General features: G+C 28.7%; 6 protein-coding genes across 8 annotated transcripts; 2 read left to right on the top strand and 4 right to left on the bottom strand.

The window, feature by feature from the left end:
• Positions 1-4112: 4112 nt before the first annotated feature.
• LOC113867042 (putative cell division cycle ATPase) lies at positions 4113-12026 on the bottom strand. Of its 3 annotated transcripts, none has more exons than XM_027501976.1 (15): positions 11382-12026; positions 9652-9773; positions 9471-9559; positions 9352-9387; positions 9115-9208; positions 8664-8783; positions 8149-8213; positions 7390-7886; positions 7232-7304; positions 6947-7084; positions 6116-6681; positions 5387-5522; positions 5242-5313; positions 5015-5140; positions 4113-4694 (listed from the first exon to the last, which is right to left on the bottom strand). In XM_027501976.1, the coding sequence occupies exons 1-15, from the start codon at positions 11588-11590 to the stop codon at positions 4581-4583; spliced, it is 2457 nt and encodes an 818-aa protein (XP_027357777.1). In that variant the 5' UTR covers positions 11591-12026; the 3' UTR covers positions 4113-4580. The 3 variants fall into 3 exon arrangements, with proteins under 3 accessions (XP_027357777.1, XP_027357776.1, XP_027357775.1); XM_027501975.1 differs by having other exon boundaries at positions 4116-4694; positions 5245-5313; positions 9127-9208; XM_027501974.1 differs by having other exon boundaries at positions 4117-4694; positions 5245-5313.
• Positions 12027-51135: 39109 nt separating this feature from the next.
• On the top strand, positions 51136-56294 carry LOC113867529 (S-type anion channel SLAH3). The gene is made up of 6 exons (XM_027502910.1): positions 51136-51256; positions 52146-52287; positions 52670-53143; positions 53994-54764; positions 55500-55531; positions 55629-56294. The coding sequence occupies exons 2-6, from the start codon at positions 52153-52155 to the stop codon at positions 56014-56016; spliced, it is 1800 nt and encodes a 599-aa protein (XP_027358711.1). The 5' UTR covers positions 51136-51256; positions 52146-52152; the 3' UTR covers positions 56017-56294.
• A 29348-nt stretch (positions 56295-85642) lies between these two features.
• LOC113867763 (probable membrane-associated kinase regulator 6) lies at positions 85643-87379 on the bottom strand. Its single transcript, XM_027503216.1, has 2 exons — positions 86579-87379; positions 85643-86254 (listed from the first exon to the last, which is right to left on the bottom strand). Exons 1-2 carry the CDS (start codon positions 87231-87233, stop codon positions 86241-86243), a joined length of 669 nt encoding a protein of 222 aa, XP_027359017.1. The 5' UTR covers positions 87234-87379; the 3' UTR covers positions 85643-86240.
• Positions 87380-103486: 16107 nt separating this feature from the next.
• Positions 103487-112552, top strand: LOC113867320 (plastidial pyruvate kinase 2-like). The gene is made up of 12 exons (XM_027502573.1): positions 103487-103951; positions 104113-104400; positions 108553-108718; positions 109391-109525; positions 109666-109776; positions 109868-109956; positions 110116-110178; positions 110310-110485; positions 110843-110945; positions 111061-111209; positions 111563-111671; positions 112220-112552. Exons 1-12 carry the CDS (start codon positions 103721-103723, stop codon positions 112325-112327), a joined length of 1728 nt encoding a protein of 575 aa, XP_027358374.1. The 5' UTR covers positions 103487-103720; the 3' UTR covers positions 112328-112552.
• Positions 112553-114565: 2013 nt separating this feature from the next.
• Positions 114566-117165, bottom strand: LOC113867744 (putative pentatricopeptide repeat-containing protein At3g49142). Its single transcript, XM_027503195.1, has one exon. The coding sequence runs from the start codon at positions 116922-116924 to the stop codon at positions 114903-114905; it is 2022 nt and encodes a 673-aa protein (XP_027358996.1). The 5' UTR covers positions 116925-117165; the 3' UTR covers positions 114566-114902.
• A 971-nt stretch (positions 117166-118136) lies between these two features.
• Positions 118137-121006, bottom strand: LOC113867973. Its single transcript, XM_027503503.1, has 2 exons — positions 120430-121006; positions 118137-118385 (listed from the first exon to the last, which is right to left on the bottom strand). The coding sequence occupies exons 1-2, from the start codon at positions 120834-120836 to the stop codon at positions 118280-118282; spliced, it is 513 nt and encodes a 170-aa protein (XP_027359304.1). The 5' UTR covers positions 120837-121006; the 3' UTR covers positions 118137-118279.
• Between the last annotated feature and the right edge of the window lie 23173 nt (positions 121007-144179).

The raw sequence follows: 144179 nt of genomic DNA, 5'->3' as shown, positions 1-144179 counted from the left end.
AATCTTATGCTTGTCTGTGTGTTTATACTAGTGTAAAGGACTCACCCTTACGTTTATTTTTCAGGTAATCAAGACGATCAGCATCGGGGGCCTTGAAGGAAGGAAGGATGAAACTGCTATAGGACTTAGAAATTTATTTTGAAAATCTAATATATATTTAAGTCCTGTAGTAAGTGATGATGCGAATTTGTAATCCTTTCTTACTATGAGATATTTTACGAAATTGTGTTGGACTATCGTTTGAATGGAAAAAGTTTTATTAAGCCAAAATTTTACGAAATCTATTTATTTATAAATTAAAAATATAAGGTGTTACATTTCTTGTACTTACATCTGTATAAATGTATTGAAAATGAGTTAGAGGTGAGACTCTATTCTTGATTGTGGTTCGATAGTGTAGAGTACTCACCCTTACCTTCATTTTTTAGGTAATCAAGACGATCAACACCGAACTCAGTGAAGGGGTGGATGGAAGACTTAGGATATTATTTTGAAAAAACTATTGTATTTGAATAAGTCTTGTAGCAACTGTTTGATATGATTTGTAACATCTTTCTCTAATTGAAATGGTTGATAAAACTTGAATTAAAAATAGAAATTTTATTATTTCAAAAATTTATAATATTTCTTATTTATTGAAATTAAATTCAAGGTGTTACACCTCTTCTCTCAAAGGAGAACTCTCTCGAACTTCAAATCTCTTCTAGATCCGAGCTCAAACATCTATTTTATTCAAAATAAAGTTTTTTGAAGCTCAGATCTCTAGTTTTATCTTTTTTTCTTCGATTTTCTCTTTCTCAATAAGTGTTCACCTTGTAATATTTAGGAATATTTCTGCATTTTGAACAAAACTTTTCATTTTGGACATATTGTACCTTCTCTCTATATCATTAGAAGGATTTGATAGTAGAGATCCATTTCAAGGGGGAGTAGATCCTAAACTCTGACTCTTATCTCATGTCTTTGCTTAGAAAATTTAATTCTTTTGTGCTAAATAGTAAAGCTTTCATGAACTGGGATCTTTAGAACATGAAAGTATGATGAATTATTTTTGAACATATCTAGAAATTACCAGTAAAACAATTTTTTAAGAGAGTTTATGACCTAAATGTTAATGTATACGTATAATTATTGTTGGGTTATGATTTTGAATAATAGATGATAAAAAGTGTTGAACTCTAGGATAGACAATTTTATAAAAGACCGAGAGAGTATGATCTCTGGCAATTTCTTTGTGATTTGGCTTAATATGTGTTTAACTGCACAACGGGTTTAAGACCGAGGGTGACCGACCTCCGGCACACTTTATTGATGTGAATAATGTGAGATAGGTGAATGAATGGTCAATCCTTAAATTGTGTCTTATGATGAACAGGAGTTTATATTTGATAATTGATGAATGTGAAGATTTATGAATTTTGGTTATTATGAAAAATATTTGATTGTTTTGAATGAAAATGTGGATTTACTCAGAATTTCTGAATAAAGAGCTGATGTGAATAAGTGTGCATGTTGAATTTAAGTTGTTTATATTATCAAGTGAAAAGGAAAATGATGAATTGTATGGAATATGAAAGGCTAAAATGATGATAGAATATGTGTTATGTGGAAATACGGAGGTGTTATAAAAATGATTTGGAATGAAAATTTGCTAAGAAATGAAACATATATGAAATGCTGAGGAAGTAAAGGGTCATGAGAAATGTTGAGACCCTGTATATATAGTTACAGAGATACATTTAGGGTATAGAGGCCAGAGAAGATTTGAAAAATCTTGAAAAAATGAGGATGGTGAATGCTAATTGAAAGAGAGTGTACAATGATTTGCTGAAAGGAAAAGTATTCACAGGCCACACACTCATCTTCTGACGAGACTCTAAACTATACCTTTACTCAAAGGGGCCGAGAAACACACGTATCCGTGTTGTTGCGGTTAACCAGCAGCTATCTATACATATATAAGATCTCAAGGGATCCTAGAGGTAATGAATGTGAATATGTGAGATGTGTGTTTATAATAAGTGAATCATAACGGATTAATCAGTGTAATTATGATACATGTATTGTAATACATCGACAGGTGTAATTATAATGCATGTATTACAATGCATTAATTAATATGGCTGTAATGAGCTTATTATAATATACTGCTCGGTATGAAATAAATGAAATGTTATGAAAATTATAAATGTTTGATGTAATGGTGATATGATAGAATAATTTGTTGATATGTGGACTATATGTTAGTGAAAAGCTTGGATTGATATTATGTCGATGCATAATTTCAAGCATAATTAATATGATTGCGTCTGCTATGAATTTAATAATCTGGTATTGAAAACAGTATTATTTACTATGTTAGCACAAGAATTTATGTGTTTGTTTTAATGTGAATGACTTTTAAATTAAAGAATTATTGAGAATGAGATCGCTCACCCTTACAACCATTTTTCAGGAATTTAAAATGAAGGAATGTATGCCCTAGAATCATATTCTCAGTGATGCTACAAGGAAGAATCTGCTCTGTAGGCTTTAAATTATATTAAAGTTATAAAAATTTGATTAAATCTTAGTTATAATTAAATTTCTGATATATAAATAATGTATGATAAACTTAAACCTCAAGAGGTTTGATAGGATTTATTGTCAATAATAATTTAGATTATATTTATATTATTCATCAATCCTATTATTTTATGTTGAATTTTTAAACAATGAACAATGCCTTCCTAATACTTTGGCAAAGTATTACGAAAGAATTCATTTTTAAGAAAGTTGCAATGTTATTATATTTTTATACTACTTGTTTTATCCTATAACTTAATATTCATTTCTTTTAAATATCTATAATTTAATATGATAATGAAATAGTCTAAATAGTAAAAATATTACAAATATGTTCATTCAAAGAAAAGTTTTCTCGCATATTTATATTTCAAAAATTAAATAAAATTAATTTATTCTTTCGTTTCTCAATAAAGTATTATTTATTTTTAGAATTAAGAAAGTAGGGTATTACAATAAAGTTCATTATACACTAAATTAGTATTTTATCCTGAATTATTAGTGATAAAATATAATTTGTACAAATTTTTGATATTAGGATGTTACATATGCTATTTTCCTTTGGACTCATAAACTATACTCCAAAATATATTTTGAGGGATCACAAAACAATTCCTGAAAAGGTTACTGTGGACGAGACAGATACATTTGATGAAAAAAAACAGGGCATTTTCTTTTTTGCCTTTTGTCCCGCAAGTTGAAAGTAGACAGAACAAGCTTTGGCTGCTTCAAGTGTAGATTGCAGAAGTTAAAAAAAAAAGTACCATAAAAGGATTTAAGAAAAAGTTCAGTAAAGTTAGAACTAAAATGTATTTCATATATCAAACTGTGTATTACCTACAGCTGTATGAGAAATAAGAGCAAGATTGAGAAGGAAATGGTTGTGATCAAGAAACATTGTATAGAGCAAGATGCCTAGATATTGAGCCAGATGCCAACAAAATCTTTTAAACGAATTGGATAGTACATAATCTAAACATCTCCAAGGTTTTTGTTAATAATGAATGATTTTTATTTACATATGTTAATTTTGAGCCTTCTGCAAGATGGCTATTATCTAACCATCTTAGAAATTATAGAGTAATCATGGATTCTTTATTAGCAACTTTTAGTCTTACATGTCAAAACATCAATTTTACGGCATGTTCAAATTTGCCTTTCTATTTGTTCGTTTTGTTTTTTGCTTGCCCAACATTTGTCACCAAAACTTTCCTATTAAGAATGAATTTATTTATTTTTCCTTTTTCTTTTCAAACCACAGTTATGGAAACAATCCTATTCTAGCTAGAAACATACACAATATGTTGAGACTAACTCTATTAAAGCTCGAACCTGAGATAAAGGAGAATCAAGCATGTACCACTTGACCCACTTTATAGTTACAAGGAAATTAAATAAATTAACATATAATCATTTTATGTTACTAAAACAAAAAAATGGAATTGATATTAGAAGACAAAAATGTGACGTAAGAATTTTGGTTTTTCTTTCAAACTAGTAGTCTTGTAACCACAGAAGGAAAAGCAATCGGGCCTTTTGTCATTGATTAAAAGTGCCAATATCTAGAATTTGCCATAGCAAGCTATGCAAGGAAATTGACATAAACAATTGAACCAAACGGTATAAGCAGTGCAGCTACACAATCCATTTACAAAATTCTACAATCTGAAAATTCTGATCATATATAATACAGCATAACTAGAAAGTTTGGGGTAGAATATTCCTACTTGCTAAAAAGCAATTGCATCTTCCAATACCATGCACAACAGAAAATAAATCCTCTAATGCAGGTTTGTAGATAATTCAAACAAAAACCGAGAACCCTCTTCTAAACATGATGCATGATGATGTACACATCCATTGAAGGAAATATATGTGCCCTGACTTGTGCTCTCCTAGGAATGATAAGATCTCTTAAACCACATTTGGGCATGCTTTGAGTTCAACATATCTGGTGAAGAACTCCTTCCTTCGTTAAAATATCTCCCTTTGCATGAATGTGACAAATCCAAAATCTAAAGGAAGTAAGTGAGCTGCTGCTTCTTCCTCGAACCTCCTTCTCCATATAAATCATTCCACTGCTTCAGCTCATTCATCACTGATCCTTCCGAAGCAAAACTTGCAGCCACCTGCATTTAAGCAGAAATCTATAAGTTCACGTACATGGGAAAATATATTGTCATTGAAATTTCCTTTTGCCACATATGTAAGCTATGGAAGAGTTAATTGAAATTTGTATAATAACTCCAAGGTTGAATCCCTGGTTACTCACAGCTAATGTTAATGTTCTATTGTGCTTCTAAAGATCTCAACTTAATATTATTTTACCCAGATGCCAAATATCTATCATTGTATTCACTTGAACCACCAATTCCTAGATTTTAAAAGACCCACTTTTGAATGTACAGATGATCAAATCAAGTACTCCATAGTCATTCAAGCACCCTACCTGACTTTTAGCCTGTCTCATGTCTTCCATGTTTAAAGGCCTCAGGGTAATTTCATGCTCTTCTTTATCTTTGTTGTTTGAAGCATCTTCAGAGTTTTGGCCTTCTGCCTCTCTTTTTTTCTTTTCCTAAAATATGCAATTGATATAATTAGGTCTTCGGCTCATACCAAAGTTTGCATTGGATAGAGTCATAGAGATGTTAAACATAGAAGAAGTTGTTAAGTAACTACCACTTCCTTCATTCTCTCCTGCTGTATTAGCTCCCTAACTGGTCGATAAGCCGCAGTGATGCATAGATTCTGTTTACAGAACTTAAAAGTCAACAGGCAGTCACTAAAAAAATAGAACTACTCAATGACTACCAAAATTTACCTTTAGATCACTTCCACTATATCCTTCAGTCATTGTTGCCAGCTCTTGGAAGTCTAAGTTTTCATGTTTCTCCTTAGTCAGGAGAGTCTTCAGGATCATTTCCCTGTTCTCAGCAGATGGAAGACCAACCATGATCCTGCTCAACATTAAAAGAGTAAACAGATGCCATTCACAAATCACAAAAGCAATAATTATTTATCTGAAAAGCAAATAGTCCATGGATATTGCTAATAGAAGATTCTGCCAGTGCTCTCAATTAACGAGTATTGTTACTGCACAGTTGACAACACCATTTGATGTTATCATATCCACAAAAGACATCTAATAGACTCAAATAGAGAACAACTAAAAGGCCAAAGAAACCAACTGTTGCTGACAGAGTGGAGAGAAAAGCTATAGAAAGATTTGGCTTTTAAAGGTGGCATATATAACTGTTAGCTACATAGAAAAAAAAAAAAAAAGAGAGAGAGAGTGGACACCACCGAATGAAAACAAAACTACATAAATGAAAGGTCAAAATAATTGAGATGTCGTGTTTCCTTTTCTATAAGAAATTAATTAAATGACCACTTATTATGAATTTTCTTGTTTTCTGGTGGTCACACGGCTGTTCATAATGCATGATGATCATGCATGTGTCTTTGTTGTAATGTCTAAAATGTTGTGGCTGAAAAGAAGCAACATATGATCATGATTCATGCAAACTATAAGACAAAGATGTTGTCCTACCTGCGCTCAAACCGCCTTATAATTGCTTCATCAAGGTCAAATGGCCTGTTGGTTGCAGCAAGAACCAGAATTTGCTCATTAGGTCCTGTTAATAGCCCATCCCAGTGTGTCATGAATTCATTTTTTATCTTCCTCATGGCCTCATGCTCTCCTACTCTTGTCCTCTGCCCAAGCATGCTGTCAACCTCATCAACAAAGATAATAGTTGGGGCAACCTTAGCTGCTAGTGTGAACAGAGCTCGGACATTCTTTTCATCTTCTCCAAACCATTTTGATGTGATGGTGGACATTGAGACATTAATGAAACTTGCTCCGGCTTCATTTGCAATTGCCTTAGCTAGCATTGTTTTCCCCGTACCAGGAGGCCCAAAAAGCAATATACCTCTACATGGCTTAAGGAGTCCACCTTTGAAAAGGTCTGGTCTTCTAAGGGGAAGCATTACCAGCTCTTGAAGTGATTCTTTGATCTCATCCAGTGCACCAATGTCAGAAAATGTAACCCCTATCTCATTTGCAGGGATAACTTCTGGTCTGATACGCTTCTCAAACTCATTGTCAGGAATTTCCTGCAAGCATGCAACTTAATATAAAAAAAAAGGAACAAAGAAAAGAAAATAGCCATGTAAAAGGTCAGTTAGATCACATAGTTTCTACTAGATGGCTGTATAATGTTTGTGTATCATGTGTCCATGTTGAAACCAGTAAATGTTAGTAGATGGAAGCAAGTATAAGGATCTTATTTATTTGTTATATTTCTTCATTACATATTGAGGATCTGATTAGCACATAAGAAGCATATACAGGCTTAAGTGCTGAGCAAATAGATCTTACTGCTTTTACAGGTGTAGGATTTTCTCCTTCTTTCTTTATTATAGGGATGGATTTTTCTGCCTCGTTTTTGTTCTCAGGTGCTAGGTTGTCACACCGTACATCATTCTTTGCACCAGTAATATCTTCTCCAGCATTTTCCTAAGGTCAAAGAAACCACATCGATAGATAAAAATTGAACATATATATCATAAGCACTCTTCATAGTTCTGTTTTTTAATAGCATTTCTGCTATTCCTGTGTTGATTTCTTATGCTCTATCTGATAAATAGATGTAAACATCCATACCTTGTTAGATTCATTAGTCTTCAGATTCCCACTACTCTTGCCTTCCTGGAACAGACTCAATCCATGGGACAAACTGTCCACATACAAGATCAGTAACTAGAAGACCTCGTCATGTAATGTAATTAATTGCACAGACAATCATTGGAGAAGATGTTTACCTATTGGCTGATATAACTAGCTTTCCATTTCGGTATTCTGGATCCTTGGTATGCATTAAATGGTAAGATATTGCAGATACCACAATTTCTTCAATATAATTGCTGAGTAAGATAGTGTCTGCATGGCAGATTGAGTTCAAGTCATCACAGTCAATGTCATTTGCTGTGAGTACTTCAGCAATGTGGTTTCTGTTATCTTGGAACTGAATAACTTTCATGTCCTCTTCCAGCTGGCCTTTCCAACTGCCAGAATGAGCTTCATCTTCAGGTTGTTTGATCTCAATTTTGTATGGGAATAGCGTTGTGAGTCTTTCATCAACTTTTGTGTAATCATCTTCTGAATCTATTATCTGGGAACCAAGTATTAACACTGAGCCTGCCAGTTTCTTTATCATTTTTTGTAATAAATTATATAATCTTGGTGATTGGAGAACAAGCTTCTCAACATCCCTGATGTATAAAATGATGGAACTAGTTTCTGTGATAGAAACCAAAAGCTGCAAAAATTACAATAATCTTGTTATTTGAGTAAAAATTCTACTTGATGAGCTGGCATGCTTGTACACATTCAAGACAAATGGCTAAGCTTAAAAGTAATTAACCAAATTCAAAGAGCGAAAGAAGAGGCATAAGCCTGATATGACGATAGCCATGTAACAAATTCATTATTATCATTTCATACATATGTTGCCAACAAATGTTTTTGTTAGATACAACTTAAAAATGAGTATAAGAAATAAGTTTCAGTAATTAAATCACCTTGTAAAGGGACTGAACGAAGACCTTTTCATCAAAACATAAGCTACTTGTCCGCTTCAAAGGAGCTGAAAGCATAATTCAAATAAGTAAGCATAGTCTTGGGAGAACATTAACATTTCATGCATTAGCAGCAAGAAGAAAAGGCATCAAGCATTTTGCTTCATCACATTTAATGTAGTTTATGCAAGAAAGAAACTTATAGAGAAGACTACTTTCCTCCTAGTTTTTAAGGATAATCAGAATATGTCTTCATGTATCAGATTAGTTCTTGTTACCACTAATATAAAACTTATAAAAGCATTCTTGTGAATAGTACCTACACCCTTTGTATTCACAGAAGAATTAAGAAATAGATTGAAAGATTGATTTACTATTTAATCAAAGAAGTATGTTAAAAGAAGCTGACAGGGTACACAACAGAATTAAAAGTAGAAGTTCAAACTTCAAATCAATCTTTGACTTGGATGAGCAACCGAAAACATGCTTAATAAGGTAACCAAAGTATAACCTATAACCTTGAAGTGTTGGACCACACTGAGAAGCAGTGCTACTTATATCAGATGCAGCAGAGGCATTCCTCCTAAGCTTTGGAGGATTGGAACTTTCAACAGCACTGCTTTGTTGACGCAGAATTCCTTTGAAAGAGATTATCAATCAAGATCCATATATTAATAGTTCAATATAAGAATCATACAGATAATGGTCAATAAGGGTCAATCAATACAAATTCTAGAAAAATGAGCAGAGATGGTATGAAGTCCTCAAACATTTGCAATGTCAAGACTATGATCACAGTCTGTGATACTGACTTTGAAAACCGCCCCTACTACCAGATTGTTAAGCAATAAATACAAAATTAAATCATTCATTATCTTTAAGTCTTCAATTTCTAATTCTACAACAGGTAATTATAGAATAAGAAATTTCAAAGTTTTAAAAGTAGTGTGTTATTTCCTCTAGTAGTACCTTTAGATTCACCTGTTGGAGGCAGCATTGAAAAGGAACCAAACAAACCAGACATCCGCTCCAAAGTCACCTCGGATATTGACCTTTTGAAAGACTATATAAACAGAAGCAAATAAGTCACAAAATTCTCGCCATGAACTAACAACTAAATGGTTGCAACTTTTTAAATATAAAATCAAGCTAACAAGTTGCAATTTTATATAGCAAGAATGACAGAGTGGAACAGACTAAACTTACTGTTTCTTTTCTAGAACATCCAAATTTGCTTTGCAACTGTACAATGGAAAACGTAAAAGGTATAAATATATGTATATGACCAGTCAAATCAAATAAAATGAAAAGCTATGAAAAATTACCTTCACAGAGAAGTCAGTAATATCTAACAAGAGCAACTTCGATTCAAAGTAATGTGCTAATGCTCGGGCAAGCATTTGCTGGTAAAGTTCTTCAAAATTTAAAACCAGCTAGTATTAGTCATACCAACCTGAAAACTAAAAAACGTTTTTGCAGTAAAGGTTAAGTTCTTCGGTAGTATACCTGCCGGACCCGAAAGCAAAATAGCCCTGCTTGCTGGTGAGAGATTCCTGGTGTGCTTGGAGAAGTGGAGATGTTTTAAATGAACATATGCAGCACTTGTCAACAATACTCGAGTTCTTTCACTGTCATTGTCACATTATATGCAAACATAAGATATGGTGTAATCAGGAAAAGAAAAAATATATATATTGTTCATAACTTCTGTATGAAGAAGGAAAATAGGCATTAATATATCAAATTCCTCCAAGGTTAGATCAAATCCACCCCTGACTGGAATTGAGCTCCATATATAGAGATTCATGCTAAATAATTGACCGTTAGGGAAACAATACTGATATAACACTAGTTTATTCCTCAATTGAAAACTCATTTAGACACTAAAGCATGATGGCTGATTTAACTTAGCATGTAATTGTTGGATCATAAAATCAGAAAGCAAGAAGCTAAAATTTGATTTCAATTAAATCCAAGATGCACAAAATAAAGATAGGAGGAATTTATTTTCAATCTTTTAGCTGTTAACCACAAAAACATATTCCTATATCTAAAAATTTAAATAGTATATCACAACTTACTGACCTATGAACTAAGAATATAAGAACAGAAAAAGCATGGAAGAAACTAGTTGCTGTAGTAAAGACTGCATGAGCATTGAGGTATCAGGAATTTTCTAGGACTATGGAATTACATAATTTTTTTACGTTTTGGTACATCAAGGATTGTTAGAGAGTGTGTCTTTTCATCATAGTGATCATGAGTTGTAGTTGCAGAAACAACCTCTTAGACCACACTCCAAGTATGTTAACATCTTACCCTTCTAAATTGCACTTGGCCACCCTTCCACATCAAAGGGTTGTTACCACCACTTGAATTAGAGTCTCAATCATTGTAGCTTATCACAGAACAAAAGTATGATCTTTAGGGTCAGCAAGTGTTAATTATTGGAATTTGTGTATGCAGATTTATTGTGATCACCATGTATATATGCTTTGATCAAGAATGGAACCACTAATTTTAAGTTGACAAGAAGCATAGAAAAGTACAAATGACGCTCCATCTTCGAAGAAGGGGATGAAGCTCTAATCTGGAATATAGTGCTATGTTTAACCAGAAAACTAATATGAACCATAACAAAACTACAGTAAGTGCAAATGCACATAATAAGAACTAGGTACAAAGTTATCCTTTGATTACAAAAAATACAAATTAAAAATATGCTATCAGATTTACTCTTTCATCTAGTTTTGAAATTCTGCACACATTTATCAGAAGTTACCCCACTCAGATCCTGCAGCTTCCCTGTTTCTGCCCCAACATGCAACATATACTCAAAATGCAACAATTTGCTTTTAGAAACCAAAGAAAAACTATGCCAAAGGAAAATCTAAGGAAGATTGGTGAACTCAACAACAAAGGATCAAAGAAAATCTCAAAGATATGAGGAGATCAAACCCATCATAGAAGCCCCATAGAGTGTCAAGTTCATATCAACCAGAAGATTCACGGCAGATTACCATGAAATTTACTAGTCAAACTGAGAGAGATCCATGTCTGAAACATCTTTGACTCCCAAGTTTATTATATTACACTAACATAAATTCATATATAGCCCCAAAAAAAATGCAGACAATGTTTAAATGTCGTTCTGCAGGGTCAAAATAGTAACAAAAACAGAGATATAAATAACATAATGTTTCATCAATATATATTTAATGAAATATCAAAATCACCTTAAGTAATAAGGAAACTCATCAAATGTAACCTTGCTGTCCTTTCCTTCAACCACCAGTTTCTTGAGCTCTTGCACAATCTGCTCCCCGGAAACCTCATCAGAGTTACGATTCCCTCCAACCCATTTCTGTCCTGAACTGAACCCAAGCCCCACACCTAACCCAACTCCGACACTCAATGCTGACAACAGAACGTGTTTCTGTTCCATCACGACCCTGAATCCAAGTTTGGTCCTTTAAGACCCCAAAAGCGATTTTTCTCCAAAGGGTATCAGGATGTTAAGCAAGGCAGTTGATGAATGATGATTCAGGAAAGTGGGCACACCGGATATTGTGGACGACAAGAACAAGAAAAACAACAACAACAAACTATGCAAATGAGGCCGAAGACAACGTTGGTCTAAAGGATTTTGACAAGGCAATGACTCGCTCTGTGTGTGACCCTCCTCAATGCCTATATATAGCATGGCATAACTAATGGACGTTAATACACATTGCTTGCCATGAACCCAAAAACCAAATTTGAAAGGCAAAAAGAAAAGGAGAAAAAAAAAGTTGATATTTTTACTTTTCCATGCTTCTTTTTAGTCATAGTGGTGAATGGTGGTGTGGTGACACCAAATCTGGGTTCTCTCTTTTAGACTCTCCATTTTTTCCCATTTATTTATTATTAGTCTATTTGGAAACCTTTAATAAAAGTCTTTTCTTTAATATATTAGAGCCTTTGGTAATAATAGTTTTTAGTATAAAATATATTATTGTTGCCCCTTGTTTGTTCCGTGCAGTGTCATTTTGGTTTTTTCTAAATAAATAAATGTAAAGTTGATGAAACGGTATGGTTGGTGCCTGGCTTATTTGTTTTCTATAAAGCATGTTAAAGTCAGGACCATCCATGGAGTTTTCAAGAGAATTGGTGAATGACACCTAACCCTTTCTTGGTCCATTCTAATTTTGCACATTTTACTGAGGAGGGACGTGATTTAAGTAACACTTAAGGTTCGGTTCATCTTGCACACTTTTGGACAGATTAGAGCCTGATTTTGGAATGCAAAATAATAAGAGTTTCTCTCAAATTTTAAATATCAATAATTTCATCACTACTTATTTTTTTTATACATATGATGCATTTTGGAGTGCAATGAAAAACACATAAATATGCAATGAGTTCTCTGCTAAATCCGTTGTCTTTTCTGTCGTTCCAATTTTATTGGAAAGAACGGACTCGTTTAAACTTTTCTATTTGATTCATTTTTATTTATTAGACACCTTTTATACATTGAAATGATATATAACTTTGGGTTGTTGGAGGTGTTTTTTAGTTCAAGTTTTGAAAGTTTTAAGAAGTAAAATAATTTTTTAGTTTAAAAGTTTTATATTTTTTTTTAATTTTAAATTTTAAAATACATACATGTTTTTTTATACATTTGGGTTTATATGTTGATGATGGAATAAGAATAACAATGATCCAGTAACAACGAAAGTGATGGAAAATCAATAGTAATTAAAAGTGCAATTTTTTTAATCTACATAACATTATATAAATAAAAAGTTATAAACAGTAATTTTTTAATAAAAATTACAAAATTTAAGGTAGCATCAACGATTAAAGAGAGTGGTAGTAACAAGAATAATAGGAAGCAGTCAAATTGATCACATAAAAAGGTGATTATTAATGACAATTATCAACAGTGGTGTTAAGAGATTGGAGAAAAATAATGAAGATAAAACATATAGTAATAGCCCAAACAACAAATGTGGTGTTTCTTTGGTGGCAATAGTTACAGTAATTGTAACTATGGTTAATTAGTGATAGTTTTAGTAATAACATTGGTAGTAATAGGTAGTTGGGGGGACAACAAAAAGTAATAATAACAATGATAACAAATATAAGAACAATGATTAATATTGACATTGAAGATGATATAAACAACCGTGGTAATGGTGATTACAGTATTAGTGAGAGCAATAAATAATTTTTTTGAGAAAATGAATAAATTAAATTAGCTATTTTTACAATTAAAAAAATTATAATAACTTTTTTAATTTTAAATTTTGAATTAAAAATCTGTCAAACTGAATTAAGAAACTAATTGAACTTCATTGTAACTAAATGTGTTGAACAATTAAAAGGTAAAATTTAAAAGCTTACTAATAATGTTTTTGTGCACTACATGACTTAACTGTCATTAAGTTAAATTATTTTGAATTAATAAAAATTATATGATACAAACATTTTTAAATTTTATAAATATTAAATATTATAGTGATAAAATTAAAAATAAATTATGAAAAATAAAATTCATATGAAATTGAAAATTAAATACATAATTTAAAAATAATTATTTGACATTATAAAAAATAATTCCTAAAAACATTTTAAAAGTTCTCTCGTATAAAAATACTCTTAAAATTACTCTCATTAAAAAATAAGTACTCACGGTGTATACATTGATTCTGATAACACCTTAAATAAACTGTTAATTAGGCTTCTTTTTTTTTTTCATAAGTTTAGGCTTAAATAGTTATATTTTGATACTTAAATGCATAAAAAATTGTTTTATTAGCCTTTATATAATTACAATCTTAAAACAAGTAAAGTTCTTGTTTTAACCTTATAAATATATTTATTTATTAATAATAGTTTTTAAAAAATAATACTAATTTCAGTCTTATTTATAAAAATAATTATTAATATTTTTTGTCTTAATTATTAAAAAAATACTTATTTTTAAATGTATTATTTTTAAATTTTTTTGTATTATTATTTATTGTGAGATTTATATAAAAAAGTATTCACTTTTTTTTCATATTAATGGACACATTTATTTATGTAAAATGTAAGACAACAAACAACTAGTTTGACAGATTAAGAATTAAAAATTATATTTAAAATAAGAATATTTTTATCTAACAATACATGCACATGAGTAATATGTAATATATAGGAAATTAGTAATATGTAATATATAGGGAATTAACAGTAGGATTGGATATCTTGATTAAAAAAAAGTGTCTTGTTGGGCACAATTTGATAGGTAAAAGAGATTATGTTGCACAATTTAAAAAAATGATATGAATTGCACACACAACCAAAAGTAAAAGGAATTAAGTGTATTTTTTTCAATTTTAAAATAGAAGTATTTTTATTCAACAAATTATGCCTATGAAAATCACATGAGAGAGTTCTCGGATCAAATTGAACTTTACTAAAGACGACAATTAAAGAAACGAAGAAAGTAGATAAATTCTACCGTGTTTTGAAAGACGAGTAAGTATTTTATATTTTTATATATATGTGAAATAATGATAATCATAGATTTAGTAATAGAATTAGTGATATATTTAAAAAAATATAAATATTTTTTAAATCTTAATATAATATAGAGATAATATTCAACGTTCCTTCAAATTTAAGAATACTGTAGCAGTCAATAAGAAAATATCCATTATAATAAAGAAAAAAAATCAAAAAACATAATTTTCTGTTTGAAATTAAGGTCGAATTACTCATATTTTTTTTCCTTTTTTTTTTCTTCATAACTAAATTTCTCATTTCCAAGTCATCATCGGCTTTTGTAGTATCCTGTACACTCAGGGCTTGTTTGATGATTAAGATAATAATAAATAAGATAGAATAACATATCATATTTATTATTAATCAAGTGTTTATGGAGACATAAAAATATAATTAATTTATTATGTTATATATTTTATCATATTAGACTAGTGTAATTATTATCTCATAAATATGAGGTTAGAAAAAAAAATGAGTATATAATAATTGTTTTTCTCAAAATATTCTTAATCTATTATGTTATGTTTCTCTTTTCTTATCTCCCTTTTCTATTTTTTTATATTTTTAAAATATATTAAATTGTTTTTATATTTATCTAAAAATTAAAAATAAACAACATATATCGAGTAAATAAATATATCATGTCATTGCTACTAAACATGTCTTTAATATAACTAACTTTTTCTCATTTTGTCACTTTTTCTCTTGTCTTTCTTTTAAAATAATTTTTAATTTTAATTTTATCATGACCCATTTTTATAAAGAATCAATGACATTCTGCATTACTATTCTTACTTAACTTATTCATTTATCGATTATTATATACATGAGTTTAAAAACATAAACTTATAGCAATTTGTAGTGATTCAGTGAGGGATTCAAAATATAAGTATTTAATTATAATTACATTCATTAACAAATTAGTAATATCCAATAGTCTAGACCTAATACTCAAATCTAGATCAACAAAAAGATTAACTTCGTGCTCTTCCAAAATGTTAACTTCAAAGTCTCTTAGCCAGACCTTTCAGCTTGAGAAGCAGATGCATTTCATGTACCTTCTGCTTACATATCATCGTACGATCATTGCAGCACATGCATACCAACACAACAAAATACAAGGGTAAGCTTATATAATTAACTACATTATTAATGAAATATGCATGAATATAGAAAAAATTATTTAAACAGTTCATATCAGTCAGCACACAACATTACACAGCTTCAATACAATAATGCAACATGTCCATCCCATTCTCAGCCCATCCAATGCAAATGCAGCGATTCAGTTTCCATCTATTTTTACAGCCTAAGTAATCCAGAGGAACTGTTTTCCGGTCTGGGAGTGATCCATCTTGGTATCTAGATCGAGACATAGCACAGCTCAACATCCTAATCAGCTCTAAAATAATGATAATGAATAGGATGAAACACAGCTAAATCAGCATATTACAGTACAGCAAAATATTTATTTTTAGCCTCAGCAATACAACAATAAATATATTTTTATCCAGCCTCAATAGTACAACCATTTATATATTCACAACAAAACTCAACATTTCAGCATATATTAACATTCTCAGCTCATTTATCACAACAATTTGGCATATCATTTTCTTTCATCACAACGATACAAACATTTATTATACAGCAAGAAATACACTCATCCGATAATAGTGAAATGTATTCAACTATGTAAGTTCTGATTTCTAGCTCACGATTTAGCTTATACAACTCATTACTCTCAGCTATAATGAAATCTTTTATATAAACATCTCAGCCTCCACTAAATAAACTAGATCAGATTAGGTAAGCTTCTCTTACCTGGAATAAGTTTCAAAATCGTCTCCTAATAAGCCCCGCAGAGATAGATTAACTGTTTCTGTTTGAAATACGGCTTGAATGGCTCATATCTACTCAGAACAACCCGATTTAACTCTCTTGAGAAAGAGAGAGAAGAAACAAGGTAAAACTGAAAACTGAGCTCCAAGAACTCACCTATATCTCAATGAGGTAGAAGATCTCGATTTGATCGCAGAGAAATTTGACTTCGGGAAGGTTTTTGCTAAGAGTAATAAGAGAGAGAAAGTGAGAGAGAGAAGTTGTCTGGTGAAAAAATGAGTCATTCAAGATACCCTTCCAACACACGCACTCTCACTTAAGCAAGATACTTCTCACTTGAGCGAGCTTTGCTCTCCCTTGGGCAAGCCAACCCTCGCTTGGGTGAGAAAACCAGATAATGAAACTTCTCAAATTTCTGATATTCTCGTTTGAGCGAGCTACATCTCACCTGAGCAAGCAGCATTTTCGCTTGAGTGAGATTGCGTCCAGAGAGCTACCTATTACTCCTGCAACATCTCGCTTGAGCGAGCACCTCTCGCTTGAGCAATGTCACCTCTCGCTTGAGCGAGGTCACCTCTTGCCTAAGCGAGACTCCTTCTCGCCTAAGCGAAGTTACAGCTGAGGCAATCATATATGATCTCGCTTGAGCGAGATACACTGTACCTAGACTTTGAAATTTCTCTCTCGAGTGAAATATTATTAATTTTTAATCATACTTTCTAAATTATCCAAGCATTCAACACATTTAATAATTATTATTCAACTCACACTGTGCTTTGCATTCAATCAACATCATCATACAGCACAACAACTACACAGCTTCTTATTTGGCAATTACATAATCTTTATATTCCAACATATAACTAATTTACATAGTTCAAGTTTATGCAACTCTAATCAATTGGCATAATAATAAATACATATAATTAAACTAACCTGACAAATTTCATGTTAACACATTGAAGTAATACGTTTTCATCTTGAAATCTTATATTAAAAGAGTATCGTCAAGGTTCTTCGTATAATTTAGTGAGGATAGAATGTCATTACATGATTTAAAAACTTAAAATTCAAATTACACATAAGTACAATTGTCAAATTTTTTTCTTATTATTATGTATACCTTCATTTTTCTCGTTGTCACACAGTTGTATTTCTTGTTTCCTTTTACATTTAATAAAAGTTTACACATTATTTTGGGATGAGAAAGGTAATTAATGAATTGCTAGAATTTAAATTATCCTTAATATTTCTCCGGTGTAGAAAATTCTAAAAGTTAATAAGGTGATCGATCATTTTGCTAGACTAAAATAAAATGTTACTTTGAGTCTGCTTTAGTTTTAATGAATGTTTTATGTTATTTATTTTTTAATTGTTGCTGTATTAATTATTTTAAAAGTTTTATGTAATACACTTTTTTTATTAATTTGTTAATAGATAAATCCTGAGAAGTATTAAAATTTGCTTTAAACTTAGATAAACATTTAGCTAGCCCATTTAAAAATTTCACCACAAAAGATTACACCCGACACGTTTACCAAATGTATTTCTCATTATTTTTCACGTTGAGAATGCATTTCCATTAAAGTGTAATTCATTCACTACTATCATTTTCTGAGACAATCTTGTGGGCAACTCCTCAATCAGTTCTAATAAAGTGGCAGAAATATGAATCCCACTTAGCTCACTTTTTGAACCAAATGATATTTTGTTAGTGGTAGATATGAGTGGCCAGCTGATTATGCCAAAGGGAGATGAAGATGTTGATGAGAGCCTTAAGAAATTTAAATATTTTTTTATTTTAAAATCCAAATATATTATAATTTTGTTAAGGTTAAATATGACAATTTTCATATTATAAAACTTGTGACAAATTTTGAATTAGAGCTAAATTTCTTAATTGTATTCATTTTAATTAATGAGATGTCAAAATAATTCAACATAAAGCATGGTCGGACCAATCTGTTTGCTCAAAAAATGTCACAATTAACTAATGTTTTTATCAAGTTTCAGTTTTTTAAGTTTACAAAAATATTATCTTGAAACAAATATTCATCTATTTTGAATTAATGATTCTAAACTTTTTATTACAAATTAATTTAATTTTTTAATACAAGCTAAAGAAATAAATAAAGGATTTTGTTAATTTCAATCGTAAGGTTGAGTTTAAATGTTTATAAATAAAAAATTATAGGAAAATAGTTATTGAATTAAAATTATAAAAATATAACTAGTATTTAATTTTTTAATAAAATTTTACTAAGGCTGAAATTAACATTTATTTATTATTATTATTATTATTATTATTATTAACACTTTTTGATTCATATATTGTAAATAAAAAAGATAATGATCAAAATACAACTAAAGTAGTCTACAAGTAGCAAAGAGCACTTGCACGCCTCTACATAAACCATACTTACCTACAATCCTAGCTTGCACCGGCTAAATGCTTGGCTAATAGCAGTTTTAATATATTTTAAATTAAAATTTATAATAAATAATATTAAAATAAATATAATTAATTAGAGTAAATGTGCATCTATAGTTGAACAAATTCACATTTAAATACAAAATAAGATTAACACCCTTGTTTTGTAGTGATCAAACTATTATTTGGTATGTATACCCTATGAACTTGCTGAGGATTTAGAATTATTAAACTTTTACTTAGTCGTTAAAATTGTTAGTATTAGATATTTTAGTTTATGATATTTTTAAAATCTTTAAGTTAGTTTTTGACTTTATTTTCATCAATCACTTTAGACTTTTAAGTCATATACCGTTAACATATAGTAACAAAATGTTGACTTGTCATATTAAAAGAATAAGTAAGAATGTTAAAATGGTCAAAATTAACGTTATTTTACTATTCAATCAATTATGTTCTAATTTTATACTTTTGTGTTTGTATTTTTTAAAGCATGCAAGCATGTTCTAATGCTTTTGAATCATGAATATATGGTATGTAGTTACTTATTTGTGTTTTAAACTCTAATTTTTACTAAAAAAATTGTTATAAAAAAATAACTAAAAAATATTCATATGAAAGCAAAGAAAGGTTGTGTAAATCAAATATGGCATAGGGCTTGCATTTTTATTTAGGCAAGGCCATAGTAAAAAGTTTTGCAGTAGAGAAACGAATGAACTTTGCTAAAGTGAATTCAGTTTTTGCTCTATAAAATCTTTATCACATGGGAATTGAAGATTAGACAGTTAACTGGGAAGATGATGACTTTAGTTGGCTATATGGAATTCTAGTTCCTCAATGGGATTTTGCCATTAGAGAGAGCTTATAAGTTTTGGTCCAAGAAGGTAAGAAGTTGAACTAGGAGATGGAAAAGATGTTCACATGAAAAATTGACATCAACTTTCTTTTATGGACTAAACTAATATTTAGCGGTGTTCATGGATTGGATTTTCAAAAATCCAATCTAAATCTATTTATAATCCAATTATATAGATTGAATTATAAATCAATCTATTTTAATTTTTTTAAAATTAGTTTAAATTTAGTTTTAAAATTTAGATTTGGTTTAAAACTGGTTTTAAACCATTTTTATATATAATAAAAATATACTATAATTTTTTATATTATTATTAAATTATTATATTAAAACATATTTAAATTTTATAATAAATAAAATAACATTATGTTTGCATATATATATATATATATATATATATATATATATATATATATATTTCTTAAGCATCAACATTCATTAAAGATAAAATATAAATACAATAAATACTTTAACGCATTACATTTCTAAAAGAAATTAATAATACATGTCAAAAAAATATTCACGTATATTTTAATTTATTAATAATATTTTTTATATTTTATTAAAGTAATAAATATTTAAATATATTCTAGTTTTTATTATCTATTCATCATACAAATAAATTATATGAGTTAAATTTTAAATTATTTTATTTTATTTTATTAATCAGTTTAAAAATAGTTTTAAAATTTAAATTTAATTTAAAATTAATTTTAAAATTAATTTTTATTAAAATTAGTTTTAAATTTAATTTTTAATGCAAAACTGATTTTCAATATATTTATAAATTTTATTTTTAAGGTAAAACTAATTTATTATATATTACATCAGGTATTTCAAAAAAATTTGAACAATATTTATCAATATATTATATTTTATAGAAGTGTATAAAATATTTATTATTATTTTTAACTTATTTTTAATTAATAAAGTTTATAGTAAAAATTTAAATTAAAACTTATAAAAATAAAAATTAATAATATAAATAATAATAAAATTATTATAATATTTTAAAAATAAAAAGTAAACATAAATATAAAAAAAACAATAGTCATTAATTTAAAAATATTTTTTATATTTTAATATCTTTAATTATTTTGAATATTTTAATTTTAATTATAAGAATTAATAAAAAAATATTAGTAATAAAATATAGTTATAATAAAATTTTATAAACTAATATAACACAAAAATTTAATAAGTAAATATATAAGATATTAGCTTCATACATATACATATGAATTTGGATAACTAAAAAAATTAGTTTTAGAAAATAGATTTGAACACTAAATCGGTTACACAAATATAATTAATAAAAAAACTAGTTTAATATAAATCTAGAATTTTAAAATTAGTTTAATATTAGTTATAGATTAAATTTGTAAAATCAAATTTTTTAAACACCCTACTTATATCAACCTTTTTTTCACAAAGACTAAAAACAAAAGCTTACTTTGCACTAAATGCAAATGGATATGATGGAAAAAAAAGTGAAAATTTGCATAATTAAAGTTTTTTAGACAAGACACACTTAGATTGAATAGTAAAATGATTTTATTTTTTTTTTGTCATTTTAACATTTTTACTTATCACTTAATAGGATATGTCAACATTTATTAATATATGTTAATAGTACATGACTTAAAAATTAAAGTAATTTAATAAAGACAAAAGTTAAAAACTAATATGAGATTTTAAAATATCATAAAGATGGTAGACTTTGATAATTTTAAAAACTAAATTAGTGATATAGTCATTTGATAATAAAAAGTGCAGGTAGCAAGTTATATTTTCTCTTGTTCATGAAAGTAATTATGTTGACTAAATTAAATTGTTATAATATTGTGGAGATGATGTAAGACATTTTTTTATTATAAAATTTACAAAGTTTTTGAATTGCTAATTAAACTTTTTTAATAATATTATAAAAATTTATATACTATGTAAAGATTATAAAATGGCTGATTTTTTTTTAAAATCTTAAAAACATATTTTTTTAAAAATTATCATAGCATAGCAATTTTTATAAATAATATATTTTAAAATAAGTTATATTTGTATAATAAGTGTTAAATATAATCACCACAGCTCTTCCTTACTATCTCAATTTTCCTTTTTTTCCCTCATTATGCTTAATTCATTTCTAATTCTTCTTATCTAGAATTTAAAATATATCATGCAATAGAAAAAACATATTTAATAAAACTTTAGTTGTGAATAACTTTGAACTTTTACCTTCTACTTTGAGATGATCAAGTAGACTAACATATTCTAACATATCTTGTTAATAATTTACTAAAATTTAATGTGTTCATCTTTTTTATAAGAGATAAATGTTTTTACATCAGTATAAGTTTACAAACTCTTACACTCGATATGAATCTTTCATATAACTTATATCTAACGGGTTATAATTTATTACTTTATTGACAGTTAATGTAAGTTAAATAAAAGGCCTAGATATAGTGTAAGAGTTTTTAGACTTACACTAGTATAAGAAGATCTTTTTCCTCTTTATAAATATTATCTAAGTATTTTAATTTAATTTAAAACAAATAATTATTGTCTTTTTCTTTCTCTTTCAAAATTCAACTCTCAAACCTACCATTTTTACCCTTTCTCAACATCTCATGTGATATTTATAATAATTTGATCTTTAATATTAACAAATGAGATTGTTATATTTTTAAGGCTTTTATTTTTAAATTGATTTGAATTAAATTTTTTAATAAAAAAATTATTAGTGAACACACTTTCTAGATGATAACAAAAATTATATTTATTAGGTACCTCAAACAAAATTTTTAATAATACCAAGTCAAGCAAATATTTTCTTAATGAACACGAACACTATAATACCCATATCTATTTACTTGATTACCTAATGAATATAAACAAATATTAGGTACAATTTTTTTTTCATTTTTAATTATGATATAAATTCATCATAAAAATCATTTAATCATATCGAAGGTCAGATGCCTTCGAATTCCATTCAAAAATCATATTTCCACATCATTCAAATAACCATCAAACAAATATCAACTTTTAAATAAAGATTCATAATCACTATAACATGTCATTCAACTACATTTAAATCATCAATTAATTTGTCAAAGGTCAAACACCTCTAGACTCAACTTCAGATGTATTTTATGTTATATCTACTTTAAGAATATGAATCCTTTATGTCAGGGTTTGAAATACATCACTGTATAATTATTTTGTACCACATATTTTTTATATATTTCATGCAAACTTCTCATAATACATATCATGCAATCATTTTTTTTTAAGTTTAAGTTTTTGAAATAAATAGTATATTACCACATACTGTATAAGAAAAAAGTGTACAGAAATGAAAGAAAATTCTTTAGTTAAAGTCATGAATGATGGGATAGCATTATATCTAATATAATTTTATATCTTAAAAATAGTAAAATTTTCTTTTTAATAAATGAAAAAATATTTTTAAATATTTTATAATAACTAATGTAGAATATGAAATTATAATAAAAATATTAATATTAATATTTTATTCATTCATTTGAAGATATGATATAATATAAAATAGAAAAGTATTGATTTTAGTACTTAAGACTGGGTTTAAGTAATTAATTATGTAAAATTTTATTAAAAATAACATTTATTATATTTTTATGACTTTAAATATAATGGATACATTTTTTATAAATTTTTTATTTTTATATTTTTAAATCCAAACAACTAAAATTAATAAAATTCTATAAAATAAAATAAATTTTTTCATTAGTCTAGAATTAAGTATGTATATATGTTTTGAAAACAGTATTTAATTATTAATACATTTTTTTCTTAACAAATTTTGGTGTTCTTTATTCTTTTTAAAAACTATCATTGAGTAAAAGATATATTTAGTCCTCATAATATTTACTTACAAATTAATACATATAAATCAAATTTACGTTTTAATTTTTATACAGGTTATTTTACATTTTAGTTTCTCTATTTACACAGTTAATTGTTAATTCGTTAAATAATAAGAACTAATCCACAAAATTGTATTCATATAAAAACTAAATTTATAATTCAATAAAAAATAAAAGTATAAATATTTATATAATTTATAATATGACATTTCTTATCATATATTCATGTGCATATATTAAAAAAATTGATAGTTTTTTTTTTATCAATATCAGCAATATAAATCTGGATTCTTTTAATTGGGGGTGCATAGTTAACACACTTCAAAGTCAAAACCTCAACCAAATTTATATCTCCTTAAGTCAATGTCTATTAATTGTTTTAAAGAAAGACTTCGAGATCATTCTCATGACTTAAAACTGTATCACACACTTTCATACCATAATGTTCAAAATGGTGTTATTTGTTATTTTATTTTATTTTATTTTATTTAAGAGATATCATACTATAATTTAAGTACCAACTGTCTAAATATTTTTAAATCGATTTTCTGAACACGTTAAGCATTGAACAGCATAAAAAGATATACATATAACAATTTTTTACAATATATTTATATTTTTGTTCAATAAAAACTATAGCAACAAAATACGATCTCAACAATAAACATTTTTTGTTTGCAAATAAATGACAATTATTTTTGTAATAACTGTTACCTAACTCTCATAGATAATTGCAGCTAATTATCAATTAGTTCTTAAACTTTATACAAATAAGATTACAATATTAAATTAAAAAAAAGAAAGTAAACATTACAGTTTATAACTTTACGTAGTTAGGATGGTCCATGTACCACAACATAGTCAAGCAAAGGAATATTTAAAAAATGGAGGCCAAGCCGAAATTTCCAAAATATGATTTATCAAAGTACTTTCGGTCATAGCTTTTATATGATGCACATGGATGAGGCTCAAGTAAAGTGTCTTTTTTCTTGCATGTTTGATGTATATTAAATCGATGGTGTTGTGTTTGTGCTAGCTATACATAATGTGTATTGTTGCACCAATTATTTTTTTAATTAAAAATAGTTATACATATACGTGACCATTTTTTCCCTCACAAATATCTTTATTAGAAATATATAAAGTAGACTTAAATCATATCTCACTAAGTGGACTATCTTCTTTTATTAGACCCAATTAATCTCATTGATCATACAGTCCTATTATTATAACTAATGTATAAAATTATAATTAAAACTAAAAGTAAAAGAGAAAATGTCATTCCATTTTAAAACCAGATAGCTTGTATGTAGAAATTATATTTAAACATAATAGTTGAAGGAAGTATAATCTGTGTAAAAGGTTTGGATTAAGTTTAAAAGATATGACAAAATGTAAACAAATTTATATTATCACTATTTTGTTTTTTTATCTATAAATTTGTGTATTTACACTAAAAATTGCCAATAACCATTTTTAAACTTTCTATTTTTTGTAAATTTTTAAAAATTATCATATTTCAACATATATTATTTTCAAATACTATATATAAAAAATAACAGCATGTTTGTTTTTCCTTTTTGAATATAGTTTTCTATATTTAAAAGTAAAAAATATAAAAATTTATTTGTTAATTTAAATTTTAAAAAATATTTTTTTTTAAAACTAAGAAGCAGAATTACTTCTATAGTATTTATTTTTTATTTCTCTTCCCAAAACTAATAAAAATTCAATTAAAAATAATTTCAAAAACTAAACTACCAAATATTTTCTTCTTCTTAAAAATAGTTTTAAAATATAATTTTTAAAAACTAAAAATTAAATCAAGCAAGTCCTAAGAATCTTTCTTTATATTTTCTTGATATTATAAAAATATGAGTGTTTTTAAAATATTGTCAACGGAGACTTTTGACAGTTTTAAAATATTTTATTATTATTTTAAAATTACTATTAGTGAGTTTTGATTTTTTATATGTTTTTAAAAAATATTTATTGAGAATGTTGAAAATTTTATTATTATTTTATCTGAAAATATTTATTTTACACTAAAACTCGTGGTGTATTTTATTTCAAAACATGCTATGGCTATGTTAATAAATGGTGGGTGTTGTAGGTGGAGACAGCAAAGGGTGAGCTGCGGCAGTGCGTGCCACCCCAAAAGCAGCCAAAACACACAAATCGGAAGGCGGCTACACGGAATGGGCCCCACTTTTTTGGGATTGTTGAAATGAAATGACATCTCGTTGGTCGTTGCTTCCTGCGTTCTCATTGGATTGGACCCTCTCACAAACCAGATCAACACACTAATCAACCACCCCCAATTGGATAATTCTTTATATTATAAATCCGAATATACTAATCGTTTACAGTTACAAATTTCAAATATATATTATTCCTTTTTTAATATTATAATCTTTCTTCAAATGTGCTATAATTTAATGTAGTTTAACTTTTTTTTTTTTACTAAAACACTATTAAGTATTTATTTTATGTTTTTATTAAATTTCTTAATACATTTGATGTATTTTTTAAAAATTTCAAACAGCTCAATGTATTGTTAAGCACATGTGTTTCATATAAGAGTTTTAAAATTTTATTTTAACATTAAAGTAACCAAAAACAAAATTAAAAACTTTTCACTCTTAATAAAAATATATAAGATGTAATTGATTTTAGATTTCAAAATATTCAAAGAGAAATGTGGAAAAAACTTAAATTAAAACATATAAATAAAAATTAAATTATGAATGAAATATAAATTAGTAAATTAAAAATAATAAAATATATAAATATTAATTTAAAGATATTTAATTTTTTTTAAATATTTAAATTATGGAAAGTTAAATGAAATAGATAGTATACTTGAAGTGAAGTGCAATATTTATGGTGGCTTTAATGGTGCATTCATTTGTATTTTATATATACCAATAGATTTTAAAAGAAATTGTCATATAATATATTCTTCAATTGTTAATATTTAAAATGCATTTCTTAATTATTTATTTTTACTGTCTTAGTATATTTATTGATTTTTTGTATGTTTAATTTTTATAATTTTAATTTTAATAATTTTATAGTGATATTTAAAAATTCTTTAAACAAATAACAGCACTGAATTCAATAATTCTAATAACATAATTCTTAAGGTATTATTTATATTATATTAAAAATAAAAAATAATACTTATTTAGTATTATTTTTTACGTAATTAATTTTAAATCTATCCTTATAAATTGTTGTAAAAATAATTTTCAAATAATAATTATTAATTTATTATTTCATAATTTATTAATAATGATTAATTTTGTTTTAAAAATGATATTAGTATTAGTTTTGTAAAATTCAAAACAATTATTTATATATTAATCATATCAATAAAATAAATATAAAACTTTTATCAATGCACAAATCATTTTAAATTAAGATTTTACTTTGTATAATATGGAAAAAAATATATATTTAAATTCATATATCATATAATTTTATTGAATCCAATAATAAAATATTAAGGAAACAATAAAAAGGAATTAGATTTTGACTGTTATAAATTAATCAAATTAATAGCTGTGTTTAAATATATTGAAATTGAATACCAAGAAAGGTCTTAAAATGATTATTAATATAACATTGAAAAGTATAAAGAAATCAAAGTAGATTGTAAAACAAAATTATATTGATTTCTTAATTAAGTTGATTACGACAGATAAATGGAATACTTAATTTAATACTTTTATTAATAATGATATTTTATGATTTAGACTTTTAAAGTACATGCACCAGCACATTCTCTATTAGATATTTGTTTTGTTTTTTAGAATTTAGAATTTGGTTTATTTTACCATATCGTGATTGGTCTTAATAAAAGTGAATTATGACTTCAATTAAACTTTACTTATTACAATACCATAAGTTGAAATTTTTGAGTGCAACTTTGAAAAAGACAATTAACGATTTTAGCCAAATGATAAATTTTACAGTTTTGTCTGTAAAAACATCTCATTAAAGATTAAAACTAAAGTATAATTTATATTTTATTTAGCTTTCAGTATATGTGTGTGAATTTGTTTGGTTGGGAGTAAAGATGGGGGACATTTTTTAGTGGGGGAAGAGGAAAGGGGCCATATGTTTTCCTTTTGTTAAATTGAGTTTATTTTAAAGTTAAATAATATTTATATAATAAAAATATAAAATTAAAAATAAAATTTTTGTCTTGAAATAATGTTATATTAAAAATTTATTTTTCTTGTTATATGAAATTTTTATTATTGCAAAATGTTACATTTATAATTTATTTATTTATTTTACTTATATTTTATTTACTTAAATAAAAAATTATCAATTCGTTTAATTATTTAGTTTAATCATCAATTTTCAACTTCTATATAATTTCTTAACTTTCAACTAGTTTGCCTATTAATTTTTACAATCACTCTTAGTAGATAAAATAAACAATGTTAAAACTAAAATAACATCAAACACACCAAGTATACTAAAGGAAATTTGTCGGTGTAATACTGAACATACCCTTGCAAAAACAATTATTAGACATTAGGATTAATTTTTGTGGTATCTTTTATTTAACAATAATTAAACTGTTAATATAGATATTATAAATTTAGATTAAGAATATGATGCATTACTAATATTTGATGTCTCGGTAGTATATATTTTTAAAATATATATTTTCATGTCACCTTACATTTATTAACTAGATCAACAATTAATTTTATTAAACATTTTTTTAATTCAACACACCAATTTAACAACTAACAACTTTGATCTAATATATTTTCAACATTCAACCAAGTTACTAATTATTTATGACAAACATAACAATACTTTATTTTTATGGATATTATTAAATATATATATTTATCAGAAAGATGAAATTTATTTAAATTCTGCATTATCAGTAGTACTCATAAGTTACAAGATGAAATATTGGTTTTTTTGTTAGGTGAGCAAATCTAATGTGCACTTATAGTTAATTTCATTCTACTCACGCGCACAAATAAAATGAAGAAAGGAATTAAATATTATTTTATGAAATTATATTAAAAAAGATTGCTTACTCTAAAAGATACAGCTAATAATGTTAGATTGGTATTTTGGTGGGAAATACGTATATGGACCTGTTCACACTTTTGAGATCATCACTTTCAGAATATGGTAAGTGCACATTAGATATTGGCTCTTATATAAGCAATCAAAATTGTTCTATTCAATTTTGAGACATCCTTTAATTTTCTTTTTCTCTTTTATTGGGTTTTCAATTCTATTTCTCACATTTGTTTTTTTCCCCCTTTCCACCCTCCCTTTTGACCACCAAAGCTTTACTTAGCGAATCAGCAAAGGGGCATGAAGCAAAACAGAAACACATAAAGCAAATATATAACATAGTGCTTTTTGATATAACATGGGCAATATTCGTGTATCTGAGCCAGAGGTGGAGGTTAATATATTATGAATTATGAGTCAAAAGGAAGGAGATGAAATGACAAAAAGCCAAGGGTAAAAATGAAAAGCTACCCATAATCTTTGTTTAATTATCTTATAAACCAGTAGTTGTGTCAGGTTTTAGTTTGAGTCATGACCATATGCGGTCTATATCAACTACAGCTAATTTTCCATTAAAGGAAAATTATCAGCAGTGTTGATAAAATATCGTGCACTGTATATGAAAGTTGAAAGAAGATAATTTTCTATCCTTAGAAACAAAGTTACTTTTCTAAATTTTAAACATTCTACATTCTTAATAGTATATGTATATAGTATTGTATTATTAAATGTTTTGCATGCTCATCTTATAAGATTCTAAACATACCATGTCAATTAATTAGCAGTGAAGAATATGTTTTAATTTCCCAGTCAAATCTTCTCCCTTAGTGTATAAAGGGTCTATAAATACATGGCTCCCATGCTAACTGCAAGTTGCATTAATTTTATAGTTTCTATTCTAACCCACTAATAAAGATTGATCCATATAGGGCCTAAGACTGAAGTATGATTGTGACTTCAAAGTGAAATCAGTAATATTGGTCATAGTTGTGCGGGCCATTATAGAAATCAAGACTGAGAATAATTTGTAACCTCTATGTGGACGACAACAATATATTTTAATACTAATTTTATTTACAGAAATTTTAAAAAATAAATCTTATGAACGTTTAATCCTCATATTTTATTTTTCTATTCTTTCTTAGTTTCTCAGCATTAATTTCTCTATCTTCGTTTTGTCCCTACCTTTTGATCATACGAACCATAAATAGTGCGGTTAAGTAAACTATCAAAATATTGGTCAAGTCCTATTTTCAAATAAGTTTTCAATGTTTTAAAAAATTATATATAATATGAGCATGATCATGTGCCTGGAGCAAAGCAATATTTTAATTTTTCATGCAGAGAAGGAGAAAGGAAACTTCTTAGCTTTTGGGAAATGTTCAAGGACACGTAACCCCATATTTGAGAATATGCATTAGAATTAAAATATATAGATGTTATTTTTTAAAAGTAAATATATAATAAGGCTATGATAATATTAAGAAAGGTAATGAAAATGTGTTTGACATTTAAACGATATAACAACTATTAAATCTAATGAATGTCCCATGTTGAGGGCCAAGGAAAAAGCTAACTCGTTGGTTTAGAATATACTATGGCTCTTGACTAGAACCACTAATGTTGTCTGTGTGTTTCTACTTTCCAAGCTTGTTTAATTTTTCTTTTTCAAAAAGAAGCTTTTGGAGTGATGCGAGCTTTCCAGGGTAAAGTTGTGCATAGCAGTCATGAAAAATAATAGTGGCATTGCGTGTAACCCACAAATCAAAACGTTAACAAAATATTTAGAACCAAAGCATGTGATGCTGAGTTGGAAAAAGTGACTCAAGGACAAAAGAAGATGGCAAGGATACCCAAGGAATCTACAAACATTTATTTATATGTAGTTAGCCAAGAATGAAGGGGAGAAAAATGAAAATTTTCACAAAAGATTCAAGTATTATATGCCCTTTTGATAACTTGATAAGAGCTCTCACTGCTCACATTTCTAAGAACTTTCTTCATCAACTGGTACCTGTAGCATATTTGAGGAAGTCTAAAAGCCACACCTTTAGAGCCATTTTAATGCCTTTACAATATGGACCCAACAAAATCCTCGATTGTAGCATTCGGACACTGCATAGATCCCCACTCACCCATCAAAGAAAATAATATATGAGCAAAGAGAAAGTTGAAGAAGATAGAAAAGAATTTCGAGAATGATATATCTTTCAATAAAGTAACTGCATACATAACATATTAATAGTGATGGAAAAGAAAGAATGTCTTGTTGTATATGCATGTTACCAAAGCAGCACAGTTTGTTTGCCAACATTTGTTTGAGCAATAGTGGATGGGAAGCTTTTCTTTAGGTCACGGTTGTATCAAGAATAGGAACGACCATTGTCCCACTTTATTCAGGCTTGTCCTATTTGTTAAATACTTTATATGTAGCTTCTCATTCTTTAATTATGCATAACATCGTTTCGTGGTTTATTGGATTTGGACCAATAATTTAGATAACATGGACAAGCCTATTATTGATTGCCATATATAATTTGAAAATATATATGATATATATTAACTGAATCATTTATTTCCCAGTTGGTAGATAACTGTGTCCTTTAAATATGCTGATTATAGTTCAATTCTTAATTGTGTGTAACAAATCAAAAAAAGAAGAAAAACTCACTTCAGTCATCTTTACGCATCGAAAGAAATAATCTTTTATTGTTGGCAAATAACTGTTAGTACACGTACGACAATAATTGGATCATGTGTTTTATATATGATTTTGGATTTTAAATTCAATAATTATTTAGTTAATTAATTTCTCTCAATATCTTGATATATCTTGAATATTAAATTAGATAACATAATGTTAACTGTTTTACTATCTTAATATATACATCAAACATAAAATACGATAAAAGTTTATCTATTTTTTTTTTATCATTTTATTAAAAATAATTTATAAATTAAACCGCATACCTTATCCCAACTAACATTGTGCAAAAATCTATGTTTTGTGCATTAAATTTATGTTTGTTTTTTATATTTAAAATTGTAAAAAAAATATAGAGCTATTTTAAATCACTTTTATAAGCCTTGATTTGAGTATTAATATGTTTGTATGACATATCATATAACACCAAAATTCAAACCTTTTAGAGAAGTGATCTCCATATCTTTAAAAGTTTTGATGATCACAGCCAACAATTGTTAAACAAATATCTAACTTAGAATTTGCTGTATTCATGCACAAATTATAGTGATAGAAATAGTTCTTCCATAAAATAGATTTTCAAAATTAGAAAAATGGCTTACATAAACTTTTTCTTTTCAATACAAGTTAACTTGAAAATAGAAAAGGTTTTAAGGAAAATTAAAGGGTTTAGGTGAAAAATGAGATATAATCTTACATAAGAAGTTGGAAATCAATTTTTAACTACGTGTAAGTGTTTTAAATCAAGCAATAGATTGTGTAAGATCTTGTAATCGATTCCGAGTGTCAAAACTGATTTGAACATGTTTTAGAGCCAGGGCAATTGATTATCACACATCTATCATCAAATAATCAATTACAATATTCAATAATTAACTACGCAGTAATTAATTGTTAATTAGAACTTTTAATTGAATTATTATCAGTAAAAAAAGTCAATTTTTACCAGAAAATTCAGTCAGCTATCTTCTCTAATTAATTGCAAAACTGTGCTATGTTTTAAAGAACTCTTCGAAAAATAACTTCCTAACCTTAAACGAGTTTTTTACTGTAAAATGACAAAAAAAAAAAAAAATTCCTCATGTAGACCCATTGCCAATTTTATTACACAAATGAACCTATTTTTGTTGCAATTCAGAATTCGGTTCCATGGGACCGAATTTTGAGTTAGATTTTCGTTTTTTTTATAATAAATAATATTATTATTTAAATTATATTTATATATTATTATTTTGTTAAAATAAATATTTATAATATATTATTTTAATAAATATTTATAAATATTTTATTAGTTATATATATTAAAATAATTTTGTTTTTATTTTTATATTATTTAAAAATAAATAAAAATAGTAATAATATTAATTTTAAATATTTATTAAAATTTATTTGACATATTTAAGATAATACATAATACTTTTAGAAAACAATAATAACTAAATTTTTAAAAAATAATTAAATAATAAGTAAATTATTTTAGTCAATTTTTAAAAATTATTTAAAATATTTAAATAATAAGTATATTATTTTACATAATAATGTTAATGCTTAAATAATTTCTACTTAAAGAATACTAAATATATTTTTTAAAATTAAAAAAAAATATTAAATATTATTCTGTTTATTTATTTATTTAAATATATATTTTTGACTTAATATTTTTAAATATTAGTATGATAAAATGATATTTTGAATAAAAAATTTTATTTTAATTGAATTATTTGTTTAAAAATGTTATTATTTAATATTATAATTTTTAATATCCTAAACTCTAAAATTATACTATTATAATTTTGAATAAATTTTATTTGAGAATAAAAAATTTATTTTTAAAAAGTAAATAAAATATTAAATTATAATTTAATTATTTATAGTTGAGACAAATATTTTGAAATTAACGTTTTCATATTATTAAAGTAACATTGATGAAGACAAAATATATTAATAAAGATGATAACAAATTCATAACAACATTAATAATTAACTATCTCCGTAATGGTGGCCAATTCCACAACAAGGACGACGTCTGTGACGTGGTGGGTTTCGTCATTGTGGTTGTTGCCCTGAGATTTTAAGATGAACTTGTGGAAGATTTGGATCATCATGAAGGTCTAGTTGTTGGAATGCATTTGATGAATTACCAGGCTCATTAGCAAAATTCAGTTGATAAAGAGACTGCATGTAAGTTTGTGCTGAAAATGGAGTTATAAAATCAACTCCAAATAAGTTTGTAAAAAAATCCTCTGATGTTGTTGCAAACGAATGTCTTGTATTAATTATGTTTGCTTCTGGCGTAATGTTCAGAGGAATTGATGCAGTCTCGTGATACGACGGTATAAAAGTCGTACCCATTTCAAATGTGTTGATAGTCTTTTGTTGTTGGTTGCTCGCATGTAATTGCTTCATGCTTACACACACCACAACTTTGACATCTACATATCTCCTATGCATACCTTATAACAAGTTTCTAGAGTATATGAAGGTCAATTTGGAGAACTCAGACATGAAGACTATTGGCCAAATTATACGGGCCCAACTTTGTGTTCAAATCCAGAACTGAAAATAACTTCAAAGGGTCGACCCAAGTCTAGTAGGATAAGAACAGAGATGTACATTAGAGAACAACAAAGTTGGACAAAAAATTGTTATTATTATCATACCCCTAGTCACACAAGGAATTCATGTCCAAATATCAGTCAAGCTTCTAGTTCCTGCCTTTGATTTATGTTGTTGTTATTATTTTAAAAATTTTTTCATGTCATTTTTAATTTTATGAATGTCATTGCATTTTTTAAATTTTTAGTATTTGTAATTTATATTCAATATATATATATATATATATATATATATATATATATCTACATAATATTATTTAATTATATTTATTATTATTAATAACATATATTTTTAAATAAATAATTATGTATAAATTTTAATAAATATTAATATATCATAATAAATAAATAAAATAGTTATTATTTAATACTTTATTTATTTTATAAATATATAATATTAAATAACCAAAAATATAATTTTAGAATATAATATTAATATCATTTTCAAAAAAATTATATTAAATAATATAATAAGAAAAATAAAAATATTATTTATTATCTTAAATATATCAAATAAATTTTAATAAACATTTAAAATTAATATTATTACTATTTTTATTTATTTTTAAATAATATTAAAATAAAAACAAAATTTAAATAATAAAATTTATTTTATTATATATAAGTAATAAAATATTTATAAATATTTATTTTAACAAAATAATAATATATAAATATAATTTAAATAATAATATTTATTTATTATAAAAAAAAATGAAAATCTAACTCAGAATTCGGTCCCCAAGAACCGAATTCTGAATTGCAACAAAAATAGGTCCATTCATGTAATAAAATTGACAATGAGTCTATATGAGGAATTTTTTTTTTTTAGTCATTTTACGGTAAAAAAACTCACTTTAATCTTCATTTTTCAGAGATTTCAAAGAATTATTTACAATTGGAATTTCAAAGCTTTTTTAAAAAGGAAAGGAAAGAAAAGTAAAATTGTTCATCATTGTGCCTGGTTTTCCTGCTTAGGAATCTTGTGTTTTGATTTTCATTTTTGTAATCTTTAATCTTCTGTCTTTTCCATTTCTAAGCTTTACAGAAAGGTGGGGCTATCATTATGAGGTTCAGGTAAAGCGGTTGAGACCTCAATTAGGAAAAGGTGAATTGTAATTTGTAAACTCATTCTTTTTCTTTTTTGTGATTTTGGTTAATTGAAATTAGGGATATTGTAAAAAATCTTGTGTTTTGGTGGAACTTCCAAGGTTTCTTGGAGACTAGATGTAGCATTTAGTGAAAAAGGTAAATAAGGGTAAATTAATTCATCAAAGTTAATTATTCTGTATTTCTCCATATTATTGTGTCTTGATTAATTAGGGTTCATGCATGAGTTGAAGCCATTTGATTAATAAAACTTTGTAAACTAACACTTCTAATGAATAAACTCTACACTTTTATAGAAGAGACGAGATCAGGGTCTGTGACCTTCAAAGAGGTGCACTGGCGTGTTGTTTAAATATATAGCCGAACATAATTTTAGCATTACTATGCATAATTTAAGCATGATTGAGCATATTTGCAACTTCTAACTTTTGTACAAATACATTTTTATTTCTTATTAGTCCTTTTAGTTGAAATGGACTTTCTTAGTGCTAATTTTTTCAATTTGATCTCAAGTTTGCTTCAAAACTTATCCTCAACTTTCTTTCACTAATCCTACAAAAGGGTTAAAAAAAAGGCAAATGGATTTTTAATTTTTAAATTTATATTTAAAAATAATTTAAAAAATGTTTTTAAGAAAAAATGAAAATAAAATTTATGGTAACAAACAAATTTATTTTATTTTTACTTTTGAAAAGAAAACTATTTTTAAAACCAGCCGTAAGTTTTTTTTATCATATTTCCAATAGATTAACCAATAAAAAGAAGGTTTGTCAGTCTCTACACTCTTAAATATTAGTTATCCTCAAGCAATAATGAATCTAAACTTAAACATAAGAAAAAATACGAATACATCAATCAAAGAACCCCAATACTAAGCTCTATTAGGGGATAGGTTCCTTGAAATCCAACTTAACATCAAATATAAGTTTTATTTTTCAAAGTTTGCAAGGCTCAAAACCGATCACTCCTCAAATTAAAATGTATTTTCACAGCTTGATAATCAGTCAAATCCTCACTAAATATTTTGAATATGCAAGAATCAAGTCGTAACGAGTCAATAAAAGAACATGTTAAAAGAGATAAAAAAAAAAAAAAAACAAACACAAAGTTAGCAACATATGTCAAACCATTATTATAGCCTTGACTGTTTTAACTAATAAACTTAAATAATTTTCCTAGATGATGTTCTTTCCTTCATTTTCCTTCTTTCTGATTTTTCCTTTTTCTTTATTTTTTACACTTTTTAGTTTTTGAAAGAGAGAGAAATACATAATCTTCTCAATTTTTCTATACATGTATTTTTTCAAACAAATTTTATTCCCCAATGCTCCATTCATAATCTAAAGGGTGCTAGAAATTAATATTAATAAAATTGTATAAATAATTAGGCTTAAAATGGTCAACTAGAATGAATGTATGCAAGGAAGTTCAGGTCCAGAAAAATACATAATGTGTTTTAATCATTTTTACACAACAAAATTACTTCAAAATGGTAGCAAATCAGGTTTTGAAATACAAGTCTAAGAAGAGAACCACTTGAAAAGAAAAAGAAATTAAAATTAAGATATAACATATATAAACCCCTCTTATGAAAACACGAAAATTTATGCTAATAACTTTCTAAGGATGATCCTTATATTATCAAATAATATATTAATTAGGAATCGGTGACAAAAATCAAGTTGAGGTTTTGAAGATTTGAGTATCTTAACTATCAAAAGAATAATGAGCATAGGATCAGTAGCTAAAGACATGGGAATTTGTGCACGCATATGAAAAAAACATAAAGAAAAGTATGAGCGTGCCATATGGGTTGCGGGTTTGCGGCAGCTTTGATAAGAAGGTTTTAGTGGTCCACCTTTTACTAATAGATACCTATGGGCTAAAACTAAGAAGTTGATTTTTCTTTTTCATGGTTTTCATAAAATATATTATCATTAATTTTTTTTTAGAAAAACTATACCATTTTAAGTTTACCCTTTTTTGTATTTAAAAATTATATATTCTAAATTATGATATTTAAAAAAATTACAGAAATTAGAGATTGAAAATTAGTGTAGTTGTGTAGGTAACGAAAAAATAACGAGAACTTATAAAGTTTTAAAAATTGTTAATATCGATTTTTGAAAAAGATATTAAAAAATTATAAAAAGTTAAAACTCATTAATAATAATTTTTAAAAAATAATAAAAAAATTTAAAGCATGAAAAAAATTGTAACTGAAATTTTTTGAAAAGTTTTTGTATTTAATTTTTCTCAAAACATCATATTTTTGTAATTTTTTCTTTTTTTTCTCATAAAAGAACCATCATTACGTACAATTTCCATTTATAGATAGAGTAAAAGTACTGCTTACGTTTATGAAACAGAAACGAATTTCATTTTATATTTTTAAGCTTCCAGTAAAAAATATCTATAATCTAGATAAAAAGAAAAAAAAAAGGTTTATCTTATTCTTGATTCCTTTATTTTCAAAATACTGTTTAACAGCACCAAAATTATTACTAACTTAATGATCTTTTGATTTTGTTGGCACACCACGTAAAATTAAAGAAATTTAGGTGCACAAACTTTTAAAAAATGAAACCATGTTATGAAGTCTAGAAAAGTAAAATAATGTCATATTCATTAATTTTCACATGTTGAAGAACAGTAGAAAAGAGGGCACATGCAAAAAAATATAAAATAAAACATGTATAATTTTTTGTGATTAAGAAAATATATAAATATAGGCTCAATATCCTCCATTCAATGCACTAATCAAACCACCCTCTATACTTCTAATATTTGAAATACTTGTTTTTTTTTTTAACTTTACAATGGTATTTTTAACTTCATTAATTTTAGGATTTGATACATAAGAGGTGTATTTGGCAAGACTTTTGAACTAGGTTTTAACTATGATTAGATAAAATGCTTATTTGAGTTCTTTGATGATAACATTTTTTTAAACTTTATTTCATGTAGCATTTAGGTTAAGCTTTTAGCATTTTTTTTATCCTCATCATCTTATCATAACTCTCTTATTTTGTTTTTTTATGTCATTTTATAGTTATTAATTAGTTTAATAGTAAATTTTGTTAAATTTTTTAAATTTCATTAATTAAGTTATTAATGTTTAACCAAATTTTTAATTTTCAACTATTTTATTGGTTATTTTTTTTCAAACATGTCTGAGATAAAAAAAAATTTGCACATCAAAACTATATAATAAATACTAAAAATATAAAATCAACGTATTACAAACAAAAAGATTTGAAAGAAAAAGACCCAAGTAAAAAAATATAAACTTGTTCCTCGAGTCTTTAACTCTATAATCTATATTACTTTTATTTTAAAGAACTTATAATTGAAGTTAACGAGAATAATTATAACTAGAACAATTCTATTAACCTAAAAGCACTAGTTGAAGAAGGCAATGATTTGGTACAGTTCTAGAGAGAGAGAGAGAGAGTCCAAAACAGATAGTGGAATTTTAAATATTTAATTTTAATATTTTAAATAAAAATAAATAATGGACAAGAAGTTTTAACTTTTTTTCATTAAATCACGTGTTTAATGAAAGTATTTAAGTTTTTTAAAGAAAGAACATGTGAAAAGAAAGAAAGAAAAGCTTATTTACTATAAATTTAAATTTATACATTTCATAAATATAACTAACACTTTAAATTAATAATAGATAAATTTTTAATTTTTTACTTTATACATTTTATTTTAAGGAGTCAAATCTTTTTAATGGAACTGCTTATTATTTATTAATTAACTCACTAAGTTAATTTAAACAAAACGAAGTATAAACGAGTTTTATAATTTGCTATAGAGGTGGGAGAAAAAGAAAATCGATCCTGCAAAAGAAATCACAGAAGAAATTAGTAACTACACATATAAAAATAATTGCATGCATTCGATCTATGTGTGTAAAATAATCAATAGAGTATTTGATCTTTGATTTAATATTTTTGAAACTTTTGTGCTCAAAATCTTTACCCAACTCCTATGATCCATGAAATTGCAGAAGAAAACAAAAGTAGAGCCGACAAAGAGAGTGTAAACCTAACATACCTAATTGGCAATAAGAGAGATTGGGAATAGAACAAAATGAGCCAGATTGGTCCAGTCACAAGTTGCCCACTGGCTTTCTTTATATGCAAGTGGGTGCCACTTTTTCATCTCCATTATTTTTGTTTCTGCTCCCTTGCAAGTTGCCATTGTGCCAAGTGACACATTATTGGAATACTTTTCAATAACGTTTCTGTTTCAATCATCCACATTTTTAAATTATTCAAACCTATTTACTATATATAAACAATGTTTTGGTAGAAAATGAAAATTTTCTTGCAACCCATTTTATACTTTGAGTACCCAAATTGAAAGAAGTAAATAGTTTATCCAAAACTAAATTATGTCTACAATGGTTATTTAGCATATATGATATATCTAAACATTTCGTGTATCTTGTTAATACAATGACAACTTCTGCTTTTTGAATATAATTTTAAGATTTTAACTTTATGAAAGGCATCAATGAAAACACATTCACAAGAGTTATAAGTGAAAATGAGTAGGTCAGAAGTCAGGCACAGCAGACACGGTGTGGACTACCATTTTCACTTTGTGTATAAAAGTCATCATATATTTGTGGACTAATCCATTTTCAGTCTTGAAAGTTATGAGGCTATCATTCTTCAATCAAAATTTGTTTTTTCTTTTCGGCATGGAAAAAGACTTGGATGCACAAACTTGAATGAGAAGTAGTTTCGTGGGTAAGTCGTTTTCACTGTGAACAAGACGCCATGATAGTGCATGCACTTCCCAACATAGTTTTCACAGCATAAATACTGGTTTTGATTAAGACTAAGTAAATTTTAATATGTATTCTCCTTTTGAGATGGTTGTACTTGTGAGCATTAATTTCTATTTAATAACATTTGGTTGGTGACAATTTGATGCCTTTGTATATTCAACGAGCTTAACTTTAACGACACGAGTCAACTTTGTGAGCTGCTTAACTTCCTTACCAAGTTCACTCCAATTGAGACTCATTAAATTGGAAAAATCGATTAAACCAAGTACAATAATAGTTTGTTTTATCCAGAGAACTCATCAAACGCATAACTAATAAGCTTTTATCCTTCAATTTTTCTTTGAAATCAGAATTCATTTTGATGAATGTCTGTTTCAGAAATTTAAGCTAATTAATATTAATTATTTGACTGGCATAACCCACTTGTACTTAGAAGATTCTTAACAATCTTAACACGGATATCATTTTTTAAATGATCCTATAAAGAATATTTTGTCTATATCGGTTAAACATTTTAACTTCTAATGTTTTATTTGAAATAATTATAAGATTTTTAGCCTAATAAAACACAGCTTTGTTTTCCTCCCACAAAGAGTCCCCAAAAAGTTTTTCTTTTTTCTTTTTCAGGTTTTGGTCTGAAATAGATGGTGACAAACCGCCCAAACATGAAGAAAACTACCTTGGAACGGAAGTAAACGACCAAATCCCACAAAGTTAATTATCGATATTCATTTTTTTAAAACCTTTTAAAGTCCCTTTGGCCAGATTCGATGTCCTTTTAACTTGAATTTCCACGAATTTTGTGTCGGTGTCAAATTAAAAGGAAAAAGTTGTTAAAATAAAAAAGTGTATATAAAATGCTAATTTGTGCCTATGATGTGAAGAGACCTGGAGATATACTTTGCATTGAGAGCAAAAAGCTATAATGAGTACTGTGTATAGTGTAAGGACCATTTCACAGTGCACACATGACACATCCTTCGTATATAAGAATAGTCTCAATGTACAAACTCCCAGTTGTCAAAAAGAAAAGTTCGGCTAAAACAGTGAAAAGAGTGTACGTTATTATTTATTTTGCAAACGTGTAATCTTTATTTGTTACCTTTTAGTTTCTATGTACTTTTAACAACTATTATTTTATTCTTATAATATTTTTGTAACTCATTTTTTCATTACATCTTTCGTTTTGTCTTTCTCTATTTGTGAAAACCATAAGTATGAATGGAGTTTATGATAAAAACATAAGCTATTTTTATATTTTCTTATTAATTATAATTTGATTCCACCTTTTCCTTTTAAATTCAATCTCTCAATTCAGAGAATCTATAAGAAAAAAAGTTTTTAGTTCTGCGACTGTTAACTGTGAAGAGATTGGGCTTTAGCATCGGCATTTTGAATAAGTGTAATTGGACTAAGACTTGGGGTCAATGAAAGTGGGCCAACCTATGTTCACATTTTGTTGGTGAATAAGGCCTTTCTCAACTTGGACTAAAAACTGTTGGCTCTCTATAACAAAAATTTTCGTAGACCCAACAAAAAATTTTAAAAATACTTTAAAAAGTTACTGTTCCTTTCTAATTTGTTATCCTATCTAATAATTTAACTGAAGGAGATTTATTTTTGCACCACTTGTTTTTGCTAGTCGCACTATTTTAGAGATTAAATTTTGAAACTTATTTACAAATCATATTTTAAAAATTACATCTTTGAAGTGATTTTATGTTTTTTAAAAATTAAAATCTGAAATTTATTTTTAAAATATTTTTGAAATTTAAATTTTTAGAATAATTTTATGCTTTCCATAAATTTAATTCCAAAAATAACTTATTAAAGATTTTTTAAATTTAATTTTCAGAATATGTTAAACATACTTCCGAAAATTAAGTTACAATAATAATAATAATAATAATAATAATAAAGAGAAATGCAAATAACAATCTCTCTAACTAAATCAATCAAAGATTTCAAGTTCAGTTTTAACTAATAATCTGTTATTTGTATGCTATGTAATAACTCGTGCAACGCGCGAGTGGTATAATAATTTTATTTATATAATTTTATTATAATATTTGATTGAAATTATTTAATTATATAATTTTTATTTTAACTGTATGTATAGTAATTTATATACTTAATTTAATTTATAGGGAATATGAATCTATAATTTGTCTAGTTGATCTAAATATAATACGATTAATTAAAGGAGTATGTCAAATTTATTAATAATAAATTCCAATTCAAACTAAAATTATAGATTGATTTATCACTTAAGGAATAGAAACAAAATTTCTCTTTTAAAATTATTATTATAAACAATGTCACTCCTCGTTCATATCGTTACAAATTAATTACTTAAATTTAAAGAAGTACAAAAGTAGTATAAAAATAATCTAATAAAATACCTCTTTATATACTACATTTTTGTGAAATGTCTACATCTCCCTTTATCATTCAATATAATCATCTTAAATATTTTTTATTTTTCACTCTAAAAACTCTAATATATAATTAATTGTAAAAAAAATATAGTACATAATAAATGTAGTTTAACACAAGATAAAGTTTGACTTAATAGACATTGAAAAGTACGTGGCGAATAGAAATTGACGTCTTTAAAATTTAACAGAAATGTTAACATCAAAAGGTATCAAGTTCCTTCTAAGGTATAACTCTTTTGTCCAAAAACATGAGTACCGGTACAACCTCAACGCCTATAACGTTCTTTCCTAAATCCCCGACAAATAGTCTAGTAATGTTACATAAATCACATGCCACATCAACATTTCTTAACATTATTGGGATTTCCTTTTTTAACATTAATTCATTGTTTAACTTGGTAATTGATGTGTGATCGAAGTATTTTTGTGTTGTGTTGAGTCTTACATATAGTGTTTGTAAGTATATGGGTTTAACTTAAAACTACAATTGTGAAATTTGGTTTGTGTTTAGCTTAAGGTGACTACATCAAGCTTACTCAACATAATTTTTCGGTAATTTAGCAATTTTGCTTCTATAATTCATCGTAATCATACCGAAACAGTTGAAAAAAGTCACTTTTTTTTTTAAAATTAAAGAAAATGAATTTTACAGTAAAAGAAGGTTGTAACAAGTTTAAAAAGACTAAGGGAGAGTTGCTAATAAAGTGAAAAATATAAGACTTCGAATGAAAGAAAAATTTCTTAAATTAAAGTGAGTCATTTATCTCGTTAGATATTGAAAATTTAGATAAGAAAAAAACGTAAAAATATTATGAATATAAGAATTTATTTGGTATTCATCCATCACAATATGTAGTTATTTGAGTGTAATTTAAATAATTGTATGTTATATAGAAGTTTGTATATATTTTTTTTTAAAAAATTATAGATGAGATAATTTATAATTTTTTAAATAAAAAATTATAAAATAATAAAATTATGTTAAGAATTTGCATACGATGCACAATATTTTGAATCATGTTAAAGTTATATATTTCTTTTTTCTTTTTTCTTTTTTTTTAGTGTATGCCTCCGTAAATAGAAAATGCATAAGAATTTCTTTTTTTTCTCGACAGGTATTGATACATTCTCTTCAGTCTTTCTTATAAGAACTTTTAAATTGAATTACACCAATTAAAAAAGATATTGAAAGTAGTTAATGTCGTAGTTTCTAAAGTTAAATTCAATAATTATATTAATTGCTACAAAGGTTTAAAAATAAATGAAAAAACTAGTAAATGTTTCTTAAACTTTGTAAAAAATCTTCTATTAACAACTCATAAACAAATTTTAAAATTCTTTTGATAAAAAAATTAAAGAGTGCAATAAAAAGTGGATCAATTATTTGAGTGTGAATATATGATGGTTGAAATCTCTTTAAGGCTTAAATAAATTGTGTGATGAATACTTAATCTGTCTTTTACTCCCTTATCCTTTTCTTTCTTAACCTTTACCTATGTCTCATTACATGCTAAAAAGGTAAGTAAATATTCACTTTAATCCTTTAGATTTATTACAACATGCAAATTAGTCTCATATTTATAATTTTGAATTTCAGTCCTTGAGATTAAAATTTGTTAATTATTTTAGTTCTTGTTGTAAAAAAATAAAATATAATAATAAAATGATGATTTATTATATTAAGTGACATGTTGAAGTTCAATGTAGAAAAAAAGTGTTGTTTTAAGATCTCTAAAAAAATCTAATTTTTATCCTTACACTTACAAGATTTCTAGTCTTTAACACCCCTTCTTTTGTTTTCTTTTATTTTACTTCATCTTCTTCCATCCTCCTATGGCACCTGCTTTAAAATTTGATGGCGTGGGTCACTCTCTGCTAAAGTCGATGTCTATGATCATCGAAAAATCAAAGCAGGTGTTGTAGACAATGAAAGCTTTGATGGATCAAGCAGTAGTGACCACACTTCGTAGTAGTAATTTTGAATGTCATAGTGCTCCCCACTGGAGTCAAAGTCCATGGCCATCGAAAAATCAAAGTAGATGTCATAAGATGAAGAGAGGAAAATAACACAAAAACTAATATTTAAAATTATAAATATAAAAAACTAATTTTTATGACATTACAAATCTTAGAAAATAAATGAAGATTTATTCCTAAAAAACATTAATTAGTCATTTCTCCTTAATACACATCATTTGTGGTGAGATGCATAGATCAAGGGCAGTTTCTTCGAATAGGAGTTAGGTTTATAATATATATATGGTTTTTTAAGTGAGAGGAGTTGTAGATATGAAAAAAATTAATAATAACTATTTTATTAAAAAAAAGAGCTTAAATTTGATGTTACTAATCTATTATCTACTTTTTTTTTTCTCATCTTTTTTATTGATAACTTTATATAAAATATAATTTTTATTAATTTAATCGTTGAAATATAATTATATTTATTATCTTGGTTATTTATGTCAAATTTTGTTGAAATTAAATAATTATAAAAATGCAAACATAGTTTTGATATCAAATTAAATGTTTTTGTTTATATATATTTCAAATAAATATAATCTCTTTCTTTTTATATATATATATATATATATATATATATATATATATATTCAGGGACACATTTGAGAGTGCATTGATATTAAAGAAGTCTTGCATCATGTTAAAAGGTTGAAATAATTCATTTGAGACACTTTGGGAGTGTTATCTAAATTCTGGAGTTATGAAGTCAACTTTGAGATTGTAATGATTTTTTGTTTGCAGTTCTATTTTAACACTATATTCAAGTTACTAGGTTTATCATAACTGATTTGACCTGAGCATAACCTTGGATGGGTATTTCCCCAGATAAAGTAAGATTAAAAAATGAACGCAATTTTGACTTCTTGTTAAAATTGATTATTCACGGCACATAATTAAGAAACAAATAATCACTCCAATATACAAACCCAGAAGATAACAAAAAATTAAGAAAAATTCAACTAAATTTCCCCTCTCTATTCACATTCAAATCTTCTACATATATAAAGAAACGTTCGCTTCATGGAAAGGAAAATATATACACAATTAACAATGCCCTTACAAACTCATTATCACTTAATAAAATTACTACCCCTATCATAAACCATATGGGTAACACACATTCCCACCCATTACCACTTCAAAAAATAGGAGCCGAATTGATTTTTTTTTCTTTTTTCTGCACTTGTTACAGTATGTATAAATTTAAAAGCTATTTTATATCTCGGTTATAAATTTTTTATTATCTTAAAAATTAAAAAATATTAACATTTTTTAATTAATATTAAAAAAATATTAAAATTTAAAAGCTTTTTTTTTCTATTGGCTTTATGATTCATTTTAATAGTTCTATGTATAATAATTCTGTGAATATAATATTTATTCTTCAAGAACATTCTTAGAAATTTAGATACATTGCATTTGTTGGGTACAACGTTGACGCATATTTGTTTACAGATCACAACCAATATAAAGAAACGTGTTACAACAACACCCTAACAAAAAACAAAATATAAAAAAGGTAAAAAGAAAAAAAAAGAAAGCCTATGATTGCTTAAAAATTTATTGCAAATTTAATGGCATATCTTATTATTTAGCTGTAGTGGGGACTGCTGCCTCCTACCAGAGCCAGCGTTGGTGCCACAATTTGCACAAAGCCTGTTATATATTCCTTTGCTATCCCAAATTCATCCTATAAATAATTTTAGTTTCATCAGACATGCATGAAAATAACACTTATATACTGTTTCTTATTATTATAATATATATTTTATAATAAAAAATATTATTTTTAGATGTTTATAATCAATCTTAAGAACTTATATAAATAAAATTTTATTTATATTTATTTTCTGTTTATTTTACAAAATGAACCGAGTTTGGCAAGGGTTATTAAGATGAAAACTTTTTGGCTGACGGTTTTGGATTTGAAAAAAAAAAGGGGGGGGGGGGGAAGAAGATATAACTAATGAAAACAAAAATAAAAAAAATCATAAAAAATTGTTGAGAAGAAATTGTCAAATTGTTTTAGTTATAGTTTATTGGCTTTTCCCTATTATTTTGGGGGTTATCCCAACTGACATATTACTTATTATCATTCAATTTTTTTTGAATTAAAATATACTAAATTGCAATTTTATTCAATTACGTGACTTTTATTTTTTTTACACCTGGGAATGCATACCACAAAATAATTTGTACAAACTAAACTGATAATCTCGTGAATAAGTCTTTGAAATTTATTACTTTTTTTTTACTTGTTGATATTTAACTGATTTTATTTATTTTAGCAGAGTTCATAAATTTTAATATGATATTTTGTCGTTTTTACATATTTTATTATTTTATGATTGTATTATTGATATTTTCTTTTTATATTTTGAGATTTTTTGTAAGTTATATTGGATTCTGATCAGCAATAAGAGTAGAGTTAGACTCGTTAAAAAGGGACATAACTCTCCAAATACCTTTCATTAATATGACTGAAACCTAGACTTTAATTTAGGAAAATTATTATTTTTATCACTTGGTCACTTGGAGCAACACATGGTGATAACTCTTGAGTATTAAATTTCTTATATTCTTACTTTTATTTATTTTCTAGAGATACTTTTTTTTTATATATACATAATCTTACGATTATTCAACGTATCCTTTCTTTTTTCATGCACTGATTTTTAATTTTTTTTAGTTTTATTAACTTTTCTCCGTGCAATTAATAAGTGGAGGGATCATTGTAACTTATTTTTATACTGTTAATAATTTTATATAATGATTATATATTTAATTATTAAATCATAATTATATATTATTTTATCAAAATTAAATAATTATAACATTATCTAATAAAAAGTTTACTAAATAATATAAGATATTATTACCAACTGCTGTTAAGATTTTGTAAAGCGAGTAGAAATAAAAGATATGATGAAAAATGTAATAGAAAATGAAGAGAAAGATATAAAGAAAGAGATAATAACAAAAAAGAAATTGAGAGAAAGTGATAAAAAAAGTAGGTTAATGCTAACTGTTGTATATATAATATATATACTACTTTTTTCCGTATATTTTTTTAATATAATTAAATTTAAATTTTAATAAAAATTTATCATTTTTAATTTTTAAAATTAATTTTTCATATTAATCCTAGAGATAGTATAAACTTTGGATATTTTAATATTTAAAATTTTAAAAATATTATGTTAGTCTATAACTTTTGTTTTTGTTCATTATTTTACTCTTTTGAGGCAAATATGGTTAATATATAAGTAACTAAATGTGTTACGTTAAGTAATATGTTTGATTGATTATATGATAAAAATAATATTATATATATTATGATATATATTTTTATTTTATTTTAATCTTTAAAATTGTCATTAACAAAAATTTTAGTTATTCATTAAGAATTTTAGTCTCTAATTCTTAAATTTATTTATTATTTATTATTTTTTCTTTTTTATTTTTACCATTGTCAGAAACTACCACTCCCGGCAACCTTTGATGCTCACAAATTTTCCCAACATAAATTGAATTTTAAGATCTTTTTGGTTGATAGTTAATACTATATCTATCCATGTCAAATATAAGAAATTGAGTTTTTTCCTATGCTTTTTACATGATTAGTCATTTTACATGAGAATTGTTGGAGATCTTCATCTTCAACACTGTAGAAAGTTGAGACACCATGACAATTGTTGGTGATCAGCATATGTGAATATGGTCCTTTGTGTTTAAGGAATTTGAGCCATGGATGCAAAATATTGAGGAGGGCTTATTGTTAAAACCCTAACTTGCATTATAGTCTTTGCTTTGTTTGTTTATGAAAATAACATACCCCTTGAGGCTCCTCATAGGACTTGTACTAAGCACTTTGGTGAAGGGATGATGTTGACTTGGGTGGTGGTAGGAGTTACTATACATACCCCTAACTTCTTGGAACTTGTACTAAACATTTCGACTCGAAACTCCAATACCCTTACTCTCACCTCTTTCTTTCCTTTACTTGGGCTTGCACCTACATTGTTTAAGGTAATTGCCTAAACTCAAATTTTTTTGTTCAACTGAAGTTTTTAGTATTGATATGACAAAATCTTAATTGCTACTACACTATATTCGAGAAAAGCTTAGAAAAGTCAACGGATAATACAAACACTCAAAGTGACTATTAATGGTAATTTTTTATAATAATAAAAATGAAAAAGAAAAATAATAGATAAATAAAAATTTTAAAATTAAAAACTAAAATGTCTAACAGATGATATATATAACAATCATAGTGTGGTAATGTTTAGAAGATTAGCTTACCATTTAATAAGAAGTTATATATGTATAACAAATTTCAATTAAAAATTACAAGACATCACATAATTATTTGTTAATAACATAGAATGTAACACTTTTCAATAAAATATTATTTTATTTCTTTTTATACGACTTCGGATACATGTTAAAAAAATATGAATTTTGTTATTATAATTAAATCGAATAGATATTTTTTATTGCGTATTAATTCAAATAGATTTATAAAGATTGGCGGACGAGATTATTTTATAACATTCAATTTGTTTTATTTTGTCAGGAGTTTTGCATTTCATGTTTTTTATTCACCGAACTTATAATTTATCACTAATTCATACGCGCAAATCTCAATTCGTATTTTTTTCTTAAACATTAAACCTGTAAAACATGGGTTGTATATTTGCTGGATCTTCTTCATTTGTTTCTTCTCATCGTTGACTGTGATTTATTAAGAGTTATCATAAGCTGGATTCACGCATATAAAACTACTTTTTATGTCAACATCATCGTTTGATTGTCACTTGTAATTCTAATTGCAGACTGACTAATGACCATTTTATCTCATGGTGACCACATTGTAAAGTATCCTCAATTTGTAGGCCTGTGCTAGCTACTCCTAACTAAAAAAGAATTGTAAAGTAACCATAAATGCACAAGGTTAATTGGTTTTAAAAAAGATTTTCTATTTTTATTTATAATTATAAAATTATTACTTTGTTTCTATTCTGTTTTTATTTTTAAATATTTGTATAGAAATAGTAAAAAAAATTTGATATTTTTTGTATAAACATTCAAAACTAAGAAATAGAATGAAACAATGTGACAATTTTGTAATTAAAAGTGATAATAGAATATGTTTTCTAAAATCAAAATGCTCCTAAGTTAGGCACTCTTAAAAATTATTCTAAGTTAAATAGGGGTCTTGAGTTTAAAACTATAGTTGTCTTAACAAAAACTTTGTTGTCTAGTCTTATCTAAATATCAGTGGGTCTTAATAAAAAAAAATAAAAGAATTGTAAAGTATCTTAGGATTTTATTTGGTTGTTCTTTTTCTAATATTAAAACTATGAGTAGTATCTCAATTTAGTTTGAAAAATATGGGTTGGTGACATCTTAATTCCGTGCTAAACATTTCTTCTGTTGGTAGATAAAATTTTGAGGTTCAAACCCGAAACAATGTATTCAAATTAAACAATTGCAGCCAAATCTTCGTTGTCATGATAAGGATTGGAAGTGAAAATAGAAATGGTGCTAATCCTTTGACTTTGGCTGCTGGTGCTCGCTTCAAACTAGCTCAATCTTTTTATGTTTGATTTGACAGGGAATACTGAAAGTAATTGTTTTTGTTTTTTTTTTGTTTTTTCATTATTTCTATACAATTTTATAATTAAAAATTAAAAATGAAAACTTAAAACATTTTTAGAGACCAAACATGTCCCTTTTTCGCTCTCTGCTCTATCCTTTTGCTTGTAATACTATCTTCAAGTGATTTGTGGTTTACATTATTCCATTCATGGACTCCTTTGTAGTTTACGGGAAAATCTAGTGCCAAAATTTGGTGGGCGATAAAAACACTATTAGCACTCTTGTTTTGGACAACAGATCTTAATTGGTGTCGCAGATCAATGACCCAGAATTTTTTTTATTGTTTAATTTACCACTAAATACATATTCAGTTCATCTTATTTTAAGAAAATAATCATTTATTTTTTGTGGTTTTATGAAAGAATTTTTAAGAAGAAATTTTTTTCTTATAAAAAAAATTTCTAAACATACACTAAAGTGTTGCATACGTACATGCACGGATATATACATTTATTATATTTTTTTCACTAGTAATCTTGAAAACATATATGTGATATACTTTTTAACACAATCTTTATCATGAGTTATATTTATTAAAAATTTAAAAAATGATATAAGTTTGACTCTTCGTTAAATCAAACTAGCAATTGAGTCTAAAAATCAATTTCAGCTAATTCGAAGAGAGCATTAGAATAACTGCTGAAAATAGTGCAGTTAGAGTTTCTCTTTTTGAAATTTTATTTTTATTCATTTCCTCGGAATGTGCCAGTGTATGCAATTGTTGACCTATATAGTTTTTATATGTTATATCATTATCAATTGTGTAGCTAGAAAAGAACTCGTGCATTTCATTAATGATTTGAGTCCTTTCAAAGGTTAATATCTTCTTACCTGTCCCACTCTAGAATATTAATTTTCTTGTCTTCTATCAGGGTTGCGTCATTTTCAAACAAATAAGTAGCTAGGATTATCAAAATTTTGTGGTGATTTCAACGTAACCAAACAAAGTACACTTGGCCTACCATATGCTGAGACCATATATAATCATCTTCCTAATACTGTGACTCCAAGCCATATGTTGGTCTATCATCATTATTCGAGCATATGGTGTATTTTCGCTGCTGAATCCGAATCTTTTGGATCATCAACTCACAAGAATCACCAGACAGAGAAGAGAAAAAGCTAAGGGTTAGGATTCTTATTATTTCTTTTTATTTTTATGTTTCCTTGCCAGCTGGATTAGCACAATGTGGTTCTGTTCTGCATCTTTTAACTCTTGTAATATATGCATATATGTTCATACTAATCTAAAGTTGGAAGGCTCCAATGTGTTTTCTATATTTATTTATTTTTCTGTTCTGTTAGCCTTTGATTTATTTTATTTAAAGTCTGATCTGATTATTTCCTTCATATGGAATATGGATCCATCGCCAATAGGAATTGGATTTATAGCTGGGGGAGGGGGGTGGGGGTGTTGCATTTATGGTTTTATCCAAAGTGGATAAATGTTAACATTGTTTTGGAGATGTGAAGGGACTAAATTTTGACATCTCTGCAGTCGTTATCCTATGATGCTTACTGGTCTCATACCTTTCTCTGTTTGGTTATTTTAACTAACAAGAGCCTCTCTTGAAGAGGGAAGATTTCTCAACTGGTGAAAAGATATCTGCATGTTCACTAATTTTGATAACCTAGCAATGCCCTTTAGATTTGCTAAATCTAATGGGAACATAGTTACTTTGAAAAGGAAAAGTATTGTGTGAAGCAATTAGATGGATATGATAATCCTATTGACACACTCAAGATTGTTCTGTGTAATTAATGCGAGCAAGATATAACAATTCATTAATTCTTAATCAACCCACTTGATCTTTTTGCTCTCTATCTAATCTGGATCTGGATTTTGCCTGCTTGATTCTACTCCTAAGTTTTCGAATGAGATTCTCTGAATTGGTATCAAATCTATAAGTTAAATTTTATTTAATCAGAAACGGTTACGTGTGTATACAGAAAAGACAATAAGTGAGAAATCAAAATAATTATATACGAGTGAAATTGCATATCTTTTTCTCTTCAGGTCTAGAATGGAAAACACCATAAACATTGAAATTGCAGAACAAGGCTCTCCTGAAGTTCCATCACTGATTAAATATATATCATCAAGTGAAGTTGCTGGCTTTGATACTGCTGACCCTCAAATTCCTAGCCCATCTTCCAAAGTAAGACTCCTTCAGTACTTCACCTGCAAAATTGAACAGTACAAAAATGTTTTCCAAAATTAAGTTCTTTTTGACATGTAAGATGTAGTGTGCCTATACTAATTTAAAGGGTCTTGCTAACTAGTGCCCTCAGGGAACTGGTTAAGGAATTAAAAGTGAAACGTTTTTATTCAGAATTGTGTTGGATTGCATTGGAAATCATTCAGAGAGGTATATTTATTATATTTTTTGAAAAAAAAAATCACTTTTGGTTCCTTAATTGCTGCCTTAGGACACTGGTTAGCATTTGTCTATTTTTACTTCTTAGTAATTTACAACATACACATTTGTGTTTATAGCTGAATAGACAAGTAAAATCCAACTGTTCCCATGATTGCAATAGGGAGTTGAAGCAGCCTCACCCGTAAGACAACATGATGAACCTGTAGTCATCAATCATGAAAGGAAGTATTCTATCAGCATGCCACTCTCTTCTGAAGAAGTTCAGCTACAACCACTGAACACTAAAACAAATGTTATTCCCATTTCCTCTTCTCAATCAGGAACTAAAGGTTCTAAGCATCCACAAGAATCAAGATGTTACTCTCAACCAATGCAAAAGGACCAAATATACCAAGAAGCAGTTAATGGTGACAAAGTAAACAACCACCATCCTGGCATCAAAGCATTCAAGGATAAGAGATTTGACTCTTTCAAAACATGGTCAGGGACACTTGAGAGACAATTATCAGTTCTACGTGGAAAGTCACCCAGAGAAAACGCACAAGATGGCAATAACAATGGGAGCACTGATAGGCCTTTACCTGTTGATCGCTATTTCGATGCATTGGAAGGTCCAGAGTTAGAAACTCTAAGGGTATGTGATTACTTTTTCTGTCAATTCAAATCCGGTTATGTATTGAAACTTGAAAATAATCCATATCATATACAATGCAACTTCTGTAATAAAAAAGTTCTTTCTTTTATCACTGCCGCAATGGCCTCTTCCGTAGAAATAGTTTCACTAAGGCATTCAGTGTTTCATGTCTTGAATGAAACTAAGATGCAGCTATATTTAGAATTTTAGATTTATTTGAAAACCACTGTTAGTCCCAACTATCCTGGAGTTGAGTCAGGTGGACCACAAGGTTAAGCCCTCTTAGAGCATCTCATTTTCATCAAAATACAGTGTTAAAATATAAGCAACTTAAAAATACGATGGTTATATTCTTTTATTATTTTATTTTAGAAAAATGTACCTTTAAAATAAGCACCCTTTATGTTTTTCTTCTTTTCTATATGACATATGGTATCATTGATAGGTATGCTCTTACTGCTTGTTTTTTTCCTTTCCAAAACTCAAATTCCAAACCTTACTTAAGGCCAAACTTATATCCACTTTAGGCCATGCTTGTTTTGAAGTTACAAATCTTCACACTTTTCAATGAAAAACACACGTTACGATAAAAAAAAGTGATATAAATTAATTTAAGCTAGTATCTAAGTCACATTTAAGAATTTAAAATCAATTCTGCACTCTAAACCGAAGTAGGACAAATCAACAGGTTTTTGGTAGACATTTTATTTGTATCAACCTACACCACCATATTTTTATCACTGAAGATCCTTTGTGTTTCCTTTTTCTTCCATTGCCCCAAAATTTCCTAGTATAATGCTTTTACTTAATGAAGATTATAACACATTTTGTTTTCCTCTTCTAACAACAGGCTTCAGAAGAGACAGTGCTTCCACAAGACAGGCAATGGCCATTCCTCCTTCGGTTTCCTATTTCATCATTTGGTATTTGCCTTGGAGTTAGCAGCCAAGCAATTCTTTGGAAAGCACTGGCCACATCACCTTCCACTCGTTTTCTTCACATAAGCCTCAAAGTCAACTTAATCTTATGGTTCATATCCATTGCTCTTATTGTCACTGTTTTCACAATCTATCTCCTTAAAATCCTTCTCTACTTTGAAGCAGTTCGTCGTGAGTATTACCATCCAATCCGTGTTAACTTCTTCTTTGCACCATGGATTGCACTCTTGTTCTTAGCTCTTGGAGTTCCTCCTTCAGTTACCAAAAATTTGCATCATACACTTTGGTACATTCTAATGATACCAATATTTTGCCTTGAGCTTAAGATATATGGACAGTGGATGTCTGGGGGTCAAAGGAGGCTCTCAAAGGTGGCTAATCCTTCCAATCATTTATCAATTGTTGGGAATTTTGTGGGGGCCTTACTTGGGGCATCTATGGGCCTAAAAGAAGGGCCCATTTTCTTCTTTGCTGTTGGGCTGGCCCATTACACAGTCATGTTTGTGACCCTTTACCAAAGACTTCCAACAAATGAGACCCTCCCAAAAGAGCTCCATCCTGTTTTCTTTCTGTTTGTTGCAGCACCTAGTGTTGCCTCCATGGCTTGGGCTAACATTCAGGGTTCTTTTGATTATGGATCACGGATTGCCTATTTCATTGCCCTGTTCCTTTATTTCTCTCTGGTAAGTTTTTCATGTCACACTTGTATTGTTGAAATAAGAATAATCAAATTGACCCTTAAAGTTAGCATTAATTATACTTTTACCAACTTAGTTAGAAAAAAAAAATATTTAGAGAATGTTTAATTTCTTTTTTAAAAATAGTTTTTAGTTTTTAAAAATAAAATGTTGTACAAATCTAAACATGCTCTTGCTTCTTTATTTTTGTTATTTTAAAAGGTACTGAGTATATGATTAGTATATAAAAGTAAGGGATATATATATATATATATATATATATATTTACGTTTTTGAAAAAATAACATGTGTTAACATATATGAATGGTTTTTCTAACACATGCACAATGTCACACAAAAATAATTTTTATATAATAATTTTTTTTAAAAGTGATAACCAATCACAAAATCCAATGCATTAATATTATTGACTGCTATAATATATAATTGAAATTTATTATTTATTGAGTTTTTATTTATTCTTTGATATAAATTAGAAATTTTGACATATAAATTTCAAAAGAAAAGTATAATTTTTCAAACAAGTAGAGCATAAATGTAATTAACGCTAATTTTAGGGGTGGTTAATATAAATATATAATTATCTAATTGAAATATGTATAATCATTGTTGTTTACCTTTCACGTGTATTCTAAGACAAGGCCTTATATAATTTTGACATCCAACACTTCATAATTTTCTAATATCAAAATTACTTACTAGTTTCTTATGCTTTTACAGGCAGTACGGATCAATTTTTTCAGAGGATTCACGTATGTTAGTTATATCTTCTACATATCTTATATTTAGTTAGTTATATAGTCTATGGTATTGAGTTTTATGACAAAACGATTTGATATTATTCTGCAGTTTCTCACTTGCATGGTGGGCCTATACATTTCCAATGACTGGTGCAGCAATTGCAACCTTAAGATACTCAAATCAGGTCACAAATGTCGTTACCAAGACACTTTGTGTTATACTATGTCTTATCTCGACACTCGTAGTGACAGCACTGCTTGTATCAACTATTTTACATGCCTTTGTCTTCAAAGACCTCTTCCCCAATGACCTTGCCATTGCCATAAGTTATAGAAAGAGAAAACCACAAAAGAAATGGCTAGGTCTTAGATACAGAAGCCATGATTCCAATGAGATTGAAAATTACTTGAAATTTGTGAACACAGATAAAATTGATTTAGAAGCTTCTACCCAACTTCCAACCTCAAATGGCACAGAGGATTCACAATCTACGTGAGAATAGTTGTAATTATAGTACTGTGTCCCTCAAAAGACAAGAAAAAATGTTGGTGGGTTGGGTGATAAATCTACGTCAGTCAAACATGTGAGGAGCAAAAGTAGGAGTTTTCACTGTTCCAGTGATCATGTATTCTAGAATATGAAGGTTTGTGTAGAAAATCAGTTTTGAGTATAAACAGTTCCCAACTTTATGTTTTGTAAAATAAGCGAGTTGTTGTGATATATCTGAGGAAACAGCATCACAGAGACAAATTGAAATCGCTTGTGTATTTTTTTATTTATTTTTTGTCCCTTTTCTTTTTATTCCTTTACTTGAAAAATGACATGCATTAAAATAATATTTCCACCCTTAGTTGTTAGATTTTTTGTTGAAATGTTGTTTTAAAATTGAAAAAGATGGGAAATAGTAATAAGTGATTTGAGTCACAGGAACAAAGGAAGAAATCACGTCCAGTATATGTTATTTTGCGGTTTTTTCACCCGTGTTTTCTTTTTAATAAGTTTTTATAAAAGAAAAAAAAGGAAGTAAAATGAATTAAATTTCTTCTATAAAATAAAATCAACTTATATTTTTCTATTTTTAAAAAGTATTTTTAACTAATTTCTTCAAAACTTGAAATTCATTAGTTGATTTTGATTTATTAAAAAGATTTTAGTCATTTTACTTTTTTATCTTTTTCTCTTACAAGAACTTCTATAAAAAATTATCCAAACTGAATTACAGTGTAATTGCAACACAAAATACTAATTTAATCTAATTTTTAAATTACTTTTGAAATTGGAGCTAATCAAACCCTCCAAGTACAAATTATTAGCTGATATTTTATTTTTTTACTTGCAGAAGAGTAAACAAAAAAAATAGTAAGAACACGTTTGATTTTTCTCTTAAAAGCAGTTTTTCTAAATTAAAATTTAATACAAATTTATATTATATTATATTATATTTTTAAAAATAAAAATTATTTTTAAAGAAGAAATCAAATATACTCTAAATACAACATCTTCCAATTCTGTAAATAATTTGAAAATTTTGCCAAAAATGTGTGTGAAATTACACTTTCCTACTAAGCAAATATAGCCCAAGTGTGGTGTTTTGGAAATCTAATCACACTGGACAAAAACTACTTCCAATGTCATTAAGGCAAATTTTCTCGTACTCTTAAAAAGGTATAATAACGAGGTTTCCAAATAAAATAGTCAACGAATAGGCTTCTTATCATATGTTTTTGTTATTTTATGGTTGGAGCAGAGCATTGCATGCAAAGCCTGTGAAAATGTTGAAAAAACATAGCACTATGTAGAACTTGAAACATATTTACAAAACATTCAACCGAAGAAATTCAATTTCTTACTATACACGAGTACATTGAATAATCTTGAACGGAGGTCTAAGTTAAAAGTTTGAGGCATATTTTCAATTCATCTTCATGCAAACATCATTTTAAAGGCATTTTCTTGAATACATACATATTTTAATATTTCATATTTTAAGTTTCAATAGTTTTAGCCTCTGACTGTATAAAAAACACTCGTTTGAATAACTAATTTTACTAAATAACATTTATTTTGTTTTATATAAAATGATAATAAAATGAAATAAAAAATACTAAAATAAATAATTTTTAAATAATCAAAGATTAAAGTAAAATTATTATAAATTTATGGACTAAATTAATTGATTCTTATAATTTCAAGACTAAAATTGTAACACATTGTATTTCATTTTAAAATAATAAATTTAACAAAATGAAAGAAATAAAAATTTTCATTCAAGTGATTTTCAAAGACATAGTTCATTGAAATATTTTAAAATACGGATGGTTTACAATTTGCATCAATTCATTACTACAGTAATAATTTAATTACATCAGAGTTCTAGAAAAATAAGTTTATAGTCCTATAACAGTCTTATCTATCCCTTCATTGAGTTCGGTGCTGATCATCTTGGTCATGAAAAATAAATATAAGAGTGAGTACTCTACACTATCACACACACACAAACAAGCATAGAGTCTCACCTTACCCATTCCACACATTTTCTAACACACTTCAAACCAAACATCAGCGGTCATAGGTAACACATTTCAATATCCCATTTCAATTTACAGACAAGTGCGCTCACTGTACCAATAAACATTCCACATACATGTGCGCTCACTAGGCATTGTGATCATAGTTTCACACTATGGATAGTTGCCGGTTAGCTCCCGTTTCACAGATACAACGTGTGCGGTCACAAGCTCCTTGACAAATATGTTAGTCAGAAGCCGAGGCACACTACACCCACGCTCAGTGTTGATGTCACCACCACCCTCTCTTTCCTAAATGATTCCTACCGCCTCCATCTTTCACACCTCCAATGCATCGTTGAACCATTCATAGCATATTCACAACTACATTTAATATGCCATTCACACACATTTTCAGCCACATTCTCAATTACATCATAACATTCATGTTCACACACAGTACGTATGCCCACTTTTATTCGTATCACATGCAATATCGAATCCCATCACAACTACTTTGCTACACCATATACATTATACTCAATCTTCACCACACACAACACCCAACAATTACTATATCATATCTCATACAAGGTTTACACCCAAACACATAATTCTTTACTTTTAATCTCAACCACATTGCAACATATAGCAAAATAAACGGCATTTAAACAAAACCAGATAGAGTAGAGTTCTCTCTTACCTCAAATCGAAGACCCACAATGCAATCAACAATGGTAGCATCCCCCATACAGATTTCATCTTAAATACATGGAGAAATTTCATGATAACTCAAAGAAAACCAAGAAAATAAAGGATGGAGATGAGAAACCAAAACCCTAACCATTGAAACTCAACTTTAAAAGCCCCAAACGTGACTACTACCTTCATCGGTAAGAACAGGCTGAAAATCGAGAGAACAGGGAGAGATCTTAAAGGAAGAGTGGGAAAATAAATTTTTCAAACCCTAAACCTTTCAAATATCCTCTGGCCGCAACACTCTAAAATTGGTAAGAACAGGCTAGAAATCGAGAGAACAGGGAGAGATCTCGAAGGAAGAGTGGGAAAATAAATTTTTCAAGCCCTAAACCCTTCAAATATCCTCTAGTCGCGACACTCTCGCTGTAGCAACACCTTCTCTCGCTACAGTAAAAATCTAAGAGAAAATTGTACTCTAATTTCAGTAAAATTTTGCTCAGCGAGACCCTATAACTACAACGAGACTGCACCCAGAAATGCACCTTCCACTATCACTCTCTCGCTATAATGAGAACACAACAGTTTCGCACCTCTCTCCAGTGCCTTCTCGCTATAGCGAGGATCCTTTTGCTATAGCTAGAACGACACAGTTTCATGCTCTTGGCTCAAGGCCTTCTCGCTACAGCGAGAACACCCTGCAGCACTCACTTAGCCTATATACTCAAACAACTCTAGCCCAAACACAAGTCAGTCATCAACAATCATGCTCAAGCACAAGTCCACATCACATTTTAACCACATATTCATTCATTTAAATCATTACACAATCAAATGCACATTCAAACATCACTTTATACATTTATATTGATAATCAAACAGTATTACAAAATTTGGGGCGTTACAACTCTCCCTTCTTTTAGAAAATTTCATCCCCGAAATTCAACCCAACTAAACAAATAACTCTGGATTCAACTCTCTCATTCTACTCTCTGTTTCCCATGTGACATTCCCTCATCACTTGAGTTCTATATCACCTTTACCAATGATATCTCCTTGCCCCTCAACTACTTAACATGGTGATTCGCAATCCTCACTGGATACACATCATAGGATAAGTCCTTCCTCACTTGAACCAGGTCAAGTTCAATCACATGAGAAGGATCCGACACATACTACCTAAGTTGTGACACATGAAACACCAGATGTAGGTTTGAGAGATTCGGAGACAAAACTATCTGGTATGCTACAAGACCAGATCCACAAGTCTCTCTAACTTATACTTCATGTTGATCGGGAGAAAGTGTGCAGCCTTGGTCAACCGATCCACAATTACCCAAATAATATCATGGTTGTTCCTGGTCCTTGGCAACCTAGAAACAAAATCCATGGAAATGTTTTTCCACTTCCACTCAGGGATCTCTAACGGTTGCAATAACCTATGGATGTTGGTGCTCTACCTTTGCTTTTTGACAAGTTAGGCATCTAGCCACAAATTCAACCACATCCCTTTTCATCCCATTCCACCAAAAGCTATTTTGAAGATTTTGATACATTTTAATCGCTCCGGGGTGAAAACTCATTATACTCTTATGTGCTTCCTCAAGTATCATTTGCTTCAACTCATCCACTTAGGGAATGCACACTCGATTCCAAAACTTGATCACTTTGTTCTCATCACTGTGGAACTCCAAGTCCTTCCTTTCACCCTTCTACCTATCTTGTCTTGCAAGAAGGCATCTCCCTGCTGAGCATCTCAGACGTACACCAAGAAGTCATTATGATAGTCATCGGTTTGAGATATAAACTCCTTGGCCTTACCTCCATGGCCAAATTCATGTCCCAAAATTCCTCAATCAGCTCCATCTTTTTCACCATCATCGATGCCATATGCAATGATTTCTGGCTCAGCACGCCGGCTATCACATTTGCCTTGCCAGGATGGTAGGACAACATAAAGTCGTAGTCCTTGAGGAATTCCATCCATCTCCTCTGTCACATGTTCAACTCCCTCTGGTCAAACAGATACTTCAAGCTTTTATGATCACTGAACACTTCAAACCTTATTCCATATAGGTAGTGCTTCTATACCTTAAGAGCGAAAACCACCGCGACTAATTCCAAGTCATGAATCAGATAGTTGACTTCATGCGGACGCAACTGTCTTGAGACATAGGCAACCACTCTTCCATCTTACATCAAGACACATTCAAGTCCATGCCTAGATGCATCACAATATACATCAAACTTTCACTCCAGGTCAGGCAAAACTAACACAAGCGCTAAAGTCAACTTTATTTTCAGCTTTAGGAAACTAGCTTTACACCTTTTGGTCCATTTAAACTCCTTACCATTCAAAGGTAAGGCTATCTTAGAAAACCTTTCAATAAACTTCCTGTAATAGCTCGCTAGTCCCAGAAAACTGCAAACCTCAGTCACATTCTTCAGCCTCAGCCATTCAGCTACTGCTTCCACCTTTGTAGGATCCACTATGATCCCTTCCTTCAACACTACATGCCCAAAAAACTGAATCTGAGACAGTCAGAACTCACACTTAGAAAGTTTCGCATACAATTGTCTCTCCCTCATAGTTTGTAGAATAATTCTCAAGTGCTCGGCATGCTCCTTCTGAGTCTTTGAATAAATTAGGATGTCATTGATGAACACCACCACAAACTTATCCAAAAACTCATGAAAGATCCTGTTCATGTAGTCCATGAACATCGCAGGCGCATTGGTCACTCTGAATGTCATCTTAGGTACATTCTCATCCTTCACCCTGATTTGATGGTACCCGAATCTCAAGTCAATTTTTGAGAACATTGTAGCTCCCATCAATTAGTCCATCAAATCATCAATCATTGGAAATGGATACTTGTTCTTTATCGTCACCTTGTTCAGTTGTCGGTAGTCCACACACATCCTCTTGGTCTCATCCTTCTTCTTCACCAAGAGCACTAGTGCTCCTTATGGTGACACACTCGGTCTCTCAAACCACTTTTGCAATAAGTCTTCCACTTGTTTCTTGACCTCCACCAACTCCACTAGTGACATCCTATATGGTGCCACAAAAATTATACTTGCTCCCGGAATGAGGTCAATAGCAAGAACACCCTGCAGCACTCACTTAGCATATATACTCAAACAACTCCAGCCCAAACACAAGTCAGTCATCAATAATCATGCTCAAGCACAAGTGCACATCACATTTTAACCACATATTCATACATTCAAATCATTACACAATCAAATGCAAATTGAAACATCAACTTATACATTTATATTGATAGTCAAACAATATTACAAAATTCAGGGCGTTACATCTTGCTTGTGCAAAATTGGGTCTAGAGACCTACCCATTTTTCTTGCAACTCCTCGCTTGAATGAGCTACTCTCGCCTAAGCGAGATCCTTTTCTGCCTAGGCAAGAGGACAATTGGGTAGGTCTTATCGTGTCTTGCTTGACCAAGACTGATCTTGTTTGATCGAGAGTACTCTAGAATGCTCAATTTTGCGCATTTAAGTCTTGCTTGAGCGAGAACTAACTCACCTGAGTTAGACACCTTGCATCCAAAACTCCTGATTCTTTCTAGAATGAGGCAATACAAGTCATCGGCTATAATTCTTAGGTTATCACATGCACAGCACACTTAATGATTAATCTTTGATTCATACTGCTAATCATATTCAACAAAATTATGACACTATACTGCAAATACATTGCTCTTTACCTAACAATCATACGACTTTCATATTTACATTCCAATATATGAATAATTCATACAATTCAAGCATATACAATACCATTTAAAAGGAATAATACCTATATAAAAATACATCGATGTAACAACAAAGAAGCACACCCATTTAAGTGCAAACCACGATCGTGCATAAGTGCAAGGCCAACTGAAATTGTTCAAATTTTTGCTCAAAATATTCTCAAAATGCACCGATAGTTCTGTTATGCTTAACTGCAAAAATTAACATTAAAATTAGTAAGAAATCTTCATAAAATAAGCTCCAATTACAAGAATATAAGCTATAAAATATATCAAAATATGAACTTATCATGTAGTAGAAAGAGTTTCCACCAAGTTATAACAAAAAAAAATTTGGGAATCTGATGCAAGTGTCCCCAATAAGCCAATAGAGAAAAAGTCATCACCGAAAAGATGAGAAAGGTCAAAGTTACGCTCTAGAAAAGGGATGTAAAAAACCCAACACCCTAAAACATTGGATGACTCAAAATGAGGGAGAGAAAGTTAAATCTAGATGCGAAAAGCAATCGAGGACGAATCATCTAGAAGGATCTGTGAAAATGTGTTTTGAGAGCAAGTAGAATCACAAAAGGGAGAGGAAGCCATGAAAAGTGCAAGAGGGAAGATAAAAGAAGATGAATGTTCAATAAAGAATACTAAGAAGATGTTATAGTTATGAGGGAATCATGAAAAATGTAAAAGTCATTTAATGAGGTAAGTTGAAAAAAAGAGGTGTTAAGTCGTCCATGAAAAAATGAAGTTGAAAAAGAAAGGAAACAACTATACTTTCAAAAAATAATAACAATATATATATATATATATATATATGTAATAATAATAAGAATAATAATAATATATGTTAAATTTTAGGAAAGAAGGACTGTGTAAAATAAATAAAAGAAAAAAAGACATATATATTGTGCCTAGGAAATAATTGTTAAAAGTAAAAATAAAATAAAAGCCAATAAAGGTACTTAAATCATTTCTTAAGCATAAGGGAAGTTGTTTCAGACACTAGGTGCAATCATCAATAGAAAAAAAATTGAAAAGTAGTCAAACACAATAAGACTAGAGAAGTTTTGCATTCAGTGTCCATGTCAATTTGGAAGAAGACAAGTATGCATGAATTCAAGAATTTGAAAAGGACAAGTTTGAGCAAGCGACGCTAAGATTGAGACAATGTAGAAAAAGGTGGCAGCTACTAGAAGGTAAAACATCAACAATATCTCATATGTTTGTAATATCTTTATTTTATTCAAAACAATAAGAAAATAATTTTATAGTTAGGAAAGAAAGATTTAAATTAAATCTATTTGCCAGTCGAATATAATATGTGGAATTAAAAAAAAAATTGTTTATTTTTCTCAAATTTACAAAATATAAATAACAAGGTAATGGAATCAAACCAATTAAAAGAAACGTGAAATAACATTAATATACATTGTTCTCATAAGTTCACAAGGGGTTGATATTTGCAAAATATAACATCAAAATATTTTATGACTCATTTATAACATTTACAATATATAAAATATACAAGTCCTAGTGAGCAACCTATCACCCCAAGACTGAAACGATACTAGTCATCCCCATGCCGCCTCTTTATTTCTGCAAAATTCTTAGAATCAAGGTCCTCATCTAACCCGATATAAAGATCTCCTAAATTCGTATTGACTTGCCTATCAGTAATTTGTTCAAAAGTCCATCGGGTTGGTCTTTCGAGGTAGTCATGATTAGGATATGTGAACAGGTACATACACAATGTATGGTGGATTTTATTGTTTAAGGAAATCAAAAGGCACACTACAGGATAGTTCCATTTCTAGCATAATAATGTTATGGGGTACATTATCAACATGTAAAGCTAACTTAAAATAGCAAAATCTATGGTACTCGTTAAATACATAATTTAACCTACATTGTATAAAGCTATCTATAAGTCTAATGCTCTCTCTGAGTTCTGTCATCCTGGTTCTCTGAAAGGTTATGTAAGAATGAGTCTCTATTCTTATTACCAAGCATACATTCACAATCACGTCAACAATACAAACAAAAGCAAATACACCAAACCATCATGCCACAAGATCATATGTAAATAAAAGCAACACTCATCAATTACTCAACTTATTACATTTCTTTTCTATTAACACTCGGAGTTCTCACTTTACACTTTCATTGTCTTTGGGATCCCTTGAGGTCTTTCTTAGCATAGATAGTTGCTGGATAGCTGCAGCTACACAGATACAATGTGTGGTGACTTGACCCTTTTTAGCAAAAACGTGGTCAGGAGTTTAAGTCAGAAAACAAGTGTAAGGACTATAGTACTCTTACTCTCATTTGGTATGCGTAATTCAAGAAGAGCATCCATCTCCCTCATTTTCACAAGATTTCTCAATTACCTTTATTTTTCACATGTACTTTTGAGCTATCCATACTTGTCCTTATCATGTTCCTTCCTCATTTCACTTCTCTTTCAATATTTCTCATTTTATTTCTATATTTCTCATTATGGATTTACTATTCTTATCAGTCATTATGGTCTAAACTCATTATTTACTATAACCTGAACTCATTACCTGCACTACTAGAAAACCTGTAAATATAGAAGAATTTTTTAATTATTACAGACGAATTTTAGCATTATAGATGGATTTACAAATGATTCTAGTCTGTCTGTAATATGTGCATCGATAAATAATTACAGACAGAAAAATTCATCTATAATTATAGACGGAAAAATTCGTCTATAGTTATCACAAGTTATAAACATAATAAAAATTACAAAATTATATATTTAAAATTAGAAAGTATTTATAAAATGTAAAATTTAAATGTCATTACAAATGAAAAAGTAAACATCTCAATAAACAATGTCAAAAATAAAATAACATTATATATCACTAATAATCGGTGTGATCATCTTCTAAAAAAGTATCACCATCAGTAGAGGATGAGGCAAAGGAGGAATAACGCATGAAGCTGAAGATTGGTGGTGTTAAAGCTGGTGAAGGAGGAGGAAGAGGTATAGAGTTGCTTGCTCTCATAAGCTCAAAGTATGGATGCATCTGCATATGTTGTTGCTGCATTTGCTGCTGCACCTCCCTCTGCATCCTGTGGAGACCCTTCTGCGGTGGAATCCAACTTAACACACATCCCAAATAGACCCATCCCATTGTAAAGTTGGAAGCGATCTCAATGATGCCTGGGTTTGTGATGATTGCTGCCCACTTATAGCTGGGATAGTAGTGGATCCCTCACTTGTGCCTTATGTAGAAAAGGCTGTGCGGCATGTGTAGTCGGCGGTGCAAACTATGAAACTCGTTGTACTGAAGGGGGAAGAGCAACATACCCAGGGTTGGGCACCATGATAAACTGCTCCTGTCCCCTAGCTTGGGAGGTCTGCACAGTAGCTGGTGTGGAGGTGAAAGTGGGAGCGATGGGCGAAGGAGAGTTGCCACGATCAAGATGCTGAGCAATACCTTTCTTATCTTTACCTGTCATATCTAAATCAAATATAATACATGTTTAGAGACCAAATACACAAATATACAATGTTCTATCAACCTTTTATTTTACATTACGCAAATTTCTAATATAAATTTTAGCAAAATCTTTCCTAATATATGAATATTTTCTTATATTTATTTACACTTAATAAAATAAATTTATAATGTAAATTTTGGTAGAATCTTCTCTAATATATGAATATTTTCTTATATTTTTTTACACTTAATATAATAAATTTCTAATGTAAATTTTGGCAGAATCTTCCCTAATATATGAATATTTTCTTATATTTGTTTACACTTAATACAACAAATTTTTAATGTAAATTTTGGCAGAATCTCCCTTGATATATGTATATTTTCTTGTCTTGTTCTTTACACATACTTAATACAAAAATCTAAATTTCTTTTACATATAAGCTATATATTATATAACATTCTATAATTAACTGTTTTAAAGCACATTCCCTTATAACTCCATAACATGCATATTCTACAATCTTCATAAGCATAAACAATCCCAAAGCACACAATAATCAGGTTTGGAGAAGGACCTCTGGGCTCATCCCTTAGTCATACAATCTTTCGTCCTACAACTCTATATTAGAAATTTAAGTCTTTATTATACATCAAAAATTAAAAAATAAACCGATTAAAAGTTAGAGTATCGTATCAGGAATACAATGATGCAAATTATTTTTCAATAAATGCTCCAGCCACTTGCAAAGGCCCAAAAACTGATAATGCTAGAGAGAGACAAAGACACGGAGATGAGAGGAAGAAGAAATAATGGAGAGTGAGAAGAAGAAGAAGGAGTAGGCACGGTATTGATGGCTTTTACACATTACAGATAAAAAAATTTGTCTATAAATAATTTAATAAAATGGTGTGTTTTAAGAGTTCAATTCCAGATGGATTCATCCGTCTGTAAATCTGCCAAAGACCATTATCAGACGAAAAAAATTCATCTATAAATAGACAAATGAAAAGTCGGTAAAAATAGTCATACCTACAGACAGATTTTTTCTTTCTGTAACTCTCGCTCCAAAAATTTTGCTAATTTTCAAATTACAGATGGAAAATTTTGTTTATAATTCTGTCTATGAGTTTTCGAGCCAAATGGCTGGCTGTAATACAGACGGATAATACAGACAGATTTTTTCTATTTGTATTACAGATGGATTTCTCCAAAAAAATAAAAAATAAAAAAATTGAATATCCGTCTATAAACGCAGTCAGAAAAAATTCATTTGTATTATCCGTTAGTATAAAGCGTGTTTTTGGTAGTGTTGTATACTATCATATTATTCATGCTTTTATCTCTATGTTTTACTCTAGTTTCTTATCATATCATACATCAATCAATCATTGCCAAAAGTTGGTCACTACTCAATCCACAACATACATGCATATACACTCAAAACAAAGATTATACACGTCATTAATACCACAAAACATACTTCAAACATAACAACACATGTTCTCATTCGTCATATACTCAAAATAATGCATTTTATCACAACATTTTCATGAACACAAACATACCACTTTCTTAGTAACAAGATAGAACTCTCCTTACCTTAAAATGGAAGTTTAGTGAAGGGTTTTTGAGAGATTTTGCTCAAAAGGTTGAGTTCTTCCTAAATATCATAAGAGATCCTATTTAGAGGAGGAAAAACAAGAAAATAACTAAAAGAATGGAAAACCAAGCTTGAAAATCTTACTAAATAACAAGGAGAGTAAACTTCCAAGCTTGGATTGAAGAAAGATTGGATCTTTTCAAAGATTTTTTGAGAAAATGAGGAGAGAAGTCAAAGAGAATGGAGAAGATCATAACTTGGATTATAATCCAAGTTTTTCAAGTTGGAAACCGTTAAATACCCCTTAACTCGTGATATTCTTGCTACAGTGAGCCAATTCTCACTATATTGACACCTTATCTCGCTACAACAAAAAAATTAGACAAAATTTTACTTTACTATTTGTCATTCTAGCTACAGCAAGAGTTCCTCACTACAGTGAGAGAGCGTCAGAGAGCCTGATTCTGGACACTTATTTCTCGCTACAGTAAGAATCCTACAACTCACACACCTAAAATTTTCCTAATTTCAAACATCATGCATTAACAATTCACACAAAATACAAAATTAATAAATAATAAAAATAGGGTGTTTAGGAACCAAGAAAACATGTAGTTTATCAAGAACGGAAGGAACATCTGCTGCTGTTCAGAGTAACACATTTCAATAAAAGATTGGAACTTGTCGCCTTGGCACATAAAGAGGCTTTATTTTAGAGTCATGCAATTAAAATGGATTTTCGTTTATATTTACACAAACAACTACAAACATGTGTTCGTAATGTATCAAAATCAAGAAAGATTATAAGCATTTCTCCTTAATAGCAGCCCTTTTTTCTCTCACTTATATTCTTCTTTCTTTTTTTATACTTCTTAAATTTATGAGTCACTTTCCATAAATTTCATTTCAAAATATACACTATGTTGTATCTCTTTGAAATCTAGATCTTCCATCATTTTCTTGATCACATAGTTAGGGTTTGATGAGTATTTTAAAGTATGTAACTAACTAGACTAAAACCTTCCTTCAACACGGTCTAGCAGTTATCCATACCTTTGAATAATGACAAATTTTTTGGATTTGAAAATACCTGATCAAAATGTTATAATTTAAAAAAAAAAAAACTATATCTTGTGTTACCATTACTATTTATAAAAAAGAAGTATTTAAAAGATTTCAAATGAAACCAAAGATTTCATATTTTAAAAAATTAATAAAATCAACTCTTTATAAACTAAAAATATCTTATTTTCATATTTAAAATTAATCATTCAAAAAAATTTAAAAATATTTTCTCCCAAAAATACAATAATATATTTTAAAAATAATAAATATTCTCCCTCTAATTTTTTAAAACACAGTTAGTCCGTTCGGGTTTCTTTTTGTTATTTCCTAGCTTTAAAACAATTCCATGGGAACCAAAATAAGATTGAAATAGAAAGAGTTTCACTGTAGCAGCACTCTACAGTTAGTCCTTTCTTCTTCCTTATCACTACGATATTGACGTATTTGAATAGGTATGCAAGATATGTGAGCCACAGAATAATAAAATTGTAGCTCAAACTTATTTTCACCCAATTTGATTTGGCCAAATGCGAATATATTTGTTAGCCCAAAAAAAAAAATCAATTATTAAATATATCTTTTTATGGTTATCTAGCATTATTTTTTAGACAGAGATCTATCAAATTTAACTATATTAGTACAAGAAAATTAAATAAATTATTTAAAATTTTATATGTGTAAATGAATAGAAGAAATGCAATTCATTTGGTCCCAGCTTAGTTACCCTAACTTGCATAAGACCAAATTGGAACAACAATTTGGTAGTTTAATGCTTTTCTTTTCCTTTTAGCAACTATTTTTTTAGAGAAAGGGAAAGGAATTGGTGTTCCATTTCAAAGAAGGAAAAGTTATTAAACTCAAAAAGTATTACAGAGGATAATCATTTATCCCAACCATATAAAAATGAGTAGAGATTTGTAAGCTGTCAAATACGAAATCGTGTCTTTCTCTACTTAATCAACACTATTGAGGTTGCTTGTTTAATGCTTGTTAAAACATAGATTGCAATGGGCTCATGTAAATTAGTTGGGCTTGTCCAAATTGACATGCACCCACCTTTATATGGGATATAAAATAATTATAATGTGTATTCTCATGTAGTAAGTCGTAAAATTAGAATTAACTAGTTTTCCTCTAAAATAGACCACTTTCAAAATTAGAGTTACATGTATCTAATAGATATAAATGAATAAGTCATGTTTTTCTAATAACTCTAAATTATAATTTAATACTTTAAATATGGTTGAATAAGTGATAGTATGATGTATATTTTTAATAATAATAGATTGAATAATAAATAGAATTTAGCAGTGACATTTTACATTAAATAAAAAAAATCATGTTTTATGCCTTATAATATATATATATATATATATATATATATATATATATATATAACTGTAATTTGCTAAATTTTATTAAGCAATTCCACATGAAGTAAGGATGTTTATTAGTTCAACTTAGTTTGGTTACTTAATTCATTTTGTATGAACTCTCAAATCAATTTAATAAAGTTTTTTTTTATCTGTTAACTTTTCAATTTATATATTTTACACTTAAATATTTAAATCTTTTGTCTCCTTTATCGTTTTCTGTTAATTTCATTCATTTTAACTTTTATTTATTTATTATCATTAAATGTCTTTAGTAATATTTATTATTGAACAACTTTTTTATCACCTTTTAGGTAGAGTGTTTAATGAGATAAACTTTTATAATTATAAAACTATATTTATTGAATAAGTTTTTACTTTTGAATTGAACCTATACATACTAACACCATAATTATATATTGAATAGTAAGTGAAGCATTTGAACATTCAATATTTATAAAAACTAAGACGAGCTATATTTGCTAGTCTCACAAGAGACTACGAGCAAAACATCCAAGTAAATAACATATGTACAACGTTAAAGAGAAAAGTCAACTTAAGTCTTGTATTTCTTTAGGCTTTTAGAAATACTCTTTTTAGTTTTATAAGATAATTTCAATTAAATTATATAAATTAATAAAAATAATTAAGGTTAATTAATTTTTAAAAATTATTATAAAATAACAAATTTATCCTCATTTAATATTATTAAAATTGCTTTGCCGGCAGTTTTAATTAATTAATTTTGGCCTTAATAGGGTGTGGAAAATCACACACATGTACGTATGTAGTACATCCATTCTTATTTAGTTGTTTAAAAGAAGAATATATTATATAGATAAAATCTAATCATTTTGTTAAAATTATTTATTAAACTTTGAAATTTATCTTTGATTAATGGGTCTCTATATTCTTGAGACTATAAAAATAGTGTAAATATATTTTATTCATTATCATTAAAATTTTCATATTAGCAAAAGAGTATGGCTGAAAAACAATAATCAATATTATTTTGAACTTCTAAATAGACAGATAAATAAATAAAAAAGTAATATATTTTAGCAATGAGACTTCGATATATTTTTAAAAAAAATGGTTGAATTAGGTTTTTTTAATGTCTCCACGGTTGTAATGGCTAGTCTAGTTCGGTTGTTAACCATGTAATAATCAATTTGAAGCCAGATAAAATAGATCAAATTAAAAATGTCATTCATGATATGTCCTCATCAATAATTGACTAAATGTTTCATATGATTTTGCACGAGGAAAATTTTGGACAATATTAGATTCAATTCATGTAGAAATAGTTTGGATAGAGATTGCATTTTCCCAATGTGAAGAAATCGAAGATTTCAGTCACATTTTACCTTTTTGCACGCACAACATCGATCCACATTATGAAAATGAGAAATCTATGTAAACCACTGTCGTGACATACTTCGGCAAAATTGGATTAAGATATGAAGGCCATGTTCCACGGCTTCATTTTCGGCGATGGTAACATATACGTAACATGAACGAGTATCGTTTGTCATTTTCTTAGGCCGTATCAACATAGAAGATTAATGTTTCAGTCAATTATGTTGTCAATTTAACCTTGTGTGTGTGTGTGTATGTGTAAACTTAGCATTAGAACTTCATTTTGTTTAAAATAAAGCGGGGGAATTGGTATTCATTTAAAATCTCCAATGTCATGCAAAAATTAATCTGAAATTCGATATAAATTGATCAAATAAAAAGCACGCTTCATGATCGGTCTCAATAAATGATTGATTGAAAGTTTTATATGATTTTGCACGAAGGAATATATTGGACAATCTCAAGTTCAATTCATGTAATATTTGACTCATAGTTTGGGTTCAAGTGATTTTGTTTTCGAAGTGTGAAGATATTAAAGATTTTAGTCACGTTTTTCTTTTTCACATGCAACAACAACAAATGTATAAAAAATTACAATCAAGTCTACGTAAAATCTTATCGTAACATACTTGTCAAGGGTAATTAAAGATTCATCGACAAAACTGAATAAATAATTTGAAATATAATTGAAATTGATCAAATCAAACACATCATTCATGAACATTCTAAGTCAATGTTTCGTATATTATTTCCGTAGTGTGAAGAATTCAAAAATGTCACTTTTGCTTTTTTACATGTCTAGTAACATCAAATGTATGAAAACGAAAAGTCTAAGTAAATCTTGTCGTAACATGTGAAGTTTAAAGCTAATTAAAGATTGGTAGGCAAAACTGAATCGAAGAAGGAAGGGAACATGCCTCGATCATTTCAAATTCAATGAAGTAACATTTATCCACTTGAAAGGAGTATCGTTGTCATGTTAGGTCATATTAATAGATAAATGTTCCTGTCTATTATGTAAACAATTTAGTCATGTGATATATATATATATATATATATATATATATATATATATTCACTCTCTCTGAAGCTTCCAATCTTCATAATAGAAATATTCCCTAAAGGTTTCTTTATCAATGACAAACTTATGAAACAATATGATAAGACTCATTAAAGGAGAAATAAGTTAGAAATTAGATATTCTGATTTTCATCTTCCTTATCAAAGGTTTGGTAGACAGTTCTAGAAATTTTAGAAGAGATATATAAACCTTGTAGGTTTATATGAGAATGATCATGAGTAACAGATTTGAATATTTCAGATCTAAAGGTTTGGGACCTAAAAGAGAAAGATCTCCTAGCAGAAACAAAATCAGATTGTCTGCTAAAAACATTAATCCTAGAAGAGAAAGAGTTTCTTTTGTCAAAAGTTATTTCGACTTTCCCAAAATTATCTTGAGAAATATCTTGAATTTAAGGAGCAAGTCTAGAAATACAAGGTGTAGCCTTGTCCATAACCCACTTCTTAAGGAGAGTAACCTCATCCCATTTGATGATTCTTGGAAGAGAGACATTAACCTTTGTCATATTAGTGATAAACAAAATAGTCTCACCTCTTTGGGGTTTAAGAAGAACTCTAAAAGTACAAGAATTCATGACCTTGTACTGGATTCTATATATAAGAGATGCGGGAATAGATCTCTCTTTCATGTCTAAATCATGAAAGCAGATATTAAGAAATAGAGAGTCTAAGATATTAACGTCTGTGAGACTCGCTGTCTTATTAGAAAAAATGTTAAAATAGATTGTTCCTTGACCTAAACTGGTTTCTACTATTCCTATTAGAGAATCTTCGAACTTATTGTGACGAGCATCTCTTAAACACATTAAGATAACGACATTTATACATATGTCTATTAAAGGTTTAATAGCAACTTAAATACATCCTATATGGAGGTATTTGTATTTTCTTTTATGGTCATTAATCGAATTTTTCGACAAGAGGTAAAATTCTTCTCCTATGTCTTGTTCCAAGGGAATATTATTTTCTACAGTCTTGATGATGTAATCAGAACTGTTTCTTTTAGTTTGTTCTTCAGGAACATATAATGTCTTCTGAAGGATTTTTGAAATGGTCCAGTCATCTATGCTTTGATTAATCTCTTTGAAGCAAACTTTTTTTATCAAAAAAGTTATGTTTTAGAGTAATTTCAAGAGATTGCTTCTCCTGATCATTAAAAAGTAAATTTTTGGTTGAAAAGAAAGAGAAGAATATATATATATATATATATATATATATATATATATATTTGTATCAGCCATGTGAACTAGACCTTAGACCTAGCTTCCTAGTTATATAATATGAGCCTAAAACCAAAGTTACATGGGCTGCTGATGGCAAATAACTAATGGTAGCAACTTAAAAAAAGGTGTAAGTAAGAAATGGTAATCACATGCAAAAAGAAGTCTCAAAATCATTTATGTGAGAAGATAAGTGAGGATATGTTTAGCAAATGGGTGGCAAATTGAATGATTCCAAATTCATGCACAATCTTCCAAGCAAGGTAGGCTCCAAGTACCTTTTTTATGAACTTCTTGTCCATTTGCGTTTGATTCTCCCACAAATTATGATGAATCGATGATACGGAACCAAACAATTCAAATGTAAAGAACGTGTTGGACGTGTGTGTTTTATGGAAATGAATTTAATGTCTAACATGGATATGCGAAAATTTTAAGCAAGTGGCATTTAGGTTTTCCAAAAGGTGTAATTCACACTGAAATTGTGCTCTTTTGGCCTTGATTGTTCAAGCTTGGTAAAAATCCTCAATTTTTATTCAAATAGTGTAGAAAAGGTGAACAAATAATATTCAATGAACTCATCATTTGATGACTCTTTACTCGTAAAACATATAAATCTCATGATGAAAAATGGCCTCGATGCGCGCATTTAAAAGAGTGTGTTGCATTCAACTTGAGCTATGTTAAATGGAATGTCTTCAAATGGAAAAGAAAAGTGTAATTACGAAAATTTGATTCCCTTCACGGGTTCACTTCACTATCCAGATTAATAACGCTTCAAGAGTGAGTATATGCTTCGATTTGATTTGACAGTTTTTTTTTAATTTAGTTTAAAAAATTAATAAAATTAGTTTACAAACGTGTCATCGATCTATTGTTTATTTTAATCTTTTATTATTATGATCATGATTGTCTGAATATTTTATGTAATTCATATAATTAATAAATAAATTATTTTTTAACTCTCTTTATAATTTTTAATATAACATTATTATGAAATATCTTTTATTTTTATTTTAAATACTTTTTTATTTTTATTATGATTAAAATCAAATAAGCTATTAATTATATTTTCTTTAAATGGTTGCATTACAAGATTTTTCATAATAAACAACTATAGAGCACTGATTTTGTAGAAATATATTACTCAACAGGGTATAGAATCGATGGCTATCCCAATTCAGATATAGAATTAAAATTGCAAATAGAATTATAAGTTTCTTGGGATGGTTCCAAATCATTTTTAGTGATTAATATTTTTTATGATTTATGTTTTTTAAATAATATTAATTTATATTTTACTAAAGTGATAAGTATATAAAATAATTTAAAAAAATCATGAACATTAATAGTTAAATAAAATATATTCTGTAATTAACACCTCCTATTTTATATTTCTTAAATAATTTACTCTTATTTCTAAAAATCATAATTCATTTATATTTTTTAATATATGTTTCATTTAGACTTTAAAAATATAATGTGATTAAAAAAATATTTTATTAACATGTCAAATTGCATTTAATGTGCTATATTTCTATCTCTAGGATAATTAATTAACGAATTATAAATAAAGTACTAAAATAAATGATAAATTACAAAATTAAATACTAATTTTAATAAAAAAAATTCTTTCAGAAGTTAAATGAAAACACTTTCTATCTTCTTTTTTTTTGGCTAATAAAACACTTTCTATCTTTAAAAGATTAAAATGAACGATAAACTATATATTAAGAAATTAATTTGAATAATTTTGTCTTTCAAAATTAAATTAAAAGACTTGATATATTTTCTGACCAAATCAAAATTTGAATCGTGAGTATATTGCTGAAGAGAAGTAGAGTTATATTTTGCATATTAGCTATACGTCATATCGTTGCCTTATGATGATCCCTAAGATTTCAGACAATTGGTTCGAACAATATGCATATGTAAGGAGGTTTCATTGACTCGGATATTTTTCTCAATATATCTATCTGTAAAGTCGTTTTAAAGAAGCTACCTTTCGGAACATAATTCATACCACTTGTCATTGGCATTTGGCTTCTATACTTCGATTACATATATTCATATACTGGCAAACTAAGATATTATAAGATCTTTTAACATCAGTAAAGTTTAAAAATTCCAATACTTTGATTTCAACTTTTTATTTAATTTATATTTAATAAATTATAATTTATTACTTTTTTAATTATTAGATATATGTAAAATAAAAGTCTCAAATTGAATCTCGGCTATTTACTATTAAACACATGTTAATTTTTTAAAAATTGTCACTCTTTTATTGGTTGAGATTATTGTGATTTTGGATCATTCAAATTTTTTCTGTTAATTACATGTTAAATTAAAATACTTTTTTTATAACTTCTTAAAAATTTGAGATTGATACATCCATTGGTTAATTTGAAATTGTTTTGTTAAGTATATTAATTTTATAAAAAACAAAATAAGCTGAGACTCAAATTTATCTTAAATGAAAATGGTTATTGCTAGCTTAAAATTTAAGATTTAGATAATGACAAGTAAAATAAGAGATCAAAGATAATCATGCATGCTGAAGTATAACTTTTTATTACGTTATTATAGGTATAATTTTATAATAATTATTTAAAAATAGATTGTGAGGCTCAAATTTATTTAACCGAAAGGTTTTCATAAAAATTATTTTTAATCTTAGATACTTTGAAAATGCTTTTAAGATTATTTTAGACAAAACATGTTTTTGATATATTACTTTTAGTAGTATTCTATTGAATCGTATTTTCACAATTTATTAATTAATTATTTTAAATTTCAATTATTGTTTTTAATGGATTGTTTTGAAATAATATTGAATCCTATTTTCAAACGTTATTATTTTTTAAATGTGTCCTTATTTTATAATAAGAAATTAAATGCACTCTATGCTATGAATGCATATTTTCTGATTATTTAAAACATTAGAACAACATTTGTGAAAAGATATATTATATTTTAGGCTTTGTGATCATTCTTGAGTGACTTAATTTAGAGCTTTAAATTGTAATATCTCACTTCCCAACGTGTTCTGTTTAATATTTTTTGAGCCTTATTCTTTTGAGGGGGTAAGATGTCTCTCCAATATTAAGGTAAAATATCATTTTTATTGAACCATTCCAAAGCTTTGTAAAGGATATTGTATCGTTTTGATTAATGAATACAATTTTAGAAATTAATTGTAAGTCACAAATGATCGAAACAGATGGTACATAAATCATAATAAATTTGTTGCATTTGTTGTAGGTGTTCCCTACATTTATTTTTCGGTTCTTGTTAGTCTATATTCTTCTAATATTAATAGTCTCAATAATATATAACAACATTGAGTGTTTGAATTTATTTGAAAAAATTTCAAATATTTTTGAAAAAAAAAAAACTCAGAACGTGTTTGATTTCTATTTTCTATTTTTAAAAATAAAAATAATATAGATTTACATTATATTTTATTTTGAAAAAATATTTTTAAAATAAAAATCAAATATGCTCTCAGTCTACTAATCTCTCAAGTTTGAAATCATCATCTAAAAATTACATACTACATTTATGATCCTTAAACCCTTGGTTATCGTATCTATTTTTAGTAAGTGTTCTAACTTTTGGGCGCTTACAAACTGGTTAAAACTAGCTTCTCCGTTAGTAATTATGTTTAACTAGACAAAAACTTGGGATCGAATTGCGTGTGAAAATAAATAAACTAAGATGTTAATTGGACATAGAATAATTTATAATAATCTTTTTCTCAAGGAGGATTGAAATTAATCTAACTTATCAATTTTGTATAAAATATTTTTTAAATAGTATAATATTTCAAACTTTGCTGACCATTTTAGAAACTTTGGTATAGAATGTTTCTAAAATATGTTTTTTTAATAAAACTATGGGAAGTAAAGTAAACATGATTAATATTAAAGAAAATGTTTATGTATTATATATGAAAAATGCTCATATTGCATATCAACTTACAGCTCGTACTTCAGGTTTTATAAATAGACTTATTATAATTGCAAAGCTATGTAGATAAAATTAATGTCATCCTAATGTTGATACTCAAAGCTACACATTTGTATGCCATATATTTGTAGCAATTTATCATTTAAAACATTTTAAAAAATAATACTGTATATAACTTCATATATTGCATACTTTTATTTTTTTTATTTTGTATATCTACATTTTAAATATATACTTTAAATATAAATAAAAAATTCAAAGATATTCACTTTTAATAATACATGAAATATTTTTCTATTTATATTTCTAGTCGGAGGACAAATAATTTTATAATGTTTATTATGTGATAAATTGCATGGAAATGCATGAAAGTTGGGTAGAATTGGTTAGGTTTTTCTTATCCATTTTGTCGACTTCCAACGAAACTTCGTTAAGATATTAGACAACACACGACAAAATACAACAATTGATTACGGGAAATGGCAGCAATTACCATCATAAGATATATTCATAATAATAATGTTCAGTGCCATCTTTATGCCACAATAAACGTAGTTTGCCAGCATCAATCTGAGGTTGTGTCGGCTCAATGTCTCAAAGTAGGGTTTTAGGTAATTATCACTTCATTTTACCTAGTAATAATCATGTCCAAAATATCGAAGGATCCTTATCTACATCCTTTTACGTATAAATTATTAGATTTATGTTCTTACTGAATACTGATGCTGCTGGCACAGTCACAAACATTGCGAGTTATTTTAGCTCGTTGGCCGTTTACTTTTACCTATTTTCGTTTTCCATTTTTGTAACATGGATTTAAGATATATAATAAGTTTTTATTAAAAGTTGTTAAAATTAATATATTTATGATATTACTGTTATAATTTTTAATAAAAAAATATATTTTCTTGTTTTTTTTATTGTTTATTTTTAGATATATATTAAAAAAAGGTTTTATATTTTATCCCTATGGTTTTCAAAATTAAGCCCCGTGTAGAGCACTTTGATGGAGATTTATCATTAAAATGTCTTTATTGGGTACAGCAACCTTGATCTTTTGGGATGACTAATTAGCTGCCTCTTGACCCAATTCAAACTTTGTAGGTAATTATAACCTTTGTTCATCACAGATCAGAGGTCTATTGTAAAAGTGAAACAAGAGCTATTATTTATTTATTTTGCTGATTCAATAGCTTTTGTTCTTCCCTTCAAGCGTAAATGTATAGGACAAGAGAAAAAACGCATGTATTTGGTCCTTCCATTTTTTGTTTTGCTATTTGAAACTATACTGTTTACTTTGTTATATAGCGCATAAATTGTTACTTGTTGCCTCAATTAATTCAAGAATCTATGCTTTTAGGTTCACTAAAAGATGCTGTTATGATTTCTATAATCTTGCTAAGAGCCATATGTGGTGGAAGGTTCAACATCATGAACAAGCGTCATGTGTAAAAATATGGTCCCCCACAACCTAAGACGATATAGAAGCAAGAGAAAAACAACGTGATAATGGAATTGTTGTGCTTTCCTCACCTCAAAGTATAAAATCCAATGAGGAAGACAAAAAGAAGTAGAAAGAAACAGAGAAAGCAGAGTTATCACACATTGGCATTTCTCCTAGCACATCTTGTCCATGTCCCCTTCTCACCCCTGTTGGCATGTGATGAACTTGTAGCTCGTAGCCAAAATCCCTTACCACTATCAATGGCTAACATTGGCCCAGCTAAACTTTGGGTTAGATTCCATATGGGAATGACTTACACTTGAGCCTTCATGACCCATCACATGTTGGGCCCATACTTTTTGGGACCATTTTATGTTTTCATCATGTCTTTTCACCAGCACAACAAGAATGAACCAAGTTAAACTAAAAGAGATACCTACAACTTAGGCCTTTCCAATGCCATCAACTTGTGGAATACTAAAGTGGCAATTACACCCATCCAAAAGCACCCAATCACATATACTACTATATAACCTTTTTGACTAAGGAGCCACTGCTATATTAGGAGCAATAATTTTCTTTTAACAGTTTATATAAGTATTTCAAAGAGACAGCATCTACCTTTTATGTAGACAAGTTTAAGTTAGACACTGACAAGTTGATGCACCTTTGGAAGTTGCTTGTCTTTTGGGGTTCCCTAGCATTTTCCATTATGATTGTCATTTCTAATAATGACCCTCGTTGTTAGTGGTATAATAGCTAGTTACATCTCAGCATTAGGTGGGTAACTAATACTTGTGTATATGGTACTTCCACTTCCACCACACCAATATGGCTTGGACTCGATCTATATGGCAGTATGCTACTAACTCTGAGGACACGCAAAAGTGTTGTACTAACTCCTTTACAACATCCATTCATCACTCTCATCATCATGGTACAGAAGAACTGATAATGTTAGAGAAACTGTAAATAATTTCTGCACAAGAGAATGGTACTTAGTCGTTTCACAAATCTCGGTGTGAGTGATGATAAATACATGAGGTAGGGTCTCCATGTGGTCCACAAAAGAATCACCCACAATAACTCACAACATGCTGAGACTGAGATGTGGCCCTCGAGATAAATGGTATCAATATTTCACTTACATGAACATTCAAAAATTGATATGTTATACAACACTTTTGATCACCCTTCCCTATACAAATTATAATATCTCTTATATAATTGTTTAATATAATAATTTAAATATAATTATGTACACCAAAGTTTGTTTATGTATTTTTATCTCTCCCTTGAGTGTAGGATATGAGAATTCAGAATTATATGTTGCATAAATCAGAAAATTTTTAAAATATATTAAGATACAAATACAACAATATATATTAAGTAAAATGCACTTATATATATTTATGTAAGTAATATTGAATATTTTATAATAAGCCTGATCAGATCTTAATCAAATAAATACTTAAAAAAATAAAAATATCTAAAAGTAAAGAAATATTCATATAAATTCTATATAAAATATGAAAATAATCGCATTGATAATAAAATAACACCATTACAATAAATAATTGTTCTTAAGTTAAAGTTATTAGTGCTATTAATCTAATTGTCATGCATTGAGTCGCCATCATCATCTAAAAAATCCCTCTCAAAATCTGATAATTTTGAAATAAAAATTATAAGAAAAAAATTAGTACTTGATCGTTTCTGTTTATTGATAAATGACAATTCTTTTTAGTGTCAATTTCAATTTCTTTTCATAAACTAAGAAAAAAGGTGATATTAAAAGGTAAACTCCTGGGTCATGAATACTTTTTAATGAAAAATGTTTTCTTACAACTTTAAAGATAATCTTAGTTATTTTATTTATTTTTCATATATGGTATTAATATTTAGTTATTTAAATTTAAAACTTGTCCTTGAATTGCTATACAAGTAGTCCTAAAGTAAGTGACGGCTGCGATATGGCTTTGACGTTTTAAACAGAGTCTTTACATGAAAGAAAGAAAGAACGAAAGTGTTTCACATCACATCATTCTGGCATGTGTTGTGTCTAACAAGTAGGCACCCCTCATAGCCATCTACCAATAAGCAAGATATGACTTTGATTCAAATTCATGAATCTCTTGTATTGTATTTATCTGATTTATCTGTTAGTTCATGTATATACTCACCCAATTAGGGGCATCAACCCAATAACAATGGCCTCGTCCATTGCTCCACATAGTATCCTCAATTTATATTAAAAAGTAAAATAAAAAATAGAGCCAGTTTAAATAAGTTTATACAAATATATTTATAAAATAAAATAATTGTTTAATAATTAAAATAAACTTATATTCTTCTATTATTTAGAAATTTTTTTATTTACTTCTCCAAAACATATGTAAATTGAAATTATTTTTTATATATGGTATTAAAAATAATATATACTAAAATATGGTGCTTTTAAAAAATTAATGAAGTTCAAAATAGTAATTTTCTTTGCAGGTAATTAAAGATGAAATAATTAAAAATTATAAAATACTAAAAATTTTCAATGATAATTTAAAAAAAAAAAAAATACTAAAACTCATTTTTTATGATTTTTATTAAAAATCGTCATTGAATTTTTTTTAAAAATTATTTTCTTGTAATTTAAAAAAATATTTTAATAATTTAATTTTCTTTTTCTCATATTAAAAAAAGGCCTATAAAATGTATTGGCTGATTTTAATTTTAAAAAATTATTTATTTATTTTTATAAATACTTTTAGAAGAAGTTTATTCAAAATTAAAACATAATTCTATTATTTATAATATTTTTCACTAATTATTGATAAATTCTATCTCAAGGTGTATTAAGAAGGTAGATTTTAAAAGAGAAGAAGGGGAATTTTTTTTTAATTTTATATTTTTAAAATAAAAGTCATAAAATAATAAATTAATATAAATTTAATATGCTAATATTTTATTTACTTTTATAAATATTATATATTTCGTTGAGTCTTTTTTTTAAACTCTTTATTTAAAATCTCTTAATTTCCTATAGTCTGTCATTTAATTTTGGAAAATTAATTAAGTTATGACATTTGTCAATCCATTACAATACCTTCGAGCATTAACTTAGCTTTCTGTTATCACTTATTCTATTACTAATTTAGTGGTTATATATAGAATATTTTATTTTAATATTTAAAAATTCTTTTCATTTTAATTGATTTCTTTCATTTTTCAGATAACAATAATATTTGATCAAGTCATGCATAAATTTAACAGAGAAAATTATGCTAACGGGTTTAATTTCTGTAGGAACATCGTTGATTAATTCTTTTATATCATTGTGCTATATATACAAAATTATTACAATTTGTATTATACTTTCTTGCAAGTTAAAAAAGATAGTATTTATTAACGAAGGTTGGTTCGATTAGTAAGCGACTCAATATCATTTAAGTTACGTCTCAAGTTTGAGTTTTTGTATATACAAAAAAAAATTAGTGATAGACTCATCTACTACATTTAGATACACACCCAGTCCTATCTGAATTAAACTGAATAAAAAAAAGATAGTATTTGAGACAATTCAAAAAAAAAAACATCATTTATTAATATGTTTTTACTTAGATTAACTTATTGTAGTATATTTTTTTCTTCTAACAAAAATATAATTACTAATTTATTATGAGTTATCGCTAACTATAAAAAAATCATTAATACAAAATATTAATATGTACTATTTATATTTGAAAGTTAGTACACTACACTATTTATTTGTAGATCATACAATTTTTTATTAATAATTTAATTTTTGCTAGACAAAGTTTGTCCTAGCATTTAGCAAATTTTTATTTTCTAATAAATAAAAAATGTTTTACTTTTTTTTTAAGTATCAACATTTATTAAATTATTTTTTAATAATATTTACGGGATTTAAAATTAAAGAAGATGAATTTTGTAATATATATATATATATATATATATATATATATATATATATATATATTCAATAACTGCATTCTCAGAAAGACTGATTTTCCAAAATCAATCAAGAGAAATATTTGGAAAAAAATATTAAACAGGTATAAAACAAGATTATAAAATAAAGTTTACACAATCTTCAAATTTTTTTAATATTGGTTAAGGACGCTATCAACACATATATGTTATTAACATGAAAATTATAAAACTACATTCAAATCATTTTTTTATTTACTTTAAAAAATATTTGAATAACAATAATAGCAGTTGTCAAATGCACTAGGAACCATTACTTGAAAAATGTTCAAGAAAGTACTATAAATGAGTACGAAAATTTTATTCTATCAACAAGTGCTTTTCTTTTGCTAGTATTTTTAATGGTATAATATTTTGATTTCTTATTCAAGATTAAATTAATTAAATCATATTTATTATTATTATTTATCAATTGGTAAGTTAATTTTTTATGCCAATTTTATTTATTTTAAAACTTCTAGATTAAAGCATATAGAGTATTAAGAAAAGTAAATAAAAAGATTAAATTCGACAAATTTATTTAATCACTTTTTGTTATTATAATAATAAATATGAACATATTTTTCTAAACTATTTAAACATTATTCACGATCATAATATTTTATCTTAATTAATATTCAACAAGGATTTTTTTACAATATTTTAAAATGAATTTATGATAATTTTTTTCAAAATAAACCCTCAGATTAATACATTACAGAGGTTGATTCCTAGTGTGTGATAAAGTAGAAGGAATTGGCTTTAGGGTTCTCCAAAAAAGGCACAATTGGGGAGCATAAGAAGTTGTACATCACAGTATAGGGCAGCTGCGGCTGCATATTCAATATTGATAGGAAAATATTTTCTTTTTATTTATATTAGCAATTTTTCTATGCTATTAGTGTTAAATTTAACTAAAATATCAAATAAATATGTAAATAAAATAAAATAAGATTTATTTCCATTTTGAAATTAATTTATGAATTAATTCTTAAATTTAAAATAATTGTATTTTAATCCCTATATAAGTGCTTGTTAAAGTGTTATCTCTATCTTTTGTTTTGTTTCTTGTCCTTAACAGAGTTATAACAACGAAGACTAAAATGTATGTAATAACATTTTACAGTAATTAAAATATAAGGTTTTTTTAAGTAAAAAGATTAATCCATGAATAAATTAATTATAAGAATTAAATATATATTTTAACCAAAAAATTGATGAAATTATCTAGAAAAATTTAAAATAAAATATCACATAAAAGAATCATAAAATTTTTAAGAGGTTGAAAATTCAAATATTTAAATCAAATATCATTATGTATAGGTCAATATCATACACATTTATTGATATAGAACCTATTGATTTGATAAATATATTGATCAATCAAAAGAATTGTAATTATAATTAATAAAATATTAAGAATAATTTACATATGACAAATACTTTCCATCAAAATTGATAAAAAAAAAAAACTAGATATGTATAAATATTTTTTTAAAAAAAATATTTAATTGATAGAGAGAAATGTTACAAGATTTTTTATATTTAATCTGTGATTGATTAAATTTAAGTTATGGTAAAAAAAACAATAATTTTTATGTCACAATTGTGTATATGAAAAAGAAAATAAGTTAATAGAAACATAACCTATTTTAATAGTAACTTGATATTATTTGTGACTATTAGTTGAAGATGAGAGACACCCGTGATATACAAAAACAAAAATGTGACATAGTTACATAATTTTTTATATCATTCTTTTATTGATTTTGTTAAACTAATAAAACAAAAAAAATACACGTTTTTTAATTTTCTGTCTCTTCTTAATTTCTTTTTCAACATCAATATAATATTCTATTAAATCTAAAACAAACTTTCTTTTAGGAAACATTTTAACTTTTGGCACCTAATCAGTTCTGTAAAATAAGTTAATCTCCAAATACAATTTTAAATAGCCATTAGTTCTTTTTCTTTCCTCTTGACCGAGTAGTCCAAGAAAAAGGTAATTATAGTCTCTATCTTAATATACAGTTTAGATATTCAAAAGTGTTAATCTGTTGTTTCTAAAAGTAGTAATATGATTATAAGTTAATTCTCTTGTCAGTTAACATAGCTGAGACATGACAAAAACATGATGTAACATTGTTTGGTTAACTAGTTTGTCTACATAGTATCTCTAAACAAATAACAGAGAGTTTAAGAACATTTATTTTAAAAATCTTTAAAGTAACTTATATAAAAGTGATAAGTTGCTTTCTGCTTATTTCAATAAACTATTTCAATAACTTTTATAATTTTTATTTAAAACTAAACGAAGGCAATATCATTTTTAGGAAACAAGGCACACTTGTATCATTAATTTGATACAATTAGTCTTCCATGTTGTTTATGTTGTATCATCTTGTTAGAAACAACACTAGACTTCTTAAAATAATCAGGGACTATGAACTAAAAATAATTTTTGGAAAAATCACTCATTTCTACATCATTAGATTTATTATGAATTGTGTTAAAAAAATCCGCATACAAATCAATGGCTCTGCATATTTGTCGTCAGATTTTGTCTCCTTAAGTGTCGTTTCTTCATCATTACCTTGAAATTTGCGTATGTGACAAGCCAGTCTAGCTTGTAGAGAATTTTTCAAATTTCTGACTTTCTTAACTCACTTGTATCATAACCTTTCTCTCTTCCCATTTCTCTTGTATTCAAATCCAGCAGACAAAAGAGAACAAGAAAGATATAGAGAGAAAATTATAAAGAAAACCCTTTTAAATGCTCATCATAGATTGTGTATAGGAATCGGCAATAACATTGTAGATAAGATATATACTATGTTATCATAATCATATATACATATTGATATGATAGATATGTAACACACATTTCTGATTCCAAAATCAGATGAAGAACTTTACTGAATTCGGAGGCAGATTCTCATCAGTTGTAGTGTTCCTTCCCATAGTAATTAGATGAACAAACAAAATTGTACTTTATCTTTATCAGAATTTGATCATAAAGCTTGAGTAATGCTTGACCAACCACATCTTTATTTCCTATTGACATTCCTTTGTCATTCAAGCAGAGGGGAATGGAGATAGTGGAGGAGTGGCTCATGATACTTTGGCTTTGATCCTCTCTCCTTTTCTTCTACCAGATTCTACCCTTTTGCAGCATCCTCAGTTCATTCTTTCTGCAATAATTAGTGTTCAAATGTGGATGTTAATACCACAAAAAAGTACAAAGGGTTACTTGAAAGCACTTATGAAAATTAACTCATGACTCAAAACTTTTTTTAACCTGTTTGAATAAGTTTTTTGGTATAACTTTTCAAAATAAGATTTTTTTAAGCTTATTTTAATAAATTTCATGATTAAATTGATATCATAGGTCATGTTGTGATAAGAGTTTATTGAACATGTACTTAACTAAGTTGTTTATCTATATGTACTCAAAAAATGCTGTTAAGTGAACACAACATATGCTTAATTGAAACACATGTTGAATTTGTACATACCAATGGATCTTTTGCAATGGAGAACAGCTTCATAAATTGAGCTTTCAGAATCACAGGACTTGCGCCAGTCATCAGCAGAATAAGCTACACTAATCCGTGGGGATGTTTCAGAATAGTATCCTCTATTCTTTACTGACTCAGTTCTTTTAACAACAGATTTAGGGGTTGAACTTGATTTGTAAACCCTCAATTTTCTACACAAAGGCCTCAAGAAATTCAGATACTTCTGAATAATTCTCCTTGACATTGTTCTGCAGCTTTTCAAGGAAGGGCACCTAGAATGACCATTAGGAACCACACTTTTTGGCACATGTGATGAGGAAGCAAGGCTTGGATTAGCATCTGAAGCCTCATATGCTTCCATCTTAAATGATTCAACAAAAAAGGGCATAAGGTAACCATTGGAAAAGAGTTCATCAGCATCAACAAGAGTAAGGGGGGACTGTGAAGTTGGAAAGTCAAACTTGAAATCTTGGGAATTTATGAAGAATCTCTTAGAGGGTGGCATTCTTGGGTCCATCTCAATGAAGGAAGCTTCATCAGAAGCATCAAGGGAAGTTCTAAGGGAGTTATCTTGGCTTTCTAGTGATGGCTTAAGGTTCACTAACCAACTATAGGAGAAGCTTTCAATAGAAAGAGAATGAGAAGTTTCCATGGTTTCTACTTTGATGTTTTGGACGGAATCCTTGAAATAATTCACAATTTGGACAGTGCAATGAAAATGGATACAAGATTGGCTAAAGCTAGTAAAGCCTCTCTCTTGTGCAGCATATCTCTTAACATATGTGTATATATATATACACATATATACCTTAATATATCTTCTCTCTCCAACAATTGGGTATATATGGCTGTCTGGCAAGAGACAATGAAATTTAATAATTGGAATTGAGAAAAGAAAAAAAGAAGCATAAATGTGAGCCCCCCACAAGACCCATAATGTCTTGTTGCATCACTAGTTAACCTCACCCTTCCTTTTTAATCATTTGCTGCTTTAAAATTTTTACAAAGGGAGTTGGTTGGTTTTGTTTCTAGAACTTTGGTCTAATTTATCATATATCACATTCTATTTAATGAAAAGCATGAAGAGGTTCATGCATGTTATTCAGATGTGGCATGTTAAGAATCAGCAAAAATTAAGCTGAACTAGTCCTACGCTTTAGAATCTCTTTCCTTTAAGCTTTTGTTCAGTAAAATCAAAAGCAAGCAAAGGGAATCTTTGTAATTACACATGTTGAATAAGGAAAGAATAATTAGTTCAAATCCTCCAAATTTCTGTCATAAACCAATTTTCTGAAACAATAGGAGGGACCATATTGTTGGTTTTGCAAAGCGTGCTCTGTTTGGTTGTTGTCTTCTTGTGTTTATTTATATGACCAAATTGGAAGGGTGATTTCATCAATTTGATGATCACATCCCAACTGCTTCAACATATAAGGTTGATCATAAACTATAAATGATTTTTTTAACATAAGTTGAAAGGTACCTAATAAAAAAATCATAAATAATAAATTTATTTAAAATTATAGTATCTATTATTATTTATATACAAAATTTAATGATATAATATTTTTTTAATAAAAACTTATTACATATAAATTCTTACTGTATGCTCACATTAAAAAAAATCAAATCATAACATTAAATGTCCTATAGTTCCTTATTTATTACGTGCATGTAACCTAAATGGCACTGATAAGCATATTTTATTGGAGCATTATTATATGGATGAGATATTCTAGACAAAATTATTGTTTCATGGAAGAGAAAAGCGGTGTTCCATGTGTCTGTAAGAGTCAGGCAATTTTTATATACCAAATTAGAGTCTTACTCAAGACACATAGCACTAAATATATCTAGAAATCATGTTTACAAGTAAGTTTGGTCGTCCAAATATCCCATTGGCAAATCTATGCCTAGTGGGGCAAAATGTCTCCAACTATAATGCCAAGTGTTGAAAGAAAAGTTTCCATTGATTCAGTTGGTAAATCTTTCATAATAAGCATCTATTATTAATTTATTTGAAATTTTGTCTATTATCATGAAATTGGTACGATAGCAATTAGCCATGAAAGAAATTAAAAGTGTAGTGACATAACTATCAAAGAAAAAGGAAAACTTTACAAGCCACAACTTGACATTCAACGCACTGAGATAACGTTTTGCAAAAGGAAGATTAATCTTCCTTCATCGTGCAATTGCATTGAAGAAAAAAAAACATGAACAAAGAGACTTAAAATGATATTAATTAAACCATTATATAAACGATATTACTTTAATCCATTAAATTAAATAAAAGATAGAATGTTTAGTCAGTTAGGGAAATCAATTTAATCCTTCAAGTATAGTTGACATTAATGTAACGCTTAGTTCAAAAAGTGATTTCAATTATCTTCCAAAAGTAAAAGTTAGCATCAATTTCGTATTTGATTATTGAATGTGATATTTAATTTAGTCCCTCAATTAAAATTATATTTTCAAGATCTATACAACAAGAACAAAAATAATAATTTGACGACACTTTCCCTAATTGAGGAAGTAGATCAACGTCAATTTTCTTTGAAAGAATAAATCAATGTTGCGTGTGTATTTGGGTAATCAGAATTGTTTTCCCAAAAGTTTTACAAACTTAAGAACAATAAGCCCTTGGCCCTATCAATAACGTTTAAGGGTGGTTAATAAGTTATATATGTTAAATCAATTAATTAGTTGAGGATTTAATCATCCCAAAATTCAAAAACAAAAATTATTATATATAATATTTACAACTAAAATTTCCAGCTATGGATTATAAATCAACTACAAAACGCTATAGTACTTACAACTTACAACATAAATACAAGTGTATAAAGGACAAAGAGCATCTTCTCATCTTCAAAGCAGATACAAATGGATAAATTACATGATCCCATTACCACTAGAGTACTTGAGACACACGTAGCTGTATTGTTGTCCTCCAACCAGTTCAACAGAAATGTGAAACATGAAAGGAAGAAAAAAAAATATCACAAACATTTTCATGGTAAGGAAATTTCAAGCCTTTTCATCCACTACAAGTCATGTGTGGTGCTGCAAACAAACCTAGTATAGTTTTTTACAATGTTGATGAAACTGTGTCCTTTTCATACAGAAATGAAGTACTAGTAGTTTTGACAAGAAATTCAATGAAAAATTTAAAAAAGCAGACAAGGGTCCCGGGGGATGTCGGATAAAGAAGTAGACATGAACAAAGGTTTCTGGGACAAAAGCCACTAAGCAAGGATTGTAGAGTGACTTGAAACCAATTGGTCCCCTTTTTATGTCCCCATTTAAGACAATAAGTATTGGCTGCTAAGTCCAACACTCATTAATGCAGTCTAATTCCGATAAGACCTTACACCTTTCATGCAAGTACAAAGGAACCTAAGTACGACACGAAATTTAACTGCAAGAATATAGTTTGAGATAAACTTCAGATGAAGAAGAGAATCAGGCCAGCTAGCTCACCTAGAAATTTTTGTCAATAATTCTCTCACTCTATGGGGCCAGGAAGGAAGATGTCACACTGCAATGAAAATTCTTATATTATATGATTTTGTAGTTATTAAATGAAGCCACAAATTTTAATTTCAGAAGTGTCCTTAGAAAATCAAGCCAGCTAGCTCACCTAAAACTGTGTATAGCATGTTGGTATTTAAATTTTGAATCTAACAAGCCTAGGTGGAAGTTTGCTAAGAAATTTCATGTGACATTCTACAAAGTACAACTTTTGTATGCTATTTTTGTATTGTACCATCCTGATAACATTTTGGAAATATTACCCTTGATTTCAAATGTTGCTGCTATGTTGAAAAAAGTGATGCAACCAAATTCTTCCACCTTCCACAATTAATCGGTCAAGTAATGGGAAATGGATTTTGTTTCCTTGATAAATTAAATGTAAGATTTTATATATTAAATATTTGTCAAGACAGGATGAGATGGTAGAGATGATGCCAGCATGAAAAGAAAATAGTCAAGAATTATTTCACGAGATCAAGAATAACAAAAGCATTTAATAGCTATGCAACAAGATTGGCGGCAAGAAATTCCTAAACAATATGAAGAAAGATCTATCACCATGCCAAGAAATACAAGAGATAGAGCATGTTTGGAATCACATTTAAATGAGCATGGATCCACATTTACTTCAACCATACTAGTTGTAGTTTTTACATTGGATCCCCGTTTACGGGATTTTCAACTTGTTTCCAAATCCAAACACACACGTTGTAGCTCTATTGTCTACATGTTAAAACATGTGAAGGAAAATGTTGCTGAGCCAACTAACATGGCACAGCATGAAGATGAGTACTTAGATAATAGGGGGAAGAAAACCACAGAAGACAGTCTCCCCTCATATGGTGGCACAAACTGAGACAATCGCAGCATAGAGGGCGGTTGCCGAGGTCTTGTGCCACAACTCATTGGTTCACAATTGAGACAGCAACAGGAGTAGTAGGGTGAACCGGCAAAATATTTATGTTCACTTGTGACAGCCTAAACTGTTATCAAACTGCCACTTCACATCAAGTTAAATTTGAAACAATCAGATGCAAGTGGTTGAAACTATGCAAGGCAAAGATGATGTATTGAAATTTGAAATCCTAACCACACCTTTAGCAACATCAGTGCACAATGCTTGCCCTGTTTATGAAAGATACTCCTTTTCATACACTGTTATTTGCACTAAGCATTAAGATCCAATAAACAAAAATGAGGCAATCCACAGGAGCGTAACCTGCAGAATCCAGCTTAGTTTATCATTGTAGATATGATGCCAAGCCATAGTGCCCTACTGAGAAACCAACCAACAGGACAAAAGTACAATAATACAAATTAATATAAAATTTGTAAAATCATGCCCTTGTTTCTTAATATTAATGCAGGATTCTAGCTGTTCCTATCATCAACACACTTTGTAACTCGGTTCACAATAATTTGGTACTATACTATTACTACTACATTGACAAATGACTTACATAAACTTCAATATGGTGTCTCTCTACCATTTTGGACATTCAGCAAATTCTCCATTTAATATATCCTAATAATAACCATGCTGTATCCTAATTGCTTAAGATGAACAAAGAGATCCTTACCACCCAAACTGCAAATTTGTGAACCATAAAATTTGAACCTTTTGTTTTATGGTACATTAAAAACTGGAGCTTTTATTAATACCAGTATCATATTTAGCATTTGGTAACAATAACATTCAGATGCAATAAATTTTTCTAACATTAGAAGGGGGAAAAGTAATTATTAATATCAAAAGTTTAATTTCCAAGCTGCAAGTGACCGGGAGCCACTACCATATATAAATTATCTTGTCAATCATGAACATAAAAATCTAGGGACTTCTATTAACTTCTTTACAGGATGTTTATATTGTTATCACGTAGCATAATTTTAAGGAATTCAATTAGGTTTGGAATTTTGAATTATGTCATTTCACGCATCTTCTGCCACTTAAACTGAGATTTAAATAAATAAAAAATCCAATACTCATACTCAAAACAAAATTTTCTTTATCAGAAATAGACCAGTGGCAGTTACCTGGAAGCGATTCATTTTAGACAAGCATGAATGAAGAAGGAAAAATACAAAATATGGAAAAGAGAAAAACAACTCATTTCTTATTACATATTTTTTCTTATATTACTCAAGTGCTGCTGCAATGCTTCTTGAAGAAAGGAATTAACAAAAGTAAAAATACATCTCTTTCTAAGGACATCATAGTGATGACACAGGAGATGGGGAGAATGTGATCAACAGTTAGACAAATCAGCCACTAAAGATACAGAATATAGATCCTCCAAGTGACACAGCACTGAGGCAAAGTTGCACTGTGACTACCAGGCCAACATAGGATAGCTCACATAATTTTTTTTTTTAAAAAAAATAAAAGATGGTTCAACTTCCAAGAGCTTAGATTGAACATTAGAGATATCTGAAACAAGTTTAAGAAGTAATAGGTGTTCATGCTGGATGCCTATTAATATGCATTATCAGTTGGAGACTCGTGTCAACTTTATAGTTTAGACTGTATGACAGTTTCTTTGATTTTTATGCTTCTGTTCTCTTTGTCCACTTCTATTTCATCTAAAGTGGGAGATTGTGTATCTGGATTTACAGTGCTGTCTAGATTCTAGCAAATTCAATTCTAGAGATGGTTACTACTCTCAATCTGTGTGTGACAGGGAGAGAGATGTGTGTTTAACATTTATTTGACAGTGTCCACTAGAATATGTCCCACATTATATGCATAGGCATACTTTCATTACAAGCATCATCAAATATTTGACACCACAATATGCATCCTGTATGCAGAAACATAAGACCTACCACATACAAATTGTATTGCACCCTTTACAGCTCAATACCTTAAAAACCTTTCAACATTCACAACCATTTGATTCTTTATTGATCTAATTAATCTCTATCTGCTAATGGGAGAATACAATTAAATACCATGAATATAGGTTGTTTACTAACAATCCTCCTCTTTAGAGCAGCCAAACTCATAATATCAAGCAGGCTGCATAATTTCTGAATATTTAAACCCAGTTCTAAATTGAAGTGAATCAAAACAATTAGTCTTACTATTAGACCTGTTTAATGTCACAACTATCCATCTTTGATAAATGAGATGAAACAAATTTATTCTTTATCCAAAATCTAAGCATAGATTCCACAGATAGCTGTATCCAAATCAGGAAAATAAATAAATAAATAAATAAATAACTATATGTGTGTGTGTGTGTACACTTTACCTAAACGATTGTCTTTGCTAAGGAACAGTCCAGGATTCCACACCAAGAACTGTACCTGTGACCAAGACCAAGTACTTGAACAAACTATACTTTCACCATTTCTGAGGCGCCCTGAAGTCTTTAGGTATGTTTAACATAGCATAGTCCAAAGACAGATTGCAAAATGACTTAATTTAGAAAGTACTTGATATTTTAGCTATTCTTTTTGCCTACAGAATTTTAACAACTACTCATTGAGCAGGAAGAAATTTGCTGGCTCAATGCTATTAACCTCCTACCAGGTTTACTGATGACATAAAGAACTTAAGATACCACATTGTTTAGACTCAATATCAGATTTTGTTCTAGGCACTAACTCTTAAATATCATCATATATGTAAAATGTATAGACCATGTCTGAAAAGAGAAAAACATTATAGCTAAATAAGGGTCTAATCCGATTAATTTCCCTAGAAGGATGTTGAAGTTGAAGCGTGTCTGAGTGTAAATTTGTGCAACTATTACCATTTACATGTCTTACAGGCCACTATTAGACAATAAACCAAATTTCTGGTATTTTTAGTTTGGAGTCTAAAAAGGAAAAAAAATAAAAAATAACACCACAAGCAAAATGTAACTCCCATAAAAGACACTGATATGATAAAAAACAAGTATCAAGGAAACAATATCAGTACTTTATTAACGATATAGAGCATCAAATCAAGGCATGATAGGCCTAGCAGACTGAAAAGAATTAATGCTCACATCTGATTCAAAATCTAATGAGGGACTAAGCGAGGTATTGGCTCACTATCTACGGTGGTATTGGTCAATCATCAATTGCTTCAGCCTCAATGGTATAAACCCGTTAGAGTTTCTGCAAGTGCAAGCAATAAGACTTATATAGAGTTTTCAAGCAACTAACAACCGATGCTTCACAAACAAGTGCAGACACAACAGCAGTCTCTACCGATTGAACACAAAGAAACGTTTATTGAAGACTAAAACTATAATGCTGAGTTGCAATCATAGATTGAGAGACAAAATGTAAGGATCACTAGGCAATAGATTTGTATTTGATCGTCAAAGTCAGCAACTTGCCACTCCACAACTTGTTCCACCTCCTTCAAAAATGAAAGACTTAGGCCGTTTAGTTTCAGAAAATGCTTTAAATTCTTATTTTTAAAATGTTAATTTTAATTACAAAAAATATCACATCGTTTTCATTTTGTTTTCTAATTTCAAAGATTTATAAAAAAAAAAAAGCAATGAAAACAGAAAAAAAAATTATTCTACTATTTCTTATACAAATCTTTACAAATAGAAATCAGAATGAAAAGAAAGTGACAATTTTGTAATTGAAAATGAGAAAAAAAAAAAAACATTTCTAACATGAAACAGACCCTTAGAATCCTAAAGTTTAAAACAGATAACAAGGGAAAGAGTATTCTACCAAAGTTGTTTTACAGTATATAATCATGCAGAGGAATGGGAATAGAAGGTAAACATATGTGCACAAAACAACATCATATAAAAGTATCAACAAATAATTTAATACTTAAAATACCACGTGAATCTTCTGGGAAAAGAAAGAAAAACCACTTCTTTACATCTCTTACGTTCATTCTCTTCATCAGATAAAAGTCAGCCGATCATCAATTGAACACAGATTCCTCATGTCATTACACAATCATTAATTGAATTTTGAAAAAGCTCCAGTACATTGTGCAAAAGCATATTAGCAAGCATAACAGTTGAGACACGCATTCCATAATAATTACCACCAAAATAAACCATAGCGTTTGAAAAATCTCCAATTAGTTATGCTCGTGTTCTAAATCTTCTGTTTATGTAAAATGGTCATACACGTAAATTGAGTCAACTATAAGCAATATAACATTCCAAATAATCACGTGAGGGGTCTGTATACTTTCCTCATATTTAAGTGATTTTTGTTTAAAATACCCTTTTTTTTTCTCTTATACCATATTATTGGTAGGGTTATTTTAGACATAAATCACTTAAATAGAATTGACAATAGACACTCCCTAGTTTCATATCAATTTGATATTTGAAACACAATTATCAGGGACTGAAAAAAATCCTTGAAAGTAGTTGAATCAGATCAACTATAAAATGAAAAGAAAAAGAATAGTTATGAGAATTTGACCACTACTATCGTTACATCCTCAAAGGTGACCTAACAACATATATATGACTTAAAATGAAAACTAAATTGATTATTAATAAGCCATCACTCAGTCCATCTTCTTTTTGAAGTTTAACTATCAAAAGAAATAAATATATAATAGCTGGTGGTTATCAAAATTCAAAATAACGTAATGTGTAACTAGAAAGCAGCTCATCAAATTTTACACAAATAAGACTTCAGCAATCATTCCATGAACAGGTTTCTCTACTTTATCACCATTGTGCTCCAGTTTAGGCCTCAAGGTCAATGCTTCATCAAACAAGACCGCTTCACAAAGCCCATTGATCATAACATTGTAAGTACAGACACTTGGATGATAGCCTTTAATCAAAAGATCTTGAAAAACCTGTTGTGCATTCTTAAAGCTTTCATCTTTGCACTATCCATCAATAGGTGTTCTGTATGTGTACTTATTTATATAGTTGAATTCCTTGGTCTTCAATTTTCTTGAACAATCCAATTGCCCTATCTATATGATGGTTTTTACACAAAGAGTCCAATAAGGAACTATATTAGCTGGTTGACCTCTATCATGCATCTCAACAACAAGCTCCCAAACACAAGAGAATCTCTTGGATTTTCACAAACCATCGATTAAGAGAATTGCAAGTTACTAAATCATACACTGTCTAATGCTTGACACTGTCATGTCCTAATGCTTCTGTGCTAATGGAGAGCAAGCTTTTAGATTCAATAGATTGTTCTTTTAGAGGGTCTTCCTTTAGATGATCCTTAGACAATACATCATGTGGTCCTCAACATTTTCTTATATTCATCAAAGATTAACAGAAGACATATTTGTCAATTAAAGACAGCTTAATTTAAATATTTTTAATGTCTGAAATATATATATATATCGAATGTATCAAATAAGAAGAGTTTTTAATACGAATGAGATGGATAAATCTTAAATATTAAATTGAGTTTTTAAGCTGTATATATTTTAAAGTGACAATGTAACTAAAAAAACTTTTAATCTTGACCGTCTATCCATGGTTAAAATTTATCCCTTTCTACTCTCTCTCATGAATGTGTGTAAGGGATGTGAGTCTTGATAAATTATTGATCTAGCATCAACATAATTAACTGCAGTCAAACAGCCAAAATGTAATCAGCAGTTGGAACTGAATCTCGAAAGTCACGATCACTTGGACACATCAGACAAATAAAATTATCTCAGAAGTATCTCCATCAATTAACGTGGATAACACACCTAACCCTCAACCAACAAAGGATTTACTCACTAACCCTCAGGTAAGCAAGGTTTTAGCAAACAATCCATTCCAACTGACGTCAGCCAATTAACATCAATTTTTTTACAAGGAGGATTTTTTGCATGAGGACTTTTATTCCAAAATTGTAGCAACATTTGGATAACATCCTACAATTTATTTTGGAGGTATATTATGTTGAATTTCCTTCGGAGGTGGCAGATTGGTTAGCAATTTGTTTCGGGTTCATTGACTACAATTGTCATTTTTGCAAGGTTAGGAAGGGAATCTAAATCCTATGCAGTTTTGACCCAAACTGTAGCTTGCAGTTTAATTAAATTTGTTTAAGATAAAAAAAATTCTTAAGCAAATTTGGTAAAAAAAAAAAAGTGATTTTTGCTTTAACAAAAAAAATATTTTTTAAGCAAATTTAGTAAAAAAGTAATTTTTACTTAAGAAAATAAAATCTACTTAAGCTAAAATTGTGAAAAATTTTAGAGCTTTATTTTCTTTCTGTTTAAACTACAAAAAATTTGAAGAATTTTATTTCTCATCAATGGGTATCTAGTTACCAAATATATCATTCGCTAAATATTTCAAAATATATTGTGTACTAAGTCACTTGTGCCAAGCATCTGTGAAGTATAACAATTTAAAATTGAGTTAAATTATTGAAAATAATAACAAGGATTATAGAGATGATAACTTTAAAAAATTGGTTGAGAAACAATTCCAATATTACATGGTTTAGGACCCTTAAGTCTTTGTGGTATGACAATTTCTACTTAATGAATCTTCTTTCACAAGATATAATTGAATCAAGGAAGATTCAGAAACTTTTGATTTGCATACTAAATATTATGACTTCTTTTACTCTTTATTTACTAAAGAGACTCTTTGAAAATGAGGTCATTTGTACATGCATGATCAGTTGTAATGATGATCATAAAATTTTACACAAAGATTTCTCAAATTTTTTATAATTTAGAGAGAAAAATAATGAAATTTTTAAAAAAATTATGATTTTAGCTTAAACAATTTTTTTTAATAAAAATTATTATTTTGTCAAATTCTGCATGTCATAACTACATACAATCTAGATCTTTTGAGAAAGTGTGTTAATCCTTGATCTCATAAGGTGTAACATCCTTCTTTTTCCTCTATTTATTAAAATAACTATTTGTTATTATATTTTTTTAAAATATTTCTAATCAATCCTAGAAAATATGAGTTATAGATGTTGATTGTACTAATGATCTAGTAAATATCCATGACAAAATATTAACTACTAGATAAAAGATATTTTTCTTATAATCAATCCTAATCACATAAAATTACAAAGAATTAAAAAATTAGCAAATTATTATTTTATATAAAGTTGTTTTCTTGATAGCCCTTCTCTTACAAACCATTGGATGATGATGCTTTCTTCGTTCTTTGAGAAATTATGGTTAACCAAGTGTGCTTTTCATTTTTCTTTAAAGTTAATAAATCTGAGTTTGAAAAAACAAGCTTTTAGAGGTGATACATTTTCGATACTACATTAAGAGAAGATTATAATACATTTTCTTAGGGTTTCTTTAATTCCTTTGATTAAGAATATTGTCTATTCTCTTTATTTCTAATTGACTAAATTTATTGAAATCTCTACAATATCGATTAAAACTTTTCTAACACTATGCACTAGTACCCGCCATACCCAAGCTTGAAATATTTTCAGATTAGATGCAAAAGAAGCAAGATAAGAGAATAGAAAACTTACCTTTAACTTGGTTGTCAACGAGCGTAAGAAAATGATGCGAAAATGGAAAAAAAAAAAAAAAAAAAAAAAAAAAAAAAAAACAGAGAATAAAGGGTGAAAAAGTAACTTGAGACTTGACAAGAGTACCTCTCTTCCTTTTTTAATTCTATTTTATATATGTAACTATGGGTGATAGTCAATGTGAGTTAGTATATCATGTGACTCATTCATGACCCTGCAAAAGACCTGCTGTAGCAAGTTTTTAAGATTATCCTAATTATGTTTTAATTGCTTGAATGTAACACTCCTTAAACTCATTTTGGCAACTTCTAACAAGTTCAATCATGTCCTCTCCATCATGCTGAATGTATAATTTTTTTTCCATTATGGACATTCCCTTATCTTCCTTGTAGGGGAAAGAAGGCTCCATCACATACAGCACAAGCAACGCCACAATACTTCACAAGATGCAGCATAATATAAAACATAAAGACTAAGGAACAAGAAATACGGTTCTAGGAGGACAGAAACTTAAGGATATATGATGAAACAGTTCAAGTGAAACTTTGTTGAAATGATCCGTTTCAATCCTTTTCAGCATCACTCCATTGTTGATCTCTACAGTTGATCTCTACACACTTTCTCTTTGCTTTAGGTTCCTCCATTTTCTCTCTTCCTTGTTAGAAACCTTGGCTTCTAATTTCAGAAATTGAGTTATATTTTCATTCTCGTCCCTAAAACAAAGTCATGGTATCAGAAAATCATAGGAAAGTAAAGGTGTCATTGCAAACACGAGATACAACAGAGATTAAAGAGGTACTGCAGATTGACCAAGTAATATTCATTATGTCGGTGAATGAGCAATTTGCAAATTTTTCAAAACCGATATTATCACGTTACAACAATAAATTATTTATGTTGATCAACTTTTTTTCTGGATCTAACAATTATAACATAATAACTCACTCATATTATCACTGTCATTGTTAATAAAACTGTATATCCATCTACGAGGCCTAAATTAGATGAAGTATTAAAAAATTACTATAATCTCTTTAAAATTATGTTACTCTAATTAATATTTAAAAAAAACTATTTAGGAAGAGTATAAAAAAGGCACCGTGGTTGATAAAATTATTTGTAAATTTACGTAGTATAGAGTTACGTTATGCCATGGTAGACGTGAGACGTTCATCTTTGCCCTAGTTTTCCTCTTCAAACGTTTTACGATGATAACACGTCATGTATGATATCCCCTTATGACATGCATTAATATTAATACCAACAATATATAGTTGACAGTAAATGGTGGGGCAAAATATATTTTTGAAGGACTACAAGTTGAAATTGGTCAATAATTAATTTGACAAGTGATTTACCTCTCACCCACTAATTCAGTGATTTACTTCAAAAACTTTCGTTCTTACCTTTTTATTGCTAAAGCGATGGTTTGATCATTTAAGACGCATAATATCTTGAAAAAGGGTTTTCTATTCATTATCTTCCTTAATTTGTTTAATTTTTTATCAGTTATTTTATGAAAACAGTACTTAAGTAATTTTTTCAAATGTAGTTTAATTGAGCAATATACCAAATTGAACTTTGGAAAGAAAATCTCTAAAAAAAATACATAATCATTTTATTTACTAAAATTTATAATGATGAGATACTTTAGTTTTTATATTCAATTGATACAAGGATTAAAATGTCTTTATTTATAATTTTGAGGGACTACTTGATAAATTTCATTTTTAAGTAGAAGTTAAATTGGGTTTATTGAAATTTATAAGGATTAATTTGAGTATTTATTTTAAACAAATTATCTTTTATTTTTTAACCAATGTCCTTACAAAATTATTAATATTTGCCTAGAATAATCAAACAAATTAAATTTTAAAATTTAAAATTTTATACAAGTCAAAAAATAAAGGAACATGTAAATAAATAAATTAATTAAGCACTTATTAAATTCTTATAACATAAATTTGATCATAAAATTATTAAAATAAGTTCAAATATTTTATTTTACAATTATTTAAATACATATTTTGTTTATTTAATTAATACTTATTTACAATTTAATTTGTATACAAAGAAAACTTAAATTTTTGTTCAAGTATTTTATTATATTTCATTTCCTATCATTTTAACGCTACTAGTAAAAATTATTATTCATTAAGTTATTATTATTGAACCATATCAACATTTTTCTAATGATGTTACGATAATGAAAACTAAAATGATTTAAAACTAATTATTTTAGGAGTAAAAACTAATTCATAATTTAATATTAATCGTGTGCTTTACCTATATTAATTTAAACAGATCTTTTAGATGTCCCTTGATATTTAGTATTATTTTAATAATTTTTTTTATAAAAAAAGTGTAATATTTAATAATATCTATATATTGGAATACATTAATTTTATAAGTTTAAGTAAAAACTTATTATATATATAGATTTTTATCATATATAATTGTTCGGAGGGCAAGTGTACCCATCGAAAAGTAATAAAGAGTTTTCAATTAAGTTCCTTAATATCGTCTCACAAGGATTGTTTATCAACTACTAAGAGTTTTTCTAATTTAATTGTTTGAGCTTTAAATATGCGAGATTAATCAGGAAGAGAATTTATAAAATCAATTATAAAAATTAAGAGCAACAAACACAGAGCACATCTTGGTTACACTTATCAAAGAGAAACCTAGGGCGTATGGGTATTCTCATTCAATCCTTTATGTTATTTTTCTATTTGGATCTAAATCCGATTTCCTGATGATTACTAATCATTCATATTAATACTATTAATATTCACTGGTCATGCAATATTAATATTCTTTTTCCTAAGTTAATATCTCCAATGATCATGCGAGTTATCAATTAGAAAAAGCTTAAGGAGCTTATGAATTTGTTAATTCAATAACGATTAGAAGATGAAGATTGGTTTGGTCTACCTAATCTTTTATCTCGTTTTATCCTATATATCTATTAATTAACCGAGGTACGATCGTCTGACGATGTAATTAATTAGAGTTAAGAATAAGAAATAATAAGATAAATTCTAATCACGAAGTGGAAATCAAATTTATATTCAAATATCAAAATTTCATAAAGTCATGAACAATAATTCTCATAACCCTAGCTATGGATTTAGTTACTCATGTAGAAAGAAAAAGCTAGTATAATCAATAACATATCCATAATGAAGAGAAAAACAAACTAGAACAAGAGATGAATCTTCGATCTTCAAGTATGGTCACTTGAATCTCCAAGTGTCACCAAGGGTGTGTCAAAGGTCCGTGCAAGAGAGGTGAAAGTGATCAAGAATCTTAAAAGGCCTTCTGTGAAATGATGCTCAGGAAAGAGAGATCATTTCTACGATGCCTCCCCCTCTCTATTTATAGAATTAGAACTCCTTTAAAGTAGGCAAGTTTGGCTAACGCAAACAAGCACAGCCGTGCATGATGGTACAGCATGGTCGTGCATATTGTTGAAGCACCCCCGTACTTCATTGGGCGTACTTATTGCTGTGAGACTTTTAAACCCATTCATTTAGGCCTAAAATGAATCGAAATCTACTCGTGGCCTCTTTACATCAAACTGCATAATTAATAAATAAATTAGTGTAAAATCTAATAAAAATAAAGATCAAATATGAATAAATGGCTATAAAAGAGGGCCTAATTACAAACTTATCAATAATTCTATTTTTAACGTGCACTGTTTAAAAGAATAAAAAGTAATATTTTTATTACAAATTTAATGTTATTCCAGTATTAAATTCTATAATATTTTTTAATTGTAATCAAAGGTTACCATATATATATATTATCTGTCTTTTTTTTCCTATTATTCATTTATTATTACATGTCTTTAAGGTATGTTACAAAATTTGTATATAAATTTATACAAGAAATATTTAATGCCATTTCTATATGCTTATTTTACTCTTATTTAATTTTTTTTTATCTAAAATACTTTTACTATTAATATAATTTTAAATTATCTTAAATAAAGATAGAATATTTATAATGCTTTAATGGTTAAGAGGATAATCGTTCATGAAAGGATGATTATTATTAATATTATATTAAAGACATAAAATAAATAATAATTTTTATTAATATATCTTAAAGGCTTCTTAATTTTTATTGTACTAAAATAATTATTAATATAAGTATATCTATTTGAACCGGTCATTAAAATGATATTTATGAGTAGGGATGAAAGTAAGTAAATTTAAGTTAAAATTTATATAAATAAATTTAATCTATTTAATAATTTTAAATCTAACTTATTATTTGTTATAGTTTTTCTTATCAAGTTTAATATAATTTTTTTAAAAATTTAATTCAATCTATTAATTATTTTAATCACTTATTTTATAGTAAAATTTTTCATAAACTATTTAAATTTTTTATAAATAAATTATTAAATTATTTAAATAGGTATATTTTTAAAATTAAAAAATTTATATAAATAAATTATAAAAAAATTTATTAATGTCTTAAAATTTATAATAAATTTACATATAATAACACAAAAATTTTTAACAAATAATTCTCTTCCTCGTAGTTAATGTAATAGTAGTATTTTTTGAATTTAAAAAAAGATATTAAAATTTTATTTTTTAAAATTTTATTTATTTATTATATTGTAATTTTTATATAAATTTATTTAATATATTATTATAATTTTAAATAAATTATTTAATCAAGTTTAATAAATTTTTTTAGTTCAAATATAATTTATTTAATTAATTAATTATTTTATAAATCATTATACTTTTCAGACCTCCCCAGTGCCCAATCGCTTGTTTTATGTTATCGAACCTCACTGGAGTTGCTTCATTTGCTGAGACTCATTTTGGGTTGCCAGATGGGCATCATGCATGAAAACGACAACCCTTTTAGGTTTACATCATAGCAATTTTTGCATTGCCCGTTTAGCATTAAAGCATCCGCAACGACAAACACGTTGAACAGACTAAGTTCAAAAAAACAGCACACTATTGATTTGCTTCGATACAAACGAGGCCTCCCTCCAAACCTCGTCTTCTCAGGACCTACGCCAAAAATTGCGGCGATTTTTCCAACTTCCATTTTCACCTCTCCTTCTTTTTCTTCTTATACGCTTCATACCCTCTTCTTCTTCTTCTTCCTACCATTTTCTCTCTCTCTCTCTCTCTCTCTCTCTCTCCAACAATGGCTCAGGTTGTGGCCATGCGATCCATTCAGAGCACCCTTTTGAGCCCCGCTTCTGGATCTGCAAATGAAAAGGCTCAGAAACTGTTGAAGCCTCCAACTTTTGCTTCCAAAGTGTTCCATTCTGAAGGGAACAAAAACTCTCAACTTGGCATCAGAAGCTTTCAGATCAGTGCAAGGAAATCTGCCCCTGCTGAAGTTGTCCCGGTATCACCCGAAGATGATCCAAAGGTTCGTGCTTTTTTGCATCGTTGGTGGTAAAATGATGGGAAAGTTTTGAATTTTTTTAGTTTTTGGGGGTCACCCAGACTGTGAAAGTGGTGGGAAATGCAATTGGTTTTGTGGGGTTTTTGAGAAAATTTTTGTGACCCTTTTTGTGTTGTGGCGATTAGATTGAGGAGCATTTGCAGCATTTACGTGGGGTGCAACCACTTGGTGACAATTCGGCTGGAATGTGGTCTAAGCCAACGTTTAGGCGCAAGACGAAGATAGTGTGTACTATTGGACCTTCTACCGATACAAGGGAAATGATTTGGAAGTTGGCTGAGGCTGGGATGAATGTTGCTAGACTCAATATGTCGCATGGAGATCATGCTTCTCATCAGAAAGTTATTGATTTGGTTAAAGAATATAATGCTCAATCCAAAGATAATGTGATTGCAATTATGCTTGACACTAAGGTTAGTTCTTCCCTCAAGCATTTTTATTTCAATAGAGATATATTGCTTATGTATATTTTCATTGTTGCAATTATGTATTGGACTTAAATTGGTTAGTTTTCTTGATAATGATTTAATAAAATGCTGCTATTGATTGCATTTGTGAAATTACTGTTATTGTATAAATAGTGTCTGGATTTTTCTTTAAAAGTAGCCTGCACTAAATTTGGCATGACATGAACAATACAACATGACACATTTATAATGAACTCTATTTTTCTTAGCACTTTTAAGTTTTAACATTTTGTTGATGATTGTTTGGGACTGCTTATATATTGTGTTTCTCTTCATCTATGAAGCCCGGATATTCCAATTTGGCCAGAGCGTCAGTATCGGTCACATATTTGATACCGATACGTGTCAGATAGATTTCTTCTTTTATTTTGATAAATAAATTCCTGCCCCAATGTAGCTGGGATACGGCTCAATACATTTGAGTACAGCTTCTGCCCAGTAGATACGATACATTTAACAGCTTCTGCCCAGTAGATACAATACATTTAACTTAGTTAATTTTGAAACTCTGATTTTCAATTCCATGATTGTTCTACACTTGAGATAGAGTCTTTGATCAGCATCACCGCTCGTTTCCTTTAGCTAGGGCTTTTGGCAGCATGGGTCTCTTACACAAATAGGGGTTGCGATTTATGTGGGTTTCGTATGCAGCAATGCTCAAAGCTTTCACACGCAACATCTTACACAAAATTGGAGACCTCAATTTTAGTTTTTAAAGCTTTTGCAAGTAGCAGTGGTTTTGAGTCTTGCAAAAGTCACTTGTTATTGAGTCACAAGTTGGTGGTAATGGCTAGCAAGTTGTTGATGGTTGACAACTCGCAGCACTCAGTCCTCCTGGGTCATCTTCTATACAGTTCTAATATACAAATGTAATATATTAATATGAATTAGCCATCGATATCTCTTCATAAATATTTTGTTTTTGTATAAAATGTTTTTCCTTTGAATTCATGCTAACGTATCTAGGCTGTATTGTATCTTGAATTTTCAAGAATCTCCTGTATTTCTGTATCCATATTGTATTGTATCCATGTCATGCTAAGTATCTAGGCTTCATAGCTCTTCATTGAGCTGACTAAGTCTCCCTTGTAACTAAATTTGTTGATGATAATATGAAATTCCTGCATAGCATGACTGATTGATACAATATTCCGTTGTAAGTGATTTCAATTAGATCTTGAGGTTGAAGTTTGGATTGTTATTGGAGAGGGCATGCAAGGCAAGTGTGAGGGTCTACTCTGAATAATAATTGTTCATCGCTGCTGTTTCGCAAGGTAGCAGTGACCGTGGCCATGATTTGGTATCAGTTGGCTTTTATTGTTAATTATTTGACTTTTGTTTCTGTTCTCAGAATCATAATTATATGGATAAGAGGTAATGGTCATTATGCCACATACTGCCAAAATTCAATTTCAAAGTTTGAGCCATTACTTTTCATCGTCTAAACCCTATTTCAATGTTATAGAGCCAGGTATTCCTATTTTGATGGGTGATCATTTTAATTTATCCCCTTTATTTAACCACTGAGAAATTGCGAATGTGATGTATTAAATAGGTCTATGTTTAATAGTGTAGTTATTAATCCTAGAAAATGGCGTGTAGCACCCAGCCCCAATAATTTCTATAGCCGAATAGTAGATAGAAGGATGGTCAATACAGAAAAATTGTAGGTATACGACGAAACTTGAAAGGTCTGTTTCAGAATGTGGAATCTGTTGCCACAAAGGACTCAAGGAGACAGAGTGAACATAGGGATGCAAATGCAACAGTTACTGAGATCTAAGAGAACAGGGAACAGAAAAGTATAAAGGGCTGCATAGATCATAGGATGGCTAGAAGGAGCCATGGGCTGGCTGGAAAACAATGAAATATGCTGGAAATACAATTGGAGAAGGGGTGGTTGGGTGTGGTTTTTACCAACATAGGAGAGCATGGTGGGAAGGATAGGGTTTTCCTTTATTTCTAAAATTGGGAGGAGAAATCACAATTTTCCCCCCAACAAACCCTAAAAGATGCTGTTGAAAGGGTAAAAATGAGTTTCTGAAATCCATCGCAGTAGTGCTTCTATAGCATGCAAACTGCTGCTATTCTGGCTGCAATTGTGGCCACGATGGCTGCTCCAAAAGTTGTTCTGCTATTGGCATCCTGAAGCAGCCAGGGCTGCTGTTCTTGTTTATGCCCCTATAGCATGCTGTTGACTTCCATGTTTTAATAATGTACTATAGTGATATCAAGGCCCTGCACCACTGCAGGATTCAAACAGCTGTTACAGACCCACACTTCGAGATTAAGAAGAAAGCAGAAACTAGAAGAAGAAAACACTGATATTCTGAATTATTTGCAAATTAAAGGAAATATTGGAGGATAACAAATCTTACTGCCTGGAGCTAGGCTCCTCTCCAAGAAAAGCAAAAATAACAAAATGAATTCCCCTTCTATCCATGACTAATTCTCTAAAACAGAAAATATTACTCTCTCTCCTCTAACTGCCCTTTCCCATTAGTCATGCTACCTCAGCCATCTGATTCTTCTTTCTCACATATACTCTTTCCCATCGTGGCTTGCTCCCTTCATGGGCTAGTGGTTCACAAAGCCCACTTACTCTTTGGGCCTCATCAACAGCAGAGTGGATTTTAGATGTGGCTGTTGCTACCACAATCACAGCATTTTGCATGCTATTGTAGGGCAATTGTGATGGGTAAAACGTTTTTTGTAAGTTTTCAGCTTTATTCACGCAACATGACTGTTCTCTCCTGTTTTGCCACAACCACCAACACTCAATGCTTGTCAGCATTGTTTCTGGCCAAGCCTGGCTTTTTGTGGCAACCTGGGCATACCACTTCACTGTTTTGCTACTATGTTCTGTCAATTGGTCTCATATCCTCTATTCCTTTTAGTTCTGACGATATTGTTAAGACAGGTTTATGACCTTCCTCTGTCTTTTCTATCACTAACCCTTATGTTTCTTTTAATTTTGTGTCCTAAGTCGTCATTCTGTTCTACTGCTCACCTCTTTGTTTATATCTTTGTGTTCTGTATTCTGATTGTCTCCCTCTCTCTCTCTCTCTCTCACACACACACCTTTACACTTATTTAATTTCTGGAATTTTGTTGTTACTGACTTATGTTTTTAACTTATGAATGTGACTTCTGACTTAGTAATTATAAATATCAAAGTTGCAAAATTGTGCTCCAACTTGTTGGAGTGTATCAGTGTGCAATTCAATACTTTGTTTCTTCCCCTGTGAGTTGCTTTCCCAACTGGATTGCTGCCATGACTAGTTGCAGATCGTCACTCCAAAATATGGGATGGTTGGATTGGTGGTTCAGAATGCACTGGCAGTGCTTTTTGAACTGGGTTGGGTTGTGCAACCCATTTTGGTAAAAAACCCTGTTTTGAAGAGTTGGGTGCCATAATGCCTCCATTTTGTCACATACTTCCATAATTCAATTTGGAAGTTTGAGCCATTACCTTTCCTTGTCTAAATTCTATTTCATGATGTTATAGAGCCAGGTATTCCTATTTTGATGGGTGACCATTTTAATTTATCCCCTTTATTTAACCACTGAGAAGTTGAGAATGTGATGTATTTGTGTTTAGGTCTATGTTTAATAGTGTGGTTATTAATTCCAGATAGCAGTGGATAGTGGCGAGCCCAGAAAATGCTATAGTAGGATAAGAGATTCTATGCTGCAAAAATGTTGAAGGATTAAGGGCACTCCTTATCTCTTATGCTTAGAACATTATCACATGATCACCTGCTATTAAATTAACTAGCTAGTGATTTGTTGACTATTGATTATTAGACTGTAAATTAGCTTCTACGTAGCCCCTTTTGTGCTCCATTTATTGATTTTGATTGATTTTAGTCAAGCTATAAATAAGAGTATAGGGCTGGTTTTATTAAATTTTTAGAATAGCTTTTTGTTTATTTTTTTCAAAAGCTCTGTCAGTAATCTTTTGGTTAAAAAGATGTTTTGAACAGCCAATAAGCTAATATGACAAGATTAATTGTGTAGCTTTTGCACACAATTCCTCTCAATCATTCTTGATTTATTTGTTTGTGTTATCTAATATTTCTTTTTCTTTGTTTTCAGGGTCCTGAGGTTAGGAGTGGGGATTTGCCTCAACCAATCACATTAACAACTGGGCAGGAATTCACTTTTACTATTCAGAGAGGTGTTGGAACTGCAGATTGTGTTAGTGTGAACTATGATGATTTTGTCAATGATGTGGAAGTAGGGGACATGCTTCTTGTTGATGGTATGGTTATCAACTGATTAATTAAAATGTTCAAACTACGTAAACTTTTTGGTATGCTCATGGATTGATAAACCAGCTCTCAAACACTAGTTTAATTTATTCTATGTGTGTTTATTTAAATTTTATTAAGGTGTTTGCCCTGCAATGAAGGCCAATCTTTGTCGTTGCAGAATTAATACATTCTTAGAGATAGGTTTTCCCAAGGCCACCTTCTGGTGAAAATATTTTATCACTTATCTTTTCATTTTGATCTGTGTATGAGATACACAGGTAGCGTTTTGATCAAAGAAACATGTTCAGGGTTAATAGTGAAAACATTTACATGTACACATGTATCAATTATTTTATAATATTGTTGTTAAGTTAGTACTGTTGCATAAGTTTCAATCAATATATGAAATAAACTAAACTGTTGAAACATGCAATGCTGTTTTTTGTCTATAGAAAATGATGGGCTAGATAGAATATATAACATGAACTACTGAACTTATGTAACACTCTTATAAAAGGGTAACCTGGGGCTATATAATTCCGTCCATGTGGGGTTCAGAAAAGGGTGAGACCATGGACCCATTATATAACACTCGTATAGTTGTATCAATGATATCTTCACTTCTCTTATTATTCTTAAAAGGGTGGAACTTTTGGCTGAAAAGATAATTTGTGATGTAGGCGGTATGATGTCTATGGTGGTTAAGTCTAAGACAGAGGCTTCTGTGAAATGTGAAGTTATTGATGGAGGAGAGCTCAAGTCAAGGCGACATTTGAATGTTAGAGGAAAAAGTGCAACACTGCCTTCAATCACTGGTCAGAATTCAGATTATTAATCCCAATCTTGATAATTTCTAATGTCTATCATTTTGTGTGCCTCGTTGTGTGGGAGGGTACTTGGTGGTGATTGATGCTATAGGGGCATGATTAATCCCATTCACATTAATTTGTTGCAGAGAAGGATTGGGATGATATCAAGTTTGGAGTGGATAACAAAGTTGACTTCTATGCTGTTTCCTTTGTTAAGGATGCTGAAGTTGTTCATGAACTGAAGAATTATTTGAAGAGTAAATCGCTAAAACATTTTAAAAATTGTCTGATTAGTTTGCTGCATATTTAAGATTATAAATATGATAAATTTCCCATTCAATACTGCAGGCTGTGGTGCTGATATACATGTCATCGTGAAAATTGAGAGTGCAGACTCTATACCAAACTTGCATTCAATTATCACCGCATCTGATGGGGTGCTAATCTAATCATTGCATTATTTCTTTATGCTTTCTGCTTTACTGTTGAGTGTTGAATGTATTTTGCTCAGTGGTTGAGTTATGACTATAGTGTTTCTGGAGTATTTCTATACTGACTGCTGATGTTAACCTATCTATTTTTGCCTTTCTGGTTAGGCTATGGTTGCTAGAGGAGATCTTGGTGCTGAGCTCCCTATTGAAGAGGTTCCACTTTTGCAGGTAAAACTCCTTTATTAAAGAACTAAGAATCAATAGTAAAGATAATTATCAATTGATATGCTTTATGGTGCTGGATGGATGTCAAGTTGCAGCTGAGCTCATCTTAACATTCGTAATGCCTGTTAATGTAGGAAGAGATTATCAGCTTGTGTCGTAGCATGGGAAAGGCTGTTATTGTGGCAACTAATATGCTAGAAAGCATGATTGTTCACCCAACTCCAACCAGAGCTGAGGTATCAGATATAGCAATTGCTGTTCGAGAAGGTTCTGATGGAATAATGCTGTCCGGTGAAACAGCTCATGGAAAGTAAGTAAATAGTTTTCCTGCCCCCATATACATATACACACATTTATACATGCATGCATGTATGAATACGTTCAAGTTAATAATTCAGTCAACCAGTAAAAGTATGAAAACAAAGCATAGTTGATCATAAAATAATAGTGTTATGTTTGGGTTATTGAGGGTATGCGTATGATCTTACATGCTTGAGTATTAGTAGTAGCATGTAAGTAACCTTGTGGGCAAATCTGGCTTTGAAAGGTAATGTTTCAAAGTTTATACAGTAGCAGGGGGCATTGTTTGATACTTTTAAAATAATGCAATTGACTTTGTTTTTATTATTGAGCCAAAGAGAATTATTCAACTTTTATTATAACGCAGGTTCCCTCTAAAAGCTGTGAAAGTAATGCACACAGTAGCATTGCGGACAGAAGCCACTATACCAGGTGGTCAAATGCCACCTAATATTGGTCAAGTGTTCAAGGTTTCAAGTCAACCTATTTTGTTGCCATGCTCACTTTTTATTTAATCCGTTGATGTTTGTCATTTGATTATCAGTTCTAAACTTTGTATCCTTTGTTTTTTTATGTTCAACATAGAACCACATGAGTGAGATGTTTGCGTACCATGCCACCATGATGTCTAACACCCTTGGAACCTCAACTGTTGTCTTCACTAGAACAGGTTTCATGGCTATCCTATTGAGCCACTATCGTCCTTCGGGCACCATATTTGCTTTTACAGACGAGTGAGTTCTTTTTGTCCCCTTTCTCTTATCGATAAAAAAACTTGTTTCTTAAAAAAAATAAACCTGTATGGGTATTTTCCCTTTATTCAAAATTGTTTACTCAATTTCTTGGTTGAATGGCTCGACATAGCACATACACAAATTTCCCTCTGACAATAAATTTGACGAACCAGCTTCTTTAAACGAATGATGACTGTTGTGCTTTTTCAGAAGCTATTAAAAATAGCAGTTACCTATGAGTTGATTTCTTTTGTTTCATCGGCATATATCTTAAAAAATGAGAATCAGTTTGCATGTATCTGCTTGTATACTATGACAGATTATTGATCTACCTAATTTTGCTGGTCATGTAGGAAGAGGGTACAGCAGAGGTTGGCTTTGTATCAAGGAGTCTGTCCTATATACATGGAATTCTGTGAGGACGCTGAAGAGACTTTCCGGAGAGCCTTGGATTTGCTACAGGTAATGTTTGGAGGAGTACACAATGATTTAGCCCTAGATTTAAATTACTTCTAACAAGTAACATGATAAATGGTAGTTTGAACTGATTTTAAAACCTTATTTGGTTTAAACTGATTCTAATTACTTCTACCAAGTAGCATGATAAATAGTCTATTCATGCATGCAGTACTTTAACAATGGACCTTTGTGTGAACTTCTTGTTTCTGGTGTTAATATGACAAGCATATTTTTGGGCTATGCAACTAATGAGTAGGGGAGAATTGGCTCGCCAATTCCAATTTAAAGGCACTTAGAAAAAAAATCCTTTTGAATGAATTGTCAAACTTAATGTAAGCCCAATGTATGATTCAATCATTTAGACATGGGTATAAAGTAAAATTCATTAACTTGTGGAACGTTGGAGGTGATTGCTGAATGTTTTTTAGGAGATGCTACCAAATAGATTCTTCCACCTCCAAAATACTACAATAAGATGACTGCTTAATCCGGCATGTGTCCTATGTTTTCCTGTTTCTTTATGATCATATTTGCATGATTTCTGGGTGCAGAAACAAGGAATGGTGAAGGAAGGAGAAGAAGTGGCACTTGTACAAAGTGGTAGGCAACCCATATGGAGGTTCCAATCCACTCACAATATTCAGGTTAGGAAAGTGTAAACCAAAAGAATGATGGAGAGTGGCCACAAATCATGTGTCAAGACACAGTACATTTAACTTTACTAGAGCATATCAACTTATTGCCTGTTAGTGGGTTAGTGCAAGTCTTGCCTTTTTGTTGGCTGGTTTCTTTTCTAATTTTCATATTTTCTTCTAAGAATTATTGGAATTATTTTTTATCCTTTGTAATTTTGTTATGTTTCTAAATATTATTGAAATTTTGGTTGAGAAATTGAAATCAGAAATGCTTTCACCATCAAGGACTGACTTCCTCTCTTTTTCCTAGCAGACCTTCCAAAATGGGTTGCAAAAGGATTTCAGATTCTTGTGTTAGAATATTTCAACGTCTAGCTTTTTTTTTTAAAAAAAAGAAATTTTAAACCCCAACAAAAGTCAGAGTGTCATGTCAAGGGGTGCCTATAGCCTTTGGAAGAACATATTAATAAATTTTATGATTTTTATAAATTTGTTTAAAGGAAAATGATCTTCTTATGCCAGTATATGTTTAAAAACTCTTACATCTAATCTGAATTTTTCATTTAACTTCAATCTAACTGTCAAATATTAAAATACACTATACTTTCATTGAAGTGCTCCCAATTTCATGTAAGGTAATGTTGTAAGTTTGGATAAACGACTTAGTCTTAATTTGTGTAAGCTTTTGAAAATGTATAAATGTATAAGAGAGAAAAATAAGATAAAATGATTATTTTTTTTGTCAACAATTTGTGTACTTGAAAGAAGTTAATTGAAAGCTTTTGAAAAATAAAGAGTATAAGGTAATTTTAATTTAAGAGAAAAGTTTTATGTATTTATTTATTTACAAGTATTTATTGATAAGTTAACATAAATTAAGTATACATGATTTATGAATTGTTTATTCCATAAGAGTTTATGAATTTATGTTTGATAAGTTTGTCAGTAAATAACAATAATTTTATTTATTTAGTTTAACTGCTTATTTTAGTAAACATAACCTTTATGTTTATTATCAACCTAGAGTTTGTATGATAATGTATACAAAATAATTCTGTAAAGCAACAAAGACAATGGTGCTCAAACGTTCAAATGTTGAAGATAAAGTAACATATTCTATGTATAGGGAAATTTTCTAAGCAAAATTTATCAAAAAAATAAATAAAGGGTGATATGATTGAAAAAAGGAGCGGTATAAAAAGTGTAGACCTTGCAATCTACAGGTTAAGTTTTGCTCTGTTTAATTATAGGTCCTAAGCGAAATGATTGATGATTCACTTCACGAGTTTGCATATTAACTCGTTTAGAGTAACTAGGCAAGATTATTGACCAAAAATAAATTGTAACCAGCGCTTATTGCAAACTTGTTACAGCCCAATAAAAGTGCATATAAAGAAGAAATTTAATTCATTTTGTGTCATTGATTTATTTTATTTTCTTCTCTGAAACATAGCTATTAAAAATTATTTAAATTAGACTTAGTTGTATGACACAAATACGCCGAGTATTTTAATGAACAGTGATTATATCTCATAAAATTGAGCATACACAGTTAATGTTACTACCACAAGATTTATTTCACATATCTACTTGTTATCCGGTGCCCCAGGACATCCGGTGCCCCAGGACATTAGTTAAAAAATTGAAAATAAAAATTACTCTTAAGAAGCATGATTGAGTGGGATTTTTTTATATATAAGAAAATTAATACTAAAATATGAGAAATTTTCAAAAATCACCCTTGATAATATTTTGAACTAAAAACTGTCATTGACAATTGTCTTAATGTTTTATTATTTTTTAAAAATCGTCATATAACTTCTAACTGTTCTATCTGCGAATTTTTGTTCTGTACCATTGACAATGAGTTTTCATATTTTTTTAATTTTATAAAAAATAGCTTGTTTTGGTATAGATTATTTTTAAAGTATCATGTAAAAAAATAATTCCTTAATTACATGGAAATCTCAGATATTTATTAATTATATTTTTTGACAAAAATCTTTCACTTCTAATTCCTTAATGAAGATACTGATTAGCATTTGCCCTTATATTATACGGAATAAGATAAGAAAGACCTTAATGACATGCTAACAATTCTTTCTAAAATTTTTTTGTAGATATCCGTTTTTAAAAGTTGGTGCATTCTAGAAAGAAAGAAAAAACTTGGATTTTGCAATGCGATTATCTTCTCATTTTCACCTTCATGCATGAGACAGAACTTTTCCCTGTCAAAGAGAGAGATCCTACCTTATCCTGCTACAAAAATCAATCACCATTAATCTTCATTTACTAACACACATCACAAAAGCCAAAAGAAGGCAAGAGGCCTAATAAAACTCATCATCCTCCATCACAAAGGAGTTCTTGGTCATGAAATGTGAAGCTCAACTAACACCGCTTTTAGTCTATAAGATTGGAGTGTGATAATGTTGGGAAATCAATCTTCCATTAGGACATCTATTCCCTCCTACTCAAGTTCTTATTCCTTCATTGTACCAAAAAATATGAATAAAATAATTCTCTTCCATCATATTCAGGACCATTATAGTAGTCAAATTTGTAGAATGATTTAGATCATAGAGGGCCTAAAGTAGCTTCACCAATAATCACCACAAGAGCATATACCATCCTTAAAATGGTGGAATCGATTGGTGTCCCTCACGACAATTTCCCGTTGAACTATCTTGGAGATAAGCTTGGCAGCAATATGACAATCTCCACAAACACGAAGGTTTTTGGTAATTCTGATTGGAGATTCTTGGGTATTCAAAATAGCAAACACAATAGCTAACTTTTCACTGTGAACAGCTAGATGGCATTCCTTATCCTCCTCCTCCACATCATGAAGAGCAGAATCAGTCTCAGGGACATAACCCAACTCTTTCATCTTCCCCACTAGCACACCTAGCTCTTCATATACTTCCTTTGATTGTGGGTGTGACGTGTCACCTGCAAGAAAGGTGTGAACCTGATTGTTCAGCTCAACATTACTGATGCCAGGCATTTTCCTAATTCTTCTTCTCTTCATTAGTGATCGAATAGCTGTTACTTCTTTCCATCTACCAGCCTTTGCATAAATATTAGATAACAACACATAGTAACCTGATTCCTCAGGAGCCAACTGAAGTAGTTTGTCAGCTGCTAAAAGCCCAATATCCATATTGGAGTACACCCGACATGAACTAAGCAGTGTCCCCCAAATTCTTTCATTAGGCTCCATTGGCATCTGTTTAATAAAATTATAGGCCTCTTCTACCTTCCCAGCGCGTCCTAAAATATCTACTAAGCAAGCAAAGTGTTCAATTCTTGGTGTTATTCTGTATTCATCTGTCATCTGTTTAAAGTAAACCTTCCCTTCATCAAGTAATCCTGCATGGCTACATGCTGAGAGAATTGCAACAAAGGCGATAGAATCTGGACTTTGACCAGAATTTTGCATTTCAGTAAAGAGTGCCACAGCATTGTAGCCTTGTCCAGTCACGCCATAGGCAGATATTAATGAAGTCCATGATGCAACATCGCGAAACTTCATCCTGTCAAACACTTTTTTAGCATCTTGTAGGCATCCACACCTGGCATACATGTCTATCAATGCATTCTCCAGCAGCAAATTTGGACATAGTTTCTTCCTCTCAACATATTCATGAATCCTCCTTCCTAGCAACAAAGCCGAAAGATCCCCACATGCTGGAAGAACACTAGCACAAGTGATTGCATCTGGTTCCACTTCACCTTTCTCCATTTGTAAATATAATTCCACAGCTTCTCCAGGCATTGAGTTTTTCATATATACAGTTATCATCACATTCCACGAGACCAAACTCTTCTTCTCCAAATTCATAAACATGTCCTTAACATACAAAACATTATCAGGTGAAGTATTAGTTACAGCTGGCATGAGAGTGGCCATTGTGCCTGCATCTGGTTTTTGTCTCATACCCTCCATTTCCCGGCAAATCTCCAAAGCATCATCAAACCGCATATTCTGCACATACCCAGAAACCATTGAGTTCCAGGAAACAACATCCCTGATTGGCATTTCATCAAGAATAAACCGTGCCTCCAGTAGGCACCCACATTTACCATACATAGCAATGAGACCATTTCCAACAAACAAATTTGAATCAAGTCGAACCTTCAATACAGCTCCATGAAGCTGCAATCCAAACCTCAAATTGTCAGAGCAAGAGCAAGCCTTTAGAACACAAGGGAAGGTATAATTATCAGGGCTAAACCCGTTACTAACCATGGCCCTGAAAACAAGTAATGCATCATTGTACCAATGGTTATTCACATAGCTTCTTATCATGACATTATAGAAAACAACATTCCTTTCAGGAATTTCATCAAACACCTTGCGTGCCAACCCTGGTTCTCCACAGGCAGCATAAGCTCTCATGAGTTTGATTCCCAGAGATGGGTTTTCGTGAAAATTGAGATTAAAAACCTTGGAATGAACATTTTTCAAGGTTTTGATATCTGGGTAATGGTCTAATGCTTTGCCAAGAAGTTCCAAAGCAAGTACTGGATCTTGTGGGGATTTCAATGATTTTCGAACTGAAGAAACCAAGGCTTGTAACTTGGGAAATTGATGAGTCAGCGTAGGAAAAGGTTTCATGAATTTGAAACAGTTATTCTAGTTATGTTTGATGACACGGCATTGTCGAATAAAATCTGAGTTTTTTCTTTTGTTTTCTTTTTCCTCCTACTGGTTGCAGAACAACAAATATTAAGGGCACCTAAAATTAGTCCAAAAAATCACCGTTAAAGGGGAAAGGGGCAAGAAATTTTGTTGTTGAAACAGAATTGACTGCTATGAAATGCTCTTAGGCTACGCCAATTTGCCTGCTAGAAAGTAGAAACCTTTGGATTCTGTGTTGCGCTACTGCACTTGAACATAAAGCACAGAGATTCTTAATGTCAACAAGGAGATTCCTCCTAAATTATAACTCACGATAACTACGAGCTTTAAAATGTTTTATTTTTATGTTTTAGCGAATTTTTAATTTAATTTTTTAAATAATTTTTTTAGTCTTTATATTTTTGTTTTTTTATTTTTATTTTTGTTAATGTAGTTAAAAATAACATGTGACGACTTTTTATTAAAATACATTTAGATTAGTGTTTATTTCAAATAAAATAAAATAAATAAAAGTGGAGATTAAATTATTCCAAAAATATTTTTGTTAGAATTACTTCATTAAATCACTTTTAATTTATAAAATTCTTAAATTTAAATTAATAAATAAATTCTTATTTTCTTACTTATTTAAATTTCTGTCATAAATATTCTGTTTTGGGTTATTTTCCAATTAAGCGGTACTATTATGTTGAATTAAATGGCGTTTTATAAAAATGACTGAGTTGAGATGCTATGTTGAGTACGCTTAGAAACACATTTTAATTATTAAAATAAATTTAAAATAAGAGCAGCATTAACCCCCTAACTCAGTCATTACAGTAAGCACCTACCAAACTCTGAAAATTGTAACCAATATGTGAAAAAATGAGGAGTTATTTGGTGTGAAAAAAAAAATGTTATTTATTTTTACTTTTAATTACAAAATGTTCAACTTACTTTGATTTTATTTCCTATTTCAAATATTTGTTATATACAACATTAAAAACATTTTTTTTAATTTTTTTCCTACAGCTCTTCGAAGATAGAATGAAAATAAAGTGATAATTTTGTAATTATAAATAAACAAAAAATAGTTTTTGAAACCAAACAGATAGACCCAAATCCATTGAGTGAATAAATACCTATCCAAAGAAATTAGTAGGAACAGTCACCATACAGATTCTCATTTTGTAGATTTATCAACACCTCATGATCACATAGTAAAAAAATTCTTTAGTCCTTTCAATAGAGAACATTCTGACATGAAAGTTAAAGATTAACGTATGAAATGACTAACTATTTCCAGCAAGAAATTAAGGCACTGTATATTTGACAGATAGAAAGCAAAATGACTATGGTCCTCCAAGTACAGCATTCTCAATGTCTTCTCTACTCAAAGCATAACTAAACCTCCTCTCCACATCTTTTTCAAGATTCCCAGGTCCACTCCTCAAATATCTGCACCAAATTAAAATCTCTTCAATATCTACAAGAAGAGCATTAAAACCCAACATTTCTGTTAACAATTGACATTAACTTCCTAGGTAAACCCCATCATGCAACATTACAATGAGATCATTTAATATATTGGCAAGTACATTTAATTTTGCAGTAAGTATCATATATGAGTATATGACTCATTGAAGGATGTAAAAGCTACATCATCATCATCAATGAGAGGAAATACATACAGCAACAGCCCCAGCCCCAGCCCCGCCTTGCCTTAGCCCCCAACATTCAAATCAGAAATGGACAACAAACTAATCATAAAAATGCAAGACAGAAATATAATTTTACATTGTTGCGAGTCAGCATAATCTCCAAGAATAGTATGTCACCAGTTTTCCGAAAATTCAATAGACAAATTATGGTCTGATTGTAAATCATTCAAAATCGATTTCTTTCATCATGGAAATTATTCAAACTGTATCAACAGGCATAGGAAATAGTGTAACAGCAATCTCAACCATCTCTATCTTGCCTTGGAAAGTGAGCCAATGAAAAACCAAACAGGTAAGTAATTTCATTCTGGCTTCTTCATATTCAAATAGTGACACCAAATTACTTTTAAGATCCAATTATCTATAACTTCAACTTTTGTCTAAGTACATAAAAAACATTTATATTTTGAGTTTGCCAACTTTCTGATTGACACATTCTCTCGAGTCATGACTCTCTCAGAAAAGGCAGCCTTGAAGGCAGGCAAGGGAAAGTTACTCCATATGAAATTGAGATAATTACATCTGATCAGTGAAATGAGAAACATTAAAAAGGAAAGAAGCAACCTCCACATCTTTGTAACACGTACTCTTTAAAATCAATCTTTTGGAATTTTAAAAGCAATACATGCATGTATTGATATGTACATTTTGGAGCGTGACTCTTAACAACATTCATTGAGAATAGCATTTAAATTTCAACAATGGTTATCCTGCTATTTTTTTTCCAGTAAATATTGTTTAGCTTGCCAACTGTTATTTTTCCTCACCATATTACACATATTGTTCCTGGATCTCCCTCTTCTTTGCTACATTGACACATTATAATCAAATGGAAGATAACTAACAGAAGGAAGGGAAATAAAACAAATCAATTAAGTTCAGTTGTTTCATGTTTGATTTGATCTACTAGTAAATATCCCCAGGAAGCTACCTTTCATTCAAAATGCTACCATATAAAATTCAAAAAACATACAGTAGCAACGAACATACCAGTTACCACCACTAATAATGATAATAATAACAGCACATGGTCAAACTTTAACCATTCTACAGTATTTTCAACTTTCAGTAGACTATAACCATGATTTGCATTTTTCAGTATCAGAGTTTCACTCAAATTTTAACTATTCATGCTTGGATTCGGAACACGAAAGAAATGCCAGTCTGTGGTTTTGGAGCAAACAACGGGCAATAATAACTGATGGTTGAGATTATCAGGAACCAAATATATGAGGTTGCTTCCAAGTTTCACAATTAGGACTCTAGAGTGTTCTGTTATGACTTAAGCATATGAGAAAAGTCCAACTCAAAAGACTAATTCATTAGCTGGGGGAGCCTCACGGCTTGAGTACCACATTGAGCTTCTTATTCAACACAAGAAAGGCAAACGTATGTGTGTCATATTCATGTTAGATACAAATATTACAATATATGCATTCATATCCTAGGCGTACCCCTGCTATTTAATTATTAGTGATAATTTTTAAAGATTTTTTTGTAAAATTATTAATTGACTAAAATATGATCAATGTTATCATAAAATAATTAATATGCATACATAAATATAAGTACATTTTAGTTAAAATACATTGTCGCTATCTTATCCCAATATTTGAAAAATTTATCATATTAGCATATCATATCGTATTGAATACTCGCACTCGTACCCGTGCAACATTGCAAAGAACACACACATGAACTCAAACAGCAAAAGCACAAGAACCCACAACACAAAGAACCTCAAAAGCACAAATAACGAAGAGAACAAGAAAGAAAGGAACCTTATGTAGAGATCAGTTACATCAAGAGAGAGCTGAGCATGCCAATCAGGCTTGTGTATGAGCCACACAGCTCTATCATCTTTGCTCTGGCAAAAGCCAAGGCTCTTCAGCCATGCCTCAATGCAAGGCAAGCTGTGAGAGTAGAGAGGCTTGCTCTTTTCTGGAAGCTTCTGAAGCCAATCATCATCAGGGGGTGAAGCCTCTTCTTCTGCTTCAGGAGACTTGCAGAAAAGTGGGGTGGTGAAGAAGGGTGATTTTCTGGGTGAGACAGAAAGTGGGTTGGGAGAGAAAGAGGGTTTTATGAAAAGGGTAGGGTGAAAGGTTGGAAATTTTTGGGAGGAGCTTGAGAGGGAAGGAGAGAGTGAGACATTGGTGTTTGTGAATGTTGAGGATTGGATGAGGGACATGTCTTGTTGTTGTTTCTTTGTCTGTAGTGTTTGAATGGAATTGGAAGGGAAATGAGAAAAGCAGTGATGATGAATAAAGAGAGTTTGGATTGTGAAGAGGGAATTGGTGAAGGGAATAAATGGAGTGTGCTGGTTTGAACAGAGCAGGAAAGGAGGCTGTTATCCTGCACTTCACAAGAGAGAGAAAGAGAGAGAGAGAGAGAGTTTCTGGGTAATTTGCCTATTTGTCATAATGAATTTTGTTAAAATGATTTTTAGACAATAAACAGTTATGTGGTTTTTTATTTTTTATTTTTTATTTTTCTCTATGGTGCATCATATTTATTTTTGGTTAATTGTATTTTCACTACAAGAAAATTGATTTTTTTCTTATTTTTCTAACATATTATTACTTTAATCTCTAATTTTATAATTTATTTTTTTTACTTTGATATTTGTCTGAATGCTTTATTTTAAAATATTTAACTTGTGCATTATTTGACAAATTTATATCATGAAAGATAACAAACATCAATTTTTTCTTTGGAGAAAAGTTTAACTTATATTAAAAATTTAAACTTGTTAAATAAATATTAAAAAAATAAAAATCCGTGTTTGTTGACCCACAATCTCAATCGATTCCATTTAATAAAAAGTTTATGTCTGATTATTTGTGCTAAATTATAAATATGTAATATCGCCATTACATAAATCACACTTCTTAATTTTTAAAATTCACTGGTATTCATATTATCATCATTATAAAAAGTATAATGCATTCTCTAATTATAAAAGTTTCAAAATACAATTAGAGTGTTTTTAAATTACAATATTTTCGCCATTACATAGAGTGTTCTAATTTCAACTTTCAAAATTTTAATCTTTCAATTAATGTTTGTCTTTTAAATTTTTATTCTCTCTTACTGCAATTGTAGTTGCCACTATCCTGTGTCCATCCAATAAAAATTATCTACAATGTTCATCTCTTTGCACAAATTAAAAAAATAATATCAATTAAGGAATACAAACAACAAAAATTAGAATAAAGACATTATCCTATAGTTAGAATACTCATAACTATCAAGATTTATCATCGTTTTTTATGTTCTCAATGTAGTTTTCTAACTAGAAAAGCAAAGTATATCCATGTTTCCTTTCAAGTATAAAATATTGTTTCTAAATAATGAATTTTTATTGAAACTTCCTTCATACTATGATGGCATGATTTGAGGTCAAATTTTCCCCACTAGCCATTCAATTCCACCCTTAGAGTTGAGCCTTAAAAGTTGATGGAGGTAGCAAAACGTGGGATGAGATGACAAATTAAGGTTTTGTGGGAAAGAGGGTGACATGAACATAAATAGATGTTACCCTCCTAGCATAACCTAATGTCATTGAGTGCTATTTGTCAAATTACACATTAAAGCCATAATTTATCGTGTCAAATAAATTGGTTTGTTTGAAAATTTTAAATTTGAAAATATTTGAACTAGTTAAGAACTAAAATAAAATATTAAAATTGAGTTTTAATACAAAATTTATTTTAAGTATTTATTCAATAAGTTTTTTTTAATGGTGACTAATATTATAAATTTAACAATAAAATTTATTAAACTAAACTAAAAATAATGCACTTTAAAAATTTGTACAAAATAATTTTGTTAACATAAATTAAAAATAACTCATGAGAGTCATATTATCTTTTGTTAGTTTTTCACAAGTTCTTTCAAATAAACTTTAGGTAAATAACAAAGTAAAGCAAAAAAGTATTACAAAGTCAGAGAATAAAGTAGTGATTTACTCTTTTTGTTTTTAATAAAATCTCAAATTAATTCGGATCAAAATATTTTAATTCTTAAAATATTAAAATAAATTTTTTTAGTCACTAACTTTGTAAAAGTTATTCATTTTAATTCTTTTCACTTTATCTTTTACCAGTGTTTTATATAAAAAATAAAATTAATATCATTTTACAAAGTCATAATCTTATAATTATTTTTTGAATTTTCAAAGATTAAAATACCCCCACATATAATTTTAAAGACCAATTTAAGGATTGTTTTTTCCATAAAACTATTACTGAAGCCACGAATACATTGATAAGAATTAAAGTCGACAAATTTCTAAATTTTTTTTTTCAATCTTCAGTTCATTTGGGTTAATCCTTAGGTTGGATTTACCAATAAGAATGTTTTAATTACCCAATTAAATTTTGATTTCAGGTCATGATGTTAGAGACGTGGGCAATGTCCTGCAAATTGTTATTTGTAATTTCTTTTGTTATTCGTATAATTCTTTTTGTTATTTCAATAAATTTAGTATTTAGAAATATTTTTAATAATTTTGAAAAATAATTTTTTAAAATCACTTATAATTATTTTTAGAATCGAATTTTCGGAAACAGTTTTATACATCTCAAAAATTAAATTCTGTAAGTTATTTAAACTTATTTTTGAAATTTAATTTCACAAAGGGATTTTCTACTTTGAAAAAATAAATTATTGAATTAATTTAAAATTAAATAATAAAATTTAATTTTCAAAACATATAAAATGGGAATTTTTTAAATTAAATTTTGAAATAATATTATAACATGTTTTGGGTCACTACATCAGTATCGGATCCATTTAAGTTCATTGTCTTTTAAAATTTCCAGTGGGCTTAGGCTTAGATTTAGAACAAGTGGACCTCATTTGCCTGGGCCTTCTAAAGTTGGATCATGTGAAATTCTGAATCACCAACTAAATTGCTCAGCTTTTGACCCATTTTTTTTAAGTTTGTTTTGGGTCAGATAATGTTATAATGTAAACAAATATATAGCAGTAAAAAAATGAATTATTTCTTCTCTAAAAAATAAGAAAACTAATTACAAAAATAAGAAATAAATAAAAATGAAATTCATTAATTATTTCTACATTTGTGTGTTTTATGTTTTGTTATTTATTCATACCTTATCTTATGCATGACTTTATTTGAATATGTTGCACCTACTCTCTTTTTTATTATCTCTTATTTAATTTTCATTTTTAAGAATATTCATTTTTAAAGGGTTGATTTAGTTTAGACAGCCCATTAACTCTTTTTTTTTTTTTAATAATTGGGATGCTTTTACTGAAATAACATGATGGATAATTTTTTTTTATTTTTTATTTAAATTATGGAGTTTATTTAATTGAGATAACGTGTTCTCTCTCTTTTCAATAAAAAATTGAAACACTTTTAGTTAAGACAGTTTACTGGACCACGTTTTATACAATTTTATTTTATTTATAAAATTATGGTGAATTGGTTTATATATGGATGCCATTATTTTTGAATGATTCGGTCATGCTATCATGATTCCATCCATTAGAAAGGTTGTATCGAACAGCGAAGGTAATTAAGATTGTGGCGCGCTGCAGCCTTTGACGCTCCCCTATGCATCGTCTTCGCTCACGTCCTCGCAGTGACGACGCAGACGCTCTCACCCCTGTCCCCTGCATCTCCGTTATCTGCTGAGTTCTCAGATCTGTCTATAGAGGCCATCGACAGAGCCAATCACTCAGTGCTTCGTGACCTTTGTTCAGGCTCTTCCCTTTTGGGTCAGGCACGGTTTTGACCTCCATCAACTAGAACCCGATTACCCTTTAATCATCGGTGGAATCAACATACCCCACAATAGAGGTTGCGAGGCTAATTCCGACGGGGATGTTCTGCTTCACTGCGTGGTCGATGCTATTTTAGGAGCGTTGGGTCTTCTTGATATAGGGAAAATATTTCCGAATTCAGATCCTAAGTGGAAGGCTCGTGCCTTTTCAGTGTACATCCAAGAATCTAAAAGTTGGAAAATTCAATGGTGGAATGGAAGTCTAAAGAAGGGGTAAATTTGATGAATATCTTGAAAAAATTCTAAACAATTCCACATTGTACTTTTTTATGAATTTTTCACTTGTTACTAATGTCTCAATCTTGTGGCAGGTATTTCAACGGTGAAAGAAGGTGGTTGATGTTTTTATACCTCAAAAGAGTGATAAACTAGGACGTTGCTTTAGTTTTGTGCGTTTTGTGGATATGGCAGAAGCCAAGAGTTTAGAAGCTAAGCTTAGATCTATTGTCATTGGCAGAATACGCTTGTCTATCAACTTAACGAGGCATGCAAGGGAGAAAACTGTGGGTATAAAGGTGTCTGCGAAAGGCAGTGAAATGAGACACTCCTTTGTCACAGGAGCTACAAAGACGTCAGGAAATACGTATGCGGAAAAGCTTAAAGCACTCCGTCTAGTTGAGACACACATAGGGCAGAAGTGGGTAGAAAAGAAGAAACCTTGGGCTTACCTTGAGTTTGAGGTGGATGAGGGGTGAATTGAGGAATGTAGAGGTGCTATGATCGGACGCCTTCATAGAAAACATGATTTAAAAAATATGCGAGGGGCTTTTCTACGAGAAGGTATGTTGGATATTAATCTCACGACCATGGGTGAGGATATGGTGTTGGTGGAATCTAATGCTGGGGTAGATTTAGAGGATATAGTATTGCTCAACAAATTATGGTGGGAGAAATTATTTATGATCTACGAGAGTGGCACCCAAGTATGGTAGCTGCGCGGAGGCTGACTTGAGTACGTTGTAATGAAGTCCATTTGCATGCTTGGAGTGAATTATTCTTCCGTAAGTTAGTTTCTTCGCTTGGTGATTTTATCCAGATAGACCAAGTCACGACAGAAAGACGACGATTAGATTATGGGAGGATACAATTAGGTACTACCATTACTGAGCTTATCAAGCAAAACATTATAGTGAAAGTCAATGATCGTTTTTACTCAATTGTCATACTTGAAGAGCATGCCTACGACGTAGTAGCCACAATAGAGGAAGGCATGGCTAACTCTTTTGAGGATGGCAATGACTCATCAGAGTTTGGTTCAATGGAGTTGAAAGCGTTGGATAACTATTCTAGTGAGGAGGAGGGTGTGCTGCAAGGTGATAACAGAAGTAAAGGTCGTTTGGTTGATTCTGTGGTTATGGATGAAGTGTCAACAAAAGGATGTTTGGTGGATGAGGGTTTGGAGGCTGGTGGTGTGGATGCTATGGGTCCGACAGTGGCTATCTGTGATGCTGTGAATGGGCCTTCTGAAAACGTGGAGAGGGGAGTCCCAATAATAAGAGATGGGTTGAATTTGTCAGACCCGTTTGGATTAGATGTATTGATTTGGAAAAATCTAAAATCACGGGATATGAAAACAATTAGGACAACACAAATTGACCCCTTTCAATCCAAAATTGAGAAAAAGAGGGTCAATGTGCGTGAATTCCTTCGGAGGGCACGCTCTGTGAAAGGTAGTCGAGGTAATGAAGGAGGGAAGAGACATAAGAGCACAGTTTTCATAGAACTCCCTCAAAGAAACCTTAAGAATCATAATAAAGAAGCATAAATGCCATCGCAACTTAGAAGACAGGTATCGCTAACTGATGAAATCTCAGGTAATGCTTCCAAGAGCTCTTACAACTCGCATCCTTCCAATCCTTTAGTGGAGGTGGGGGAGCGAACGACTGCTACAGATTATGATGATCAAGTAATAGGGTCGAGGTTACTAGACATTGGCAAGAAGGTTAGTTTGGTTGTACATGGAAACGATGAGCAGGTTCGAGAGAAATTGATTGAGATGGAGGTACGTGATAGAACGATTGCGAAAGAACATGGGGTTCGCTTTGATACTAAATAAAGATTGGCTCATTTAATTGTCAAGGGCTGGGGAGCGTGGTAAAGCAAAAGAAGGTGTGTGAGATTGTTCGCTTTGAAGGTTTGGAGTTCTTGGCGATTCAGGAAACAAAACTTGAGGCATGTATTAGTAATTTATGTGCGCGTCTGTGGGGTTCTGTGGATTTTGATTGGTGTGCCTTGCCCTTCATTGGCAGAAGCGGGAGTATGCTTTCACTTTGGGATACTTCCAAAGGTAAAATATTTTTCTCCTTTTCCGGTACTGGATTCCTGGGTATTTACTTGCAGGTATTTGCTACTGGAAACCTATGTGTTGTGGTGAATGTCTATGCATCGTGTAGACTAAGTGAGAAGAGAAAGTTATGGAATGATTTGCTCATGACAAGAAGGGGTTTTGACAAATTTATGTGGTGTGTATTGGGTGACTTCAATACTGTGAGACAGGTGAAAGAGAGGAAAGGTTGTCAGACAGACCATGGTATCTTTGAAATAGATGGCTTTAATTCTTTCATTCAGGAAATAGAACTTGTGAATTTTTCACTTGTGGGTAAAAAATTTAAATGGATAAAAAGGGATGCTTCTATGATGAGCAGGCTGAATAGAGTCATTATTTCTAGTTCTTGGCTTGATTACTGCGGAGATGGTTTCATTCAGGTTCTGAGCAGAGATTTGTCTGATCATTGTCCTATTATTCTTAAGCACAAAGTGGTTAACTAGGGTCTGAAACTGTTTCAATTTAATAATTGTTGGCTGACTCATAAAGGAGTTGTGGAGGTGGTGGAGGAAGTGTGGAAAAAAGATATTACCCTCTCATGGGCTGCCCAGAGAGCTAGTCAGAGGTTGAGGAATGTTAAGATTGCATTGAAAAAATTGAATATTGAGGTTTTTAGAAATGTTGATAAGCTGATTTCTGATTTGACAACTGAGTTGAGCTTGATTGATGATAAAAATTCTGTGATGAAACTTTTCGATGTGGAGAAGGAGCGTCAACAGATATTGGTGGGTGATATTTGGAAGGTTAGGAAGAATAGAGAGAGTCTCATAGCCAAAATAGTTCGGGTGAGATGGGGGAAGGAGGGTGGTTTAAATACAAAGTTCTTTCATTTGTTCTTTAATGGGAGGCGATGACGAAATAATATACATGCGCTTCAAATTGAAGAGAGATATGTCAAAGAGGTTGATGAGATTAAAGCAGGTGTGATGTCTTATTTTGCGTCTCATTTTAGTAGTAGAGGTTGACTTCAACATACTATTGATGTTAATGATTTATCGAGAGTCTATGTTCTCAGAATGAGGGGCTGGTTAATTATTTTTTGGAGGAGGAAGTGGGAAGAATGATTTTGGAGTGTGAGGGGGATAAAAGTCCGGGGCCTGATGGTTTCAATTTTGTGTTCCTTAAGAGGTTTTGGATAGTAATCAAGGAAGAAGTGATGGGTATGCTTACTGAATTTTGTAGAAATGGGAAACTACCTAGGTCTTCATTATCTTACTTTGTAGCACTTGTGCCAAAAGTGTCTTGCCCACAACAGATATCTGATTTTCAGCCTATCTCATTATTAGGTTGTCTTTATAAGATTGTTTCCAAGCTTTCGGCAAATAGGTTGAAAGAGATTTTGGATTCAATAATTTCAGAAGAACAATCAACCTTTATCCTAGGAAGGAACATGTTAGATAGTGTGCTTGTGGCTAATGAAACATTTGATTATGTGTGGAGGTATAACAAGAGGTGTTTTGTATTAAAGTTTGATTATGAGAAGGCTTATGATTTGGTGGAATGGGGATATCTTTTGTTTATGTTACATAGCTTTGGATTTTCAGAAAAATAGGTCAGTTGGATGAAAGCTTGTGTGTGTGGGGGTAGTCTATCAGTTTTGATTAATGGTTGTCCTACATTGGAGGTTCATATTGAGCGGAGCCTAAAACATGGGGATCCTCTTGCCCTTTTTCTTTTTCTTGTGGCAGCGGAAGGGTTAGGAATTCTTATGCAGAAGGTAGTGGCTTGTGGGTTGTTCTCTGGTGTGAAGATTGGGATAGGGGGAGTAGGGATGGCAATGGGTAGGGTACTACAGTACCCATCCCCATACCTGCGTTTTAAAAAAATACCCGTACCCGGCCCCATTCCCGCGTGGGTATGAACATTAATCCCCGTACCCGTACCCTCTGGGTACCCGCATACCCGTCTTGTACCCATTACCCGCGCTTGTTTGAGAAAAAAATATTTATAAAGAAAAATATGTTTATATAACTTCACATATGTAGCATAATAATACAAAAATTCAATATGTAGTTGCCGAACAAGGTACAAATATATATAAAAAAACAAATATTCAAAGATCATAAATGTTAAATGTATCTTAATATAATAATTTTCTAAACTAAAATTCTTAGAAACAATAAGCAAAACTTAAACACACAAGTTATTTGTCAGTGATAATTCTATTTTGTGTGAGATTTGATTGTTGGTAATGTCAAAACGACAACGAAATAGATCTATACAATGGTTGTCCCTTCGTGTGGGATCACTTAATAACCTCTTGTGATGACATTAACAACTAACTCTAATGAATAACATTTCATAGTTATTAAGTTTTAGTGAGACAGACATTGAGAATGAGAATAGAGTTAAAGTAGAGAAGTTCAATACTAATAACAGAAAGTTGATACATAAAATATTTTTTTTAACTTTTAAATTTGAAATTGTAAGAAAAATAATAGATTTAATTAAAATAATATAATATAATTAATATATATATATATATATATATTAATACTAGTATTTTTTAATTCATATACTATACGAAAGTATTTTATCAAAAATATAAATTTTTGAAAAATTATTTTAGTGAATTAAATATTTATAATGTATATAAATTTAAAAAAAAGAATTTGAATAAAAGATAAATAGTTACAATAAAATTTTATAATAAAGAAATATACGTGTATATTAAAAAAATTATACTTTTTTATCTTAAAAAAATTAACAAATAAAAATTAATAATAATTTTTTATATTTATATCTTTTCAAAAACTTCTTTGAATGTGAATAAATAGTAAGAATAATATTATTTAGATTCAATATATTATAGTTGTGCTTGTAATACATATGTTACATAAAAAAATATTATTTTAAATTAAAATATAAAAATAAAATTTAAATATTATTAATAAATAATAAGTTTACGGTAATAGTAGGTGATTGTAAAATTTATAAAATATTTATAATATATTTATTATTTATCATTCACTTTATGATATAAACATCAATATGATTTTATTAACAAAAATATTTGTGTAAAAAATATTTTATGTGTGTCATATATGAATAATATTTTAAAAAAAGTCAATCTTATATTAACTATGTAATAATTAAATTGTGTTAGTCTAATTAAATGATATAAAATACTAAATAAATTTTTCTATTAAAAATATAAACCAAAATAAATTTTTTGGTTTACTTTATTATTAAATATATTTTTATATTAATCTTATATAACTTCACATAAGTAATATAATAATACAAAAATTCAATGCATAATTGTAGAATAAAGTTCAAGCATATATATATATATATATATATATATATATATATATATATATATATATGCGGGTATGGGGCGGGGTAGGTACTTAGATACCCATACCCGCACCCATCCCCATTAAAATTTGCGAGTTTTTACTCACACCCATACTCGTACCCGTATAGCGGGTAAATACCCTACCCATTGTGGGTAGATTTTGCGGGTGCCCATCGGGTACTTTACCCATTGCCATCCCTAAGGGAGACCAGATATTTCTTTGCTGTAGTTTACGGATGACACATTGATTATGGGAGAGACTTTGGTGCAGAATTTGTGAACTTTGAAAGCAGTATTGCGTAACTTTGAATTAATGTCAGGTATGAAAATTAACTTTCATAAATCTTGTGTATTAGGGATTAACACTGGTGATGACTTTGAAAACTTAGCTGTGGAGTTCCTACATTGTAAGATTGGTAATTTCCCATTAAAGTATCTCGGGTTACAGTTAGATGTTAACCTAAGAAAGTCTAGTGCATGGAAGGGTGTGTTAGAGGCTCTTAAAAAGAGGTTAGCGTTATGAAAGTATAGGTATTTATCGATTGGAGGCAGGGTGACTTTGATTAATGCCGTTCTTAATTCTGTGACATTGCACTCGTTATCTTTTTTTAAGGTGCCGAAGTTAGTGATAAAGGAAATTGTCACTATCCAACGAAATTTTTTATGGAAGGGTGTTAAGGATAAATCTAAAATCCCCTAGGTGAAATGGAAAACAGTATGTAGACCGCAGAAAAATGGTGGCTTGCGCATTAGGAATGTGCAGTGGTTTAACTGGGCGCTTTTTGGTAAATGGTTGTGGCGAGATGTTAACTGTTCTAGTTCATTGTGGGTGCGGGTGTTGGAGTCTAGATATGGAAGATTAGCTTATTCTATTCAGCGTTCTTCAGTTCACAACAGATGTTCTTTATGGTGGCGTGATTTGCTGGAGGTTATTCATCAAGAGAATTCATGGCTGTATAAGAAGTTTGATAGGAGTGTGGGTGCAGGTTTACACACTCTTTTTTGGAGAGATAAGTGGGTAAGCGAGGTGCAATTGTGTGAAGCATTTCTGTGATTGTTTGCGGTGGCGAGGAATGCTGAATCATGTGTATTGGAGAATGGTTTTCATGATGACACTAGGTGGGTTTGGAATGTTAGTTGGCGAAGAGGACTCTTTCAACATGAGATCTCAAGCTTTAATCTTTGGTTGGAGCGTGTGGATGAAATTTCTATTAAGTTACTACAAGAAGATAAATAGGTACGAAAGACAGATTCTTCATGTTGTTATTTAGTACAATCTGCGTATTCATGGCTATTTGAACTTTTTGGTGGTCCTAATAGTGTAAATCAGTGTACGGTAGATGCCTTGCAAAGACTATGGAGAGGGAAGGTCCCTTTTAAATGTCTGATATTTTCTTGGCAATTGTTGTTGAATGCACTTCCTTGTAAAGGTTTGCTAATTGATCGTGGTGTTCAAATTGATGATATAATTTGTTGGTTCTGTCATGGTTTGGAGGAACTTCTAACTCATTTATTTTTAACGTACTCAGTTTCATCTCAAATCTGGTACTATACTGCGCGTTGGCTTGGATTCTCATTGGTTTTGCCTTCAGATTTATCGACTCACTTGCTTTCTTGGGTTGGTGTTGGCTGTAGTAAAAGAGAAGAAATTTTCTTATTAATTATTTGGGCAAGTACAGTGTGGTCTTTGTGGTTACATAAAAATAAAATTGTGTTTTCCAATGGTGTTTTGGATGAGAGGGAGGTCCTAGATTCTATTATTCTGAGGTCCTAGAAATAACTATCACTTGTTAGTAAGGGAGAAGCTATTATGTTAGCTGATTGATATTTGAACCCACGAAATTGTATTCGTCTTAACTTTGTATAAGCATATTTTTGCTTTTTATTTTTCTGAGTAAGTAATTTTTTCTGTGTATATGGATTTTGAGTTCCTCTTAAACTCTTTTTAAAAATATTTATTTTGCCTATAAAAAAATTGGTTTATATATATATATATATATATATATATATAAAATTTTAACACATGCATGTTTATTACCTTGTGATCCAAGAAATTAACCTTAGTTTATATATAGTTTTTTTTTTCTTTTGGATGACTGTATTTGCCCCTCACTCCCTTTCGTCCCATATATATATATATATATATATAGTTTTTATGACTTAAAATTATTTCATACCTAATTTTTGGGATTTTTTACATAAATAAATGAATTTAAGGCTAATATTACGTAAATGTTGTTTTATAAATTTGTTTACATATATATTTTATTATATTTTAACATAAATGAATTTTAATCAATTTTCTTGTAATTTTTATATGGAGCTTCGATAAAAGTTGTTTGAATCGATTTTTTAGCATTTTAAAATTTGTGTCCACAAAGAAGTTGATTTAAATTGACTTTCATTCACACTTTGATTTATGATAACATAGAAGTCGACTATAATCAACTTCTATTTTTATTTTTCATGTCTTTTATAAAGAAGTCGACTTTAATCAACTTTCACATACGACTAAATCTTGCACTTAAGCGAACTCTAAAAGGTCGTTCGGTTACTATGAGAATTCACAAAGAAATGAACGAGACTAATTTAAGTCAGGAAAAACAGTATGGATTGTATAGAGGTATCGGTCACAGCAAATGAACACGCCCATATGTTCTATCTTCTAGCTAACATAATTAATTCATTGTGTTATATACTAAGAGTAATATTGTAAAGTTTAATTTGTTCTAGTATATCTGTTATTTATAGTTTGATTATATTATGTGCTAAGACTAATATTTTTAAGTTTATGTTACCGTTATCTTCATTAAATTTTGATGTTTATTGGCATTTTGTGTACTATCTTTTGATACATTTGACCATGCAATGCTAAAGTATATAAAATTAAAATTTTAAAGTACATAAATTTAAAATTCTTACACCACCATGTAAGATATAATTAAAACCTAAAATTCGTACATATTTGTTATATTTAAGGCTTTTAATTATATCTTGGTGGTGTAAAATTTTGAATTTTATATACTTTGAAATATTATTTTTAAGTTGATATCGTCTAATAGTTTATAAAATTATTATAAAAAATATTAATAAATTTAATTAAAATTATATTTATTTTTTAATTTGGGTAAGAGATTGAAAGAAATTATATAAATTATGTATATATTGATCATAATCTAAACTCCAAAAATGTATGAATTACAATTTTTTTTGAACTAAAATTGATTATAATTAATTTTTTCATTACGCTGTCAAAAATAATTTAAATCAACTTGTGTATTAGAATTGAAATCGATTTTAATCAAATTTTGTCTAATTCAAATTAGGATATTTTTATAAATTTTTTATTCTAGTGCATATACGTAATATTCTATTCTTTTTATTTTATTTATATTAAAAAACCTTAATTTATAAGCCATATCTATATCCCGATAGAAAATTGGTTTATGTGGCCATCTACATCATGATTAAACTTTTAACAAGTAAATGAATAAATTTAGGAACAATTTAAGATTAAATTTTAGATTTTCTTTGCAGATTTTTTATAATGTGTTCTTAACGTAATTATTAACTTAACATCAAGTAAAGAACAAAATATAAATAGAAAAGAAAAAAACAAATAAACAATAAAGAGAAACAATAAAAATTGAAGTAAAACAACTAAGTTGAAATTGAATTACAATAAGGGATGAACAAAATAAATGTATAACTTGTAAAGAAAATCAATAATGAATTGTTGATCTCCTAGTAGTTGAATCTAACAAGTATGAAAAATTTTAGTGCTTTAAAAATTTTAATGAATGCAAGTGTATGTATAAAAGTTGCAACTCCTAAATAATAAAATAAAATTCTATTTATAATTACAACACAATGAAATTACTTACTACCCGTAAATTTAAATTACAATTACTTAAAATATGTTTTTGTAATCGTCCGTGCATGTCATCATGATCTTTGTCACGTCTTGTCTTCAAGTGCTAGTAACTATTAGCTATTCTTTGATAAAGTGAATTCCAGCTATTGTAGAGTTGTTCCTTTTAATTAATAACTATTTATAAACATCCAATTTTACTAATCTAATTTTTAAATATATTTTTTTAAAAATCCCTTATGTCTAATTTTCAATTTTACGAATCATATAATGGGACTGTTATAGTGTTACTTAATATGCTCACAGCATTTAACTGGAAACACGAGAAAGAGATTCAAAGGAATTTAAAGGATTATAAGCATTGAAGGAATCGAAGTGAGCTTGACTTCATTTTCTTAATAATCTTCTTATTACTGTGTAAAATAAACATTAAATAAAAATATTTTTATATTTATTATTATGTTAAAAATATAAAATATGTTAAATACATTTTTATTTAATAATTAAAAATTTTCGTAGGAATAAAATGCAGAATAGTTAAAATAAATTTTTATTAGCCATTGCTTAGAAATATATATAAACCAAGAATACTCCTCATAAAATTTAAGTCAAATTATTTTATGAGCTAACTTATAAAAACAGGTTAAATCTATATATATTAATAAAATGACACGACCAACTTCCAAAAGAGACTTGACATACAGATTCTATGCCAACTTACCACCGCGAGAATATTGGGTTATGATGGTGTGGGCACTCAACTTTGTATGATAAAAGTGTGATTGGATAGCCACTGATTTATTACTTTGTTTCTTTCTTTTTAACTCTTTGTCTTTTCTCCGTGTGATCCTCTGCATTGTCGCTGTCCCCCTCACCATATGTATTATAACCAATTTATTTATTGGACACAGATATTAATTCACAATTTGTTAATTTTGGAATAATTAATATTATATAATATATTTAATCAAAAATAAAAGAATTATACTATATGTTTCAACAAAGCTAATAAAAATAAAATATCACATTACAATCATTCATATATGAATACTACATCCTTATTCAATAAAAAAAATCAATTCAAGCTAGTTTTCATCGCTACCAACAGTGATCAAATTTCGTTTTTCACCAAATTTAATTTAGTTCTCGTATTCTTTAATCTTCTAGATTATCCATATTAACTATTTGCAACTTCATCTGTTCATTTGGGTTTTTTTTTAATATTTTTTAAAAAATAATTTTTAAAAAATATTTTATCTGCTCAAGAGGTTTTCTAATGTTTTCATTGCCAGTTTTGTTTATAGTAATTTATATTTTTTTTTTACTTTTTAAATTATGTTTCATCTACAGAAAAAATGAAACTAATAAATTAAGACAGGTATTAAAATCTTATTAAATTTAGCATATTACACTAACAAAACTAATTCTTTTTATATTTTTAAATTAAATTTTGTGTGTAAAAAAGAGAAAATTAAAAAAATTTAAATACGTGTCAAAATTTTGTTAAATTTCTATCATAATTAAATTGCTATAATCATGACACGTGTTATCTGATTTTTATGCTTACAAAAACGAAACTTAATATTTTAAGATTACATACTTAAAAATGAAATAATTTGATCTCTCATTTAAGTTCGGATGCTTTAACATTGTTAATGTGATTTGTTACTTAGCTTTGATTTTTTGTTTTGGCTTTTTTATTTTTTAAATATTTTTAAAAAATAAATTTTTAAAATAATAATTTTAAAACATTTGTTCTATCTAAGGTCTTTTTATTATGTTACTGCTAATTTTGTTTATGCATAAGAAAAAACTTAATTTTTTTATTTTTTAAATTAAGTTTCTCTACATAAGAGAGAAACTAGAATAGGAAGACACATGTCAAAATCTTACTAAATTTTGCATATTATGAGGACAAAATTATTACTTTTATTTTTTAAATTTAAATTTCGTTTATACAAGAGACAAAATTAATAGATTAAAACGTGTTAAATTTTTTTTAAATTTTATCTTTGCCAAAGATGAAATAACATGTCTCATATGTTTTGTATGTTTGCAAGATGAAACTTAATATTTTAGTAGTTTAATATTATGCATTTAAAAATAAATCATCCAATCTCTCATTTTAGTATTTATATTTATTTACATGTTTTTTATTTTTTTATTTGAATTTGTATTTTTAAATTCAATATATTTTGTCTCTTTTACTTGTATGACTCAATAAAATATTAATACGTGACAAAAAATATATAATAATTTTTAATTAATCATATTATTATTAAAAATAAAAAGTATTATATTAAAAATAATTTAAGACTAAAATTACATTCTTCTTAAAAGAATAAATTTAAAATATCATAAAAATAAAAATCTTATTAACATTGAGAAAGAAGAATAACTTGGAAAAATAAAGAGAAGTAATGTATTTTGTTAAAAGCAATTAAGAATGTTGTGGAGAAACTTGAGCAGAAACTTAATGTGCTCAAAAGTACTTTTTATAATAATTTAAAATGTTTTTTAAATAAAATTTGTATGCAAAATAAATGAAATTATCTAAAATTTTGACACATGTTGTTACTTTGTAAGTTTCATTTGTTTAGTATACAAAATTATTTAACAAAATTAAAAAAAATAAAAGTTTTCATTCTTCTGGTATGCAAAACTTTTTTTAGAAAATAATAAAAAATAAATTTTACATATGTGAGATGCAAAACTAGTGGGTTTTTGAATTATTTTGATGATTAAATATTAAAAATATTTTAAAAAATTAAATAGGCCAGATTATTCTTCTTAAAATAAATTGTGGTGGATAAACCGCCGCAAAAAAAGTGCATTTGCTAGCAACCTATACACTACAAAATAAATCGACACAAATCTATGGGTGCACTTTTTAGGTACCAACTTCTGGCTGTTTCCGGCAATAAAGTTACCATAAAATGCCACAAATCTAATGGTCACAATATTGTCAAACATAAATAAAACTACCCATTAATAAAATGTGTCACAATGATTTATTTTAGAAAATCATTTTTTAATTATTATTTTGATAATCAGCCAAGAAAAGCCACTTAAACAAGATACACTACACCCCTATTTATAAATTTTAAAAATATTTCTCAAAAGTGACTCATGCATACCACTACTTTATGGCAATATTCACCTAACTTGAGTCTCAGAGTATATTTTATAAGAATACTTGCTGTTACTGTTCAATCATTGTTTGCAACACCACTAAAACCCTCGAAACAGTACCACCTTCGTCGGAGCTACCTGAAAATATTATGGATCAAATCATGGTTTTCTGATTATGCAGACACTCGAAAAAGACAATACCAAGATTCAGCATATATGACAAGTTCATTATTAGATACTCGTCTTCTTTTACTCTCTAGTGCAGAGCGTGCAGTCTAGTCTTTTTGTCCTTTTTAACTTGGTAGGTAGCCAATAAAAGACGATCGATACTCATATTTGATTCGATTCGGTTTTGATGATATTGATCGTGAAATCATAATATCATTGCAGTCATACAAGTTTCTTAGTGGTAAGTGATTTGATGGATATTATATATAATAGGGTTTTCATATATATCTTTGATTTTGAGATAAGTCTTATTTTATTATTTTTTAAAATTATTAATAATTTTATAACATGAAAAGTATTATTTTCTTTTCATTTTATCCTTTTCTAAATTAAAATAATGATTCTTTCTTTGAAAATAGTAATAATAAATAAAAGAAACTATTCTAATATCTATTTTCAAGCTATATTCATCCATGTCATTTTGCTTTCACCAATCCTTGTATACCACGATGAATTCTATATATGTATATAAGATCCATATTAAGCATCTACATTAGGTGGTCAAGTTTGGATAAGAGAGCAATTAGATGAGGTGCTATGTATATATATATATAAAAAGATTTTCTCATATTAGTATAAATTCAAAAAAAATTATTTTTAATTTGAGCTGGTTAATGAAGTAATAACTTATATATATATATATATATATATATATATTATTTGATATTAATTTTTATATAAAATTTAAGATTAACCAATTATTTCATAATATTATCATAATTTTATATATCAAATTTAACACATTTTGGATATTTGTATATATATTGTTTAAAGTTTAATATTTATTTATATTTTAAAAATATGTTATTTATTAAAATAAAATAATAAAAAATACTTATTTAATTTTATTTTTTATAAAATTAATATATTTGATCAAGACGATTCCATTCCATAATTTCACATTGTTGTTAATTGGATCAATAATTGCTTCCTATCAGATATCTAGCAGTTGGCTAATCATTCCAATTGCTATGACATTAGAGTAGGAGAAAACAATGTTTAGGCAGTGTGGAAGTCGATGGATTTTGCTCTAGTTACAGCTTTCCACATGGTTCGCTTTGATTTGACATAATTGATTTGTGTTTTTGGGCTGATAGATCAGAGATTAAAGGAAACACTGAAAATTACAAGAGTGGAACAAACATGTAATAATGATAAATATAATATTAACCAGTACATTAACAAGGGTAATAGTTAAGAATTAAAAATATTATTTAAATTATATCTATTAATTATTAAGCAATACTCTAAGGAAAATACTTAGCAAGAGCCAAGAAAAATTACAGAAGTTTTAAGATGTGGTTTTCTCTCGTGTTAAAATAATCGAAAAGTGGTAATTTGTTGGAAAAAGCAAATTAATTAGTATGTGAATTGGTTTTTTCCTCTTATGATTGAAAGTGAAAGGTGTCTGTGGAAGACAATGTCGTGGGATGTGAAAACGACAGCGCCTGTACACCAAGTGACCAAAGAGTTGAAACAACAACCGTTTTAGTGTATTTCACGCTTTGATTGTGAGTTTGAAAGGGAGGGACGAGAAAATTTAAAGCAAAAAGGAGGTTAACTCTTTCGAATGTTTTAATACCGAGAGAGACTAATAGATAATTAATTATATAAATAATATTATATTTTATATTTTATATTTATTAAAAATAAATATTTTTTTATTTAAGAGCTTAGAAAAGGAGGAAAGAAAGAGTTTGAAAGAAGAAAGAGAAGATTATTTGGATGCTTAATATTGAGAAGGTAGGATTACAAGAGATTTAATTATATAAATAATTTTAAAATTAATATTTTTATTTTTTAAAAAAAATTATCACTTAAAAATTAACATTTTTTTTAAAAATAAAATTTTATTTATGAAATAGTATGAAAGAGTGGAAGAGAAAAAACACTAAGATGAGAAACTCAAAAAATAAGTTTTTAGAAAGTTTTGGAGAATTTAAAAAAACTTAAAAAACTTCCTCCTCTTAATTAAACAACTCCTAAACAAGATTAAATCCCTTCTAACTTATTCTCTCTTTCCTTTTCTTTCTAAACTTAACTCCTAAATATAATCTAAAAATTAATAATTTCAAAATTACTATTTTTATTTTTTATAATTTTTAAAAAAAAATCATTACTTGAAAAATTAACATTTTTTTAAAAAAGTTAAAATCCTATATATGAGAGAGTATTAGAGAGTAGGAGAGAAAAATCTTCAAAATAAGAGAACTAAAAAAATTAAAAATTATGAGAGTTTTAGAGAGTTTAGAAAACTTTCTTAAAACTTTTTCTTCCTAGTTAAGCAACTCATAAACAATGATTAATTTCTTTTAATCCTTTTCTTCTCCTTCCCTCTCCTCCTAAACACAGTCTTTAAGTAAAAAATAGGTAGAGAAAAGAAAAAAAATTGGAAAGAAAATAAACAATAAATAATATGATAAAAAAAAGTAAGCATTAAAGATTAATGGGTATTGCAGATCAAGAGCACTCTGTGATGGACTCACATGGTCTCCCATTAATGTATTTGCATGAAAACAAAGCCTTCCTAGATATCATTTTCACATTCTATTTTTTAATACATAAAAATATGTGGTTTTGATTTTTATTTTATTTTAAAAATTCAAGTAATGTTTTTTAATTTACAGAAAACAATATAAAAATAGTGTGAGCCTTTCCATGGAATATTTTGTTATTGTAATATTTTTCGTGTATGACACATTTGTTATCTCAAATTATTAAAATTTTGAAAGTTAGTCTGATGAAAGATAGATAGATATATATATAGAGAGAGAGAGAGAGAGTGAAAATAAATTTTGAGTAATTTGTTTTTTCAAAGTGTTTTAGACAATGTCATAACACTTCTTTTTAAGTTTAACTACAGTTTGATCTTATGTTTTTTTTTTCTTCTTCTAAGATTTATAATTTTTTTCTTTATTTTTTTAATGTCCATGCAAGTTTCTTTTTTAAATTTTGGGTCTTTTTGTTTTAAAATTTTTTTATATTATAATACTATATTAAAATTTTAAATACAAATCCAATTAAAATTAAGAGAAAGTGAATTTTAAATTTAAATAATTTGTTTGTCAGACATGCTTGAAATAATTTAGACTTATAAGTATATACTCTTTTAATTGGGTGTCAATCCATCAATTAATTTCAATTCTTTAACACAAATTGAAAAATGAAAATATAAAATAAATTGTGATGTTTAAGTTAAAAATAAATATACCAATAAACTTGATGGATTGAATAATTTACAAAATTAAATATAAAAAAGTGGATTAAATTTGATAAAGAAACAAAAATACAATAATTAATGATGAAAAATTATATCAAAGATTTTATTTTTATAAAATTATTTAAAATGATTAAGAATTTATTTTATAAATGAAATTTTTATGTAACATTTTATTAATTTAAAAAAATTCGAGTGCAGTGTTTATATGAATTTAAAATTTTAATTAACTAAATATTTAAAAATTTATATATTTCTTATTTAATATATGATGTAATACTTATAAAAAATTTGACATCGTTATTAATATCTTTATTCAATGCACATTTAATTTTAAAACCTACTATGTCGTAGATCGTCATGCATCTATCGTTTGATCCATGTTATAGCTCATTTAATATGTTCAACGAACAACAATATATGTTCAGACATATTTTTTTAATATATTTTAAATTATTGATTGAAATTTATTAAAAATTATATAAATAAAATATTGATTTAAGAGTAAAAGAATAAAATTTATATAATTCCTAATAAATTAAAATTATATAAAAAATAGTGTAGCAGGGCGTTGGTAGCATTCTTACGTGAATTATTGTGTATAAAAATAGCAATAGTCAGAAGTCTTGATGATTCTGATGAGTGAGTGGCATAAAATCTGAGTTGGTTACGACTAAGTTTAAAGTTTGTGAGTTCACTTTCATAATTGCTAAAACCTGTGTTGTCATCTTCTGTAGATATTACACATTATACATCAATTTTTAATGCGTGAATCTATCATAGAATATGCACACCACCACCCTCACCATCATGCACCTACATTCAACTTGCAATAATGTTTCTTTAAACATTTTTTCATTTAATATTGCGCTTTTTTATGATCAAAATAATATTTTGATCATTTAATTTATTTTTTAATTTTATCTTAGGTTATTCTTTTTTATTATAGCATTATTAATTTTATTAACAATGTCTTCACATAATGTATTTTTGAGATTAGGTAGTCTTGATCCACTGAGAATAGGCATATAATCTGAATTTTTTTTATGATTCTCTTATAAGCTACAAATTGAAACAATATTTTAGATAAAAATTTAAATAATAATAATAATGTATTTTTGATAAAGAATAAGGAAGGATTAATGATGAAAATGGTTCCACAAATTTTGATGAAACCGGTGACGATAGAATGAATAGATTCGACGCCAAACAGAATAACGACGAAGCTCCGTTATCAGCCAATGTGTCACTAGGATGCCAATCTCCACCGATCACCGCTAACTTGATAATCTTTTTGTTCTTTTCCAAGGTAACATTTCATAATCTTACTCGTTAATAAACTAATACATAATATTTTCTATTAAAATATATTAAACGTTTTTTAAAATTTTCAAAAAATATATTGTTATATATTTATTATAGCAAATTTTTAACAATATTTTTAGAACATTAATATTTATTTATTTATCTTTCTACTATTTATGTATTTTAGTTAAACTAGTAATATTTTCATGCACTGCACATGTATCATTGAATTAAATTTAAAATTTTTACATAAATAATTTAAAATATATTATTTTCAAATTGGATAAATTTAATAAATTTTTTTAGAAATTAATTACTTCATTTTTATTATTATTAATTTATCATATTAAATAAAATTTAATATGTATTATTAAAAATGCCATTTTTCATAAATTAGTACTCATAATTTATATTTAACGGTTGATTTAAGAAAATTCTTAAAAATAGAAATTCTTTTCTAAAAATATTTTTATTCAATGAAAATTTTAAAGAGAAATTAAATTTTTATAACAAATAGTTTACTTAATTTTTTATACAATAAAACAAGAGAAGAGATAAGGATACCGATTGAGATGATTAACATAAAAATGAAAATTAAAATGTTATTATATATGAGGCACTAAAATAATTATTTATACTTTTAAAATACACTAAAATTTTACAATATATAATTATTTATTTTTTATAAAATGATAAAAAAATATTATATAAATAACACTTGACACTTTACACTCACTCTTCTTCCAACTCTTCACTCTTGTCGTCTACAAATTCCAGTTTCCACATTCCACGGTGTTGTCTTCCACAAACACCACTTCACCTTTCTTATGCCAATTGACTGGTAAAAGAATAAACAAAATTCACACCAATAATTTGCTTTTTCCAGCACACAGACAAGGACCTTTTCGTTTTACATGAGAGACAACCACGTACCTTCAACTTATTAATCACCTACTTCGATTTTTAATGTATTTATAACCAAATTACATCTTCGCATTTAGTATTTTTAATATTTCAGCACCTATCATTCATTTTTTCATCTCGAGTTTCGTATTAGTCTGCTTTAATATATGAACAATGTTTGGCAGAACTTATTCAGTTGTCTGTACTTCAAAAAGAGAAAAGAACAGAAGACAACGAAATAATAAATGGTGTCACCGATTAGTGTCCTTAATATAGTTGTTAAAGAAATAAAAATAAAAAGCATTAAAATTATTGAGTATAAACAGATTAATAATATTTTTTAACATAATTTCTTTACTTTAATTTTTGACTATCGACATTAGTTAACATTTACTGATAACAAATTTAATAAGTAATATAGTTTTTCTAATATTTGTTTAAGAGTACAAAATAAAAATTTATATAGAATGAATTGTTTATTAAAAATTACATAATATCACATAATTGAATACGTTAATAGCATTAATATTATAAATTTAAATAAAAATATATTATTCATTAATTTTTTATCATTTATATTTAAAAATTATATATAAGCGATTACATGAATTAATTAGCAAGATTATTTTAATTAGTTTAAGCTGTGATTTCAAATTTTATTATCAGAATATAGTTGTTTTAAATTAAAAGAAAATGTAAAACAAGTTAAGATACTGTTGAGACTTTATAAATGAGTCATTGATCTATTCCATTCTCCAAGCTTTCTATGTCTCTACTTTTCATGTTTATTATAATGAGTTAAACGCTTTATGGCATGATCAAATTTCCTTCTACACTCAAACACATTCTAGTTCCCGTGTCCCAGTGGAATTCAACAATATGTAAGGGTCTTTTGCACTCTTCGTATTCATACTCCTTTACCATCTTTCTGAACCAAATGCTTTGTGTTAAGAGTATATGATTCAGTATCTGAACACCCTCGACTGACATAGCTAGCTGAAACAGGTTCTTGTTGCAACAATGGAAAGATCTATTAGAAGTACTTAATAGTTACTTTACAGGGGCATAGTGTTCTTGAAATACTTGTTGCCATTTAAGGATTGCAGCTGATCCTCCTTTGAAGGGGTGCATATGCAACTTCGTTTTAAAAAATGCGCATGTTTGATTTTTTTCTTTCCAGGAAATAATCACTATTTTTTTTTAATTTTGTGATTCTTGTTAAATTAAGTGATCATTTTGCTAGAACTAACATCATTGAAACATGCATTTAATGTTACGTAAAGTTACAGTTAACTACTTGGTTTTAGCTTATTTTCTTTTATAAATAATTATTTTTTTAGTGACGTGAGAGTTTTTTTTTTTTTTTTTTTAAATTATCTCAATCAAACTTATATTTTCTTTTTCTGGTTTATCTTACATTTTAGATATTTTTTTC

Source organism: Abrus precatorius, unplaced genomic scaffold (assembly GCF_003935025.1).
Source record: "Abrus precatorius isolate BTA unplaced genomic scaffold, Abrus_2018 Scaffold5, whole genome shotgun sequence".
Taxonomy (NCBI): Eukaryota; Viridiplantae; Streptophyta; class Magnoliopsida; order Fabales; family Fabaceae; genus Abrus; species Abrus precatorius.
Note: the sequence above shows the minus strand (reverse complement) of the source record. Positions and strands in the feature narration are given on the sequence as shown.

What these genes read in the sequence shown, in the direction of transcription:
- LOC113867042 (XM_027501976.1), bottom strand. Translation starts at nt 11,590, where the DNA reads ATGGAACAGAAACACGTTCTGTTGTCAGCATTGAGTGTCGGAGTTGGG. An exon ending in GAGTTTCCTTATTACTTAAG is followed by an intron (nt 9,774 to 11,381) that starts GTGATTTTGATA and finishes TGACAATGACAG; the next exon opens with TGAAAGAACTCGAGTATTGT. An exon ending in ATAAGGCGGTTTGAGCGCAG is followed by an intron (nt 5,523 to 6,115) that starts GTAGGACAACAT and finishes AATGTTGAGCAG; the next exon opens with GATCATGGTTGGTCTTCCAT.
- LOC113867529 (XM_027502910.1), top strand. Translation starts at nt 52,153, where the DNA reads ATGGAAAACACCATAAACATTGAAATTGCAGAACAAGGCTCTCCTGAA. An exon ending in TTCCTAGCCCATCTTCCAAA is followed by an intron (nt 52,288 to 52,669) that starts GTAAGACTCCTT and finishes TGATTGCAATAG; the next exon opens with GGAGTTGAAGCAGCCTCACC. An exon ending in TGTTCCTTTATTTCTCTCTG is followed by an intron (nt 54,765 to 55,499) that starts GTAAGTTTTTCA and finishes ATGCTTTTACAG; the next exon opens with GCAGTACGGATCAATTTTTT.
- LOC113867763 (XM_027503216.1), bottom strand. Translation starts at nt 87,233, where the DNA reads ATGGAAACTTCTCATTCTCTTTCTATTGAAAGCTTCTCCTATAGTTGG.
- LOC113867320 (XM_027502573.1), top strand. Translation starts at nt 103,721, where the DNA reads ATGGCTCAGGTTGTGGCCATGCGATCCATTCAGAGCACCCTTTTGAGC. An exon ending in ACTGAAGAATTATTTGAAGA is followed by an intron (nt 109,777 to 109,867) that starts GTAAATCGCTAA and finishes TCAATACTGCAG; the next exon opens with GCTGTGGTGCTGATATACAT. An exon ending in ATATTTGCTTTTACAGACGA is followed by an intron (nt 111,210 to 111,562) that starts GTGAGTTCTTTT and finishes CTGGTCATGTAG; the next exon opens with GAAGAGGGTACAGCAGAGGT.
- LOC113867744 (XM_027503195.1), bottom strand. Translation starts at nt 116,924, where the DNA reads ATGAAACCTTTTCCTACGCTGACTCATCAATTTCCCAAGTTACAAGCC.
- LOC113867973 (XM_027503503.1), bottom strand. Translation starts at nt 120,836, where the DNA reads ATGTCCCTCATCCAATCCTCAACATTCACAAACACCAATGTCTCACTC. An exon ending in GTAACTGATCTCTACATAAG is followed by an intron (nt 118,386 to 120,429) that starts GTTCCTTTCTTT and finishes AATTTGGTGCAG; the next exon opens with ATATTTGAGGAGTGGACCTG.